Here is a 144179-nt window from a genome sequence, read left to right on the forward strand (position 1 = left end):
AGGCTATATTATTAGGTGTAGGCAACTTTAGAATTTTATCTTCCAGTTGAACATTTTATATCATGGCCCTCTAACTCTAGAAAACAACTTTTGCTTTAAAATCTGTTTTGTTTGATTTTAATCAAGTACACCAGGTTTCTTTTGCTTAGTTTTTGCCTGACGTGTCTGTTCCCACTCCTGTTCTTTATGCTTTAGACGTGTCTCTTATAAACAGTTATTCTGGATTGTTCTATCGTCAGCTCAATCAAGCTGGGAACTACATTTTCCCAGAATTTCCTTTTCTGGGTTAGACTTGGCTCCCAAAAGGAATTTGTATGAGAATTGACAGGTAGATGTGAAGGAGTGGCCTTTACTTTGAAGGTTTGTAGACAGGGTGATGAGTAACTGCAACAGATGCCCAGCAGGGTCCAGTGTGTTTTTCTCTTTGTGCTTCTTACAGCTCTTCCTCCTGAAGGCTGCTCCAGGTCGGCCTCCACTGCTTGGCTGCGGACCCAGAGGTGGTAGACTCATAGGGGCAATAACTTCCCATAGAACTCTCCACAAATTCCTATTCCATATCCGCTTCGCGATGGATGGGATATGCTTTGTTTCTCATTTTTTCCTTATAGTCTTCAACACGCATGGCAGTGCTTAGGAGACTAGTCAGTATCTTTGATTATCTGTCTCCCCTTTCTGGATATTGAGGTCTCCACCTCCTCCCCCAATTGTATAAAATCTACTTTCAGTATAAATTCCTTGTCTCGTAACGCAAAGTTCTGCTTCCCTGACTGAAACGTGACTAGCAATAATATATAGCTAAACTTTTAAAAATGGTTTGATAACTTTGTTTTTTAACTGCATAGTTTAGTCCACTTATAATTACTGTTATTACTGATATATGTGGGTTTATTTCTAGAGTCTTATTTTGTGCTATTTGTTCTACCTTTTCTGTTTCTTTTTTCCTCCTTTTTTTAAAAAAAAATTTATTTATTTATTTTTGGCTGTGTTGGGTCTTCGTTTCTGTGCGAGGGCTTTCTCTAGTTGCGGCGAGCTTCATCGCAGTGCGCGGGCCTCTCACTATCGCGGCCTCTTTTGTTGCGGAGCACAGGCTCCAGACGCGCAAGCTCAGTGGCCATGGCTCACAGGCCCAGTTGCTCCGCGGCATGTGAGATCTTCCCAGACCAGGGCTCGAACCCGTGTCCCCTGTATTGGCAGGCAGATTCTCAACTACTGCACCACAAGGGAAGCCCTTTTCCTCTTTTCTTGTTTGTGTCTTTCGTTGTTTGTTTGTGTGGTTTTTTTCCCTTAGATTTTTTTTTTCAACCCATTTTTCCCACTCTACTATTTTGGAATTTATACACACTTGCCTTTTTTTTTTTCTTTTTCTTTTTCTCCCCATTAAACTTTAGAAATTCGAGCATGCAACAGAGTTTTGGGTTAAAAGGATTTAAATTTGCTTCTGCCAGGTGCCTTGGGGCATTACACACTGGGACCACTTAAACTCAATTCTTGGCTCTTAGCTCTTTTTTTCCCCCCACACAGGAAGTGTAAATTTAGGGTACAAATGTTATGAATACTGGCTTGTGGTTACGAATTCTTAGGGAATATTTTTCTTCCCTCCACCTGACACCAAGGTAGAAAAAGCCAACTTTCCTAGCTGTCTCTAGACTTCAAATGCAGTTGTTTGTTATGCAAACTTCTGTTAAATTCCCCTCCTTGCGTGGGGCCTCTTCTTTACCTCCTGCCTTTAGTGTCCTGTTCTGGCTCCCACCCCTTACCCTAAGTTTACCGGGAGCTGGAATAGATTACCTGTGTGTATTCACTCATTCTGAAAATTCTTTACATTTTGCCATTTTGGGGTTGCTTTTAAGGTGTGTGTGAGGGGGGGAATTTTTTTTCCTGTTTAACATGATTTTTTTAGGTTGATTTGAGAACTAGTCAGCATTAACGAGAGAAAAATGAAAAAAAGGTTCCTTTGGTGGTGTTTCATTCTGAAAAATCTGAAGGACCCAAAGCCTCCTTCCCAGATAGATGGAAACTAAAGGCTCCTTTATCGCCAGTCCAAGATAATGGGAGGCAGGAGATAGCGAAAGATTTGGGAGTAGGGATGAATAGAGAGGGAAAGTGATGGTGGAGAGGTAGAATCTGTGCTATGATAGGATAAAAAACTCCATGGGAAAAGTAAATAAAGGCTTTGCCACATACTCTGGCCTCTTTTTTATTCAGGATGTCTCTGGTTTTCTTTTTGGTGATGGATTCAGGTGACATACTAGCTCACATGTTAAAACAATGAAGGAGTTAAAATACGTGCAACATCAGGAGTAATGTCAAAAAGTCCACACACGGTGGTTCCAATCTTTACAGACATTCTTTTAATTTCCTTGGGCCTCAATTTCCTCATTTGTATAATATGGCCAGTAGAGAACTATTTTGAGGATTGTTTGAGGTGAACTTGTACACTGTGAAGTTTTGTACAAATAGCTACATTTTATATTATGCTTCTCATTTTACCTTAGGAGATTCTGGGACTCCTGGAATTTAAAGAACTTCCTTCAAAATCCTACTTGATGAGTCAGTGTTGATTAAAATTTATGTTGCCATGTTTTAAGTCAGCACCTTTCAGGGAAAAAAAGAAACTCTGGACCCTTTAAGAGAATGTTGTTCTTTTTCCCTTATTAAAGTACAAAGCCTTATGTTGATAGGTGGATTTTTTTTTTTTTAACCTCTCACAATTCCAGGGACATAAAAGTTGATGCAAGGGACAGAAAGCAAAACTGCTATTACTTGGCAAAGTCAGATCAGCCTCTGTAATTGCAAGAGTTCTCTCCAGAAGTACTTCTTCAAAATCAGTAAATGATTGAAAGTCCTCTCCAAAACATGCTCTTTCTAAACGATCCCAAATGAATTCTTAAGAAGGATGGAAAAATAGTCTAAGAAATGCTCAAAACTAAATTTATCTGTTAATGTGCAGAGAATGATGCCCAGAATTACAATTTTATTTTCTTTAGATATGGGTATGACCTGAGACACATAGGAAGTAGCAGAGATAAGATCACTGGAAAGGGCTTCCCTGGTGGCGCAGTGGTTGGGAGTCCACCTGCCGATGCAGGGGATTCAGGTTCGTGCCCCAGTCTGGGAGGATCCCACGTGCCGCGGAGTGGCTGGGCCCGTGAGCCATGGCCGCTGAGCCTGCACGTCCGGAGCCTGTGCGATCACTGGAAAGCAGTAGAGCACGGCCAGGATCTAGGGCTCTGAGATCAGACAGACCTGGTTTCAGTCACTTCTTAGCTGTGTGATTTCTGTTTCTCCTGTAAAATGGGGATAATAATATCCTATCCATTGTGAAATGATACAATGAGCTCAAGCATATAGAGTGTTTAGCATAGTGCTTCACATAAAGGGCTCAAAACATTTTGGCTGTCATCGTCGTCATCTATAATTTAGGACAATTCTGTGGAGTGCTATACTGAATAAATTGAATAGTTGTTAACATAATTTCCCACTTATTTATATCCCAAATAGTCAGAAAATAACTATAATTATTTTCCAGGTACTGTTTAGTAATAATTGATGTTTGTAACAATGACCACCTCCCATTTTCTCCCCTACCCAGGTACTGTAAAATTTTGAATTGTCACTAAATTTTGGAGATTACATGATATTGTGATATAATGGTAAGAGAACAGAATAAAGCTCAGAACCGGGGTTTCAGTACTAACTACTTCTACAGATCTATGACCTTGGGTAATCCATTTAAACACTTTCCACATATGTTCCTCTTTTGAAGAACAGAGGGTAATATAGGATCCAGATCACTAATGTATGTATGACAGGACTGGGTTTTCTTCCCTACCGCTTCCTTCCATTTTTCTAGAATGTTGAATTCTAAAGCCTACATTAATAGAAGGGTTAAGGTTTTTTGTTTTTTGTGTTTTTGTTGTTAGTTTATTTTCCCAAATAAAGTTCATCTTTTTTTTTTTTCTTCTGTAGAAGAGTGTTTTTAAAATGTTACCTAAGGCAATGAAGTAGAACAAGTATCAGTGCAATGAGGAAAGTTCTAATTGCAATAGATATTTTATCTGGGAATCAGACCCCCGTGAGGACTACCCCCCCACCTCAAGCATACTCAAGTTTTGAAACCTGATCACTATCAAAAGCAGAACCACTTGGAGCAGAGAAAGATTGACAGCGTCCTTTGAAGGCAAGACCCAGGAAAAACTGGAGCTGAGACTTTAAGGAAAGAGTGAATGTATCAGAAGGACTAAGAGGGACTTCCCTGGTGGCGCAGTGGTTAAGAATCCGCTTGCCAATGCAGGGGGCTCGGGTTCGAGCCCTGGTCTGGGAAGATCCCACATGTCACGGAGCAACTGAGCCCATGCAGCACAACTACTGAGTCTGTGCTCTAAAGCCCGCGAGCCACAACTACTGAGCCTGCGTGCCGCAACTACTGAAGGCCACGTGCCTAAAGCCCGTGCTCCGCAACAAGAGAAGACACAACCTTGAGAAGCCCGCACACCACAACGAAGAGTAGCCCCCGCTCGCTGCGACTAGAGAAAGCCCGCGTGCAGCAAGAAAAACCCAACACAGCCAAGAGACTGCGTGTGTGTATGGAGCGGCACTGTCCAATAGGAATATAATGCAAGGCACACATGCAAGCCACATATATAATTTTAAATGTTCTAGTAGTTGGGAATTCCGTGACGGTCCAGTGTCTGAGAATTCCTGCTCCCAATGCAGGGGGCCTGGGTTTGATCCCTGGTCAGGGAACTAGATCCCACATACATGCCACAACTAAGTGTTTGCATGCCACAACTAAAGATCCTGCATGCCGCAATGAAGATCCCATATGCCACAACTAAGACGGGGCTCAGCCTAAATAAATAAATATTTTAAAAATGATAAAAATAAAATGTTCTAATAGCATATTAAAACAGTAAAAAGAAACAGGTGAAATTACTTTTTATAATATGTTTTATTTAACCCACTATATCTAAAACATTATCAACAGTTATTAATTATTAATAATTTTACATTCTTTTTTTCATATTAAGCCTTCAATATATATTTTATTCTTACAGCACATCTCAATTCAGACTAGCCATATATCAAAGGCTCACTCTCCACATATGACTACTGGTTAGTGTATTCAACAACACAGATATGGAAAGTATGAAGGAGATTGTCAAAGATTCTCTGGTGACCTTGGTGTTACCACATGCTGTTCCCCCAGAGTCTGGGACTAAGACTCCATGACTGTGAATGGAGCTTAGGGACAAGTTGAACAGATTAAAACACTCCACTGGCTTGTGTACTTATGGACTTTGTGTTGTTTGGATTGCATGGCCTGAAAATGAAGTGCGATTGAACATCCTTTAGGATTTTGTGTGTATATTAAATTGACCAACATTAAGACTGCTTTATTATAGAGTAAACCACCTTGCTCTTCCATTATATGGTGTATTAGTCTGCTCAGGATGCCATAACAAAATATCACAAACTAGGTGACTTAAACAACAGAAATTTATTTGCTCACAGTTCTGCAGGTTGGGAATTCCAAGGTCAAGGTGCCAGCAAAGTAGATTTCATTCTGAGGCCTCTTGGTAGCCACCATCTCACTGTATGGTCAGGTGGCCTCTCTTTGATGTGTGTACTTGGAGGGAGAGAGAGAAGGATATTTCTCTCTTCCTCCTCTTATAAAGCCACCTATTGGCTTAGGGCCCTACCCTTATGACCTCATTTAACCTTAATTCCCTCCTAAAGGTCCTGTCTCCAAATACAGTCACATTGGGGGTAGGACTTTAACATAAAAATTTGAACAAAATCCACCCCAGTTAGTTAAACAGAAAAGGATTTTTTTGAAAGGATATTGGGCAGCTAACAGCATTTTTTAAAAGGAGGGGAGACTCAGGCTTGGAAGCTCTATAACCAGGAAACAACACAGCTTCCTATTTCAGTTTCCATTGACACGGTCGTCACTATTGCTGGGACACGCCCCTGGGCTTCTGTCTCTACTGCCTCTGAATTTGTGTATTTGTGCCTCACATCTCTTCCCTCGTCAAAACGTGTTCCATGAGATGCCATGCTTTTCCCATTATTTTCTTGCAAGTTGAGGCCTCTCACAGATTTCTGATGGTTGGTTGGAGCCTCTGTCACATCTGTGGGCCCTAGCTGGAAAGGAGCCTGGGAAAGCAAATGCCAGCCTTCCACCCTGGGGAGTTAAACCCACAAGGTGGGAGATTCTCCAGATATTGGAAGTGTGTTCAAACTATGCTGGGCAGCCACAAAATATAAATGTCCTTCACTGGCACTGAGTTCTATCATTCGAAAAAATATTCCAGGTCAAGAGGCCTAAATTTAGTTTAAAAAACTTTGTTTAATCCAGAATTTGTTTCCAATAACAACTGTTAAACAATCTGTCTGTTCAAATTTACTTTTCTTTATTCCTGACCTTGCTTCTAAGCTTTATCAGTTGCATATTTTCTCATTTGACATGTTGGTAAGTAACAGCCAAAACCCATTGCCTCGGTTTCATCATGGATTGGGGGGTGGAGTTAGCAAGCAACATGATGCTTCACTTATGGAAAAGGAATAAGAGTGTGAGCCCATTATCAAAAAAACAGCAGGGGTGTAAGACATTGGGCCATCTCAGAGTGTCATGCCTATTACCATAAAATCCACAGTATTCAGCAGCAAGGTCGGTGAGAAGCCTGTTGCCCAGTTCAAATGGTATATTAGATTCTATGACTAGTCTTGACACCACATAACCCCTTTTTCAATAACCTTTAATATTTCTTTCCTTTTCTTTTTTTTTTTTTTTGAAAGCAGGAATGACTCTGCTAAATTATTAGATATTTAAGTTTAGAATTCATTGTCATTTCTGCACAATTCAGTTGCTGAAATAACATGTAGCAGATGCTACAGTGCAAGTTAATGAATAATTATTTTTTGTACTATGGCCTCTGACTGTAACATCTGTCACAACCCTGTGGGTTTAGTAATTATTCTTTTGACACTTTCTCAATTTTTTTTTGGCGGAGCCGAGCCGCATGCAGGATCTTAGTTCCCAGACCGGGGATGGAACCGGCGTCCCCTGCCGTGGAAGCACGGAGTCTTTACCACAGGATGGCCAAGGAAGTCCTCTAAAATGTTTTTAGCTTTAAAAAAAAACCAAAACACATTGTTTTTTAATGCTTTGCTGCAGTCTTTAAATTTTGCTTTTGTTTGTTTAATTATTTTCTATCTATTAAATTCTTCCATTTGTCCTAATTCTTTTGAAAGTGTAGTGGCTCTTTATGGTCTACTTTTGTTTAAGTATAAAGAGGAATGTGAAATTCTTCAATTGATTTTTTTCTTATTGTAAATAAGCCAAAGCCAGGGTCAAGCTTATTTCCCATTTCTGGGGCACAGTTTAGCCTTCAGCTCTCAAGGGCATATTTTCAGCTTGTTACAAGCCATGCTTTGGCTTCCCTTCTTCAAAGTTGGCTCTTTCTTAACCAGGAAACAGGGCAGGGACAGGATTATTTTCTTCCCATTTCAGTTTCTCTATAACTGCTGTGTCCAGAAGTAAATATGGCATAGCCAAAATTAATACCAGAATTGACTCAATCCAACCTCTTTTAAAAAAAAGGCTAAAAATAAAGGCCTGGATATTTTTAGAAAGATCAAATAATCAGTGTCAAATTTCACAGAAATCTGATATATATAGATTGATGTCACGCAAAAGTATTTCCAGCAAGCTACTGAAAGACAAAAGAACAAATGTTGGAGGTGTTAGGAGATAGCGGAGTGAAGTTGATGGGAACAAAGCGGCTGTAATGAAGCATGTCCACGCTGCTGAAATGTTTGGAGGATGGGTTCACAAGAGGCTGAGAATAAAACAAAGCTAGAATCTAGTCCTGTGTATCTTTTTACCTTCCCATCCCCACTTGCATAGATATTGGAGGCAAGAAGATGAGGAGTACTCCCTGTTCCTCTCTCCCTAATTCCCACCAGTGATGCTGAAATGGGGAAGTGGCTTCAGACATGGACAGACCTGGTGGATGGGAAAACCTGTCAGTATCAAGATGCATATGTGAGGATTTAGGAGTTAAAAAAATACACACACAGGGCCTTCCCTTGTGGTGCAGTGGTTAAGAATCCGCCTGCCGACATGGGGGACCAGGGTTTGAGCCCTGGTCTGGGAAGATCCCATGTACCATGGAGCAGCTAAGCCCGTGAGCCACAACTACTGAGCCCGCGTGCCACAACTACTGAAGCCTGCGCGCCTAGAGCCCGTGCTCCGCAACAAGAGAAGCCACCGCAATGAGAAACCCACGCACCGCAACAAAGAGTAGCCCCCGCTTGCCACAACTAGAGAAAGCCCGCGCACAGCAACAAAGACCCAACACAGCCAAAAATAAATAAATAAAAATAAATAAATTTTAAAAAAGAAAAAGGACATCTTTATAGAAAAAAAATACAAACACACACACACACGCACATTTGGTAGAAGCTGATGGGCATTGCCTTTACTATATAATTTCGAATTGTGACTCGGAAGAAGAGTTTTTCAACAGCAGCTCTGTTGACATTTCGAGGAGTCTAATTCGTTGTTGTGACAGGCTACCCTGATTATTGCAGGATGTTCAGCAGCATCTTTGACCTCTACCCACTAGATGCCAGTAGTTACCAGTTGTGAGAACCGAAATGTCTCTAGACGTTGCCACTGGTTGAGAATGACTGCGGCAAAGCCAGCATGATGTGGTTAGGCGGGAGAACATGGGACTGAGCTGGGGCGGGCGGGCTGGTAAGGTTGGAGGGGCAGAATTGTGAAAGATGGGAGGAGGTGGTGGATGAGGAAATTGAGTGGAATGCTGGGGATGGAGCAAGTTGTTTCTTAAAAGAGAGGGAAAATATCCTAGAGGCTGAGGAGCCTTTTAGGAATGTAACCAAAAGTCATGTAACATTTAAGGGGAAGGGCTGCTTGCCCTTCCGATGGTGGGGTCAGGAGGTCAAGAAGGCTAAAGGCCAATACCTTAAGTATTGCCTAACTGTGGGAAGGTTGCTGTCCCCTTTCTGTAGGTCAGTGCGGCTTATCTTGCTCACTGTCAGTGAGGATGAATGGGGATCCCAACAGGCCCCACGGAGGAGAAACTCGGTCCCAAGAGCCCCCTATTCTTTGGTAGCTCCTTGCAAGTCTTGCTGTACCTGTCAGCTCACTCCTAGCTGGCAGTGGTGAGCTACATTCATCTGAAACATACATACCTCTTGCCCCATGTTGTGTTCCATGGCAAGTCTGCAGGCCTCAATCTCATTTACTCTCGGTGATTCCAACTCTGAGTTCTGTAGGATCAGACGGGATCCATAGTCTATATATCACAGAAATTCTCTCTAGTCGCTGTACCATCTCTCTTCAATGCTCAAAAGTTTCCTCCAAATTCATAGCGTTGGGACAGGTCAGTAAGCTTGGTGGCTAAGCAAACATCCAAATGGTGATGGAGATATGTCTCCTCTTCTTTTTTTTTTTTTTTTGCGGTACGCGGGCCTCTCACTGCTGTGGCCTCTCCTGCTGCAGAGCACAGCCTCCGGATGCACAGGCTCAGTGGCCATGGCTCACGGGCCCAGCTGCTCCGTGGCACGTGGGATCTTCCTGGACCGGGGCACAAACCCACGTCCCCTGCATCTGCAGGCGGACTCTCAACCACTGCACCACCAGGGAAGCCCTGTCTCCTCTTCTTGAAGACACCCAAGAAAACATCTTATTCTTGCATGCAAGTGGCAAAGAGTGAACCTAAGTTTAATGGTAGTGGAGTACTCTATGGTCATTTCACAAATAATTGAGAAAAAAAGCCCCCACAAGTACCTTCATAGAATAATGCTGGGGGAAAACCCATAAACCTCTGTCTCTCCACCACCTTCACTGAAGTGTATAACACAGATTTGGAGTCGGAGGGCCTGAGTCTGACTCCAGGTTCTAGCACATCCTTGCTGAGTGATCTTGGGAAAATCAATCACCTTTTCTGAAAAATGGAGATGAAAGTTAGCAAACTGGTCAGAAACCATGTCAATTCATTTCACTTCCTGTGCTTCGGCAGGAGAGGTCTGCCTATACACGCAACGTGTGTCTGTGCAGACCCCCATTGCTTCTGACCTTGGTTGTACAGCAGGCAATGACACCCTTGGTGTGGTCATTTTCTTTTTGAAGTGTTCAGATAGGCAAACTCCCTCCTTTCTCAACTTCACAGGGAAAAACATCATGACACCAACAAATACATCCGTGTTCAAAATTAGATTTGTGTTCTTGGTAAGCCTCAGCATAAAGCCACTGACTTTATCTTGTAATGGATTATCTAAGTTTTCCAGATAAACAGTTAAGTTGGTCTCATGATCAGAATCATTATTTTCCCAACGCTATCGACAGGATGAAACCAAGGAATAGTCAGCTCAACTATAGAAGCTGTAAGATGTGGAATTTCTGTAAGATGTGGAACTTCTTCAGAGTTAATGGAAAATGTTGCAGGAGTTGTGGTTAATGATAATAATCAAATGACACTTCCCATTTTCCTACTTCTATTTCCATCTATCTGACTTAGTATTCCCTATATTTAGGCATCTATTTATAACAAAAATTCTCATGAAACAGACAAATTAATATCATGTTGCTCACACAAAACAATGGGATATAAAATCTGGGGAAATGCTCTCTCTTGACCTACTGTTCAGAAAACAGCAAAAGACCTTATATTTTCTTCCAAAGGACAAAACCCACCGGCTTAGAAAGTAAAGTTTGGTAGTTAAGAGAGAGACATGCCTTGGTTTCCTCATCTATAACTTGCTAAGGTGTTATGAATGAGATAATGCAAATAGAGGGTATGGCAATTAGTAAATGATCAATATTGCTACTACTACTATCACTATTTGAAATTATATGTGTTTATTTTTAAATTTTCTGTCTCCTCCAATAGAAAATAAGCTCCGTGATGTTACCTGTTTAGTACATATAGGCACCTGCTGAATGTGTCTCAATTTGAGCATTAAAGTAAAGGAAGGATGAGAATCCTCAAAGAATTTAGGGTCAGTGGAAATTCCCCTAAGGAACTCTAAAACTGATGCTGTTACTGAAACCATGCAACTCAGACTGGGACTTGAACCCAAGGGCAGGGACTCAAACCCAGCCCAAACCCAGATTGGAACTTGAACCCATGATCTTTTAACTGAGATCGCATACCTGGTCTCAGGACTTAATGATGCTCAGGTTCTTGATGTCTCATCGCAGGAAGAATTTAGTGAGAGACAAAGTGATAGGTAAGAAGTGGATTTATTTAGAGAGAAACACCCTCCACAGACACTGTTGTCCATCTCAGAAGGTGAAAGCAGCACCAGGGTATGGGATTGTCAGTTTTTATAAGGGTGGGTAATTTCATAGGCTAATGAGTGGGAGGAGTATTCCATCTATTTTGGGGAAAGGGTGGGGATTTCCAGGAATTGGGCCACCGCCTACTTTTTGACCTTTATGGTTGCCCTTGGAACTGTCATGGCACCTGTGGGTGTGTTACAATGAGCGTCTGTATACTGAGGCTCAAGGTCTAGTGGAAATCAACTTGTCTGCCATCTTGGACCTATTTGGTTCTAATCAGTTTATGTCATGTCCTTGGGCTATGTCATTCTTTTAAAAGTTGTGCCCTGCCGCCTTCCCTCCTGTTTCATTACGTGAAAACTGGGTTTGCTTCTTGGTGGGTGTCCATCCAAGAGACACAACCAAGCCAAAGAGGGGGAGAAGGAAGGATTTATTACTTGCAGCAAGTAAAGAGAACACTGAGGATCCTTTCCAAAGCAGTGTCTCCCTGAACAGCAAAATTGGGGTATTTTTTAGCTAAGGATACATGCACGTTCATGAAGGGGCTTGAGCAGAGGAGAATTCAGTATAGAATTGGGGCAAAGGTTGACAGAGTCCAAACTTGAGTTGACTGAAGTCATGAGGGTCAGGAAAATTCATCATCATTCCATCCTCCACCTAGGTGGGGGCCTTAGTGCCTACAGAACTCAAAGATAAGTATCAGATTGTTATATATATCCCCTGAGGAGAAACTAGGACTCTGTTTTATCACTGGACTATTGTTTTTTGACTGTTTTTCTTTTGTTTCTGCATTCCCTCGAGATCATTAATTACTAAGACCTGTTCAAGGGCAAGCATCGTGACCAGCCTTAGAGCACACGATGGCTTAGGCCAAAAATGTCATCTCTTATGTCAAGAAAGCCATTCCTAGTTCTCTTTTTCCAGGGGCTCCCCGACTCTGACTGCTTACAACATTGCCTCAATTTTCAGCACTTGGGGAAATTTTTGAGCCTATCCAGCAAGACGAATATATGATGACAATATAGGTGTAAATACCAAGACAAGTGCAGAAGTATTTTAATACAAGTCCATGGAGAACTTATTATGTGATACAGCATTGTGAGGGTGAAAAAAGATAACACAGCATGATTCACTTTATTCTTCAAACTTTTGGCAAGTCAAGTCTTCTAGAGGTTTATTAAAATTAATACAGTGTCTGTAAGTCAAGTTATACAATGCTATATTACTATGGCATATTGCCCAGCTATATCAGGGGAAAGGAGGGTAGGAAAAAACTAGCACATGGTGAAATTGTGCTATACACCAGCAATACGTTCTTCACATCACACAGCTGTTATTAAAATTATTTTAACAACCCTGCAAAAGAATGTATTTAAAAAATGTTTCTTATCACAAAAGGAATGAATATTCCTCTAAGAATTATTAGAAAATACATATAAAGAAAAATTAAAATCCTATTGTACATAAAAGTAAATCCTATGAAGTTTTGACCAGTCTTGATTAAAATGATAGTTGAAACTAGGGGTCAACTTTAAGAATCCAAGGCATTTAAGTTAGCAATAAAGGCTAATGCAACATATAGTTACCATAAAATTAGAGTTAAGCCTTTATGTATTTTATATCATAAAGCTGGATTTCTGCTAAAATCTACTTATAAGGAAAGGATAAGAACTTTCGAGTAATATTCAGATTTTTTCCGTAATCTTGAGGTTATAAATATTTAAGGAACAGCATTTTTTAAAAAAAAATTTATTAATTTCTTTATTTTTGGCTGCGTTGAGTCTTTGTTGCTGCGCATGGGCTTTTTCTAGTTGCGGCGAGTGGGGGCTACTCTTCGTTGTGGTGCGCGGGCTTCTCATTGCAGTGGCTTCTCTTGTCGTGGAGCACGTGGCACATGGGCTCAGTAGTTGTGGCTCACGGGCTCTAGAGAGCAGGCTCAGTAGTTGTGGCGCATGGGCTTAGTTGCTCTGCAGCATGTGGGATCTTCCCGGACCAGGGCTCATACCCGTGTCCCCTACATTGGCAGGTGCATTCTTAACCACTGTGCCACCTGGGAAGTCCCAGGAACAGCATTTTTTAATGTTTAACCACTTAATGTTTTAATCTGTGTTTGTCATAGGAAGTTAAATTGCTTACCATTCTTGTGATAATTTAATCACTGTCACCTCACTAATCTGGTTGTACTTTCTCAATCAGCATAAAAGACTGTGTTGATTCTCTTAAAATTGGGAACATACTAATTTATTTCCCCTTGAACTAGTTATTTTGTAGTGAAACTGAGCAGGACCCTGTGGGGCCTCTCCATGTCCCCTGTTTCTTACTTATAGGAAAAAGGCTACAGCCTCCCAGACCCTCTCCAAGTTACGAGTTATTCAAAGTTACTAATTAGGGAAGTGAAGGAATGCAGAAACAAAGGAGAAGCGGTCAAGAAACAATGGTGCAACAATAAAGCAGGGTCCTGGTTCCTACTCAGTAGATATACATAACAATATATCTCTGAGTTCTACAGGAACTAAGGCTCCCCACCCAGGTGGAGGATGGTAACTTCCGGCTGAGCACAAGCCAAGTGGACCCTAGACTGGTTGGAACCAGAAGGCTGATGATTGAGATTCTTGGAATCTCAATCTCAACCTGCTACCTCACCACCAACCAATCAGAGGAAGGTCACACACCCTGCGGACCTTCATCCGAATTTTGCCTGTAGAAACTCTTCCCTGAAAACATTCAGGGAGTTACGGCTTTGCTTGGCCCTGCAATAAACCCTTCTCTGCTCCAGACTCCTACGTCTTGGTTTGTTTGGCCTCTTTGTGCATAGGACACACGAACTTGGGTTCGACAACAGTAATACTACAGTTAAATGACTCATTAATTTTAAAACAAACCATCATGCATTCCATTCGATTAATTTATTTGTGTCAGGCACTGTTTTAGCCCCTGGAAACAGCAGTGTGCAAAACACAAGATTCCAGCATCACGATGTTTATTTTTTATTGAGAGACAGAAAATAAAAAAATAAATACATATATAATTTCAAATATCTATAGACATTTTGAAGAAAAGTATACAGGGCAACAGGGTAGATAATAAACAGGCCTATTATAGCGTCGGGAGGAAGAAATTTTCCTCTACGCTTCTAAGTCCTAGTGTTACTGAGTCCAAGCTCGCTCTCTGCTCACCGAACGACAGGCCAATATATCAGAGACAAGGCGTTGAGGCAAGGAACACGACTTTATTCGGAAAGCTGGCAGACGGAGAAGATGGCAGACTAGTGTCTCAAAATAACCACCTTATGGTAATCTGGATGTAAGTTTCTTTTATAGAGTCAGAGAGGGAAGTAAAGTAAAAAGGCAGAATAGAGAGGGAGAGGTGGGAAGGAAGTAAAGTAAAAAGGGCCATCAGTCTTGCAAAACATCTCCTGGAATGGCCAGGCTCGGGGACATTCACAGGTGGGTAGGGTTCCCTGAGGCAGGCCATCATGTATGATTTTAATAACAAAAGCAACGAAAAGCAAAGGCTAAAGTCGAAGAAACAGATCCAACATGGAGTCAAAATTGGCTCTTCCCTGTTACACTAGCTGGTCTAAGAATTAAATTAACATGAGACAGATTAACAAGAGAAAATCAAACGAAAGTTTAATAACATGTATACATGGGAGAGACCCAGGAAAACTGACTAACTCTCCAAAATGGCCCAAACCCTCACCGTGAATACCATCTTCAGCTAAAGAAAAAAGAGGATGTTGGGGGTAGTAGTTCGGGGCTTCCAAGGGGAAGAAGGCAACTGGTAAGGAGACAAAAAAGCAAATGTTTGGTAAACAAATGTTTGCTGCGCCCACAGAGACAAGAGGACAGAGAGGAATTTTAACAAGCGACTTTGCTAGGTTCCTCCCTGTCTATATACCTAGTGTGTACTACAGTTATCTATGGTGATAGCTGCCTTCTTGGAACATGTTCTCTATCTATATTCTTTTAGGCAGGTAGGGGAAAGGTCAAAGGTGATGAGTCTTTTGGGCCTTAAAAAAGAAAATCAGCCTAAATTAATTCTCTTGCCAAAGAAACCCATTTTGGGGTGGCAAATTTTGCTCCCTTACAATAGCTAGGGTGGTCAAGGCAGGCCTCATTCCAGTTTGAGCTAAGACCTGAATGAGCATGTCAGATAAACAACACAGTTAATGCTTGGTGAATATTGTTCTCGTCTCCTTCTCCCTGGGGCCAAACTGACTCCTATTTGCATGTCTGCACATCTGCTTTTACCCAGACAAATCCTGAACGTTTAAGTCTTAGAACTGTATATTACAGACAGGAATCCGAGGTTCAAACGTTACTAGGGCAAGTTAACTGATTCTGTGGGTACTTGCCTTCACGGTAATGGCTACACAACGCTGTTGTGATGTACTGTGTTCCAGGTCCCGAGGGCACTGAGGACAAATTAGCCTAGGCTTGGGATTATCCACAAAGGCTCTGGAGAGGGAGAGGCTCAGAAGGCCACTGTCCTTCCTTCCCACCTTACCTCCCATTTCCAACACCATGGCCCAGGATCTGAGTGAGCCCAGAAAAAAGAAAAAGGCAGAGCCCTCAACGGCTGTCACTTCTGCCAAGGCTTTCCTGGCGGTTAAGAAGCAAACAATTAACTTGTAGATATCCAAGCAAGGTGCAAACGCAGTAGCGCGTTAAAACAAAGCGAACACGCCAAACTTTCTGCGCAGCCACGCCCTACCAAGTTCTTCCGGGGCAAGATCTCGCGATTCGCGCTCTGCGGGTACGTCATTTCCGCTGCATCCGCGGCCAGGTCATTAAATAATGTTACCATTTCCGAGTTCGCTAAGGCCGCCTGCGGCGGCGCAGGCGTTGGTGTTCGGTAGTGTCCGGTCTATGGAGTCAGTTGGTTTCGGCGGCGGAGCGGAGGTAGCAAGCGGTGTTCGAGTGGGGGCCTTTGCCCCGCCAGGATGTTACCGGGCTTGGCCGCCGCCGCCGCGGCCCACAGATGTAGCTGGTCTTCCCTTTGCCGGCTCCGTCTGCGCTGCAGGGCGGCAGCCTGCGGCTCCAGCGACCTCCAGGGTGAGTGTCCTGCGCCGGCCTCTGACTCCGCGGAAGCCGGACTGGAAGACAAGGCCGGGTTCGGCGCCGGGCGCCTCGCCTCGGGAGTATGCCGCCTTGCCCTTTCCCAACCCCAGAACCTTCTTGTCGGACCTCCGCCTTTGCAGTTCAGCCTGCCCAGCCGGCGGCGGCCCCTACAGGCCTCCCTGATCCTGGTCTCGCCCACGGTCCCCGCGGGCATTTGGGGGCAATTCTCGGGCCGGGTCGCATCCATGAAACGGACCACTTCGTTTCAGATAAAACATTACGTGAGCATGGCAGTGCCCGGCGGTGACCGCCCGCTTCCCCCCGCAGCCAGTGCGAAATTGCTGACTCCACAAAGTTCCAGGGTCTTTTGAGCTCACCGCCTTACCTCTTTTGAGCACTTTGACCGAATAGATTTTCTTACCCTGTTCCTTTTCTCGTACTCCCAACCTGTGTTATTAAATTTTCTAAGGAGGAATTTGGGGGTTGCTACGCAACATTTACGAGACATCCTTTAAGATGGGGGTATGACAATCCTACAATTGTTGAATGAGCCCAGTTCGGTTGAACAATCTTTTTGGTGAAAAAGTGTCTACTGGAGCTGTAACGCAGAAAAAAGTGGTTGTCGGGAGGTTTTATCCCTCTTTTTCAGATGTCGTTTCTGACTCAAATTTAAATTGACAGTTTACAAAATAACCTTGAACTTGCAAGTTTTAATTAGGCTTACCTCCGTTTTTGCCGTCATTGGCATACCATAGGTTGCTTGACACTTGGGAACTGTTAGGAACAATGAGGGAAGAGACAGAACCAAATCCACCCCTAATCTAATCCCCCAGAGTCTTGGGGGTGAAAAGAGTATTTACAGAAACATTTACCCAAAATTTATGTTTGAAAAAACTTGTAGCATGTTTGTGACCTTGCAGTAGAAATTGGAAGTCGTAGTCATTCAAGTTTATAAGTAACATAGGCTAAAATAATGCCTATTCTGTGCAATTATTTTAGAATATGGTCCTTTTATTTGCAATAAATATAAAAACTGGCTTTTAAAATTTCGGAAGGGTTAATTTTAACAGCACTGTTTTGGGTGCTTTTTGGTAGTGATAAAAACGTGTAACTGTGGATTTTTCCTATAATGGAAACGTACCTGATTCTCTTGTGAACAAAATGATTCATCTGGTTGTACCGTACTCCAAAATCCCCAGTTAAACTTTCTGGCCTAGTTGCTTTTATTGACCAAGCAGTTTTGGCATTTTACACTTAAATTACGTGGAGTGACTGTTGAATTTAGTCTAAACTGTCCTTTAAGGGTGGGTAAAAAGAAGTTGAAATAGTGTAATTTGTAATCCATTATTGTCTGTCGCTGTCAAGTCGAAAATTATGTGCTCTTTGTCTCATCCTCCTGTGAACTACAGATAATAATCACCTATCTCACCAGTCGGAATGACTGCAAAGTTGTTTGCAGTGTTTATTACCAAAAAATTAAAATGTGTTTTCATGCTTAAAAACAGTAGATGTAAAAAATAACCTTGTTTGTGCAAATTTAGTTTCAAAAATATTGAAACAGTTTTTAAAAGGGCAACCATAATTATGATAAAGCTTAAAAATTTTATTTAGAAAAAGAGTACTAATTTAGAAAAAGAGTACTAAGTACTCTTTAGAGTACTAAGAGTACTAAGTTGGATGCATGTAAGGAGAAAATATTTGCAGGACTTTTGAGAAAGAATTCTAAAAATAAATATTTTTCTTTGTCAAATAAAGTTTAGTTTATGCTTCTGAAACTGCTGTGTGGCTGGGAAAAACTTATAAAGAGTAAGTTGAGGAGGAAATCTTGAAGAAAACAACTGCTTCATTTGTATACTTAAAAATGAGATATGTCTGTGGGTCAAACTAACACTGAAAACATTTAAAGGCAAAAAGCAAGACAATATTCTAGAGCAGCTCTGTCCGAAAGAAATATAATGTGAACCATGTATGTTATTTTGATTTGTCTGATAGCCATATTTTAAAAAGTAAAAACAGATGAAATTAATTTTATTAATATATTTTATCCAGTATATTCAAAATATTTCAACACGTAATCAATATAAAAATTATTGAGATATTTTACATTATCTTTTCTTACCGTCTCTGGAGTCCAGTTTACACTTACAGCACAACTTAGTTCAGACTCCACATTTCAAGTGCTCAGTAAACAGTGAGTACTGTATTGCACAGTGCACTTATAAAGTTAGTATCCCTAATTTATAAAGAATTTTTACAAACCAACGTACATTCCAGTAGAAAAATGGGCAAAGGAAATGAATGGTTTCATAAAGTCATTCCAGTAGACAATAAAAATGCAAAAATGTTCCATACTTACTAATAAGCATAGAAATATAAGTCTAAAGGATTTACTACTCATTGTCTCATATTAGCTAAGTTTTTCATAGTGATTCTTCGTATTGAGGATGCAGGAAAGCAGGAACTCTCTTACTACTGATTGGGACATATAGTTAGTTGAACAGTGTTTTGGAAGTCAGTTATTCTTTATATTAAAAACAACTTTAGGACTTCCCTGGTAGTTCAGTGGTTAAGAATCCGCCGGCCAATGCAGCGGACATGGGTTAGAGCCCTGGTCTGGGAAGATCCCACATGCCACGGAGCAGCTAAGCCTGTGTGCCACAACTACTGAGCCTGCGCTCTAGAGCCAGCGAGCCACAACTACTGAATTTCGCATGCCTAGAGCCCATGCTCTGCAACAAGAGAAGCCTCCGCAATAAGCCACACACTGCAACGAAGAGTAGCTCCCACTCGCTGCAACTAGAGAAAGCCCGCGTGCAGCAATGAAGACCCAGTGCAGCCAAAAGATAAATAAGTAATAAATAAATAAAACCTTACTTAAAAAAAAAAAAAGAACTTTATGGGGGCTTCCCTGGTGGCGCAGTGGTTGAGTGTCCGCCTGCCGATGCAGGGGACACGGGTTCGTGCCCCGGTCTGGGAAGATCCCACATGCCGCGGAGCGGCTGGGCCCGTAAGCCATGACTGCTGGGCCTGCGCGTCCAGAGCCTGTGCTCCACAACAGTGAGAGACCCGCGTACCACAAAAAAAAAAAAAAAAAAAAAAGAACTTTAAAGGTATATGCCTTCTCACCCAACAATTCTATTTAAAGGGATTTGCTTTCAAGAAATAATCAGATACATATTAAAATCTGTGCACAAGTTTATTATTAATAGTGGTAAATAGGTAACGTTTACAGTTATGAAGAATAGGAAACGTTATGGTACAATTATTTTTTATTTTATTTTTATAAATTTATTTTTGGCTGGTTGGGTCTTCGTTGCTGTGTGCAGGCTTTCTCTTGTTGCGGTGAGTGGGGGCTACTCTTCGTTGTGGTGTGCTGGCTTCTCATTGCAGTGGCTTCTCTTGTGGAGCACCGGCTCTAGACACACGGGCTCAGTAGTTGCGGCTCACAGGCTGTAGAGCGCAGGCTCAGTAGTTGTGGCGCACGAGCTTAGTTGCTCCGCGGCATGTGGGATCTTCCCAGACCAGAGCTCGAACCCGTGTTCCCTGCATTGGCAGGTGGATGCTTAACCACTGCGCCACCAGGGAAGCCCTGGTACAGTTATTAAGGGCTGGTGATAGATGCAAACATTTTTTTTTAAATCATAATTTAGAAGAATATTTAGTGACGTGGGAAAATGCTCTTGAAACTAGAAAAAATGTAGTAAGAATATATACTATGATATTACCAGTGACTTTCTCTAGAAAAATTTTTTAATTAACTTTAGTGTTTTTCAAATGATCTACACAAACATATACTTGTAAATAATAAAAATATTACTTAGTTTCTCTAGTAAATATGCCCTTTTTTTAAAAAGTTCTTTTGGCTTTGCATAAGCACTTATTTTATTTGTTCACGTATTTATGTCTTGCCTCATTTGACAATGATTTGAGATGGGAAGATGCTCCTTTAAGGACTATATGCCAAATCAACAGATATGTGCTTTTGCTTAAGTCCGAGATTAATAAAAGTATAGTTTTAAAATAAAAATATAGAAATTGACCTTTGTAGTTTTAAATTTATGTCTGCAATCTGCTAGTATTACCATACGAAAAGTAGAGTGGGAATTTAACCCCTTAAATAACTAATAGGAACATTGACAGTTATAAAAGACCATTTTGGCAGGCTGACAGCATGATTCTGTGTAGTTCAGGTTAATAATAGGGTTACCTGTAAAATGAGGTTAACCACGGTATGTGCTTCATAGGGTTTTTGTGAGTGAGGATCATTCAGGAAGGAGGTACCAGGCATTGTAGTTGCTGGTGGTGCAGTACTGAACAAGACAGACACAGTTTCCACCTTTTTTGGAAATGAGGAATGAGAAAACATCTAAATGCTATAAAGGAAATAAACAGAGTGATGGGCTAGAAGGTAGCCAGCAGGGGCCATTTCATTAGCTGTGCTGGCCTGGGACTCCAGCTTTCCTGAGGAGGTGGAAACTGAGCCAAGGCATGAAAAATGAAAATGAGCAAGCCAAGTGAACATCTGGGGCAAAGAGCAATCCAGGCAGAGCAAATAGAAACCCTAGAGACTAGACTTGTATTCAGGCGCAGGAGGAAACGTGCTGTGGCTGGAGTGTGGTTGGAAGGGGAGGGGTGTGTGAAATGAGATTGGGGAGGCATCATAGCCTTTTGGGTTGTAGGTTTTAAAAAAAAAGCAAGTGTTTAAAAAATATCATTCTGACTACTGTGTAGAGAATGGATTGGAAAGGGAAGAGTGTAAATAAGGAGATCACTGGGGGCTATTAATTAGAGTTACCTACGCAAACAGGATTGTGGTTGGGCCATGGTACTTAGCAATGGAGATGGAGAGATGTAGATGGCTTTGAGGTATGTTTTGGGATATAAATTATAGTGTGATAATACAGGTAAAGCATTTAGTACAGTGGCACTTGGCAAATCCTTAATGTATTTGATATTTTTCCCCCTTTTCCTAAGCAAATATTTACAAGAATTAAGACAGCAGAGTTGGTGTGCCAAGATGCAGTGCAGGAAGTTGTATATTCTTTACATACTCCAAAAAAAAAAAAAAGGATTCCCTATTGCTTACTCTGTTCTGGTGAAAAATCACATCAGCAATAGTCCTGAAGGTTGAGCCACCTGGTCTAGGTCACACTTTTGCTTGCCAGATGATTAGACATAAGAGGGATTTTCCTGCATTTTTGTTAGCTGAAAGCATAAAAGTAAACTAAAGATAGTGTGTTACTATTAGCAGTATAATATTTGAAGTAATTTAACAATGGATGTATTTTTAATTTAAAATTTTAGGCATTTGGGGAACATACAGAAAAGTATAAGGTATAGAGTAAAAATTATGCATAATCCAGATATTTCACCAGTAGCATTTTTGAATAGTTGAAACCAAGCTGTATTATTTTGTCTCCTGCTTTTTTTAATGCAACACCATGATTCAGTTATACACACACACGTATATTCTTTTTCAGAATGTATATTTTTCAGAATATACATATATATATATTCTTTTTTGGATTCTTTTCCATGGTAGGTTATTACAAGGTATTGAATATAGTTCCCTGTGCTATACAGTAGGTCCTTGTTGTGTATCTGTTTTATGTTTAGTAGTGTATATATGTTAATCTCAAGGTCCTAATTTATCCCTCCCCTCTTTTCCCCTTTGGTAACCATAAGTATGTTTTCTATATTTGTGAGTCTGTTTCTGTTTTGTAAATAAGTTTATTTGTATCATTTTTTAGATTCCACATATAAGTGATATCATATGATATTTGTCTTTCTCTGTCTGACTTCACTTGGTATGATAATCTCTAGGTCCATCAATCTGCAATGGTCTCACCTTTTAAAAAAAATATTTATTTATTTCGCTGTGCTGGGTATTAGCTGCGTGCTGCAGGGTCTTCATTGCTGCCTGCGGGATCTTTAGTTGTGGCATGCGGGATCTAGTTCCCTGACCAGGGGTCGAATCTGGTCCCCCTGCATCCGGAGCACGGAGTCTTAACCACTGGACCACCAGGGAAGTCCCTGCAATGGTCTCTTAAGAAAAGAGACTGGGGCTCCCCTGATGGCGCAGTGGTTGAGAGTCCGCCTGCCGATGCAGGGGACACGGGTTCGTGCCCCGGTCCGGGAAGATCCCACATGCCGCAGAGTGGCTAGGCCCGTGAGCCATGGCCGCTGAGCCTGCGCATCCGGAGCCTGTGCTCCGGAACGGGAGAGGCCCGCGTACCGCAAAAAAAAAAAAAGAAGACTTAGGTGCAGGTTTGTCTCTGGTCCTGAAATTAGCCTGAAGCAAAACATTTCAAACCGTTAAGAAATCTTTTTGTTTGTTTTTAGTTATTATTATTGCAGAAGCAACATACACAGTAGACAGAATTGTCAGTTTGCGTGGGAGAAAAAGAGTTTTTTGTATTGTTGTATTTGTATTGTTTGTATTGTTGTAGTATGAAAAGGCTAAATTTCCTCCAAAAGCCAGAGTAAGTGGTAGGTGACAAACAAGATTGGAGAGAGGACAAAGGGTGATCAGTAGCAATGTTATTAGGAGTTGCAGAGGCAGTAACATTAAAATAAAAGCAGAGAAAAGTGATTGTTTCGACTAGACTGATAAGATACCAGTAGCTCTGCAGTCTCGATGAACAGCCTTGTTTATGCAGCAATGAGAAGTTCCTTGTCCAGGCCCATAGAGTAGTGAGCACCAAACTAAAGACTAATCTAACCATAACATAGCTTATTTTAGAAGTCACCTTGAAGAAAGGGTATGAATGGTGGTTACTTTTTTTTACTGTCTTTCTAGATTCTAGAATTAATTCTAGCCTTCTAGAATTAATTAACAAATTCAGTAATTTATTCAACAAATGGTTGAGTTTCTACTGCTATGTGTTAGGTATTCTGTTTTATTGAATCAAATGTGGTCTTGTGTATTTTTTAGAATATAAAATGTTAAAGGTAGAAACATTCTGCAACTTCTGTGTAATTTTCAATCTTGTATTCATGGCAAATGTGTACTTTTAAAGCTGATACCTAGCGGCTTCCCTGGTGGCGCAGTGGTTGGGAGTCCACCTGCAGATGCGGGGGACACGGGTTTGTGCCCCCGTCTGGGAGGATCTCGCGTGCCGTGGAGCGGCTGGGCCCGTGGGTCTTGGCCGCTGAGCCTGCGCCTGGAGCCTGTGCTCCGCGGCGGGAGAGGCCACAGCAGTGAGAGGCCCACATGCTGCAAAAAAAAAAAAAAAAAATTAAAGCTGATACCTAAAATTCTTCTAAAGTTAAAAAGTAATTACTTTTTGAAACGGTGAGCAAGGAAGCTATCAAGATTACTAAGATAGTGTCGAAGGACACAGGAGTTGGGAATTCCCTGGTGGTCCAGTGGTTAGGACTCTGCGCTTTCACTGTTGAAGTTAAGGGTTCGATCCCTGGTCAGGGAACTAAGATCCCACAAGCCGTGGGGAGAGGCCAAAAACAAAAAGGACACAGGAGTCAATTTGAATAGACCCCTACTGGCCCAAAACGGGATGGACAGTTTGGACATAAATCAGGATAATGACTAAAATGGATTGATATACATCAAATAATGTTTAAATCTATGGAATCATAGTGATTCATACACATGCAAATTATTGTGTCACTATTGCAGGATGGTAGGTAGTGAACTCATTATTCTGAGAACTGGTAAATAAAGGGAAAAAATTAAGCATACAGCCTGACTTTCTTATGTGAACTATACTGCTGGATAACCAAATACATGAAGGGAATTTTCTCTTTGTAGAAGTATTCTGACTAAAAAATGAAGGATAAAACTATAATATCACCATTTTGTAACCACCTGAGGAATAAATGATTCTAGGCATTGAACAACAGCAGACACTATCACAAATAGAGATAACCAAATATTATGTGGCTCCTGGTTAAAGAACATATCACCACTTAGTGTTGTCCTAATAAAAAGGAACCTGAATTTGGATAAAGCCTTTATATCCATCGATTTATAGAACACATAGAAGTACAGGTTAAACAACACCATAGGAATTAAATCAGTAAAATCCAGACTGGAAAACAGGACAAAAATTTAGTACAAACAGCTGGTTTCTTCAATATAAAAATTGCTCTAAAACACATATCCTGTAGAAAAGAGACTTAAAAGACATCTCATTCAATTGTAGTATGTGGACCAAATTAAGATCTGTTCACATACACAAAAATTATGACTTGTAGTAGTGGAAATTGGAAATTGAGGATATTTGATGATATTAAGGATTTTTTTTTTACTTGCAATGGTGGTATGGCTATGTTTTAAAAAGTTCTTATCTCTTAGAATGCATACTGAAATATTTATGAATGAAATTATTTTATGTCTGAGATTTACATCAAATTAATATGTAGGTGGGGAGATGCAGGTGCAGGCAGAGGTGAAACAAGGTTGGCCATGAGTTGATAATTGTTGAAGTAATGAGTATGTGTACGTTTATTGTACTGTTTTTTTCTACCTTTGCATATAATTGAAATTTTCTGTAATAACGTTTTAAAAATTAAGGAGAACCTTGAAAAAGATCTAGGATCAAGTCACGAAAACATTGTCCTCTTCTGAGGAAGGATTTTTAGACTGTAGTAATCCCTCTTTAAACACCTTAGCACAGTCTCTATAGAAGTGTTTCATCAGTGGGTAAAAAAAATGTTGGTGTCATAGTGTTTTTGTTAGGTAATAATCACAAAAGATATTTTGAATAGGGCTGACAAGTCGGAACACCAGTGACTGTGGTGAAGAAGATGCTTTCCTGGAGGGTGGGTTTCTTAGGAGAATTTGCTTTAACCCTTTCTTCACTAATTTTGCTGGTAGGTTACATATTTTTATTTATTTATTTATTTTTTTGTGGTACGCAGGCCTCTCACAGTTGTGGCCTCTCCCGTTGCGGAGCACAGGTTCCAGACGCGCGGGCTCAGCGGCCATGGCTCACGGGCCCAGCAACTCCGCGGCATGTGGGATCTTTCCAGACCGGGGCACGAACCCGTGTCCCCTGCATCGGCAGGCGAACTCTCAACCACTGCGCCACCAGGGAAGCTACATATTTTAACGTGCGAGAAGATACATCGTTATATTCACTTTACTCAGCCTTTAATAAGTAGAGGCAAATGATCAAAAAAACATGCTGGGGGACTTCCCTGGTGGCACAGTGATTAAGAATCTGCCTGCCAATCAGGGGACACGGGTTTGATCCCTGGTTCTGGAAGATCCCACATGCCGTGGAGCAAGTAAGCCTGTGCACCGCAACTACTGAGCCTGCACTCTAGAGCCTGCGAGCCACAGCTGCTGAGCCCATGTGCCACAACTACTGAAGCCCACGTGCCTAGAGCTCGTGCTCCTCAACAAGAGAAGCCACTGCAATGAAAAGCCCGCGCACTGCAACAAAGACTGGCCCCCACTCGCCGCAACTAGAGAAAGCCTGCATGCAGCAAGGAAGACCCAACACAGCCAAAAATAAATAAATTTATTAAAAACAACAAAAACAAAAAAAACATACTTGGCCTTCAACAAATATTTGCCAAATAAATGAAAGAGTAAGTTGGCATCAGAAAGTTTTTGAAGAAAACAAGTTCTAAGCCTGAAATTTGAGTGAATGCTTACGCTGCCTTATGTCCTCATGCTTTTCAGATTATCTTCAGTGTTCACAATAATTGTTGTTCCTGATGAATTCTCTGAGCCATTAAAAAATTTATTTTTCTTGATTTTGGCAGGCAATCTACACATGCATATACATGAATTAACATTTTGGGAAGATCATTATTCAGCAGTTAGAAAAGTTTCAACTTTTTTTTTATGTTGTGGGGTTTTTTTGTTGTTGTTTGTTTTTTTTATAAATTTATTCATTTATTTATTTTTGGCTGTGTTGGATCTTTGTTGCGGTGTGTGGGCTTCTCATTGCAGTGGCTTCTCTTGTTGCGGAGCACGGGCTCTAGGCGCATGGGCTTCAGTAGTTGCAGCACATGGGCCCAGTAGTTGTGGCTCACGGGCTTAGTTGCTCCGTGGCATGTGGGATCTTCCCGGACCAGGGCTCGAACCCATGTCCCCTGCATTGGCAGGTGGATTCCCAACCACTGCGCCACCAGGGAAGCCCCAGAAAAGTTTCAATTCTTAAGTGCTTAACCCTCCACTCTTGGAGAAACTTGACTGTTTCTAATGATATAATTTCATTATTTCACCTAAAACTTTAGAAAATATATAAATTATACCTAAACAAGATTTTCGAGTTTTAAGTACTCAGCGTAAAAAAATAAAAGCAAGAGGGTCACATGAGAGTAGAGACAGATAGATTTACTTTTCTACCACTTTGATGCAAATGTGGAATATATTTTCCTTCTGTATTTCAGCCCTCTAAAGCTCACAGTCAACCCAGATGCAACAGCTAAAGTGCTTTATAATTAGTCTTCTATTCTTCCCTCAATTAGAATTCCCATATACTGAGAAATCTCACCAAATGTTGATCTAATTATCTGATTTAAAAACATCAGTGACAGTATGAATGACTGATTAATATAATTCACATATTGATTGTGAAATGAAAGATGACTCAGTCTCCATCTAGCAGAAGGAAGATGCAGGGTAGTTTTGAGTAGGACACCCTCCTGACCTTCCCCTTCTCAGAGTTCTTATTCTGAAAAGTACATTATGCCATTTTTTTAATCATGCAACTAGCATTCAAAATAAAGAATATCTTTTAAATGCCAGAGACCTTTCAGAACAGCTGAATAATACAAATATTTTGATTTTATATAATTTTAAAAGTTACCATATAAATAAATTTGCAAATTAGGGGAAAAATATTTTCTTTTCCTTTACAAAATATAGACCCTGTATACCTAGGGCTCAATGAAACACCTCCATGGAAAGGGTGGCTTAGCATTGTGCATTTGGATATTTAACAGGATGAAAGTTTTACTGTTATTCTGTAAAATTATTCTCTTATCATAGGTATGTTTTATTGGGTATAAAAATCCTTATTTGAAATTTGTTTGAAATTAAAATTTTTTTCTTTTAGAATGGCAGAATTTAGTGACATTTGGGAGCTTTTCAAATATTGTTCCCTGTTGCACACTGAATCAAGTAAAGTCGTATTCCACAAATGTTCAGAAAGAAGGACAGGGATCACAAACTCACAAAATGGAAAAAGTACCATCATTTGATGAAGCAGGTATGTATAAATCTTTTAAAATAGTTTTCTTCTGTATACTGGGATAGTTTGCATAAGATTATTTGTTCCTTGAATGTTTGACAGAACTTACATGTAAAACCATCTGGACTAGTGTTTTCTTGGTGAGGAGTCATTAAACTGCTAACTTAATTTCTTTTAATTTTTCTATTTCTTTTTGACTCAATTTTGGTAAGTTCTGTTTTTTTCTAGCAATTTATCCACTTCAACTAAACTTTTAATTTATTGGCATGAAGTTTATGGTACTCTCTGTATACTTGGTAGCAGCATATGTAGTTACACCCTTTTTTCCATTCCTAGTGGTGTTTGTCTTATTTTCTTGATTAATTTTGCCAAAACTTTGTCTATTTTATTATTTTTCCAAGTAATTTTTTTTACTTTGAATCTATATCATATGTTTGTCTCTTATTTCATTAATTTCCACTCTTACCTTAAATATATTCTCCTTTCTGCTTCCTTTGTATTTACTCTGTTATTCATTTTTAAACTATCATATCAGTTAGCTATTTTGCTCATTAATTTTGAACCTTTCTTCTTAAAGTAGGAATTTAAGCCATAGTTTTATTGGGTATAAAAATCCTTATTATTAGTTTGTTTGAAATTAAAAAACTTTTTTTCTTTTAGAATGGCAGAATTTAGTGACATTTGGAAGCTTTTCAAATACTGTTCCCTGTTGCACACTGAATCAAGTAAAGTTGTACTTGAAAGTTGTACTTTCTTTTAGTTTTACCTAAAATTTTGCATTATGTGTTTTGAAGCTATGTTGTTAGATGCATACACATGTAGAATTGTTACATAACACTGATGAATTAGACCTTTTATTGTTATGTAACAACTCTTTTTTTTTTTTTTTAGTGACATCTTCACCAGATTTCATTGGTATTTGCCAATGAAATGGCAAATGGTGTAATTTTTCCTGTCCTTTGGCTTTAACCTTTTTTTGTCCTAATTTGATAATCTTTGTCTTTTAACTGAAAATTTAGTCTGTTTACATTTACTGTAATAATCGATATGTTTGGACATATTTCTGCCCATTGTATCATGTGCTTCCCTGTGCGTTTTTTTTTTTTTTAAGTTCCTTTTTTGCCTTCTAAAAAAACCTTTTTTTTCTCATTCCATTATCCCCTCTCTCTCATACACAGAAACAACACACACTTGCTTGGGAGTTATATACTTTATGTCTGTACTAAAGTCTAAAGGTAATTGAAAAGTTTACTTTCCTTCTGAAAAATACAAAGAACTTAGAATGTTTTAACTCTGGTCACCCCCTCCAAACTCACATGTGATTTGTTTGCTAATATTTTGTGTCTATTCTGCTCTCTTTTCCTTCTGTAAAATAAACATTGCTATTTGTTCAAATTTATCTAAAATCTTTGTTAACCATCTTTTCTTATTTCTCTGCTCTGTCTAATGTAGAATACATCCTATAGAAATTCCTTTAGGTGAGGATCTTTCATGGTAAAGGCACATTTTAATATCTTATTCCACTGTCATTTGGCTTTCACTGTTGCTGTTGAGAAGTCAGATATTTTGCCTTTGTTTCCATGTCTTTTCTGTTTGTCTGCTTTTTAAATTTGATTAACTGTATTTTGAAAGTCTTTTTCTTTGGTGTAAACTGCAGTTTTACTATGAAGTGACTGGGTGTGTATTTCTTTGCATTTACCCTTCCTGAGATTTGTTGGGCTTCCTGGATCTGAGAATTGGCATTTTTCTATCAATACAATTCTAGAATTCTATGATTCTCTGTCACTGTCCCTTGAAGTATGTATTACCCCCTCTCATTTCTCTTTTATCTCCTTTTGGAACTCTAGTTAGAAATATTTTGGATCTTCTTGCTTTATTTTCCATGTCTCTAAACCTCTCTGACATACTTTGTATTTCTTTATGTTTCTGGCCTAGATCCTGGGTTATTTCCTTAGGCCTACCTAGTTCACTAATTCCCTCTTTAGTTGCCTCTAATCTGCTGGTTGGTACATCTGTTGGGTTTTTAATTTTAATGATTATATTTTTCATTTCTAGAAATTACTTCTATTTTTCATCTTGCTTGGTTGGTCTCTTGCTCCTTGCTTATGTTTTCAGACTTCTTTATTATTAGGCGTATTAAACATAGCTATTTTATAATCTGGGACTGAAAGTTCTGCTCTCTGAAATCTTTTGGTTCTTACTGTATTATCTTTTTCCTCCGTTTCTTGCTCTCATTCATGATGCCCTGTCTGTTTTTAAACTGAGAAGTGTTCATTTTCCATGTAGTTTTATATCTTGGAACTATTTGATGTCTCTTATTGAGGATGTGTTCCTGCATAGAGAGTTTGCATTTGCCTCTGTTAGCTGCTGGGGACACAACTTGGGACCACATTAAATTAAAGTCAGCTTAAGATTTTTGGACCACGTTGGTAGCATGAATCCAGACTATAAACTTGTGTGAGCTGCCTATCCTTAGGATTTTCAGGGGAGTTTTTCTCTTCTCCACTATGTGACACCAGAGTAGGTGCAGGCTTGCTTCCTTGCTATCCCCTTCTCTGTGTGTTTTTTCTAGGTCACAGTAATGCCAGGTGTCTAGCTTTTTTTCTGGGTATCTCCTGTTAGACTCTCCATCTTTAGCAGAACCTAGTTTTATTCTTTGTTCTCCCATGCCACTTGCAGCTGTGGAAGTAGAATCTCAAAGAATGTAAGCTTCAACAGAAATCATCAGGGAAAAAACTGGCTTTGGTCTGCTCTCTTATTCTGCAGAGGTCCTGCTTTCCCTTCATTTTTGCCCTCTTCACATCATTTTGCTAGCTTAGCAATGCATTTGAAGAGTTTTTTTTTCCTAGTCTGCTGTGCAGCATTAAAAAGAAGTCCTTGGGGCTTCCCTGGTGGCACAGTGGTTGAGAGTCTGCCTGCCAATGCAGGGGACGCGGGTTCATGCCCCGGTCCAGGAGGATCCTACATGCCGCAGAGCGGCTGGGCCCGTGAGCCATGGCCGCTGAGCCTGCATGTCCGGAGCCTGTGTGCCGCAACAGGAGAGGCCACAACAGTGAGAGGCCTGCGTACCGCAAAAAAAAAAAAAAAAAGAAGAAGTCCTTTATTTACTCATTTATTCATTAATTTATTCAAGAAGTATTTATTGAGCACTTTTTATATGGCAGCAAATGAGAATGACTCTCTGAGTTTATATTCTCTTTATTACTAAAATAGAAAATTAAGCAAAAAAAAGTATAGTAAGTACTGTGATAGAAGAAATACTGTGTGCTGGAGGGGCACCTAACTGAGTCTTCAGTGGTTGAGGAAGGTTTCCATAGGAAATGATATCTAATTAGTGACCTGAAAGTAGGCATTGGTGTGATGAATGGTGGAGAAAAAAGGTAACACTGCAAGTAACTTAGTGTGTCTAGACTAGTGAGTAGAGGATCTCGTGGTGGGGTTGGTAGTTTTGAAAGTACAAGGGGTGAAACTCAAGAGGTAAACAGTAGTCAGATTAGGGTTTTGTTTAGGAGTTTGGGCTGTTTTGTAGGCAGTGGGAATCTATTGGAGTATTTTAAGTAGAGGAAGTACTTAATCAGATTTAAGATTTTAGAAAGATAACTAGATGCAGACTGGAAAACATTGCAAAGGAGGGAGACTGAAAACAGTAATACAAATGAGGCTGTAGTCTAGGTTAATGTCAATGATTTTTTTAAGGGAGTAGGTAAACACAAGAGATTTAGGAGCTGAGTAATTAAGACCTGGTGATTGAATTTGGGGGACTGAAAGAGAGAGGGTCAAGTAAAGGACAGTGCATGGTTACTGGATTGGATTGGGTGATTGTGTCGGTGATTTCATTGATTTCTAAAATTAAGGGACTTCTCTGGTGGTGCAGTGGTTAAGAATCTGCCTGCCAATGCAGGGGACGTGGGTTGATCCTTGGTCTGGGAAGATCCCACATGCCGCAGGGCAACTAAGCCTGTGCGCCACAACTACTGAGCCTGTGTTCTAGAGCCTGTGAGCCACAGCTACTGAGCCTGCGTACTGCAACTACTGAAGCCCGTGCGCCTAGAGCCCGTGCTCCACAACAAGAGAAGCCACCGCAATGAGAAGCCTGCGTACTGCAACGAAGAGTAGCCCCCACTCGCTGCAACTAGAGAAAGCCCGTGTGCAGCAACGAAGACCCAGCACAGCCAAAAGTAAATAAATAAAATAATTAATCTATAAAAAAATAAAATCAGGAATACCAAAGCTGGAGTATATATTAATGAGAAGGTGAGGATTCATTCTTGGACATCTGAATCATAGGTGCCTCTGGGGCATCTTAGCAGATGACTAGTAGGCAGTTGGTTATACTACTTTTCTACTGTGAGACATGATCTTTTGGCTGGATTAGTGCAGTAGCCTCTCCCGGGCCTCCTTAATTCCACTCTTACTTTCTCATTATATTTCAGCCAAACCAGTCTCCTTTTGGTTCTTAGAAAATACCAAACTTATTCTTGTTTTAGGGTGTGTGCTCTAGTTGCTTTTTCTTTCCAAGATGCCCTTCTTCATGTGGCTGACCGTTTTGGTCATTTACATCTTTTTTAAAATATAAATAAATAAATAAACTTATTTATTTATTTATGTGCTTAATTAATTAATTGATTTATTTACGGTACGCGGGCCTCTCACTGCTGCGGCCTCTCCCACTACGGAGCACAGGCTCCGGACGCGCAGGCTCAGTGGCCATGGCTCATGGGCCCAGCCGCTCTGCGGCATGTGGGATCCTCCCGGACCAGGGCACGACCCCGCGTCCCCTGCATCGGCAGGCGGACTCTCAACCACTGCACCACCAGGGAAGCCCTATTTTTAAATTTATTTTATTTTTGGCTGCGTTGTTTCTTTGTTGTTGCGCGCCGGCTTTCTCTGGTTGTGGTGAGCGGGGGCTACTCTTCGTTGCGGTGCGCGGGCTTCTCATTGCGGTGGCTTCTCATTGTGGAGCACGGGCTGTAGGCTCGCGGCTTCAGTAGTTGCAGCACGCAGGCTCAGTAGTTGTGGCTTGTGGGCTCTAGAGCACAGGCTCAGTAGTTGTGGTGCACAGGCTTAGTTGCCCTGCGGCATGTGGGATCTTCCTGGACCAGGGCTTGAACCCATGTCCCCTGCATTGGCAGGCAAATTCATAACCACTGCGCCACCAGGGAAGTCCTGGTCATTTACATCTTAAATGACATGTCAGCTCTGCACACCCAGTCAGTCTTTAATATTACACTCATTTTAATTCTCTGTGTAGTTAGCACTTACTACTGACTGATATTTTCAGTATCTGCTTTATTTTTCCCCCCGTTTACAAGCCTCGTGATAGCAGGAACTTCAGTGCCTAGAGCAGTGGCTTGCCCATGGTAGGGGTTTAATATTTTGTAAATAAGTGAATGCATAGAGTTCTAACCTGGGGATAGAGATTTAGGAGTTATTAGCTACACCTAGGTGGTAACTGAAGTCATGAGTGTGTTTGAGACAGTATAGGGAGAGAGTTTAGATTGGGGAGATAAGAGCTAGTACAGAATCCCCAGTGAGTAAGGGACAAGTGGAAGAGGAGGAGCTTGCAAAGAATACTTGAGGAGGTGCAGTCTGGAGAGGTAAAAGAAAAGCCAAGCAGAGTGTGGTGTTAGGAGAAGAGAGTATTTGAAGAAGAATAATAAATATTTCAAGACTGTCTTTCCTATAGTCGGATGTCTTTCACAGGGAAGATTTTACAGATTCCTTGAGAAACCTGTGTTTATGTTTATGATGCCTGTTTTTCATCCTTTTCCCTAAGCCTCATCTTCTTTTGGGCTTACGATGCAGTTTTAGCCAGTTTCTTCTCTTTTCCTTGTGGTGATGGAGAGCTGCTGGGGTAAATATTGATTGAGAGTTTGATATTAGAGGATGAAGGAATGGAGGGTGTCATGAGTTCCTAAGTTCCAGAAATAAGCATATTTATTAGAACATTGAAATGGGAGAAGAAACAGATGATGAAATAATATAATTAAAGGTAAAACATGTTATAATGCTTTTCTGAGATGAACATCGACTCAGGCAAAAATATTTAATGTTGGTTCCACTATACAGAAGGTTTGAAAGTGAAATCTGTGACTAGGTTTCTTTTTTCTCTGCTGACTGAAATTAAGATGTTAGTTTATTTTATTATATTCGGAGTACATTGTTTATTGATTGTTTTATTTTGGGCTCAAGTTTTCAGAATTTGCTTAGGCCAAATTAGACCTTGTTAACCATCAGATAGACAGCAAGTAATTGCTTGATTGAAAGATAATTTGTATATTTAAGAGTTTGAGATCGACTTCTGAATAATTCAGATCACATGATAAAGTCAGAAACAGCTCATTAAGAGGCAGAGACTTGCTAAGGAATCCTTAAGTTTTTAAGGAGCATTCAAATGTTTTAAATTTTAGTAAAATCAGTTTTAATTTTGCTAATGACAGCAGATGTGTGGCAAACAGCCAGGGCTTGAGCTTAAAACAAACTTCTAGAGATATTCATGGATAGAATGTCTGGTTACTTATTGAAATCATAAAGATTCTACTCCAGTGATCCAGTGTAAGTTTATTAAGATGGTGGTGTGCAAAAAAAGTATTCATACATGTGTTTGAGCCATTTACTAGCATTTCTTGTTTGTGATTCTTTTTTCCTGCACTGGGTGGCTTGTGGAATCTCAGTTCCCCAACAAGGGATTGAACCTGGGCCATGTCAGTGAAAGCCCAGAATCCTAACCACTAGGCAACCAGGAACCTCCCTGTGATTCGTAACACTATATAATTAGTAATGTCTAGACAGTTTGTGGTGAGAAGAATATCCAGAAGTATCAGTTTTAGGGCTTCCCTGGTGGCGCAGTGGTTGAGAGTCCGCCTGCCGATGCAGGGGACGTGGGTTCGTGCCCCGGTCCGGGAAGATCCCACATGCCGTGGAGTGGCTGGGCCCATGAGCCATGGCAGCTGAGCCTGCGCGTCTGGAGTCTGTGCTCTGCAACGGGAGAGGCCACAACAGTGAGAGGCCCGCATACCGCAAAAAAAAAAAAAAAAGTATCTATTTTAGAGCAACTTATTTTATGTGATTTGTTTGAATGACTTTGATCATTGTAGAAAGGAGGGTTGTCTGTGAAACTTTAGACAGTATATTTCAGTTGTTCAGACACTAGGTGAGTGTTGAAAGCTTATTATTCTACCACTCTGTCCCTTCACTTTTCTCTGCCCAGGGCTGTATTCCCCAAAACAAAATTTTTAAGTAATTGATATATAGATTCTATAGATAAAGATACTTTAGAATTAGTTTGCTGTGTAGGTAGACAAAAATAAAATATCAGTTATTTAACTGATCAATGTCAAATGTTATAAGCCATAGTTATTAATTAATTAAATAGAAGTGTTTTAAAGCCTTTTTTTTTTTTTTTTAACTAATATGCCATCATAACCTACTTAGGATCTGATGAATAGTTAAAGTCTTTTGGGATTTTCTGCACATTTTGGTTATCAAAACATACCATGTAGGAAGCAACCTAAGTGTCCATCAACAAGATGAATGGATAAAGAAGATGTGGCACATATATACAATGGAATATTACTCAGCCATAAAAAGAAACGAAATTGAGTTATTTGTAGTGAGGTGGATGGACCTAGAGTCTGTCATACAGAGTGAAGTAAGTCAGAAAGAGAAAAACAAATACCGTATGTTAACACACATATGGAATCTGAAAAAAAAAATGGTTCTGATGAACGTAGGGGCAGGACAGGAATAGAGACACAGACAGGGGCAGGACAGAATAGAGACACAGACGTAGAGAATGGACTTGAGGAGTACTCATATTTTGAAACACAAACTGGCAGAAATAAAAGCAGAACAAGGAAATCTGGGAAAGAACCAACTATAGAGCTTACAAATAAAAGTGTGATCACTAAAGTAAGAATTTAATAGATTAAATAGCCATAGTCAAGTAGAGAATTAGTAAATTGAAATTCACCCTGAATGAGCATAGGAAAGCAAAAAGATTTTCCAGGAAAATGAAAAAGCTTTAAAAAGGCATGAAGCTCTAGCCTATATTTAATAGGCATTTCAGAGAGAGAGAGAGAGACTAGAGAAATGGTGTAGAAATTATATATAAAGAGATAATGGATGAGAATTTTTCAGAATTTGAGAAAAACAAGGATCTTCAGATCAAAAATACACTTTTAGTACTAAACAGGGTAAATGAAAAGAAACCCATAGATTTCAAAACTGAAACAAGAAACAACCCAACTTAAAAGTTGCCAAAGAGAAAGTCGGCCTGCTATCAGTACAATTGTTGCTCTCTTGAAGTAGACTTTTTATCTGCAACAATATGCAGAAAATAAGGGAGGAGTGATTTGGAGTAATAGCCATGAAAGGGTAAGAGGAAAAATAAATGTTACCCTAGAATTTTATACTTGTCTAAATAATCATTCTAGAGGGAAGGCAAAATAAAAACATTTCACATATATAAAGATGACTATCATTTACTACTAACCTACCCACATTAAAAAAAAACTATTCAAATATGTATTTCCATAAGATGCAGAGTAAACTCAGGGAAAGAAGCGTTGGGATATAAAAGGGACAGTGAAAAGCAAGAAGTGGATAAAATGTGTTGGAAAGTTAATTATTGATAGTAAAAATCATAAACATTTTATATTAAATGCTACAATTTTAGTCAAGAGTAATAAGATAGAAGAAGTTTTCAGTGGTTAAAGGTTTTTTTCTTGTTCAGAGGAAGGTAGAGATGGGGAATAACAGATGGTTAGAAAGATTTATAGGAAAGTATGTATGTTAAATTTCTAAATGGAATCATGAAAACAGTAGAACTATAATCTTATAAATTTGAAACCAGCATGGGCGTGGGGTGAGAGGAGGATATAGAAAACTTTATAAATCTAACAGATGGCAAGAAAGGCAAAAGAAAAATAAAAGCAAAGGAAAAAAAGGATGGTAAACCGAAGTCAGACGATAAGGTGGCAGAAGTCTAAATCAGGTAACCAAGTAGTCAGTCAGCTTTCATGGTGTTGCCTATCATTTATATATACTCATATTCTAAATATGTAGAAATGGTTCATTTCCATTTATTTCATCATTTCCACCTCTATATAAAATAAAATCAATATTTCCTTGATTCCATCCTCTTTTCCAGCTCTTACTGGAAGTCTAGATATTGCTTTCACTTCCTCATCTCCCATTCTCACCTCAACCTGTTGCTCTGTCCCTACTCTTCCTGCTGAAACTGCTGTTGTCAGAAGGTTGCCAGTGATCTTCATGTTGCTGATCCAGTTTTCACTTCTATCCTCTTTTCCCAAAAATACACAAATATCTACTTATAAATCAATTATTATTTTAAACATAGAGGTAATGTAGGAAAGTGGTTAAGAGAGGAGACTAATCGAAATGACTTGGGTTTCAATCCTGACTGTGCTTCCATGTTTAAAATACTAGCTGTGTGACTTTGAGGGAAGTTCCAAAACTTCCTGAATAAGATGAAGATAATAATAGTACTTACCTCAGAGCAGTTTTGTGAGGATTAAATGAAATAATGCAGGTAAAACACATAGTGTACTGTATGTGGCACATGGCACATACTTAGTAAATGTTAGCTATTGTTAATAAGCTCCAAAATGTTATATTATTGAATGAAGATATGATAAAAGGTTTTAAGGGTGAGATTTTTATTACAAAATATTTGATACATATAAAAGAATACATGCTATGTATATGTAAGTTAGAAAGCATAATAAAATCAACGCCTGGGAATTTACCACCTAACCTGAGAACCTTGCATTCTTCTTTTTAAAACCTTTTTATTTTATTTATTTATTTATTGTTTATTTGCAAGCTGCAGGAGGGCTTCCTCTAGTTGTGGGGAGCGGGAGCTACTCTTCATTGCGGTATGCGGGCTTCTCATTGCGGTGACTTCTCTTGTTGCAGAGCACGGGCTCTCTAGGCACGTGGGCTTCAGTAGTTGTGGCACACGGGCTCAGTAATTGTGGCTCGTGGGGTCTAGAGCGCAGGGTCAGTAGTTGTGGTGCACGGGTTTAGTTGCTCCGCAGCATGTGGGATCTTCCCGGACCAGGGCTCGAACCCGTGTCCCCTGCATTGGCAGGTGGATTCTTTTTTTTTCTTTTTTTTTTTTTTTTTTGCGGTACGCGGGCCTCTCACTGTTGTGGCCTCTCCCGTTGCGTAGCACAGACTCCGGATGCGCAGGCTCAGCGACCATGGCTCACGGGCCCAGCCGCTCCGCGGCATGTGGGATCTTCCCGGAACGGGGCACGAACCCGCGTGCCCTGCATCGGCAGGCGGACTCTCAACCACTGCGCCACCAGGGAAGCCCGAGGCTATCATCTCTTCATATGTTTATTGGTTATTTGTATTTCCTTTCCTGTGCAAGTTTGTTCTTGTCTTCTGCCCTTATTTTTTCTAATGGGTTGTCTTTTTGTTAATAGATCTGGAGGAATTCTTAAATATTCTTGATAGTTATCCTTTGTTGATTATATTTGCTGGATATATCTTCTCCTATTTAAGTCATTAATTTACCTGGAATTGGTTGTTTATGGTGTGAGGTAGATTCCAGTTTTCTTTCGTTAAATTTTTTGGAGGGGAGGGAGTTGTACGGTTGTTCCAATAACCACTTAATCGTCATCCTTTCTTCATTGAATAGTATCTATAGAACAGTTTTGGGTGGAAGAATCGACAGCATGTGCCCTTGTTTTAAAGTGATGCATCTAAATTTTCACCATTGAATGCAATGTTTGTTATAGGTTTGCTTTACCCTTTAAGGAAATTCCTTTTTGTCCTAATTTTCTTAAAAAGGTTTGAAACTTGCATGGGTGCTGAATTTTATTAAATGCTCTTTGTTTAGCTCCTGAAATGATTCTATAGTTTTTCTCCTTCAATCTGTTAATGAGGGGAATTAATAGCTTTTCTAATGTTTAACTACTCTTTCATTCCTAGGATAAATCCAACTTGGTCTGTGATAATATTATCTTTTTTTTTTTTTTTTTTTGTGGTACACGGGCCTCTCACTGTCGTGGCCTCTCCCCTTGCGGAGCACAGGCTCCGGACGCGCAGGCTCAGCGGCCATGGCTCACGGGCCCAGCCGCTCCGCGGCATGTGGGATCTTCCCGGACCAGGGCACGAACCCATGTCCCCTGCATCGGCAGGCAGACTCTCAACCACTGCGCCACCAGGGAAGCCCATGTGATAATATTATCTTTTTTATACGTTGCCAGATTGTCAGCTAATATTAATTAAGTTTATAGGTTTGTATGAAAACAACTGCTTAATATCTTTTTAAAAATGAACTTTACAGCAGAGAATATTGGTGCAGAACTGAAAGCTCCACTTATTAAGCAAGAACCTCTCCAAGTAAGAGGTAAATATATTTTATTCTATTTTTTATTATAATGGTGTTTTGAATTAAATATATAAAGTTAGTTTATATAGAGCTCTTTATAGTTATAAGGGTATGTTCATTTTTCTTTAAATATATTGACCATAAGGATTTATTCTATTTATAAACTAATTTTCTACTGAAGTTTACTTTGCATTTTAGTCTTAAATTTTATGCAAGTTCTTTTTTCAAAAGCCCAAAGAAAGGAGTAATGGCAAATAAAAATCATCAATTGCTTTATCATTTTTAGAAAAGTAATGTGACTAATAAAGAACAAGAGGCCAACACCTACAGCTTGTTCAAATCCAGGTAGAGTTTGGACATTCTTGTCTGATTTCCTTTTCTGGGAGTGATTGAGTGATGAAGGAATTCTTGTTTGCAGCTCTCTTCTTTATAACGCGCTATGGCTTCCATCTCCAAAGTAGCATGTTTCATGGAGGTACTAATTCTGTGATTAGGAGCACCATGGCTTTGGCGTCAGATGAAAGTGGATTCAATTTGTAACTTCAGGACATACTAGCTGTATGACTTTGGGCAGTTTACTTTATTTCTCTGAGCCTTAGTTTCCTCCCTATAAGATTGTGCTAAAAATGGGACTTCTTTTCTAGGATAACTTTGGAGATGATAGTGTACAGTCACAATTAAGACTACTTAATGTTGTCTTACCATCAGTAATCTGGGCTAGGACAGGCCAACAGGGATTTCTAGCTACTTTGAAGAAATTATTAAAAAGTAATGTAAAAAAAAACCTAATCTTTTTGAAGAGCAATGTAATTCTCCTCTCTGATCCAGAGAAGTTTATTTGGACTTAGAATTTTAGGATTTTTAGAGTAAGGTAGTTTAGAGAAACTCATGCAAAAAGAAACCTGAACTTCTTTATATACTTTTTTTCAAACAAGGTTTTGGTTTTTATATTGAACTTTATTTTTGAAATGTTCTTGTTAACTATTATTTGTGCCTTTGATTTTCATAGTTCGTGTGTTATTTTAAGATTCTTTTTACCTACTGTAGTGATGGATAATTTTAGTCTTAATTTATTCTTACAACTTGTAAGTACAATAGAAAACTCAATAGTTACTAGACATTAGAATAGAATATGAAGTGGCTAGGTAACAATTTTCAGAGGTTTGCTTATGTTATTTGTGTTTTGTGACCAAAAGTCTCACTATAAAAATGAACAGACCAATGTTGACTGTAATTTTTAATTCATAGACTATAATTGATGCCAAACTGGTATTTTATTTTATTATTGATGTCTCTGGCTTTTTTATGAACAGGTTGATACTTGATAATAGGAAAAATTTAGAAGGCAGTATTTTACCTATAGTCTATAATTAACTTCCTATAATTTTTAACTGATAAAAATGTTCCTTATAGTTACTTCATCTTCGTTACATTATGTGAAATTGCCCAATGACTTTCAGACTTTTTTGACTGCAACCCACTTAAGAAATACTAATGATCTAGTATATATATAGATTACTATATGTAACTGAAACAAGTTTTCACAAAAAGTGCTTGTTCTTCATTATGTGCAGTACTCTTTGATTACTTTCTATTTTCATTTTTTATGAAATGCTGGTTTCACCAGTGTTTGTAAAACACCGAACCAACGTCTAATTTTTTATTGAAACTTCAGTTCATTTTCATTTAGACCCTAAGCAATTTAAATTGTACTAGTACGATTTAAACAGACCAGTAATACCTATATAAGGTATCCTTTAGACAAAGGGTTGACATTTTGTCATCAGTTACTGATGAACTATGGAGATAAAGCTGAGTGGGTACAAGTGTAATTCTGTCCTGTTCTGTACTTGGAGTAAACTTTTTTTTTTCTGTCGCCATTCAGTACATCAGGAAAAACAGTTTTCTGTGGAATTCATTAGTGAATCCACTTAAAACTCAGCATATGTTCATCTTCAAATGTGACTTCCAATGTACATATTTAGTATGTTTTCCTATATTTTTGGTTTTAGTCAAAGCAGTCCTTAAAAAGAGGGAATATGGACCAAAGTACACTCAGAATAATTTCATCACTGGAGTCAGAGCAATGAATGAGTTCTGCCTCAAATCCAGGTACGGTAATTTTTTAAAAATGGGGTAGTTTGTTCTATCTAAATCTAAATAACCAGTTATTTCCTAGAATTTGTTAACCCGCTAACATCCATGTGGAAACTTTACCATGGTTCCTTCCTAAATTCAAGAAGTATTTTTATTCAGTTAAAAAAATGTTACAATTTTGGGGCTTCCCTGGTGGCACAGTGGTTGAGAGTCCTCCTGCCGATGCAGGGGACGCGGGTTCGTGCCCCGGTCTGGGAAGATCCTACATGCTGCGGAGCGGCTGGGCCCGTGAGCCATGGCCGCTGGGCCTATGCGTCCGGAGCCTGTGCTCCGCAATGGGAGAGGCCACAACAGTGAGAGGACCGCGTACCGTGAAAAAAAAAAAAAAGTTACAATTTTTAGCTTACTAAACTGAAGGCTGCTCCAGCACGAGCAGTTCCAGTGTTTCTTGGCTCCTTTAACTCAAAAAGGTAGGTTCTTCAATATCTTTGGGTCACACAAGAACCTTGGGAGTTTATTGTTATGTTAATATGTAGTAAAACTATCAATAAGTTTATTTGCATATTTGTATAACTTTAAAATTTTGGTTTTTTTGGTAAAGCAGTTTTATTATGTTTATGTTCACACTCCAGCTGTGATTCACGTTGAGTATAAATTATTTTCCTTCTCTCTGGTATCTTGTTATTAATTTTCTTGTAATTAAAGAGATTTAGTGAGGTATTTTCCACAAATTTAAACTTTTCCCCCTCTTTTGTGTGTTTACCTAGAAAAACCATATTTATGTGCAAGATATCTTGGTAATTTCGACATCAGATGATCTAGCCTCCCCCACCCCACCCCACCCCCAGCCCATGGTCATATGATCTATGGTATAATATCAAGAAATAAGGATTCCTGTAATCAGTTTTATAACTTCCATAACTATTGAAACAACAACCAATTATAATAATGATATAAAACTATATTCTGTTTCACATACAACAATTTTGTGAGTTAAGTAGGTTAAGTATTGCTATCTCCACATTATAGGCCAGGGAACATAATAAAGAGTGATGATGTAGCTTATTTAGTGAGTCAGTGACAGAGAGGGAACCAGAATATATATCTTTTGTTACTTGGTCCAGACTTTTTTTTTTTTTTTTTTTTTGCGGTACGCGGGCCTCTCACTGTTGTGGCCCCTCCCGTTGCGGAGCACAGGCTCCGGACGCGCAGGCTCAGCGGCCATGGCTCACGGGCCTAGCTGCTCCGCGGCATGTGGGATCTTCCCGGACCGGGGCACGAACCCGTGTCCCCTGCATCGGCAGGCGGACTCTCAACCACCGCGCCACCAGGGAAGCGCCAGACTTTTTTTTGATGTGTGATAGTTGATTGTTAAACTTACTTTATTTTATTTTTACTTTTTATTTATTTATTTTTTGACTGTGCTATGCAGCTTGCAGGATCTTATCCCTGACCAGGGATTGAACCGAGGCTACGGCAGTGAGAGCCTGGAATCCTAACTATTAGGCCACCAGGATATGCCCCAGATTTTTATTTATAGGTCTTTTCGTTGCTATTACAAACTTTCCTTAGGAAGACCAATGATCAAATTTAGTATGACTATTTAGCAGTGACTTGATGAATGTATTAACCTTTCAGAATTTAAGAGAAAGGAAAATAATTAAATAGCATGAAATTGACACATATTCTTTATAACTTGGTATCTATGAATGGTATTACCACTTAGTATTAATCTGGATATAAACAAATGACTGTAAATTTTAAATTTAAATTCTTAAATAGAGGGATAATACTCTAATCCATGTTCTTTCCACTTTTCACTTTCTTTCTTCATACATCAGACATTGCAATGGTGTGTCCCTAGCAGATAAAATGCAAGCACTAATAAAGGAATTGACTCTCTACATATTATGTTATGGTATCTATATTGAGCATCAAGAATAATTCTTAGTGTTTCAACTGTCTCTAAGTCACTTTTGTGTACAAAATGTCATCTTTAAACTGCTTTTTATAGGCTATACAGATTTAGCTATTAAAATGAGGATCAGTGTAGTGGCTTTTATCTGCCCTTAATCCTTTTAAGTACATGAACCATATGAACCTTGTCTGAATAAATTCAACATATTTCTTTCTTCAGTGATCTAGAACAACTTCGAAAAATCAGACGACGAAGTCCTCATGAAGATACTGAGTCCTTTACTGTATACTTGAGATCAGATGTGGAGGCAAAGTAAGAATATAGTTCTTTTAGAATAAAAATACAAGCTGAATTTGGGATTAATAAAAATGTATTTTAGACAGACTCAGAATTTTTAAAATGACATGTTTTAAAAGCAGAATATTTTTACATTTCTAAATTTATCTGAGAGTTGCTAGTATGTACTAGTTAGCAAAAAAAGTCATAATTTATGAGAAAATTTGCTGTTGAATTCACTCTTACTGTTTAGATTTAATTTAGAAAAATTTAAGTGCTTTATATTTTTCCTAAAGGACCTTATGCTTTGTTGTTAAATTCTCATATAGTTTTAGTTATCTAGATTTAAATATGATTATAATAAAGTCATTAAAATTGTCATTGTTGGTGGTCGTGTGTACATAGATCTTTGGAAGTTTGGGGAAGCCCTGAAGCTCTTGCCAGAGAGAAAAAACTTCGTAAGGAAGCAGAAATAGAATATAGAGAAAGTAAGTATATTAAATTTACAGCTGAGTTAACTGAAAAGCAACTTGTAAGTAAGACTTGTGCCTATGATAACTATGCCCTCCCTAGTGGTTGCCCACCTCTTGGCTTTGGCTTTGTTGCTTCTAGCAAATACCAGTTTTCATTTTGGGATTCAAATTATTTTATAAAAACAGTATTATTTGTTTTCTCCTCTATAGCTTTTTAAAGATCATGAGAGCAAGCAAAGGTAGTTTGTGGTTTCTATAAGATATATGAATATTAAAACTTAGGATCTGATTTGAAGATTGTACCTGTTTAAAGGTAAATCCTAGTTTCTAAGGGGTTTTGGCCTCTCAGAAGAAGCAAACAGCTGTTGAGCATCTTTATATTCACAGATATGCTAAGGAGAGCTGCACTTAAATCCACAGGAATGAAATGTTTAGTTTCTTTTTTTAAAATTTGTTTTTCAGTGAGGTAACATTGGTTTATAACATATATTTCATGTGTACAACATTATATTTCTACTTCTGTTTACCCTACAGTGTGATCACCACCAAAAATTTAGTTTCCATCTGTTACTGTACAGTTGATCCATTTTACCCATTTCACCCTCAAGTAACCACTACTGTTTTCTGTATCTACATTTTTGGTTTGCTTTGGATTGCTCATTTATTTCATTTGTTTGTTTGTTTGTTTTTTATATTCCACATATGAGTGAAATCATATGGTATTTACATCTCTCCATCTGACTTGTCTCATTTAGCAGATGGTAAGAGTTCACCTTTTTTATGACTGAGTAGTATTCCAGTGAGTAAAAATACCACATCTTTATCCATTCATCTGTTGTTGGGGGCTTAGGTTGTTTCCATATCTTGGCTATTGAAAATAAATGCTACAATGAACATAGAGGTGCGTATATCTTTTCTAATTAGTCTTTTCATATTCTTTGGATTAAATACCCAAAAATGGGATAGCTGGATCATATGGGAATTTTATTCTTAATTTTTTGAGGAATCTCCATACTGTTTTCCTTAGTAGGCTGCACTAATTTGCATTCCCATCAACAGTGCATATGGTTTTCCTTTTCTCCACATCCTCACCAACACTTGTTTTTTCTTACCTTTTTGATACTAGCCATTCGAACAGGCGTGAGGTGATGTCTCATTGTGTTTTGATATACATTTCCCTAATAATTAGTGATGTTGAACATCTTTTCATATTCTGTTGGCCATCTGTATGAAAAAATGTCTTTGGAAAAAATGCCTATTCAGCTCCCCTGCTTTTTTTTTTTTTTTTTGCGGTATGTAGGCCTCTCACTGCTGTGGCCTCTCCCGTTGCGGAGCACAGGCTCCGGACGCGCAGGCTCAGCGGCCATGGCTCACAGGCCCAGCCGCTCCGTGGCATGTGGGATCTTCCCGGACCGGGGCACGAACCCGTGTCCCCTGCATCGGCAGGAGGACTCTCAACCACTGCGCCACCAGGGAAGCCCTCCCCTGCATTTTTTAATTGGGTTTTTTTGGTTGTTGTTGTTTAATTGGGTTGTCTGTATTTTTTGGATATTAACCCCTTATCAGATATTTCATTTCTTTTCCCATTCATTAGGTTGGTTGTCTTTTCATTTTGTTGATGGTTTTTTTTGCTGTGTAAGAGCTTTTTAGTTTGATGTAGTCCTGTTGGTTTATTTTTGCTTTTGTTTCCCTTACCTGAGGAGGTATAGCTAGAAAGATAGAGTGCAGACCGATGTCAGAGTGTACTGCTGCTTATGTTTTCTTCTAGGAGTTTTATGGTTTCAGGCCTTACATTGAGGTCTTTAATCTGTTTTGTGTTGATTTTTGTTTAAGGTGTGAGATAATGGCCTAGTTTCATCTTTTTGCATGTAACTGTCCCATTGTCCCAATTTTCCCAACTAATGAGTTGAAGAGACTGTCCTTCTTCCATTGTATGATGTTTGCTCCTTTGTCATAAATTAATTGTCCATATATGTGTGGGTTTCTTTCTGGGCTCTAAATTCTGTTCCACTGATGTATGTCTCATTTTCTGCCAGTACCATGCTGTTTTGATCACTATGGCTTTGTAATTTAGTTTGAAATCAGGGCATGTGATACCTCCAGCTTTATTCTTTTCTCTCAGTATTGCTTTGGCTATTTGGGGTCTTTTGTGGTTTCATAAAACTTTTAGAATTTTTTGGTTCTATTTCTGTGAAAAATGTCCTTGGGGTTTTGATAGGGATGTGTTGAGTCTGTAGCTGAAATTTATTTATTTTTTTTAAATTGGGGTATAGTTGTTTTACAATGTTGTGTTAGTTTCTACTGTACAGCAAAGTGAAGTAGAGTTCCCTGTGCTATACAGCAGGTTCTCATTAGTTATTTTATACATATTAGTGTATATATGTCAATCCCAATCTCCCAATTCATCTCATCCCTCCTTTTCCCCCTTGGTGTCCATACATTTGTTCTCTATGTGTGTCTCTATTTCTGCCTTGCAAACAGGTTCATCTGTACCATTTTTCTAGATTCTACATATATGCATTCATATACAATATTTGTTTTTCTCTTTCCGACTTACTTCACTCTGTGTGACAGTCTCTAGGTCCATTCACATATCTACAAATGACCCGGTTTCGTTCCTTTTTATGGCTGAGTAATATTCCGTTGTATATATGTACCATATCTTCTTTATCCATTCGTCTGTCAATGGGCATTTAGGTTGTTTCCATGACCTGGCTATTGTAAATAGTGCCACAATGAACATTGGGGTGCATGTTTCTTTTTTTTTTTTTAATAAATTTATTTATTTTATTTATTTGTCTTTGGCTCCTTTGGGTCTTGGTTGTGGTGCATGGGCTTCTCATTGCAGTGACTTCTCTTGTTGCCGAGCACGGGCTGTAGGCACACGGGCTCAGTAGTTGTGGCTCGTGGGCTCTAGAGCACAGGCTCAGTAGTTGTGGCACACGGGCTTAGTTGCTCCATGGCATGTGGGATCTTCCTGGACCAGGGTTCGAACCCATGTCCCCTGCATTGGCAGGCAGATTCTTAACCAGTGCGCATCGGCAGGCGGACTCTCAACCACTGCGCCACCAGGGAAGCCCTATTTTTAGTTTTTTTAAGGACCCTCCATACTGTTCTCCATAGCAGTTGTATCAATTTACATTCCACCAACAGTGCAAGAGGGTTCCCTTTTCTCTGCACGCTCTCCTTAGCTGAAATGTTTACTTTTTTTTTGTTTGTTTTTGGCTGCACTGCACGGCTTGTGGAATCTTAGTTCCCTGACCAGGGATTGAACCCGTGCCCTCTGTAGTGGAAGTGCAGAGTCCTAACCACTGGACCACTAGGGAATTCCATGAAATGTTTACTTTTTTTTTTTTTTCTTTGCCGTTCGTGGGCCTCTCACTGTTGTAGCCTCTCCCGTTGCGGAGCACAGGCTCCGTACGCGCAGGCTCAGCGGCCATGGCTCACGGGCTCAGCGGCCATGGCTCACGGGCCCAGCCGCTCCGCGGCATGTGGGATCTTCCCGGACCGGGGCACGAACCCGCATCTCCTGCATCGGCAGGCGAACTCTCAACCACTGCGCCACCAGGGAAGCCCGAAATGTTTACTTTTGATGAAAGAAATACATGTGGGGGTCAGGGAGCCCCAGAATTGTGGTATCACTATTCAGTTAATGGCTTCCATTGGGTTTCTTTATAGGCAATACAGGTGCTAATATAGGATATGATGAAATCTTCGAGTAGGGCGTAATCCATTGGGGAATTAGATACTTGTACTATAGTTACAGTTCTGTTACTCTGTGGAACTGAACGGTAATGTGGCAGGATTAAAGTAGAGATAGACGTGCTAGTATTTGCAAAAATTAGACTTTTTTTTTGGTCAGGCTTTATTTAGGAGGATTCTGACTTCTTTAACTATATTTCTAAGTTCTGCATAGGACCAAGGCTTAAAGGTGACAATATTTCCTTCTCATGAGTTGGTGAAATTTCTAGGTGGAAATTATGAGACAGTTGTGGTCAGTAGCACAGGAAGAAAAGGGGTTGGGAGAGTGTTTTGAGTGTGTGGGTGTTCAGTGTCAAGAGGGACAGCAGTGGGTAGGAAGGAGATCAGGAGATTGGAAGAGCATGAAGAAGACTTGCAGGGAAGGAAAGAACAAAGTAGGCAAAGTCGTAGTGCTCAACTTCACTTTGGCCAGTGGAAACATCTCACATTGGCTCCGAAGTCCTTTTGTCATAATCCAGGTACTGTTGTAGCATCCTTGCTTTTAGGTACAATAAGATGTTTCAGGTTTATTTAGTATATTTTCTGCCCCAGATTGGGAATCAGCCATTTCTAATAGGAGACCCTTTCCTTTTAATAGGAAATAAAATTGAGAGACCTGTGGGCATTAGGGATACTCATTCTTAACAGGTTGATGTATTTTTAAGGTCTTTTCAGTGGACAGAGCTAGGAAGTACTTTTTGTTTCTTAAGAAAAAACACATAGGTTATTCTGATAAACATTGTTTCTTTTCTTTTTGTATCTCTTACACTGAAAATCTTATTTCTTAATTCATTAACATAATTAATTACATTTTTGGTTTGTTCTTATGTGGGTATACACATATATAGAGAGAATACAGTGTAGTTTCAAACTAACAGGATCGATATTGCTATCAAGGTGTTTTAAGATTTCTGGTTTTTTTGGGTCATCATTATATATCCCACGAGGGATATAGAGTCAAATGTCTATGCTTTAAAGTCACTTTTAATTTCTCATTGTATGGATAAACCATCTAACAGATGTAAAATTAGCTTCATTTGTTTCATTTTGCTTTAGATTTTGCGAAATTATTTTTATTTTATAATTTTGTAAAATGTTTACACAATTCCAAAGCGACCTTTACCAGACAAAACACTTCAGAGAAGTTTAGCTCCCATCCCTGTCTTCTCTACCCTACTCCCTCTCTCTAACATGGGTAACTGTTTAAAAAATTAGTTTGGGGTCTTTCCTGGTGGTGCAGTGGTTAAGCATCCACCTGCCAATGCAGGGGACATGGATTCAAGTCCCGGTCTGGGAAGATCCCACATGCCGCAGAGCAGCTAAGCCCGTGCACCACAGCTACTGATCCTGCGCTCTAGAGCCCGCGAGCCACAGCTACTGAAGCCCACGCGTCTATAGCGTGTGCTCCATAATGAGAAGCCACCGCAGTGAGAAGCCCGCACACCACAACAAAGAGTAGCCCCCGCTCGCTGCAACTAGAAAGCCCATGCACATCAACAAAGACCCAACACAACCAAAAATAAATAAAATAAAATAAATTAATTAAAAAAAATTTAGTTTGGGGGTTATTTTTTCCCTTTAAAAACTGCAATAAAATAGCATACATACTGGTAATTTAGACTCCCCTTTTCATAAATAAGGCATACTATGCATACTTTCTGTGCTTGCTTTTTTTTTTTTTTTTTTACTTGATAATATGTCCTGGAGAATATTCCATAGCAGGAAATAGAGACATTTCTTCATTTCTTTTATAATACTCCATTTTGGGGGGTACAGCATAGTTTATTCAGTTATTTCCTCCTTCTGTCATTTCCAGTTTTTTGCTAGTAAAATAATGATACCATGAATAGCCTTATACATATATTAAAGGAGATATTTAAAGTACAGAATTTGAGAAAGCACGGTAATAGAAAAATATTTTTTCCTGTATTTTTAAACTTTGAGCTAACAATGAAGAATTGGTTCTTGTATTTTTTAGTTAATACTGAGAAGAGACTCTTAGCAAACTGCCTTTATCTCATTGCAAAAATACAACATAAAATTTATCATTTTAACTGTTTTTATGTGTACAGTTCAGAAGTGCTAAGTATATTCACATTGTTATGAAACATTTCCAGAAAATGTTCTTCTGGAACCTTTTTCATCTTGCAAAACTGAAACTATACATGTTAAACAATTCCCTTCTCCCTCTCCCTCAAGCCCCTAGTAACTACTGTTCTTTTTTCTGCTTCTTTGAATTTGACTACTGTAGATACCTCACATAAATGGAATCATACAGTATTTGTCTTTTTGACTAAGTTATTTCACTTAGCATAATGTCCTCAAGGTTCATCCATGTGACAGGATTTACTTCCTCATAAAGTCTAAATAATATTCCATTATATGCATATACCACATTTTGTTTATCCATTTATTCATCCATGGATGTTTTGGTTGCTTTCACTTCTTGCCCACTGTGAATGGTGCTGCTGTGTGCTGCTGTGAATTTGGGTGTGAAAATACCTCTTTGAGACTGTGCTTTCATTTTTTTTGCGTATATACCCAGAAGTGGGATTGCTAGATCATATGGTAGTTTTTTTTTTTCCAAGAAGATGTTGGGGGTAAGAGTTTTATTAATTAATTAATTTATTTTTGCTGTGTCCGGTCTTCGTTTCTGTACGAGGGCTATCTCTTGTTGTGGCAAGCGGGGGCCACTCTTCATCGCGGTGCACGGGCCTCTCACTATCGCGGCCTCTCTTGTTTCAGAGTACAGGCTCCAGAAGCGCAGGCTCAGTAGTTGTGGCTCATGGGCCTAGTTGCTCCACGGCATGTGGGATCCTCCCAGACCAGGGATCGAACCCGTGTCCCCTGCATTAGCAGGCAGATTCTCAACCACTGCGCCACCAGGGAAACCCCATGTGGTAGTTTTTAATTGTTTTGAGGAACCTCCATGTTTTCCATGGCAGTTGCAATATTTTATAATCCTACCAACATACTCAAGATTTCCAATTTCTCTACATCCTTGCCTATACTTGTTACTATTATTATTATTTTTTTGACTGCGCTCTGTGGCGTGTGGGATCTTAGTTCCCGGACCAGTGATCAAACCTGTGCTCCCTACACTGGGAGTGTGGAGTCTTAACCACTGGACCACCAGGGAAGTCCCTATACTTGTTATTTTCTGTTGGGTTTTTTTTTGTTTTTTTTTGATAGTAGCCATTCTGATGGGTGTGAAGTGATACCTCATTGTGGTTTTGATTTGCATTTCTCTGATGATTAGTGATACGAGCATCTTTTCATGCACCTGTTGGCCATCTGTATATCATCTTTGGAGAAAAGTATTCAAATCCTTTGCCTGTTTTTTAATCAAGTTGCAAATTCAGATTTCTTCTAATAACATTTTTGTTGGTAGCTAGTAGAAGATGATTTAACATAGTCTTAGAATAATTGTGTTAATCTAAAATGTGACTGATAAGAATATGTATGACCTAAATGTACTGTGTAATTCTTTTCTTATAGGGCTATTTAGAAACCAAAAAGTATTGAGAGAATATAGAGAGTTTCTGGGAAATACCAAGGTAAGGATATCTTTCTGTTAATGTTATGTGTGTATGTGTTGCACAGAAAATCCTAGTATCAGTCCATGGTGAAAATCTAGCATGTCTGTGATCCTATACCAAGATTTTCTTAAGTAGATTGTAATTTACTGAATTACAGTCTCTTTGCTTCTGTCTGTTTTTCTTAAAATTAAAAAAAATTGGGACATAAGTTCTCTTTAAATTCATAATTGTGTTATACACATAAGCATATAGATATAGATGATTTATTTTGTTAGATTTTTAGCAAGATTTAGCTCTTGTATACACCTTTAATTTCCTTTATTCTTTTTCCTTCTACTCTTAACCTTGTTTAACATTCAAAGTGCTAATCCTCTGCTTGTACCCAAGAAGCTCAGCCCTTAGAGGAGAAAATTGCACAGCCATTTTGATGATTTTTTTTCTCTATTATATAAGTGTACAAAATCTATGGACACTCAATATTTGTCAGTCTTACTAAACTTCCATAGTACGTTCACTCTTCCATTCTGTGAGATACTTAATGCATACCTTTTCCTCTCTTCCCAAACTTCCTGCAGACTCGCTTTCCCTCTTCAGCTGATGACCTTGTTTTATATTTCATTGAAAAAATCTAATCTGATAGAAGTACCTTATCTTTCCATTAGCAGACTTACTACCTTATTGACAAGTGTGCCAGAATAACTCTTTTCCTTCCTATCAGAAGGAAATTAATATTGGGACCAGTACAGAAAGTTTACCTTTACTGTCCCACTTCTTTATTTTATTTTTTTTAAACTAGATTGCCTGTTTATTATTAAAGGATATATAGTTCAGGAACAGCCAGATGGAGGAGGTGCAGGAGGCAAGGCATGTGGGAAGGGGGTCAGAACTTCCATGCTCTCTGGGCAGCCACTCTCCCTGAATCTCCGCACATTCACCAAACCCCCGCTCCTTTCAGGGTTTTACAGAGGCTTCATTACATAAGCATGACTGATTAAACCACTGGCCATTGGAGGCTGAACTCAATCTCCAGCCTCTTTCTCAGCACTGGAGGTTGGAAAGTTATAACCCTTTAATTACATGGTTGGCTCCTCTGGTGACCAGCCCCAAATCTTACTTTCTTTTTTTTTTTTCTCAACTAATTTTTATTGGAGTATAGTTGCTTTACAGTGTTGTGTTAGTTTCTGCTGTACAGCAAAGTGAATCAGCTATACGTAGACACATATCCCCTCTTTTTTGGATTTCCTTCCCATTTAGGTCACCACAGAGCACTGAGTAGAGTTCTCTGTGCTATACAGTAGGTTCTCACTAGTTATCTATTGATATTTTATATATAGTAGTGTATATATGTCAATCACAATCTTCCAATTCATCCCACCACCCCCCTTCCCTGCTTGGCATCCATACGTTTGTTCTCTACATCTGTGTCTCTATTTTTGCTTTCAAATAAGTTCATCTGTATCATTTTCATAGATTCCACATATAAGCGATACTATACAATATTTGTTTTTCTCTTTCTGACTTACTTCACCCTGTATGACAGTCTCTGGGCCCATCCACGTCTCTGCAAATGGCACGATTTCATTCCTTTTTATGGTTGAGTAATATTCCATTCTATGTATATACCACATCTTTTTTATCCATTCCTCTGTTGATAGACGTTTAGGTTGCTTCCATGTCCTGGCTGTTGTAAATAGTGCTGCAATGAACATTGCGGGGTGCATGTATCTTTTTGAATTATGGTTCTCTCTGGGTTTATGCCCAGGAGTGGGATTGCTGGGTATATGGTAGTTCTATTTTTAATTTTTAAACAATTTTTATTTATTTATTTATTTATGGCTGCATTGGGTCTTGCTGTGCACGGGCTTTCTTTAGTTTCGGGGGCTACTCATCGTTTTGGTGCACAAGCTTCTCATTGCAGTGGCTTCTCTTGTTGTGGAGCACGGGCGATGTGCGGACTTCAGTAGTTGCGGCACATGCGCTCAGTAGTTGTGGTTCGTGAGCTCAGTAGTTGTGGCTTGTGGGCTCTAGAGCGCAGGCTCAGTAGTTGTGGCGCATGGGCTTAGTTGCTCTGCGGCATGTGGGATCTTCCCGGATCAGGACTCAAACCGTTGTCCCCTGAATTGGCAGGTGGATTCTTAACCACTGTGCGAACAGGGAAGTCACCAGCCTTGTTTTTGTCCATTCTTCACACGAAACTTACTTCTGTTTCAGAATCTTTGAGTGTGTTGTATACTCTGCCTCAACCATTTTTCTTCCAGATTTTTCATGGTTGCCTCCTTCTCATCGTTGAACTTCTTTCCCTCACTATTCTAACTAAAATAACCCTCTCCATCATACCCCCCCAACACTATTCTCTCAGTCTCTGTTTTAGTTTCTTCATTATATTTATCACTATCAGATATGACAGACTTATTCTCTATCTTCCTATACTAGGCAGTGAGATCTATGAAGGCAGGGACTCTGTTTTGTTTACTGTTGTGCCCCAGCATCTAGAACTGTGCCAGGCATATAGTACTTTTACAGTAAATATTTCTTGAATAAATTACATAAGGCAGAATATATGATGTACTTCAATAGAAAAGTAAAGTACAATAATAAATGTGTAGCAGAGTGAGTATTCTCTGTGGGGGACCAAGGAAGGCTTTACGTAGAAAGCTGACACTTGGCCAGATATACAAGAAGAGTAAAGCTTGCCCAGGTTGCAGTGGAAGATGATAGCATTCCAAGGAGAGGAAAGAGCAGGAGGAGAAACACAGAAAGTATAAATTCAAGGAATAGCAGAAGAACATTTGACTGAAGAAAAATATTTTCCCTGAATATGTTCTTGTTTGATTTCCTTTTGTTTTGGTGTGTTTTGAAATTAAACACATTGTTAACACTTGATGTCTTTGGTCTTTAGAGAACAGTCATGAGTTAAATTAGAGCAACAAACTTGTTGGCTTTGGCTGTTCCTTGTACTATAAGTTAAGAAGTTGCTCAAGAAATGGGAAAATTTTAGAGTATTTCAGTGCAGTACATTTTTATCACTTTACTTCTGGTTTTTATGTAACCAACTCAGATTTTTTCCTGAAGTAGGCAGGAAATGAATTACAAGGAAATAAACAATTAAGGTTCTGCAAAAGGACCCACATATACTTTCAATTTCCATCTTCTCACATCTTAAACAGGAAATTCTAGAGGAAAAAAATTAAATAAGTAAATCTAGTTGTTTAGAGGCATTGATAAAGGAGGTATTTTCTGGTGTGTCAAGAGTCACTTATTAGCGTCACAATGCTTCTCTGGGAAATGTTAAGAGATTTTTTGTTTTTGTTTTTGTCTTATAGCCACGCTCTAGAACTACATCAGTTTTTTTTAAGGGGCCAGGAAAGGTGGTGATGGTTGCCATTTGCATGTAAGTACTGAAATATAAGCCTTTTAAAATAGAAATATTTTTAATGTATATATCCTTGAATGTATAAATTTATTACTTGGTATCTAGATAAAGATAAAGGTGCTATCTGAAAATTTTTCTCTCATTTTCACTGGCATTTATAGAAGTCTTTTTTAAAAAGTTGAATTGGCCAAGGTTATTTTTAGAGTAACTAAAGCAACCTGGGTTATAACTACTGAAGAGTACCTGCGCTTTTATTTTTCTCCCACTTAACCTTGGTAGAACATAATTAATGCTTTTGCCTCTTTCTCTTTTCCTCTTTCTTCTTTTTTTTTTTTTAACTTTTTATTTTATATTGGAGTATAGGCAGTTAACAATGTTGTGATAGTTTCAGGTGCACAGCAAAGCGACTCAGCCATACATATACATGTATCCATTCTCCCCGCAAACTCCCCTCCCATCCAGGCTGCCACATAACACTGAGCAGAGTTCCCTGTGCTATACAGTAGGTTATTCATTTTAAATATAGCAGTGAAGTACTCCTCTTTCTTCTTGATTCCTGTTATTTTGCCTACCTTTTATCTATTTTGCTGAATAATCTAATTTTGTATGTTTGTGCATTAATTCCATAATTCATTAGTTCTTTTATTTCTAAAATACATATGTTACATGTGTCAGGAATTTTGATATGGTCTGGAAATGTAAAGGTAAAATACATAATTCTTATCTTCAAGGATTGGAGGGACACTAGACTAAAAGAAGTCATTTGTAATAATACAGAAAAGATAGTGGTAGTAGGGATGGAGAGTCACGGTTAGTTTCAAAAAGTATTTAGGTGGTCTGGTTAGCGATGGTGCCCAGGTTTCTGATTTGGACAGTTGGATAGATATTGCACCATCACTGAGAGAAGGAATGCTGGAAGGAGGGGCAGGGTGGGAGTAAAGGAAATAATGAGTTCCTTTTTTGAGTTTGAGCTATTTATAGGGCACCCACGGGGAGTTGGTCAGCAGAATTAATTCTTTTCATTAATAAAACAGGATTAACAGTGAAAGCTTTTTACATTGGAAGAATGTATGTAATGTATATAAACTGCTTAGCATAGTACCTGTTACATAATATGTACTTAATAATTATTATTGTTAGTATATGTGGCTCTGAAGCTCAGGAGGGATTAGAGATACAGAGTCAAGAGTTATTAGTGTATAGATGATAATTAAAGCCATAGGAGTAGTTAAGATCACCTGGAGAATGTGTATATAGTGTATGAGGAAGGAGAAGCTCTTGAGAAAAAACCTTGAAGAACGCTAACATTTAAGAAACGGGTAGAAGAAAAAGAGCCTGCAGAAGAGACTGAGGAAGAGTAAAGAGAAAGGTAGGAAGAAAACCAGTAGTATTGTGGAAATCAAGGAAGACAGTGTTTTCAGAAAATAGTGGCAAATGCTTCTGTGAGATTAAGGAAAATATTAAAATGTTTTCAGGAATTTAATAGTAAGAAACAGTTGATATATTGATAAAAACAATCTTATGAGGTGTTAGCGGCAGAAGCCACTGTTTAGTGGATTGAAGACTGAGTGCAAAGTGAGGAAAACTGAGACAGCAAGAGTGGATATAATTCTTTCAAGAAATTATTTGAAATGGAGGAGAGGAGAAAAGGGTAGCTGGAAGGGGATGTACAGTTTCCTCATTTATAAAATGAGGATGAAGTAACTACTACAATGTTAGCATTTGCATAATAGAATTATAATAAAACATGGTAAGTGACTATAGTATAGTGCCTGAGATAAATTATACTAGTTATTACTGTTGGAATCTGAGTACAGCTGGCTTCCTCAGAGCTAACCATGTTTATTTTAGCATGTATGGCCTTCTCATATGACACAGACTATTTGGTCTAGTTTTGTCTTCACCTCTGGCATCTGCCTAATTAAATAAACGGACCTTCACCAACGTCTTCCCTTTGACACTGGCCTACTGAACAATACCAAGTGCACATAAGACACATAATTTCCTTTCTGATTCCATTTTGTTCATATGTAGAACACCCTCTTTTCTCATCTTCTCAAAACGTACTTAAGTAATTTGCTGGCACGTATCATGCCTCTTTCATTTAAATATTTAATGAAACCATAATCTGTGTTCTTCAAATTTGTACTCCTGTTGCCTAAAACATAGTAAATCTTAAAGACTAGGGATTCTTTCTAATTTACTTTGAACAGAATCTAGTGTGTGTGTGTGTGTGTGTGTGTGTGTGTGTGTGTGTGTGTGTGTGTGTGTGTGTGTGTGTGTGTGTGTGTGTGTGTATAAGTAAGCTTTTAATGGGAATTTTTATTTAAACCTATGCTAAGTTATTTTCTCTTTCTCTCCTAGCAATGGATTAAACTGTTTCTTCAAATTTCTTGCCTGGATTTATACGGGTTCAGCAAGCATGTTCTCAGAAGCTATACACTCTTTATCTGATACTTGTAATCAGGTGAGGGGTAAAAGCTTCTTTCTTATTAAAGTAATATATTTTTTGAGGCTTTAGTCTAAAAGTTGACATATTTAAAAACATAATGATTCCTATAGCTGGGTTGTGGAAGAAAATGAAAGTTGTTTTACTTTTGAATGATGATGTACATAGAAATATGACATAGTATTTGAAAGCAGTTTGTTACGCTTTAAAAACTTTTAATAATCAAATATGAAGTGTAAGATTATCAGTCACAGAGGCTATTGTAGAAGAGATTCTTATATTAGGTAGAAATTTGGTCTGTGAATATGAGTTCTTATAACTGTAAGAGCCGGTGGATTTAAGTGTTTTGAATAAAGATATAAAATAGTCACATGTGATTGATGAATTATAATGATTTTCACCTTAGACTAGTATTTTGATTTTGAATACTACAAATCTAAGCCTTTTTTAAGAACACAACATTTCTACTTGTATATCATTTCACATTTTAAAGAATGTGGCCTGTTAAGGAGAAAACCTTTTTAGTATTTATTTATTCATTTATACTCCTGTTATGTAAGAACAGATTTGGGAGAACTTACAATAAAAGACACAGGTATAATAAGAATATTTAAGACAAAGTTAAAAATAATAATAAAATGGTAAGAAGCAGGGAGAGCAATCTTAATAAAATTAAACCTGAGGACTCATGTAACTCACTGTCAAATGGATTAAAACGTTTTGTAAAAGTAAGGAAACAATACAGGCATTTGCTATTAGTACTAACAGTCATTCTCTTGAATTAAGTTTTTATACTCAGTAAATATTTAATAACTACTATTATATAATATTTTGCCTGTTGAGTCGGGGGAGAGGAGGGTGGGAGAGATATGACACACAGTACCTATTTTGTTGAAAGCTTATGTGAACATAAGAAAATTAAAATGTGAAAATATTTGTACATTTGGCCAAGGAGATATGTACATATTATTAATTTTAGTATTAGTTGTTATTTAAAACATTGAAGACAATTTTTTAAAAATTTATTTATTTTATTTTTGACTGCATTGGGTCTTTGTTGCTGCCCATGGGCTTTCTCTAGTTGTGGAGAGCGGGGGCTGCTCTTCGCTGCGGTGCATGGGCTTCTCATTTGCAGTGGCTTCTCTTTTGGCACAAGGTGCGCAGGCTTCAGTAGTTGTCGCAGGCGGGCTTAGTTGCTCCGCGGCATGTGGGATCTTCCTGGACCAGGGCTTGTACCCATGTCCGCTGCATTGGCAGGCGGATTCTTAACCACTGTGCCACCAGGGAAGCCCTGAATACAATTTTTAAGTGTCTGTACTCTGAAATACTATTTAGGGATTTAAAAGCATGTGGTAGATAGCTATGTACTGATCTGGAATAATAACCATGATATGAATAAAAAAATCAAGTTGTAGAACATTATGTACAGAACTTATGTTTCTAGCCATGATGGACTAATGAGAATTGGACTTTAGTCTTTTGCTATAAACAGCTAAAAAACTAGACAAAATATATTAAACAATATTTTCAAACATTGGACAATAGCAATGCAAGACCATGATCCCTGAGGAAGGGGAACAGGTGGATTGAACTCTGTGATTTCTCTGGTGTTTTGCTTGGAGGCGCATTTGCGGTAGTGGAACAGGGTGGGAAACCCATCATAGAGTTGAGAAGGTAGAAATTAGGGTTAGTGAGTCTGAAGTGGCTAGAAATTACAAGGCTACAGAAGTCTACATAGGGTTTTCCTTGAGTTGAATCTTTGCTGAGTGTTAGATTACACATGTGTAGGGTAAAGCTCCATGAGACCAGGCAAAGAACCAGCATTAAGCGTTAAGGAGCATTAAGCTGAGTAATTCCTAGAGTTCACATCGGGCTTGGATTAATTCAGTTCTGACGTTCTGAGATAGAGAGTCCTGATTGATTACCCAGGCCAGTAGAAGGCTCAGACCTTAGTAGTAGGGCTAAATTATCTTAGTTGTAAAGACTATTCTAGAACAGGGGTCCCCAACCCCCAGGCCGCGGACCAGTACCTATCCTCGGCCTGTTAGGAACTGGTCCACACAGCAGGAGGTGAGTAGCGAGAGAGCAAAGCTGCACCTGCCGCTCCCCATCGCTTGCATCACCGCCTGAACCATCTCCACCCCACCCCCCACCGTCTGCCACTGGTCCGTAGAAAAATTGTCTTCAACGAAACCGGTCCCTGGTGCCAAAAAGGTTGGCAGCTGCTGTTCTAGAACCTTTCTAACAAAGCTCTAAGGGATCACACTGATTTACAAGTAACTTAATTACCTGTGAGAATAAAGCCCCACATGCTATTATAAGGAAGACAAAATCCAGACACACAGTATAACATTCACAATGTCAGCATCTAATAAAAAACTTATTAGACGACCATGAAGCAGAAAGTCTGACTCACAACCAGGAGAAAAATTAGTCAGTAGAAAGACTCAATTGACATATGGTAGAATTAGCAGAAAAGGATAAGTGGCTATTATAACTACGTTCATGTATTGAAAAGAAAATATGAACATCATGAAAAGAGAAATGGAAGATACAAAGAAGAACCAAATGGAACTTTTAGAGCTGAAAAATATATCTGATGTGAAAAATCCACTATATAGAATTAACAGCAGATTAGACGTCATGGAAAAAATGATGAGTGAACTCAAATATATGGCAGTAGAAAACATTCATACTAAAACTAGAGTGAAAAGAGACTAAAAAAGATGAAGGGAGCCTTAGACCTGTGGGACATTATCAAGAGAATTCTATCAAACATTTAACGAAGAAATAATGCCAGTAGTACACAGACTTTCAAATATAGAGTAGAAGGAAACACTTTTCAACTCCTCTAGTAAGGCTATCATAACCCTGATACCGAAACCTTAAAGTTATTCCAAGAAAAAAAAATACAAACCAGTATCTCTCATGAACATAGATGCAAAAGTCCTTAAGATATAATCACATTGAATCTAGCAGTACACAAAAATGGTAATACATCATAATCAAGTGAGTATTATTCCAAGAAGCATGGTTAGTTTAACATTCAAAATCAATAGAAGGTTAATGTACAAAAGTCAGTTGCAGGTGCTTCCCTGGTGGCGCAGTGGTTAAGAATCCGCCTGCCAATGCAGGAGACACGAGTTCGAGCCCTGGTCCGGGAAGATCCCACACGCTGTGGAGCAACTAAGCCCGTGCGCCACAACTACTGAGCCTGCGCTCTAGAGCCTGCGAGCCACAGCTACTGAGGCCCGCGCGCCTAGAGCCTGTGCTCCGCAACAAGAGAAGCCACCACGATGAGAAGCCGGCGCGCCGCAACGAAGAGTAGTCCCCGCTCGCGGCAACTAGAGAAAGCCACGCACAGCAACGAAGACCCAACACAGCCAAAAATAAGTAAATAAATAAATTTATTTTTAAAAAAATCAATTGCATTTTTACTATCAGGAAACAAATGGAGAGTGAAATTTTTAATAAATTCCATTTATGATGTTAAATACTTAGGAGTAAATTTAACAAAAAATGTGTAAGACTTTAACACTGGAATCTTAAAATGTAACTAGGGGAAATTAAAGATGACTTGAGGGGCTTCCCTGCTGGCTCAGTGGTTGAGAGTCCGCCTGCCGATGCAGGGGACATGGGTTCGTGCCCTGGTCCAGGAAGATCCCACATGCTGCGGAGCGGCTGGGCCCGTGAGCCATGGCCGCTGAGTCTTTACGTCCAGACCCTGTGCTCCGCAACAGGAGAGGCCACAACAGTGAGAGGACCGCGTACCGCAAAAAAAAAAAAAAAAAAAAAAAGACCTAAGGAGGTGGAGAGAGATACCATGATCATAGATTTGATAACCACATTAATATGTCAAATTTCCCTAAATTAATCTATAGATTTCATATAATCCAGCAGATTCTTTTGTAGAAATTGACAAACTGATTAAATTCTAAAATTTATATGGAGGGACTTCCCTGGCAGTCCAGTGGTTAAGACTCCACTCTTCCACTGCAGAGGGTATGGGTTTGATCCCTGGTTGGGGAACTAAAATCCCGCATGCCACATGGCGTGGCCAAAAAAATAATAATAATAAATAAAATTTATATGGAAATGTAAAGAACCTGGAATATTCAAAGCAATCTAAAAATAAATGAAAGAAATTTGGAGGGCTTTAAAACTTATTTCAGAGCACAGTAATTAAGACAGTGTGGTATTGGCACAAGGCCTGACAGACCAGTGGAACAGAATAGAGGGTCCAGCAACAGACCCTCAGTTACATAGTCAGTTGATTTTTGACAAAGGCACCAAAGCAATTCAGTGAAGAAAAGAAACTCTTCAACAAACAGTATGGGAAAGGTTGGATATCCACATGGATAAAAAAACGAAGGACCTTGATTCCCACTCATGCCGTGTACAAATTTAAGGTGGGTCATAGACCCAGATGTACAAGCTAAAACTATGAAAATACTAGAAGGAAACCTAGGACAATATCTTCTAAACCTTTGGGTAGGCAGAGATTTCTTAAACAGAACACAGAAACAAAACCATAAAATAAAAAAATGTACAAATTAAACTTCATCAAAATTAAATACTCTTACTTATTAAAGGACACTTTTTTTTTGGCTGCGTTGGGGCTTTGTTGCTGCACATGGGCTTTCTCTAGTTGCAGCGAGCAGGGACTACTCTTCATTGCGGTGCACAGGCTTCTCATTGCAGTGGCTTCTCATTGCGGAGCACAGGCTCTAGGTGTGCAGGCTTCAGTAGTTGCGGCATGTGGGCTCAGTTGTTGCGGCACGCAGGCCCTAGAGCGCGTGGGCTTCAGTAGTTGCAATGCATGGGCCCAGTAGTTGTGGCACATGGGCTCAGTAGTTGTGGCTCGTGGGCTCTAGAGCACAGACCCAGTGGTTGTGGCACATGGGCTTAGTTGCTCCGTGGCATGTGGGATCTTCCTGGACCAGGGATTGAACCTGTGTCCCCTGCATTGGCAGGTGGACTCTTACTTATTTATTTAATTAGTTTATTTATGGCTGTGTTGGGTCTTTGTTGCTGCATGCAGGCTTCTTTAGTTGTGGCAGGCGGGGGCTACTCTTTGTCATGGTGCCGGGGCTTCTCATTGCGGTGACTTCTCTTGTTGCAGAGCACGGGCTCTAAGCACGTGGGCTTCAGTAGTTGTGGCACGCAGGCGCAGTAGTTGTGGCACGCAGGCACAGTAGTTGTGGCTTGCAGGCTCTAGAGTGCAGGCTCTAGTAGTTGTGGCGCATGGGCTTAGTTGCTCTGCGGCATGTGGGATCTTCTCAGACCAGGGCTTGAACCCGTGTCGCCTGCATTGGCAGACGGATTCTTAACCACTGCGTCACCAGGGAAGTCCCTGAAGAATACTTTTAAGGCAATAAATAAGCAAGCTGCTCATAGGGAGAAAATATTCACAAAGCATATAATCTGACAAAGGACTGGTATCCAGGATAAATAAAGAACTTGTATAACTCAATATTAAAAAGACAGTCCAGTCTTTTTAACAAGCTGAAGACTTGGAAAGGTACTTCACAATGATACCTGAATGTGGTTGATGGACACACAAAAAGGTGCTCAACACTATTAATCATCAGGAAATGTATATTGTAACCCCAACAAGACATCTCTACACATCCGCTATTATGGCTAAAATTTAAGAGCCTGACAATCAAATATTGGTGAAGATGTAAAGCACCCAGACTTTTTAGACGTTGCTGGTGGAGTATAAAATGTTACAGCCACTCTTAAATTTGTCAGTTTCTTGTAAACATATGCTACTGTTTGACTTAGCAATTCCACTCCTAAGTATTTATCCAAGAGTAATGTGAACAAATGTCCACAAAGACTTGTATAAGAATGTTTCTAGCACCATAAAGGTGCTATAATGGGCAAAAAACTGGAATCAACCCAAATGTCCATCAACAGTGGGATAAACAAGTTGTTGTATAGTCATACAATAGAATATTATCTAGAAATAAAAAGAAATACTTATCCGTAAGTAGCATATAAGCATCTCTAACAGTATGTTGAATAAAAGAAGGCAAATACAAAAGAGTAGTTACTGTGTGATGCCATTTATATTAAGTTCTAGAATAGAACTTTGGCTTTAATCTTTGGGGGAGAACAGGATTAGCGATAGTCTATGATATCTTATTTTTATAAGAAGAACTAATAAATAATGGCCCATATTCAACTTATGAAACATTTGTTATCTCACACTTCATTGCACAGCCAACCTGAATATTAAGTATTTTAAAAATAATTGAACACTCACTGACTATTGTGTAAACATTATAAACACAGATACATATATAGTGTGAATTGATAATGAATATTTCAGTTTTCATATACAGATTTTAAAATTATATGTTCTTAATTTACTCTCATTCTCTTAGTTTAATTCACTGAAAAGCCATCATCTGTGTTTTAGGTAGTTTTGACTCTCTTTTCCTTTGGAATCCAGTAGAAAAAAACTTGTAATATTCTGTATATTTTGGATTGGATTTCTGATATCAAAACTTAAAAGTCAGTATATATTTGTTTTAGCCTTTTTTTTTTTTGGCTGTGCCGCAAGGCATGTATTGCAGTTCTCTGACCAGGGATCGAACCCGCACTCCCTGCATTGGAAGTGTGGAGTCTTAACCACTGGACCGCCAGGGAAGTCCCTGAATGGACTAGCCATTTGCAAGGTGGTATAATCCCCATGTATTTTACAAGAGGGAATGTTTCTATAAATGCCCAGTAACCTGCAGAGAAACTTCATCCATGAAGAATTTGGTAATCTTGAAGACTTACCTATTTGATTATTTAATACAATACTGAAAAAAATGCAAAAACCCCAGCTTAGTCAAAAAAAATCACATAGGGTATTCACTCAGGCTTTGTGTTTTTATTAAATAAATAATTCTAGTGTAATCTTTTTCAGATTTCTAAATTTACATCAAATTAAGAGAAAGGATACTAAATGCAAGCATAATATTGAGTGGATAACTCTTTTTAACAAAAGATACAATCAAAAAAAAGAAACAGAAATAAAAGGAAGAAAAGATGAAGGCAAGGGAGGAAGGAAGGAGAGAAAGGTGGTAACTAGGATTAAAGACTTACATTTTCGTTGTATTTACTTTAGACTTTTTTCCCTAGAGAAATAAAATTTTAGTTATAACTAGTCTTCCATCTTTATTTCTTCCTTCCACACCCCAGATAGTCACTGCTCTGTATACATTGATGTGTATACTTCATGCGCATGGTTTTGCAGTTTTACTAGAAATGCAAATGTATCATGGCCATATACAGTTTGTACTCACTCTTACTGTCTTTGGGACTTGCCTGGCGGTCCAATGGTTGAGACTTCGCCTTCCAGTGCAGGTGGTGCGGGTTCGGTCCCTGGTTGGGAAACTAAGATCCCACATGCCTTGCAGCCAAAAAACCAAAACATAAAACAGAAGCAATATTGTAACAAATTCAATAAAGACTTAAAAAAAAATGGTCCACATCAAAAAAAAAACAAAACAAAAAACTTTTACTGTCTTTTATTTGTGCAGCTATACAAGTTATTCTTCCTGTAAAAAATCAGATATTACAGACCACGCTAAACCTACTTCTCTCCTCAGAGGTATAAACAGAATTAAATGTGAGTTCTTTCAGACCTTTTCCTGTGCTTTACATTATATGTCATTTACAAAAACTACAAAACATAAGTTCTTTTGTATTGTACGTGCGGTTCCTAAACTTGCTTTTTTCCCGTCCACTGAATGGTACATCTAGGAGCTTTCACCATGTCAGTACAGAGAGCTCTATTCCCTTTTACACTGTTGTAGAAGTAATTTATGGTTTGGTTATACCATGATTTATTTTGCCACTCCCCACTGAAGGAGTTTTAGGTTGCTTTCACATTTTACATCATTATTCAGTGTTGTTTTGAACCCCTTTCGGTTCACCTTTATTTCTCTATGGTAAGTACTGGAAACAAGAATTGCTGGGCTATTGGACATACACATGTTAAGTACTTCTTTGTCATTGTCAGGTTGTGCCCTCCAGACTGTCTTATTATATTCCCTTGCTAATGATTATTTACCTTCTTTTCTCCATAGGCCTTACTAGCATTGGGCATCAGTAAGTCTGTTCAAACACCAGATCCTACTCATCCGTAAGGACGTTGTCTTTATTTTGTTTTCATGTGTTTTGGCAGCAAGTAGTTGAATTATAGAAATCTCTTGCAGTTTATAGACCTGCAGTTTTGCGTTAAAGATTTGGTCATTTCTTCTGCCGTTGTATCTAAAATGCAGGACTCAACCTCTGTGTTAAAGTAAATTCAAGATATAATTTGAAAATGAGGTTCAAATTATTTTTATGCTTTGTAACATAGCAAAGAGATCCTGTCCTCTTTGTATTTGATAGTTAATAACAAAGCACGTGTTTTGATCTTAGAGTTCTGTTTTATTTGGTCAAAGGAGGTATATATATTTCACATTTGGACTAATAGGCCACTCAATCTAAAATTTTAGTGATAATTTCTATTAAATTTATGCTTAATGTATTTTAATCCCCCTGTTGTGATTTGGAAATAGGATTCTATTAATATTTCAAAATTACTTATTTGTAAAATGAGTATGTTCTTTAGGGTGTATTATTTTGAATTATATTAGTTATTTGATACAAAGACTTTTTTTCTGTTGCTTCTACTAACATAACCAGGTGAAAATTTTGAATTCCACATGTATTATTTTGCTTTTAACGAGCTTCTGTAGTAGAATTTGAGCAGTCAAATTTGCCTTAAGGCAAAAAAAAAATACTTTTATTTCCATACAGGAATCTGCCTCTGTGCTTTATATAAATGCCTTTCTTTACTTGAAAGCCAGGCACTCCTGTTTTCATATAAATAATGGCATATTATTGAATATCCTATAACTATCAGTAAGCTCGTACAGAGAACAGCTGCCTTTCTAGTCTGCTAATTACACATGATTATAGTATTTTACTCTGTCAAAAAAAATTTTTCCTGACCAGTTTTATATGCCAAAAATTTTAAAACAGGGTAAAATTTAAAAGTTTTAGGTTGTAAAGATTTCTTCTTAAGATATTTTCAACAACCTACTTTAGTACTGCCCAATAGAATTTTCTACAATAATAGAAATATTTATTTATATCTGTTCATTGTGATAGTCACTAGCTGCATGTGGCTGTTGAGCACTTGAAATGTGGCTAGTGCGACTGAAGAACTGTATTAAAATTTTATCTAGTTTTAAGTAATTTAAATTTAAATAGTCTTATGTAGCTAGCGACTTACATTGGACAGTGCAGATCTACATAGTTAAAAATTTTAGGGACTTCCCTGGTGGCGCAGTGGTTAAGACTCTGCGGGCTCCCAATGCGAGGGGCCTGGGTTTGATCCCTGGCTCAGTACTAGATCCCGCATGCATACCACAGCTAAGAGCTTGCATGCCACAACTAAGACCCAATGCAACCAAAAAAAAAAATTTTTTTAATGAGAATCTCCAAATTCCTTGAAAACACATAAAATGAAAGTAATGCCATTTAATTTAGATCTTAATTTACCTTAACTTAAATAAATAAATAAGTATATCTCCTTTCTTACTTTGAGGGGGAAGCTTTAGAAGAATATAAATTGTTCTAAATCAAGCTGATAGAACACCATCACATCTATAAACTGATAATTTCCTATGGCAAGATTACATATTTGCAAAAAGAATTCAAAAAGCAATTTTAATTCAGAACTCTTGTTTAAATTTGCATCTGCTAGAAGGGTGCCATAGAGTTTGGGTTTGGGAGTAAATTTCCCAGAAAATGCTTTTATTAATGAATGATTCTTTTCCTCTTGTAGTATCCCATATTTTTAAATTTCTTATTACTCAGTATTTTATTGGTACATACAGTAATACAGAATAATGCACACATTGACCAAAAGACTTTAAAAAAACCCTGAGATTTAACAAAAAAAAATTACCATAAAAACACCCAGAAAACTGAAGCTCTTAGTCTTTTAATGATGGTAATTAGTGGCACTTTCCTGGCGGTCCAGTGGTTAAGACTCCGCACTTGCACTGCAGTGCACTGCAGGGGGCGTGGGTTCGATCCCTGGTCTGGGTTTAAGGTCCCACATGCTGCTCGGTGCAGCCAAAAAAAAAAGATAATAGTTAGTTACTGTGTGTTACACTATACAGAAACAGCAAAAAGTATCTAGCGTCAAATTATAAGTAATATAAAAATTATACAAGAAGACAAATATTCAATTAGAAGCTGCATTACAAGTAAATATAAATGTTACCATCTTCATTAAACATCTGAATGCATTTAAAAAATAAATTTTGCCTGCATTTGTGTTACATAAAAGTAAAGTTGCTCTAGTAAATCAAAGCAAATATATGAAAGAGGGGTTAGAAAATACCTGAATTAAATCATATTCACTCTCTTTTTATATAGTTTCAAAGATCTTGCAGTTTTTTCCACTTTAGGTATTGATTTTCTGATTAGATTTGAGTTTGGCACTTACATTTTACTTAAATATAAAATCATAACATCATGATAAGAAGTTTTTTTTTTTCATTGACCTGTTAAACATTTTGAGAGGAAATCATTTGTATTTCTTGTAAACTATATTATCTTTTTTATTTTTCAGGTATGGATTTTCAAATATGCGCTATATTGCTTCACTAATTAGTGGTGTTGGTATTTTCATGATGGGTGCAGGATTATCTTGGTACCATGGAGTCATGGGATTGCTTAATCCTCAACCAATAGAATCTCTTCTATGGGTAATCTTCTCCCCTCCTCCCCCTTCAGTTTTGAAGTAATATGAAATAGTGATTAGGTACAGTAGAATGCCTTTGTCATATTGATGTTAAAGAATGGGACGAAATATACCTTCTTTTTTTTTTTTTTTTTTGCGGTATGCTGGCCTCTCACTGTTGTGGCCTCTCCCGTTGCGGAGCACAGGCTCCGGACGCGCAGGCTCAGTGGCCGTGGCTCACGGGCCCAGCCGCTCCGCGGCATGTGGGATCTTCCCAGACCGGGGCACAAACCTGTGTCCCCTGCATCGGCAGGCGGACTCTCAACCACTGCGCCACCAGGGAAGCCCGAAATATACCTTCTTGACTGTAATATAGGGTTATGTATCTGTAGTTGTGTTTTTTAGAGTGTGACTGGACATGACCTCTAAATCCATGTGATTCAGTGATGTTGAGCAAGAGTATCTCTGTAGGTACAGTTGTTAAACACTTCGTCCTTGGTTAAAATCTTGGGCAATTCTGTTAATTTCTGCTGTTACTTTTGAAAAGCAAGAAGACCTCTGTTCACTTTTAGTCCCAAGAATAAATGTCCTATCAGTAGTTAAAATAACCCTTCCTTTGTAACAGTCATATGTTAGAATTTTATTTAAAGTTAAACCTTCTCCTTTCCCTCATTCTGGTAGGAAGCCTACATTGAGAGAATGGGAGTGTGGTTCCCTTCTGTATTTTTTCACTTAAGGGCTTCTCTTCTCTCCTACTCCATAGATTGCCTCTGGCAGCACTGAAGGTAGAGATAGGGGACAGAAAGGTACTACTTTACTGGCACCAGCGTCATCTTGCACTGGTTTCCACTGGCCTTTGTAGATACTTAAAGCTGTCTTCTTTTCCTCTCATGGAAACTTCTTGGAGATTACTCTGCTTGGCAGCTCTGATTGTAGCTCCCTTGACAAGTGCAAATTGGGCATGTGGCACCCCTGTCAGCTTCTGTATCTCACAGTGTAGCTCCAGACTATTTTTGCTGATGTTGCCAGTAAGATTCAGTGGAAAGAGCCTAGAATTGAGTTAGGAAAACCTGTATTCTAGTTCTTATTCCAATACCATTTCTATTTACTCAAGCAAACCACACAGCCTTGGAAATCTCAGTTTCCTTGACAGAATTAGAAGAGTGTTGGACTGGGTTCAAAATTTTTAAACCTCTGTTTCAGGGAAGCCTAGGGTTCCGAAAAGGTAATATTGAAAATTCTATAGATATTTGATTTGAATTTCACTTAAAATTTTAAAAAATTTGTGTTAATTATTTCTATATATCTTGGATTAAAGCTATTCTTGGTATCTTTATCTAATTCAAGAGTGTCTGGGATTGTAAGGAAAGTGGTATTATCTTCCTCCCCCAAATTGTTTACTTTTTATAACTGCTTATCTTTCTGAATGAGGACTGAGGAAGGATTCTCTTGGTGCTGGGCAAACAAACAAAATTCAAAGTTACTGGGTATGGTTGTGTATCTTACTGCATCTGGTATCCACAACCCTAGATTTCAAATGCTTGTGTTCATTTTGAAGTTCAAATTTTTTTTTTTTTACTAATTAATTCTTTTATATCATGAATTTAACTTTAGTCATGGTATAACATTCTACGCTGGGGGGTGCGTGTGTGTATTACATTTTCAAGTATTAAAAAATGAGATGGCCATCAAATTTTTAACTTTTAATTGTTTCTTCTTATGAAGATACCATCTATCTCGTCCTCATTTGAACTGTTTCCCATCAAAATCCTTATCTGGCTAGGATTTGAATTTATGTTTCCATCTTAAACATTAAGTTTATGCATGAACTGTTGTAATTCTTTAGTGAGATATCAACTTATGCTTTATTTTTATATTTCCTAGGCATATTGTATTTTAGCAGGATCATTAGTATCTGAAGGAGGTATGTACTGTCACAGAATCTTTTTATTCTTAGTAATATATATTCAACAGTCTATTTTTATAGATTGCTAAGTTCTCTTGATTAAAGAAAGCTGTGGAAATAGGAATATACGTTTTATCTTCTTTGAGGGAAGAAATTCTTTGTATAATGAACTATGGTTGTTCCTGTAAGATGGGGCAAGTTTGGAAAAGCTTTTTATTTTGTTCTTGAGTATCATATCATTTGAAATGAAGTATAAAAACATAACTAACTATATACTGAGGTTTTTTCTTTTTTTGGAAAGTAAAAAACATTTTTTTATACAGCAGGTTCTTATTAGTTATCTATTTTATACATATTAGTCTATATATGTCAATCCCAATCTCCCAATTCATCACACCACCACCCCACCCACTGCTTCCCCATTTTGGTGTCCATACATTTGTTCGCTACATCTGTCTCTCTATTTCTGCCTTGCAAACCTGTTCATCTGTACCATTTTTCTAGATTCCACATGTATGCGTTAATAAACGATATTTTTCTCTTTCTGACTTAACTTCACTCTGTATGACAGTCTCTAGGTCCATGGAGTATAAAAACATAACTAACTATATACTGAGTTTTTAAAAATCAGGTTTTAGTAAGTTTATCAGGGAGGACTGTCTTTTTGCAGTACAAATATGTTAATGTTTCTGAAAGTTTCAGCCATAGCAGTATTATGACAGAGAAGTGCTAATATCATGTATGAAACTACCTAATTCACTGCTGTACTCACAGTATGCTTACTTCTAAAACATTGTCATTTTTTATGCATCATCCTTTCATCTTTGGCAGTCTTATAAAATGGTGATAGCACCACCTGCCTCAAAAGGTTGGGAGGATCAAAGTGATTGTGCTTAGTGTGGTGCCTGCCAGCTAGTAGCTGTCTAATAAATTAAGGCTGTTGTGGTGGTAATGATATTTAAATTATTGTGGTTTAGAAATATGGGATTCATTATATCATAATGATTAATTGGGGTCTTGTTAATGACTGGTTTAATATAGAACTTTTCCTTATTGACAGCCCTTAGCATTAAAGTGTTGTGCCTATTTATCTTTTGAGATGCCATCTTTAAAGTTTGGAGGCATGAAGTTTCTTCCTTGCTGATATGAATGCTTTTCTTTCAGCAACACTTCTTGTTGCTGTAAATGAGCTTCGTAGGAGTGCTCGGGCCAAAGGAATGTCACTTTACAAGTATGGTATGTATTTTAGAAACCTAGGTGTATTATTTCATCTTCTTTGTTTCCTTAAAATTGCCTAGTGCTATTATTGCTTTGTTCCATATAGATGTGTACAAAATATATCTCAGTGTCTTCCCTATGTGGCTCTTACTTATATATCAGCTCTTTTAAAAAGAGAAATGTAGTGTAATTTGAACAGCAGTACTTTATATTTGGATTTAACTTATGTGAACTACAGTATTTCTGTGTATGCTTATATAACTTGAGAAAGTAATTTGACTTTAAATATCTGTTATTGTTAACATTTAAACCAAGAAATTATATTTATATTGAACAGGTCTTAAAAATCAGGATCTCATACATTTTTTAATCTTAATTTTTTTGGCTGCACTGCACGGCTGAGTCATCTCAGTTCCCTGACCAGGGATTAAACCCTAGTCACAGCAGTGAAAGCCTGTAATCCTAACCACTAGGCCACTAGGGAACTCCTTCTTAATCTTAATTTAATTAAATTAATGGATACTTATTAAAATGTTATCTGATAGTATTAAATTAAGATTTCAAAAGTTTCTTTTCTTGTCTCTACCCCAATGATTAAGTAATGGAAAGTCGTGATCCTAGTACAAATGTTATATTATTGGAGGATACTGCAGCAGTGTTGGGAGTGACAATAGCAGCCACTTGTATGGGCCTTACTTCTATAACAGGTAAATATTTCTCAAATTACAGGTGCTTTATTTGTGCTACTAAAACAATTCTCTAATATGCGGGAATTTTCCTTTATATCATTGAATAATTTTAAGCCAATAGATTGTTAAATGTGAATTTCATACTAACCATTTGTTTGTATAAGACAAATAAGATGGTAAAAGTGTTCAGATTTTTGAATTAGAAATTTCTTAGTTAGAAATAAAGAAGCCTGCTAATAGAGCATTTCTGTAATGCTCGAAGCCTTTCTAGCTGTGACTTAATAAGTTACACAACTGCACAGAGCTTTAAGTTCTTTACCTATAAAGATATTAATAATATTTGTCCTAGTGACCTTGCAGGTTTAAGATAATATATGAGAGAGAACTTTAATAAACTCTGAAGTTTAAAATAAATATACATTGTAGCTCTTGTCCGTTTGTCTTTTTCTATTACTACCAATAATAACTGCTGTTGCTTTCCTGTTTCCTTGATTCTTTAGTTGCTTCCATCCTCATTTTGGTAGCTAGATAAATGTTTTGAAGGCCAGTACAGCACAGGCGGATAAGAAGACAAAATCCATTTTATTTTTATTTTCTAAAAAAAAGGAACCATTTAGTATGAAAAGACTCAATTTCTGAGGTTGGAATTCTCTTGAAATGGTACTACCATTCTTACCTGTTTGTCCTAGCGTATTTTAAATAATTTTAGGTGATGCTTCCACAGTTCTGCAGTATTTCTTAAAATAGCCTGAAATATGAATAGGTCTTTCTCATTTTGAATGTATATTTTAAGAGTAAACCAGCATTCTCTGATGTTCACTGTGATCCAAAATATTTCTAATTGTTTTGATCGTTTTTCTGGTTGACCTTACCATTTTAGACATTTTTTTAGACCTAAATTATTACTTAGCAAAATTTTAGGCTTAAGGAAAGTGTGACTTGATAGGTAAGTTGACTTTTAATAGATTTTTTTTTAACGTAGTATTATAAACCAGTCAAATCAAACTTATAAAAAGTTTTGTTTCAAGAAAGTTTCACATTAATTTTTATTTAATTATTTAAATTGTCATTTAAATTAAATAACATGCCAAGAAATAAATAAAATATTTTCCAGTTAATAATTCTGTGATTTCTGTAGGATTATTAATAGATGTATATTTTTAAATGAAAATAATTAATTAAATTTGGATTTCTAAAGAGCAATATTTGATTTTGAACTCTATAATTACAAACTTGCTAGTGGATTATGTTTTACAAATGGATATATTTTTACACTTTAGTAATACAAAATAAGTCATTCAGTTTTTAGTGTTATATTTTGACTAAATGTTAATAAAACTAATGTAAATTGCGATTTTTTTAGTAAAACAAAAAATGCTTTATCAAGCATTAAGAGAGTTAAATTTAATATTGACATTTGATCTTTGGAATAAAAAGACTTTTCATTATAAAAGCCTTGTGTGTAAAATTTATTATAAAGATTTAAAGTATAATATTTATGTCTGTTATATAAATATTAACCTATGCATTCATAGATAATAAATCAACTCTTCTCATTGGTTCTGGAAGAGAATAAAGCCCTAATAACCTAAGGCAAACTTTAGAATCAGAATCATCTGGCAGGATTGGGAAGGCACATAATGCTAGACCCACACCCACCCCACCCCGAACCCCAGATTTCTGATGTAGAAGGTCTTGAGCGAGGCCTGAGAATTTGCATTACTACCGTGTTCTTGAGTGATGCTGACGCTGCTGGTCAAAGGACTGCACTTTGAGAACCACTGCTCTGAGGTAGCCATTAGAGGCAAGGAATTAACTTCTTTTTTTTTTTTTTTTTTTTTTTTAAATCTAGAATGGTACTAGGTATGTATCATTCTTGGTTGAATGAGATAAGAGTACCTCATATAATTTTTTGTATGGCTTAGTTCTTTCACAGAATCTTGGTAAGAATAAGACACAAAAATGGTTATTTCTTTTAGCTTTTGATTTTACAATTATTTTGTCAACTTGAGATAGGAAAAGTGCTACTGATGTATCAAAAAGAAATGGACTCTTCATTGTATTATTAGTATGTCTCTAATTTGAAAATGCTTTGAACCCTCACCCATGTGACCAGGTGCAAGAAACAGATCATAAGTAATTCAACTGTATAGAATAGTAAAACTGTTAGGAGAAAGTCATTAAAGGAATTAGAAATGAATTTACAGTCCCTTGATTTACTAATTCTGGTTCTTTGCTCACTAAAACTCATTGAAATAACAGAAAATGTTAATTTACTGACTTCTTTTGTGCTTTTATTTAGGCAATCCACTGTATGACAGCCTAGGTTCTTTGGGTGTGGGCACCTTATTAGGTGTGGTCTCAGCATTCCTCATCTACACTAACACAGAAGCACTCTTAGGGCGATCCATCCAGCCAGAACAAGTACAACGGCTTACTGAACTCCTGGAGAACGACCCATCAGTAAGGTCAGCTTATTCCAGTGATGCTGTTAAGGTTTACAAAAACGTATTAAGAAATAGAAATGCTTGTTTTGTAAATACTTCCAGAAGAGGTTTTGAATTCCTAGCCTTTAGAACTTTTTTTTGCGGTACGCGGCCCTCTCACTGCTGTGGCCTCTCCCGTTGCAGAGCACAGGCTCCGGACGCTCAGGGTCAGCGGCCATGGCTCACAGGCCTAGCCGCTCCGCGGCATGTGGGATCTTCCCAGATCAGGACACGAACCCGAGTTCCCTGCATCGGCAGGCGGCCTCTCAACCACTGTGCCACCAGGGAAGCCCTAGAACTTTTTAATCTTATTACTTTGCAGCATTGCAACCTACAAGAAAGCAAGTGAAAGCATGTAGGACACTCCCTAAGTTTCCTTTTAAATTTGTATATCTTTAATTTTTAGAATAAGGAACAGTTAGATGATGTAATGGGAACAGAAGTTTGCGAAGTATTTGCCTCGTTAATGTGGAACCACTTATATGAAACCTTCATATTTGTATTTGCCTTATATTTGTATTATAATTCCAAATTAAATATATTAAACTTAAGATTTTTATTCATGGGGATATGATTACCAAGTTGAATATAATTTATACTTTTTTTGAAAATAGACTTCTTGTTTTAGATTATATTAAATGTTTTTTCCATATAATCTTTATCTTTAAATGATATACAAATAAAGAATTGAAGAGTTAGGAGGTAATCAGAAGAGATGCAAAGTTCTATTCTAATAGGACTTTTTATTGAACTTCAGCAGCAGTGTAGTTTCAGAATGAAGGGGAAGGAACAGTCCTTTAAAATCCTGCTTTTGGGGACTTCCCTGGCAGTCCAGCGGTTAAGACTTCACCCTAGTTGGGGAGCTAAGATCCCACATGCCTCACAGCCAAAAAACCAAAACATAAAACAGAGCAGTATTGTGACAAATTCAATGAAGACTTTAAAAATGGTCCACATCCAAAAAAATCCTGATTTTTCTACTACTTACCTACATATGCATATATAAACTTTAAAATAAGAATGTATTTTTCCTAATTAAAATCTTTAAGTTAAATCTTTTAAGAATGACCTCTAGGACTTCCCTGGTGGCACAGTGGTTAAGAATCCACCTGCCAATGCAGGGGACAGGGGTTCGAGCCCTGGTCCAGGAAGATCCCACATGCCGCAGAGCAGCTAAGCCCATGAGCCACAACTACTGAGCCCATGAGCCACAACTACTGAGCCCATGAGCCACAACTACTGAGCCCATGTGCCACAACTACTGAAGCCCATGTGCCTAGAGCCCGTGCTCTGCAACAAGAGAAGCCACCACAATGGGAAGCACACGCACTGCAGTGACGAGTAGCCCCTGCTCACCACAACTAGAGAAAGTCCGTGTGCAGCAAGGAAGACACAACACAGCCAAAAATAAATAAATAAATTAATTAATTAAAAAAAAACAAATGACCTCTATATCTTCAGTAGAACAAATGAGTATGTGCGTAGTAGATTTATATTCTAAGCTCTATATGTTTACTCTTAAGAAGTAATTACCTACTGGATCAAGATTTGAAATTGAGCATTCTTAGAATCAGTATTAGGCTTAGTAACTTAATGTGAGATACTCCATATTAATATCCTTCCCTTGTGATGTCTTTGTCTGATTTTGTTATCAAGGTAATACTGACCTTATAGAATGAATTGGGAAATGTTTCCTCCTCTTCTGTTTTTTTCTATAAACTCCTTAGAAGAGTTTATAAAGAATTGTTATTATTTCTTCTTTAAATGTTTGCTAGAATTCAGCAGTGATGCCATCTGGACATGGGCTTTTCTGCATGGTTAGTTTTTTGATTACTCATTCTATCTCTTGTTATTAGTTTATTCAGATTATCTATTTCTTCTTGTGTCAGTTTCAGTAGTTTGTGTCTTTCTAGAAATTTGTCCATTACTTCTAAGTTATCTAATTTGTTGGTGTACAGCTGTTCCTAGTATTCCTTTGTAATCCTTTTTATTCCTTTAGGTTTGGTACTAATGTATCCTCTTTCATTTCTGATTCTGGTAATTTGAGTGTTCTTTCTTTCTTCTCTTGGTCAGTCCAGCTAAAGATTTTTCAATTTTCTTGGTCTTTTCAGAGAACTAGCTTTTGGCTTAATTGATTTTCTTTGTTTTTCTCTTCTCTGTTTCATGAGTTCCTCCTCTAATCCGTATTATTTCCTTCCTTCTGCTTGCTTTAGGTTTAGTTTGCTCTTTTTCCAGTGTCTTAAGATGGTAGGTTAAGTTTTTTATTTGATATCCATCTTCTTTTTTAATATAGGCTTTTACATTTATAAACATCCTTCTAAGCCCTGCTTTCACTGCATCCTATAAATTTTAGTATGTTGTGTCTTCATTTTCATTCACTTCAAAATATATTCTAATTTCACTTTAGATTTCTTCTTTGGCCATTGGTTAATTAGGGGTGTGTTGTTTAATTCCACATATTTGTGAGTTTCTCAAATGTCTTTGTTACTTCTTTCTTCATTCCATTGTGGTTGCCAAACATTCTTTTTATTATTTCTGTCATTTTAAATTTACTGAGGTTTGTTTTATGGCCTAGCATATGATCTGTCTTGGATAATGTTCCATGTGTACTTGAGAATAATGTATATTCTTCTGTTGTATGGAGCATTGTGTCTGTTAGATTTTATAGTGCTCACGTTTTCTAGTTCCCTGTTGATCTTCTTGCCTAGTTGTTCTATCCATTATTGAAAGTAGGATGTTAAAGTCTCCTGCTGTTATTGTTGAATTGCCTATTTCTCCTTTCATTTCTCTCAGTTTTTGCTTCATGTATTTTGGTACCCATTTGATAGGTATATGTGTGTTTATAATTTTGCATATATTGTTTATAATTAAAGTCTAAAAAAATTTGAAATTTTCTGGAATAGTGATGATCTGTAGATTAAATCGTTGGAAAAAATATATGTTAGTATTCCAGGAAGTTTATACAGTTTTTTAATTAATGTATTAGTTATCTATATTGCTCTGTGACAAATTACCCCAAAACTTTGTGATTTAAAACAACATTTATTACCTCACAGCCTCTGTGGGTCAGGAATCTGGGCACGGTTTACCTAGGTCTCTACCTTAGGTTTCTCATAGACTGCAGTCAAGGTGTTGGCTGGGACTATAGTCATCTCCTGGGGAAGGATCAGCTTCTAAGCTTTCTCATGTAGTTATCAACAGGATTTAGTTCCTTGCCATGTGGGACTGTCCAACATGGTAGCTTGCTTAATCAAAGTATGCAGATTGAGAAGACAATAGATATTGAGTATGAACACGATAAAAGTCACAGGTTCATCATCTAATCTTGGAAATGACATATCATCATTTTGCCGTGTTCTGTTGGTTAGGAGCAAATCGCTAAGTCTAGCCCACAGTTGAAGGAGAGAGGGTTGCACAAGGGCCTGAACACAGGAGGGGGTTGCGGGGGGGTCATTGGGAACCATGATAGAAGCTGCCTATCACAGTTTTCTGTCTGCAGTTATGTGTAAGAACATAGGGAAGAAGTATACCAGAACATTTTTATTAACTGCTAATTAAGCATTAGTCAAATCATGAGTATTTTAAATCTTTTGTTAAGACTGAGTTAGATATGCTTTTTTTAAATGAATAAATTATATAACCTCTTACCAATCTGGACAAGTTCTATTTCAGTCTGGGCATACATAACTTTATAAATATAAAATCATTAATTCTTATTTTCATCTATACTTCTTTATTCACATAGATAAAGAATTTTAGACTCAGTATTTAGTAACTTGCTTAAGATCTCTCAGAAATTAGAGTCAGATGTTTTAAGAGTACTTGGATTCTCACCTAGGCTTGTTTTCACAGTAGGATATCTCTATGTCCTCAGAATTCAGAGTGTTTATAATTTTCTTATGTATCCTCTAAAGAAAAGATATTATAATGATTACTCTAGAAAGAAAGGAATTTCTCAGTAGTTTTCTGGAGAAAATTGATTCCTGAGGATTAGGGCAGGAGGTATGGAAAAGCAATTATGCTTGAGCGTCTGCTTCCTTTTCTGGAAGGCAGAATGGTATAATGGAAAGACCACTAGGTTTGGTGTATCTAAAGATCTGGGGGTGAGTCCTGGCTCTCCTGTTGCCTAGATGAGTTACCTTAGGCAGGTCACTTATGCCCCTCCGGGATTGTTTTATCTGTAAAGTAAAGATGTCATCTTAATCTACTTCATGAATGTCATTGATTAAATGCCTGCTGTGTAATTGGTAGCATATTAAACATTTTATATATGTTGGTTCATCATTCCCCACATCAGTCCCATTAGGTAGTTATTATCAACCTCATGCTTATGGAGTACTTCACAGAGTTGTATGAAGACTTTTAAAGAAGCTATTGAAAAAAGGAAAAAAGGATTATAAGATAAAATGACAACATTGTAGAAAAGCAATTTTTTTTGTTTTTTAGAAAAGCAATTTAGAGTTGATTTTTTAATCCACAAACTATGTAGTTCATATATATACAAATTACCATAAAATAGTATTTATTGTTTACACCTTTGTATGGCATTATGCAAAAAGAGCTAAATGAACATTTGTTGGGAAAATGATAGGTGGTGCTTAATGGCGAACACTCTGAAAGCCATCTTAGTCCATTTTTCATCACTGGTAGTAAAAAACAAGAATTCTAGACTTTTTGCCATGAAAATGTATGTCTGTGTATGTAAATTTGTATGTATTGTTATTGGTTGCAGGGCAATTCATGACGTTAAAGCCACAGATCTAGGATTAGGGAAAGTAAGATTTAAGGCAGAAGTAGATTTCGATGGACGAGTTGTTACGAGATCATATTTGGAAAAACAAGATTTTGACCAAATGCTACAAGTAAGTTAAAGTATTTATTGATTTCTTCTTATATAGTCAAGGGTTATAAAAATTACTTCCCAAGTAAATAAAACTTTTTCTTTTATAAGTCTTAAAAGTCACTTCAGGTTTCAACTGATTCAGAGAGTAGAAGAGGTAACTTACTATTAAAGTGCTTGTTGTGTGCCAGGTGTTTTATATATGTTACTTTATTTACTGTCAACAACCTGTGAGGTAAAGAAATAATATTTTCATTTTTATATATAGGCCAATTCAGGCACAGAAAGATTAAGTAACCTGCCTAAAATTGCAGAGCCATCATATGGAATCAGATGTGAATTCAGATCTCTCTGACTCCAGAATCCATGCTTTTTTTATTAAGAGTACTTTAAAAGAAAATTTATACAGCATAATATAATGAACAGAGCAGAAGCTACCGCTTGCCTTTGTCGAATATTAACATTTTACCGTACTGTACTTGCTTAAGATCTTAAAAAAAGAAAGAAATCTTACAAAAATATTACAGCCCTTGTTTCTCCTTATAGATCCCATTCTCTTTTCTCCATCCCCAGAACTCACAATTATCTTAAATTTAGTACCTGTCATTTCCATTCAGTTTTTTATACTTTTCAACATATTTTTCTTAGCGTAATATGTAACATTTTAGATGTTTAAAAATTGGTATAAATTGTATCATAATGGTTTCCTCTATAAGTTGCTAAACAGCATGTTTTTGAGATTCCTCCTCCGTGTTAATATATATACCTCTAATTAATTTACTTGCTATTTAATAGTCCATCTTACTAATATGCTGCAGTTTGCTTATCCAGTCCCTACTTCACGGACAATTATATTGTTTCAAGTATTAAACTATTGGAAACAGTGCCACAGTGGCATTCTTATAGATGTTTCCTTGTTTGCACGTGCAAGAATTTCTTTAGGGCATTACATAGCTAGATTTAAAGTATAGGTGGGCCACTGGATGAACATATCTTCAACTTCCTTAGATATTGGCAAATTGTTCTCCAAAGTGTGTCAATTTAACTCCCACCATCAATGTATCAAAGTTTCTATTGCTTCACATTTTCGCTAGATTGTATTGACAGAGTTTCGAAATTTTTATCATTATGATAGATATGAAATAGTACCCTGTTGATTTAATTTATATTTCCCTGGTAGTAGTGAGGTTAATAAACATAGAAATTTATTGACCATTGGGATTTCCTGTACTTGCTTTGTTCGCTTAATTTCTGTTATTCTGACAGATTTATAAATGTTTTATTTTTAATATGCTAGATACTAATCCTTCCTCAGTTGTGTATATGCAGATAACTTTCTAGTTTATAATTTATCATTCCACTTTGTTGTTGTACAGAAGACTTAATGTAGTTTTTAATTTTATGTCAAATTTGTAATCTTTCTCTATGCTTTTTATTATCTTTCTTGAGGAACCCTTCTGTATCCCATTATCATAAAAATATTCTGGTTTTCTTCTAAAAATTTTAAGGTTTGTTTTTTACCCTTAGGTTTTCAATCCACTTAGAATTACTTGTTTAATGGTCTGAGGTAGGGATTTAGTAATTTTTTCCTCTAAAAAAATAACTTCCCCAGCACTATTTATTGATTTGTCTATCCTTTTCCCACTGATTTTGCAGTGCTACGGTCTGTAGACCGTTGTACTCAATTTTTTCTCAAATTGAGTTTTGTTTTTGAAATATGTGGTCCATTGCCTATGGCTTGAAAGTTTTTCATTTTTTATTAAACTTAACGGTGTTGGTTATAATTTTTAAAAGAAATTATCAGTGTACCACTATGACTTTCTTAAGAATCTGTTTCATTTTTCTGCTATCATTTTCTTTATAGGAAATTCAAGAAGTGAAGACTCCTGAAGAACTAGAGACCTTTATGCTTAAACATGGAGAAAATATTATTGATACTTTAGGAGCTGAAGTAGATAGGCTTGAGAAGGAACTGAAAGTAAGATATATTCATAATAATAATATAATACAGTGTCAGCTACTTTTTGAGTACTTATCTATGTCAGGTACTATGCTAATTGCATCAGTTGTATGCTTTTATTTTCTCAGTAACCCCATGATGTATCAGTAGTTATGGGCAAGAAAATGATTGGGTTAGAGAAGTTGGATAATATATTCAGGGTAGTATAGGACTTGCGATTTGAACCTCTGCTGTTCAATTTCAAATTCCATACTTTTAACCACTATTCTATACTGCTTGCTTAGTTTCTAAAATAATCGTTTTTTTTCTTGTTTGTTTGTCTTTAAATAAGAAACGTTTCTAACATTTCTAGAGAAAGGTAAAAGGGAAACTTTAGACTCTGTTCTAAAGTTAAAAAAGAGTGTGACCTTAAACATATACATACATACTGCTTTAGCCCGTCTGACATTATTTTATATTTTCTGTTTGTTTCTGTTCAGTTGTAGATCATTACAACCTGTTGGGTTTTTACTGAAATATTACCTAACCAGACTGCCTTTAAAAAAGTGTCAGTGCTCTCAAATTGTCAATTATTGACGTTTGAATTCTAATTGCTTGCAATGAAGAAAACTTGTAAATGATCTTTAACGTTTATAACTCGTTGAAGGCAATGTATTTTCTTTAGCTGATGTTGATTTTTGTTTAATTTTGTTAAAAATTGAAGAGAAACAAAGACAAAAATTGAAGGGAAACATTTCTATCACTATTTTACTATCTTTTAGAATCTAGATATGTGATCAGATTAATAGAAGCACTTCAAAAGAGATGATTTTGTTAATGTTAATATTATAGTTCATGAGCTTATCGGGCATGATTTTCAGAATTTCTAGATGAACAATTCTCGATATTTTGATATTAGGATTCTTAAAAATTATTGAGGACTCAGAGTTGTTTTTAGTTATATTTATTTATATTTACCAAATTATTAATTAAAATTGAGAAATTTAAAAATATTTATTCATTTAGAAAACATAATAAACGTATTTCATGTTAATATAAATAACAGTTTGAAGGAAAGTAACTGTAGTTTCCAAAATGAAATAAATAGAAGAGTGGTATTTTACATTTTTACAAAAATCTAAGACAGCTAGATTATCATTTGTGCTTCTGCATTCAGTCTATTACCATACGTTATTTTGGTTGAAGAATATGAAGAAAAAGGAGGAGCCTTTTTAAGTATTCTTATAGTCTTTCCAGATACTTGGTGTTCTCTTTTAATATTACACCAGAACCTGACAACCGGTAACCTCTTAAAGCATAGTTGTGCTGTGAAATCTGAAGCCATATCGATGAACTTTTCATATACTGTTTGTGAAGTTAGGGGGCACAGTCCAGAAGACCACCTTCATTTCTAACACCAGTTGCAAAGTTCAGGTGGTTCCTAAGACCACCCTCAGGTTTGACAATTCACTAGGAGGACTCACAGAACTCACTGAATGGTTTATTATAATGAAAGGATACAGATTAAAACTAGCCAAAGGAACAGATGCATAGGGCAGAGTTCCAAACCTGGAGTTTCACTTGTCCTCTCCCCATGGAGTCAGGGACGGTGTTATTTTCCTGACAGTGGTGTGTGACAGTTTGCATGGAGTATTGCCAACCACAGAAGCTCAACCGAGCCTTGGTGTCCAGAAATGTTCTTGGGGCTCTGTAGTTGACTGCTTGAGTGGATGACCTTTCATCTCCAGCCTCTCTCAGGAAGAGCCGACACCTTTAGTTTCCACCCGCTTCTGGAGGTAGAGCAGATACTGTGTGGACAAAGATAAACAAAGACATAATTATCAGGCAGAATATTCCAAGGACCTAGAGATTACCTCCCAATAGCCAAGAGCAAAGGCCAGACCTCGCTTTGAGTATGATTAGCAGTCTCCTATACACTATTATTAAAATCTGTTGGTCTGTCTTTATACTCTGATTGAATCTTTTTTTTTAACATCTTCATTGTCTGATTGAATCTTTTTAACCCATGCTTGATTCTTTAACATTATGAATTGGTCATTTGGAAAATACTGGCTCACTGAATATATGCACATCATGCAAATGTCGATACATTTCTAAGTAGTGGGAAGCTGTCAGGCTCATGGTGGTGGATATGAGTTTTTCAACATTCTAATTTTGACTTGAAAGCTTGCATTTTATTATTAGCAACAAATACTGTTGTTTTCCTTGAAGTAGTAGACTCATTTTGTTTATTTCTTAAGAAGATGCCTGCCAAATACCCAAATTTGAATCACCATAGTTTGTTAGTTATTCTTTCAAGTAAAAAGGGTGTTGAGATAAAAACCGTCTGATTGAGCTCATTCAAGCAATCACAGGGATGCTTTTCCTTGTGACAACATCAGACTTCAGCGTGAAGCACAGCTTCCCATTTTGTCACCGAATATTTTTTTAAAGTGTATTCAAGGGTTGAAGTTTAATAAATCAATACTTTTTACTACTTCATGAAGGACATTTTAAAGTGAAACTGGCTTCTTTTAAAAAAACAAAACAAAACTGGGTTGCAATAAAGGAACACAATGACTACCAGTATGATTTGGTGCAAGTTGCCTTGAGTTGTGTGAAGGTGCCAGCAGTTTTATCCATGCCATCAGAGGAAATGTCAGCATAGTAAAAAAAGGCAAAAAGTATCTTACTGTAATTATGAGAATAGTTTTGACCTCGGAGTCCCCCCTGAAAATGTCTCAGTAACCCAGTAATCCTTGAACCATGCTTTGAATACCATTGTTCTCAATAAAATGTGAGATGATTATTTTTTGCAAGGTGATTGGAGAATGAATAAATGTTGCATTTCCATTCTATCTGTTTTTATTTCCCTGGCAAGGAAAATAATGGACTTTTAAAACTATTTTGGCTTTACTCTTTAATAGAAACAGTGTCAGAAGCCGATTTAAGAATAGTTAACAAGTTGGCCATTCTTAATTGTATTTACTCTTATCACAATCAGATATGCTTATTATTTTTTAAGCTAATTTTGTGCTTTAACTAGAAGCTATTAAATCATTAATAGACTGAATTATCTCGTGTTTTTGAATTTGTAAGTCTTTCAAACCAAGAAGCCACATTTTGCCTACACTTTCAGATGGAAACATCCCTAAGGTGGTAATAAGGTAAATTAATCTCAAGTGAAAAGAAAGTTCTTCATAGTTAAGGTACCAGACCGAGAGAATGCATGAAAATAAGCTGATTTTCTTTTGAAAACAAAAACTTTGTAAATTGGTATTTTTGCTCCTTTTTAGTATCTAAGCATAGTTGCCTTCTAAGTTTAAATTTTAATAATTATTGAATTACTTCGGAAGGTCACACTCAGTGATAAAATTCTGCAGGATTATAGCCATCTCTTTGAGTAAATGCCATTGATCTAAGTATTAGAACAGGCGATATTTTTGGCTTGAAGTCTGTAACTTATAGTGCTATGTTACAAATAATAGAGGCTAATTTATAAAGTCCCATATTATAATGTGAAATACATCTTGTTCTTATTTTGAAATTGTTTGAATTGTTAACGTAGATTTTTGTTGTTGTTCTACCTCTATATTCAATCAGTAGATAGAGTCTTGTCCTATATCTCCATGAAGTTTTTTTGTTTTGGGGGAAATAATTCTATCGGAAATTAATTCAGTGGGAAGATGCCATAGCAAATTTCTAATAAATTCCAGTTAAATGCTCTGTCCTTTACCATGTCTTTTGAATCTCTAATTACATCCTCCTGTAGTATTTTCTTTACTTGAGTCTACAGCATTGTAAAATAAATTATGTAATTTGGTTTTTATCTCTGTATAATATGAGTGTTGGAAAAAAATCTGTGATGTGTAAAATATTCCAATTCGCATTGAACAGTGCCTGGGACATAATAGACCAATAAGTATTTGGTGAAAAAATGAATGAAAATTATAAGTTGGACACCAATTATTGACTTTCAGTTCTATTTAACAGTTATATATTCATGAATATATGAATATATTAATTTCTACTATGCACATGATATCTTGTTATACACTAAACATTAAATTTTAAGGATATTAGTCCTATTTCTTTTCTCATTCATTCAGCAAACACACTGTGTGTGTCTGCTTTGTAATGGACACATACATTTTAGGAATTTGGTTAATTTTCTCTCTGAAAACTTGATTTTAAAAAGCAGAGTAAATTAACTTTTTAGTTTCTTTTTCTTAAGATCAGATTTTTTATTAGTACACATTTGTTATATAGTGCTTTTTAGATTGAATAATTTTAAACTTTCCATGAACAGCTAAAATTTTTCAAGTCATATTGGGATGAGTAAGGGTTGATTGGAATGGGAAAACAAAATTCAATTTCATTTCTGTTTGAGGAAGTCTTTTTTATTCCATATTGAATTTAAGAAATTCTAGACAGAGGGAATAGTTTAAGATAAAGAAAACACTGAGAACAAAAGTGTCATCCGCCACCCCCTTGTGGGGTCCCTGGTCACTCTTACCTTAGGACCCAAGAGGAAAGCACCCCTAGGTACAGTTGACCAGTACTAGTTGCAAGAAAAATCCCAGTGCACACTAAACAGAATGAGTGCTGTAGCTGGAGCTACACTCCAGTATTATACCAGGTTTTTGTCTTTGTAATTAAATTTGTTTAATATGAATAGTATGCAAATGTTCCTGGGATATTATTTTTTAAGCTAGGAGTTATTAATCCTGACTGATTATTAGAATCCCTTAGAAGAGCTTTTTCCCCTTGTTGATTTATTCATACGGTTTTTATCAAATAATACACACAGTTTACAAAATCAGAACTGAAAAGCTTATACAAAAGTGTCACCTTCCTCGCCTTCCTCAATCGTTAGTTCTACATTTTAGAGAGAACCATTTTTAATACTTTCAGTATTTTATATTTACTGCCATATTTCTACGTAAGATTCTGGCATTGCTCCTCCTAACTTAAACATTTCCTCTTAGGTAGGTATAGGTTTGGTTATTTTATAAGTCTCTTCTGTCCTGCAGTCTCACAATATCATTATATTCACTTTATTAAACTTTTAATTCCCCCCCCACACATTGTGTTAGATGTCCTTCCTTTGTATCCATAGAGGAAAAATCCCCTCAAATCTTTACTTTGCTCTGTAGTAGGAGACTATTACAATCGCCTGCTTACTTACCTGTATTTCCTCACTAGAGATAAGTTCATTCAAGGCAAGTGCTGTTTATTTCCCATTCATTGTTGTATACTTCAGTGCTTGGTACAGTGTAGGCATATAATAAAGATATTTTTAGGGACTTCCCTGGTGGTCCATTGGCTAAGACTCTGCGCTCCCAATGCAGGGGGCCCAGGTTCGATCCCTGGTCAGGGAACTAGATCCCACATGTTGCAGCTAAAGATCCCACACGTGGCAACAAAGATCCCACGTGCTGCAACTAAGACCTGGAGCAGCCAAATAAATATTTTTTAAAAAAGATGTTTTTCATCGTTAATGAAATTCCTTAAGGTTTTTCACAATCTGGCTTCTGCCTGTCTTTCCAACCTCATTGCTTTTTGCAGCTGCTGTTCTAACTATACCGTACTGCTAGTGCATACTTTCCAGGCTCTCTTGACTTTGCTCATGCTATTTCTTTCGTCTAGTCCCTTTTCATCATCTATCTGGAAAATTCACCGTATTCAAACCTTGTTTAGATACTATATCCTCTGTGAATTCTTTCTGGATCTCATGAGCAAAAGTAATCTCATGTTTTTGTTTCCAGAGTTATTATTTAGTACATTAAAATAGTTAGGAGCCTTGGGGTCTGGAGTCAGGCCTAGAATCTATCCTGGCTCCATCACTTACTAGCTGTGTGACTTTGGACAGGTTAGTTAATTTCTTTAACCTTCATTTTTCCCATATGTAAAATGGAAATAATTGGGTTATTATGAGGATTTTAAAACACACACTTCCCGTGAACCCCCTTACTTATTATTAGCATAGTACTTGACACAAGAGTACCCGCTCAATATATGTTAACTGGTTATTATTATTAGCTATAATGCTTTTTTTTTTTGGCTGTGCCAGGTCTTAGTTGTGGCAGGCAGCCTCCTTAGTTGCGGCTCATGGGTTCCTTAGTTGTGGCATGCAAACTCTTAGTTGTGTTGCGGCATGCATGTGGGATCTAGTTCCCTGACCAGGGATCAAACCCAGGCGCCCTGCAGTGGGAGCGTGGAGTCTTAACTACTGGACCATCAGGGAAGTCCCTATTAGCTATAATGCTTTTGCTCGTAGAGGTTATTCATACACTTTTCTCTCTGGCTAAACTGAGTCCCTCAGGGTAAGGAGCAGAGTCTTATTTAATAATCATAGCTCTACTTTCTAGCACAGTGCTAGATCAAGACTATATGGATTGTTACTAGAACATATAAAATAAGTTAATATCAGTTTAGTCTTTCAATTATTATTATTGCTTTGCAGTGATTTTCACCACAAATGAGCATATTTGCAGTGCTTTGCAGTGCTTGGCACATACTAGATTCTTAATCCATTATTGTATTAATGAACATATGGACAAAACTCAGGGAGGCTGGACTACTTACTATATATTTTATAGTGTATAACTGGTCTATTCATCTATTGATCTTATGTTTTTCCCTCTGTAAATATTTCTCTTGCTAGTATGCTACAATGAAATAGTTTGACCAAATGTTTTCATTGGCTTTAGTGACCAAAAGGAATAAAAGGAAACAGAAAATTGTCTTTTGCTATTAATAACGTAGCGGTGATTTTTTTCCTTCCAGAAACGAAATCCTGAAGTTCGACATGTAGATCTGGAGATATTATAGACTTGATGGAATGAATCACCTTGGAGGGAGTCTTGGAAACAAGTTTGCCAAGACTGCTTTCCCACACTGAAGGAGTCAATGCCATTCAGAAGCCGTTTTTTGTTTTGTTTTTTAAGATGGAGGAAATATTTATGTAAAGAGCAATTCAACAGTCCACAGAACTAAAACAACTTCTTCTAAGAGACATATTACAAGTTGAATCAATTTGGAAATCGTGTTTTTATGTTTCAGCAGGAAACATTTTGGTTACTTAAATTGTTCATAATTTCTCATTTTAGCCTGTCATTGTGTATTGTACCTTATAATCATGTTTCCTTTCTTCACATTGGTAAAAAATAGGCAGCATCTGTAAGATTATGATTTTTAATTTTATTGCCAGTGAAGATTTCACTCCATCAAAACCTGTCAATCTTGAACATTCTGGCTAAATCTTGGTTTGCGGTTTTTAAAACAGTCACTCCATTTCAAAGTCTGTCTTTCCTTATAGAATGTAGACATTATTTTAACGTACCTTGTGTTTTTTGCCCTGAGCACGAAGAGGAACACTTTCCTAACCTAGTTATCCATAACGTTCATTCCAGAAAGGGCTTTGTTACTGAATGGAAGGAAGAGATTTCAGTACACTCTTTTTAGGTCATGCTACTTGCCATTTTGTAAAATTTCTTTTCTCTTCTTTGCTTTTTTTTCCTTATTTAAGTTTCCTAGTGATAGGAAATATAAAATAGCCCTAGATATTTCCATGGGCCAGTGTGATGACTGGTTTCTTGTTTTTGTTTTTTAACTGGCTTCAGTCCCATAATGTGTATTTACTAGGAGATAATGCATTTATAAGCATTTTAACATGTAAAGTGGACTAGAAATATTTATAATTTCACAGACAAGACAGCATTTTATTTTTAATTTATTTTAAAAGAGGCACTACTTGTGTAAATCTGAACTGTGGGATAGTTCTTGCTTTGAGAGATAGAGAAGTAAACCTCTTATGCAGAAACTTGTGGCCATGACTTTTGTATAATATCATAAGACAGTAGTGTGTCCGTAACATGAGTTTCTTGCAGTTACAAATGGGCATTTAGCATAATGTATGATTATAATATTATGTGATAAGTAGCTTTCTAATGATCATAAGGTATCAAGATGAAAAAACATGCAATTCAGTAATTGAAAATTTAGTGCAAAACTACAGCTGTGTCTCCATTCATCAAAAGAATTCATATGCACTTTAAATTGTTCAGGTACCAGTGAGCATTGTCCATGCAAGAGTGGTAGCTGGGTGAATAATCTCTTTGCTGGGTAAGTGAGTGCTTAAGAACCTAGGTCAGTGTCTAAAAACTTACTTAGATTGAAGTTTATGAGTTATAGCAAGTTATAATGCTGGAAACAAAAAATAAACATTTGATTAAAGGGTTTGTAATAGTAATTTTTTGATTCAGAACTGTTATTTACTGGAAAATTGTGAAAATTTACATTGGTGTACACTTTTTGCCACTACAAAACATTTTGTGTGCTGTACATTTTAAGTGAAATAACATTCCAATTTTATTTAAGATATGAAATTGTTTTATACATATATATGTACATACACACACACAATTTGTTCTTTTTTTTTTTTTTTTTTTTTTTGGCGATACGCGGGCCTCTCACTGTTGTGGCCTCTCCCGTAGTGGAGCACAGGCTCTGGACGCTCAGGCTCCGCGGCCATGGCTCATGGGCCTGGCCGCTCCGCGGCATGTGGGATCTGCCCGGACCGGGGCATGAACCTGTGTCCCCTGCATGGCAGGCGGATTGTCAACCACTGCACCACCAGGGAAGCCCAATTTGTTCTTATGGTTTCAAATTCTTCACTCCTACTTTTTAAAAAACTTTTTTACCCATTATAATTAACTCCACTTTCTGTGTCTTCCTCCTTCCCCTTTCCCACCTGCCATTTTGTTTATTCCATGTCAGTGTGCCATGTGGGAAGGTACCAAATTATATCCAATTTCCTCCTAGTAAAATTACTCTAAAAATTTTCACATGGTTAGACAAGAATATTAACTCATTTAAAAAAAAAACTCAAAAGCTGATGTGCAGTAGTTATTCCAAATGGTAGATTTTTTTAAAGGACTCCCTGAAAGAGGCCAATTCCTGATATTTCTTTGGGTTTTCTAACCTTATTTTGATTGAAGTCATACCTATTCTTAAATAAAAATTGAAGGCTTATGTTTCTGTCCTTTCACTGCAGTTCTGTTCTGCACTGATACCTTAAAGTTTAAGTGAAATTTGACATAAAGAAGTACAGCCTATCTAGGAATTTAATGTATGACATCACTGGTCCGTTTTTTTTTTTTTTCCTTCCTTTTAAACTAGAGTCAAGTTTGAATTTTGAAACCAGGGAATTTGGTTCCCTTTCTTTAAAAATAAGATAATATCTAGTTGTTTAGGTTTCTTATTTTTGTTTTTTTTCCAAATTAATACTTCTTACTTTGTCTTACCCTTATGCGTAGTGTTCGAATATTTAAGCATATAAATCTTAATATTTTTAAGGAAAATAGCTTCTGTAGTAGAATAATTGCAAAAGTAATGTTGGACAGAGAAGAGGTCAGTCAAGGCCATGACTCCTGTTTGTATTAAGCTGAAATCTGGAAACCAGCAAAGGTGAAGTATATTTGTTTTCAGCTCTGGCTGTAAGTAACAGGCCCCAAACTGGAAGCTGGCACATTTTTTAGACCATGGCAGATGGGGGATGAGGGGTGGAGATCTATTTTTAAGTGGACCATGTTGGTGGCCAGTAAGTAGTATTCAGTTCCAAAGAGGGAGATTCCTGAACATATACTGAGGAAACTGTAAGATAGAATCAGATTGGAAATTTTTCAGGTTTTTTCAAAAACAGTTAATATCTGCATACATCCTCCTACACACCAAATAACCCAGAATAACAAAAGGGCATTAGGCTTGAATTTTGGTACTTTGGATACTGATTTTTGCTAAAATTATATCATATAAAGGAAGCAGCTTAAGTTTTAAATGTGATAACTTTGGGGTAGAATGCTAGGAACTACAGAAAATTGCACAGGCATTTGGAATTTATACTATTGTTCTTAGATGCATTTGTCAAGCTTTGGCATTTCTTTTAAATGTGATGACCCCCAATTTGCCAAACTGTCAGAAGTCAGTGAAGCAAAGAATTGAAGATAAAATGTTGATTCAAAGATTGTCCCCCCTAAATCCCTCATCCTGGTCTCTGAAATGGAAGTTGGGAAGGCATTTATGTAGAAGATTGGTCTGGCAGCCTTTATATTTGCATTTAAGTTTACTAGCATCCCTAATCTTGGTTTTGTGGAAAAGAGAAAATTTTTGTTTCTGTTACATTGTATTTCATCTGTCTGATTTCTGTGGCAGGTTAAGATTTTCCTGGTCCATCAGGCTGCATTTTTCCTTAATAAATGCTGTATGTAAATAAGAGCAGTTCACTTCTTAGTTTGGGATTTTCCCTGCTGATAAATGTTTGTTAAACACTTCTTTACCTCATGTGCTAACCTTTAAAAATCATGCCTTTGTTTTTGAACAGAATTTATGATTCCTTGAGTATGCTTGTTAGTTTGTGGGTGTCCTCATTTTACAAAACCAAGATATAAAAACTCTTAATTGTTTTATGATCCACTTTAAGTATAGAGAGAACTATTATTAATATACCATTAGGATGTCATGTAGGTTGGTAAAGTGCAAATTCAAAAAGTTATATCCCTTAGTGACACAGTATATGATTACACTTTGACAAAATAAGATTATTTAAACATGTTAGTTGGATTATTTCTTTTGGGACTGTGTCTATATAGTATAGTATATTTGGGGAAAAAATACAAAATTAAAAACACCGAAAGGTAGAACCTAGAGCCAGCCTGCGGTGGGATCCAGGTTGAATTCTATACTAATCCTGTAGGAATTGCAACTGTGTTTTCTTTTTCACAAGAAACTAAACCAAAGTAATTTGGTATTTTGAGAGGGCATATTTCCCACCCCAAAATCAAAATGTATTGAAAATAGAAGCACTGTAGTTTAGAATTTGTGTAGCAAAATACAGAATTGTGTCTGTGTTTTTAAGGGCTTGTAGAGGTTTTAAAATAGACTTAAAAGTAAAAAAAAAAAAAAAAATTGTATATAATAGCTATCAACAGGATAATTTGAACTGTTTATGCCAGGTACCATTTTATATGTACAAGCATTCCTCAGAAATACTGCAGGCTCGGTCCCAGACCACTGCAATAAAGCAAATATCAAAGCCAGTCACACAAATCTTTTGGTTTTCCAGTGCATATAAAAGTTATGTTTAGGGCTTCCCTGGTGGCGCAGTGGTAGAGAGTCCGCCTGCCGATGCAGGGGACACGGGTTCGTGCCCCGGTCCGGGAGGATCCCACATGCCGCGGAGCGGCTGGGCCCATGAGCCATGGCCGCTGAGCCTGCGCGTCCGGCGCCTGTGCTCCGCAAGGGGAGAGGCCACAACAGTGAGAGGCCCGCGTACCGCAAAAAAAAAAAAAAGTTATGTTTACACAGTACTGTATGTAGTCTATTAAGTGTGTAATAGCATTATGCCTAAAAGCACAATGTACATACCTTAATTTAAAAGTACTTTATTGCTAAAAAATGCTAACCATCATCTGGGCCTTTTGAGGGGCTCTTTGCTGGTGGAGCGTCTTGTTTCCATGTTGGTGGCTGTTGAAGGCTGGGGTTGCTGTGGCAATTTCTTAGGATAATGAAGTTTACCGCATCATGTGACTTCCTGTTGCAAATGGTTTCTCTGTAGTGTGCAATGCCATTTGATAGCATTTTACCCACAGCAGAACTTTCAAAATTGGGGTCAATCCTCTCAAACCCTGCCCTGCTTTATCAACTAAGTTTACATAGTATTTTCAGTCCTCTGTTGTCATTTCAATAATCTTCACAGCATCTTCACCAGGAGTCAATTCCATCTCGAGAAACCACTTTCTCTGCTCATTCATAAGCAACTTCTCATCTGTTAAAGTTTTACCATGAGACTGCAGCAATTCAGTCACATCTTTAGGCTCCACTTTGAATTCGAGTTTTCTTGCTGTTTCCTCCACTGAAGTCTTGAATCCCTCAAAGTCATCTACGAGGGTTGGAATCAACTTCTTCCAAAGTACTGTTAATATTGATAATTTGTCTTCTTCCCGTGAGCCACTAAAGTTCTTTTTTTTTCTTTTATTTTTGGCTGCGTTGGGTCTTTGTTGCCGCACACGGGTTTCTCTAGTAGTGGCGAGCGGGGGCTACTCTTCCTTGCGGTGCACGGGCTTCTCATTGTGGTGGCTTCTCGTTGCAGAGCATGGGCTCTAGGTGCGTGCAGGCTTCAGTAGTTGCAGCGCACAGGCTCAGTAATTGTGGCACATGGGCTTAGTTGCTCCGCGGCATGTGGGATCTTCCCGGGCCGGGGCTCAAACCCGTGTCCCCTGCACTGGCAGGCAGATTCTTAACCACTGCGCCACCAGGCAAGTCCAAACCACTCATGTTCTTAATGGTATCTAGAATGGTGAATCCTTTCCAGAAGGTTTTCAATTGACTGTACCCAGATCCATCAGAGGAATCACTGTGGCTTTATGAAATGTATTTCTTAAATAAGATTTGAAAATTGAAATTACTCCTCGATTCATGGACTGCAGGATGGATATTGTATTAGCGGCATGAAAACATTCATCTTGTGATACATCTCCATCAGAGCTCTTGGGTGACTAGGTGCATTGTCAATAAGCAGTAATATTTTGCAAGGAACCTTTTTTTTTGAGCCATGGGTCTCAACAGTTGGTTTAAAATATTCAGTAAATCTTGTAAACAGATATGCTGTCATCTAGGGCTTTGTTCTTCCATTTATAGAGCATAAGCAGAGTAGATTGAGCCTAACTTTTAAGGACCCTAGGACTTTGGGAATGGTAAATGGGCATTAGCCCCTAACAAAAGAGTCAGTCTGTCCTTTGAAGCCTTTAAAAAAAAAAAATTTATTTTGGCTGTGCTGGGTCTCAGTTGCGGCATGCGGGATCTTTGTTGCGGCATGAACCTGGGCCCCCTGCATTGGGAGCGTGGAGTCTTACCCGCTGGACCACCAGGGAAGTCCCTCCTTCGAAGCTTTAAAGCCAGGCACTGACTTCTCTCTAGCCATGAAAGTCCTACATGGCATCTTGCTCAATGTAGCCACCTTCATTTATTATCTGAGCTAGATCTTCTGGATAACTTACTGCTTCACCTTGCAGTTTATGTTGTGGAAACAGCTTCTTACTTTAAACCTCATGAACCAGCCTCTGCTAGCTTCAGACTCTTCTGCAGCTGCCTTGCCTCTCAGCCTTCACAGAACTGAAGAGAGTTAGGGCCTGGCTCTGGATTAGGCTTTGGCTTAAGGGACTGTTGTGGCTTGTTTGTCTTCTATCCAGACCACTACAACTTTGTCCGTATCAGCCATAAGACCGTTTTGCTTTCTTATCATTCATGTTTTCACTGGAGTACCACTTCTAATTTCCTTCCAGAGCTTTTCCTTTGCATCTACAACCTGGCTGTTTGGTGCAAGAGGCCTAGCTTTTGTCCAGTTTTGAGACACCTTCCTCACTAAGCTTAATCATTTCTAGCTTTTGATTTAAAGTGAGAGAATGTGCACCTCTTCCTTTCACTTGAATGCTTGAGGCCATTGTAGGCTTATTCACTGGGCTAATTTCTATACTGTTGTGTCGGGAGACAGGGAGGCCTGAGGGGTGGCAGATGGGGGAATGGCTGGTTAGAGCAGTCAGAACACACACAACATTTATCCACTGTTTGCCATCTTACATGGGCACACCGTGCCTCGTGCCTCAAAACAGTTAAAACAGTAACCTCCAAGATCACTGATCACAGATCACCGTGACAAATATAATAATAATGAAAACGTCTGAGATACGCAAGAATTACCAAAATGACACAGACACAAAGTGAGTGGATGCTATTGGAACAATGGTGCTGATAGACTTGCTTGGTGCAGGGTTGCCACAAACCCTCAATCTGTAAGAAACGCAATATCTGTGAAGGCAATAAAGCAAAGCACAATAAAACAAGGTATGCCTGTTCTAACCCATTTAATCCCTACAAAGAGCCAGTGAAGAGGGAATTATTACTCATTTTTTTTTGCAGATGAGGAAACTGAGATACAGTAGTTACATGTGTCTGAGGACCCTCAGCTGATAAGGGGCAGAGTCAGGATTTGAACTCACATAGTCTGGTTCTCTACAAGTCACTGCTAAGCAGAAGAGCCCAAGAAAGCTAATACTGTATAGAAAGTGGAGACAAAATTTTCATTTTGGTATAAAATGAGAAAATGAATTAATATTCAGTAGACAGAATAACTAGCTGGATCTAACTTGAACTGCCTGGAACAAGGGAGTTGGTGGGGTCGGGTGGTGGGTGGGACACTGACATTGTGTGGAAGCTGAGGAATTGTGTGTCACCTCGAGATTTATTTTCAAGCATTACTTAAAGGCCACCTTAGAGACATATCCAGAAAACGGTATTTAGTTCACTTGCCAGTCATTGATTTGAACCATGCAGGAAAGAAATTTAGGGAAAGTTACAGAAATTAGCATTAACCAAAAATTTTTAAAAATTTTTAAACTTATATTTGAATAGACAAAACATATGACCCAAAATTAAGAATGTTCAAACAGATATATAGGGTGACAGAAAAACAGAAACATAGGTCAATAGAACAAGATAGAAAGCCCAGAGATAAATCCACGCACCTACGGTCAACTAATCTATGACAAAGGAGGCAAGGATATACAATGGAGAAAAGACAAGTCTCTTCAATAAGTGGTGCTGGGAAAACTGGACAGCTACATGTAAAAGAATGAAATTAGAACACTCCCTAACACCATACACAAAAATAAACTCAAAGTGGATTAGAGACCTAAATGTAAGACCAGACACCATAAAACTCTTAGAGGAAAACATAGGAAGAGCACTCTGCCATAAATCACAGCAAGATCTTTTTTGATCCACCTCCTAGAGTAATGGAAATAAAAGCAAAAATAAACAAACGGGACCTAATGAAACTTCAAAGCTATTGCACAGCAAAGGAAACCATAAACAAGATGAAAAGACAACCCTCAGAATGGGAGAAAATATTTGCAAACGAATCAACGGACAAAGGATTCATCTCCAAAATACATAAACAGCTCATGCAGCTCAATATTAAAGAAACAAACAACCCAATCCAAATATGGGCAGAAGACCTAGATAGACATTTCTCCAAAGAAGACATACAGATGGCCAAGAAGCACATGAAATCTGCTCGACATCACTAATTATTAGAGAAATGCAAATCAAAACTACCATGAGGTATCACCTCACACCAGTTAGAATGGGCGTCATCAGAAAATCTACAAGCAACAAATGCTGGAGAGGGTGTGGAGAAAAGGGAACCCTCTTGTACTATTGGTGTGAATGTAAATTGACACAGCCACTCTGGAGAACAGTATGGAGGTTCCTTAAAAAACTAAAAATAGAATTACCATATGACCCAGCAATCCCACTACTGGGCATATACCCAGAGAAAACCATAATTCAAAAAGACACATGCACCCCAATGTTCACTGCAGCACTATTTACAATAGCCAGGTCATGGAAGCAACCCAAATGCCCATCGACAGACGAATGGATAAAGAAGAAGTGGTACATATATACAATGGAATATTACTCAGCCATAAAAAGGAACAAAATTGGGTCATTTGTTGAGACGTGGATGGATCTAGAGACTGTCATACAGAGTGAAGTAAGTCAGAAAGAGATAAACAAATATCGTATATTAACGCATATATGTGGAACCTAGAAAAATGGTACAGATGAACCGGTTTGCAGGACAGAAATTGAGACACAGATGTACAGAACAAACGTATGGACACCCAGGTGGGAAAGAAGCAGGGAGTGGTGGTGGTGTGATGAATTGGGAGATTGGGATTGACATGTATACACTGATGTGTGTAAAATGGATGACTAATAAGAAACTGCTGTATAAAAAAAAAATTTTTTTTAAAAACTGGGCTTCCCTGGTGGCTCAGCGGTTGCGAGTCCGCCTGCCGATGCAGGGGATGTGGGTTCGTGCCCCGGTCTGGGAAGATCCCACATGCCGCGGAGCGGCTGGGCCCGTGAGCCATGGCCGCTGAGGCTGCGCGTCCAAAGCCTGTGCTCCGCAGTGGGAGAGGCCACAGCAGTGAGAGGCCCGCGTACCGCAAAAAAAAAAAAAGAAAAAGAAAAAGAAAAAAAACAAAACCCAAATATATAGGGAATATTCTCTTTCTCAACTCTGACCCCTAGCTACCCATTCTTTTCCCAGAGGCAGCTAATGTTACAGTCTTGTGACGTATCCTTATTGATACTTGATGTATATATGCACACACACATATGTACAAGTTTATAGTATATATTTCCTCTTCTACACAGATGGTAAAATACTTACACGTTAATGAATCTTATAATTTAAAAAGTACGCAGCCAATGGGACTTCCCTGGTGGTCCAGTGGTTAAGACTCTGCACTCCCAATGCAGGGGGCCTGGGTTCCATCCCTGGTCGGGGAACTAGATCCTGAGTGCCGAAACTAAGAGCCTGCATGCGGCAATGAAGATCCCAAGTGCCACAACTAAGACCCAGTGCAGCCAAATAAATATTTTTTTAAAAGTTAAAATCATGTGATAAAGAAAAAAAAGTATGCAGCCAGGGGCTTCCCTGGTGGTGCAGTGGTTGAGAGTCCGCCTGCCGATGCAGGGGACACGGGTTCGTGCCCTGGCACGGGAAGATCCCATATGCCACAGAGCGGCTGGGTCTGTAAGCCAGGGACGCTGAGCCTTCGCATAAGTTTAAAAAAAAGTATGCTGCCAATTTTCAAAGTTTTGTGTTCACTGAAAATTATTGTATCGAGGATGTAACACAATATAGTGCTGTGCTTTACCATATGGTGGCCATTTGTGACTATTTACGTTTAAATTAATTAAATAAAATAAAAAATTCAGTTCCCCAGTTGCATTAGCCACATTTTCTTGTGTTCAATAGCTATGTGTGGTTATGGCTACCATGTTGTACAATGCAGATATAGACCATTTCCATTATCACAGAAGGTTCTTTCAGACAGTACTAAAGATATATTGATATATAATTAGTTATTGGGCTATAACTTAAGGCTACCAACTAGTTAGCATTACTTTGAACAAGTAAATTTCTCATCTTCAAAATAGTTTGAACTTCATCTCTCATTCAAATGCACAGTCAACGTTCTGAACATTAGGCAAGAAAACCCTAAAAAAGTGTCCCTCACAACCCTCTATAAAATAGCAAACCCTATCCATTTCTCTCCATTTCCTATACAATATAGGAATACAATATACAACCCCTTAGCAAGAACTACTGGCTCTACCTCCAGAATATATTTGGAATCCATTTCTCCTCATCTCAGTTATTATCTTAATGTTAGCCATCATCATATCGTGCTTGAATTTTCAAAATAGCCTCTTAAGTGATTTCCCCCTAATAGCTCACACATTCTATTTTAACACAGCAGCTTGTGATTTTTTGAAAACATGTCAGATCATGTCCCTTCTCTTCTCAAAGCCCTCCCTGTGGTTTCTCATCTCACACAGAATAACATCATCTGTTCTGAGGAAGCATACAAGTTCTCCATGATGAGTTTCTCCACTATCTCTTGGACCCCATTTTCTACTATTCTCTCCCTCACTGTTCCAGCCAGACTGGCCTCCTTTCTGCTTTTCATACATCCTAAGCATGCTATCAACCCAGAGCCTTTGTACTGTCTGAAATACTCTTCCCGCCACATACCTGCACAGCACGCTGCTTTACTTCTTTAAATGTCTGTTGAAATGACACCGTATCAGTGAGCTCTTTCCTCACCACCCTTTATAAAATAGCAAACCCTCTCCATTTCTCTCCTTACCCCCTAATATTTCATTGCTTTGTTTTTGACTATAGCATTTATTACCTGCATACTATAATTTTATTCTTCTTTATTATCTATCTCCACTAGAATGTAACATCCATTAGAGCTGGATCTCCAGAAACTAGAATGGCATCTGACACATAGTAGGCATTCAATAAATATATGTTGATAAGTGAATATTTATGTATGATGCTGTCTCTAGAAGTATAAAGATAAAAAAGACCTAGACTTGGGATTTCCCTGGCGGTCCAGTGGTGAGGACTCCGTGCTTTCACTGCCAAGGGTGTGAGTTCGATCCCTGGCTGGGGAACTAAGATCCTGCACACCACATGGCAGGGCCAATAAAAAAAAGACAGAGACACTCACAGTCTAGTTAATTGACAAAGAAGAAGCCCATACAAATAATTGCAATACAGTGTAATAATGTGCTTATCCAAAAACAGTTAAGTGGAGTAATATTAATCTTCATCAAAAGTAGGTTTGTGAGATAGGTCATGCTGATATGTTGCTCATGGGAGTGTGAAATGGGGCCTCCTCTCTGGAGGGTACTTTTCTAGTAGGTATCAAGAGGGGAAAATGTTCACACCTTTTGACCCAGTCATTTCACTTGTAGGAATGCAATCTAAGGAAATGGCATTGCTCTAGTATAAAAACATTTGAAAAAAATTAGGTAAATAGTTAAACAAAGTATGGCGTATTTGTAAGATAGACAGACCATAATGCAGTCTTTGGAATCATTTTTGGCAGAATACTTAATAAGATGACAAAATGCTTATGATAGAGAAAAACCTAAGAATACGCACCTATCACTTTAAGTTGTTACTGTTAAAGGTTGAGATTGGGGTGGGAGACGTCCTTTACTTTTCATTATTAATACAAAAATATTTTATGATCAAGAATTAGTTTTGCCAACTTTAGAAATGCTTGACTAATTTTTTAGTGGAAAAATAAAAATAGGACCCTAGTATATTAAGAATAATTTCCATTTTATGTACATAGAAAAAGGCCTAAAAGGAAATACACACACTAAATAGTAACAATGCTCATACATGATTTTTTTTTTTTTTTTTTTTTTTTGGTCATTTAGAGATTTCCTATGATGAACTTGTCTTTTAAAATTTGTTTTTAATTTTTGGCTGTGTTGGGTCTTTGTTGCTGCGTGCAGGCTTTCTCTAGTTGCGGCGAGCGGGGGCTACTCTTCGTTGTGGTGCGCGGGCTTCTCATTGCGGTGGCTTCTCTTGTTGCGGAGCACGGGCTCTAGGCGCGCGGGCTCAGTAGTTGTGGTGCACGGGCTTCATTACTCAGTGGCATGTGGGATCTTCCCGGACCAGGGTTCGAACCCGTGTCTCCTGCATTGGCAGGCGGATTCTTAACCACTGCACCACCAGGGAAGCCCTGTAAGTTTGGGTTTTGTTTTTGTTTTTTAGATTCCACATATAAATGATATCATATTTGCCTTTCTCTTACTTATTTCACTGCGCATAACACCCTCCAGGTCCATCCATGTTGCTGCAAATGGCAAGATTTCCTTCTTTATGACAGAATAACATTCCATTGTGTGTGTATATACATACATACATATATATTACATATACACATTTTCTTTTTTTATTGAGGTAACATCATTATGTAAGTTTCATGTGTACATTATATTTCTACAACACGCTCACCACCAAAAATTTATTTTCCACCTGTCACCATACAGTTGATCCCCTTTACCGATTTCACCTTCCACACCCTTCTTCTCTCATAGCCACTATTGTGTTCTCTGCATCTATGTGTTTGTTTTTGTTTGGTTTGTACACCACATTTTCTTTATCCATTTATCCACTGATGAATGCTTAGGTTGTTTCCATATCTGGGCTATTGTAAATAATGATGCAATGAGCATCATTAGTGTTTTTCTTTTCTTCAAATAAATACCCAGAAGTGGAATTGCAGGATCATATGATAGGTCTACTTCTAATTTTTGAGGAACCTCCATACTGTTTTCCACAGTGGCTGCACCAATTTACATGCCCACCAGCAGTGCACAAGGGTTCCTTCTTCTCCACACCCTCACCAATGCCTATTATTTCTTACCTTTTTGACAATACCCATTCTAACAGGTGTGAGGTGGCATCTCATGGTTTTGAGTTGCATTTCCCTGATGATTAGGGATGTTGAGCACTTTTTCATGTTCCCTGTTGACCATTTGTATGTCTTCTTTGGAAAAATGTCTATTTAGATCCTCTGCTCATTTTTTATCAAGATTTTTTTCTTTTGCTACTGAATTGTATGTGTTCTTTATATATATTCTGGATATTAACCCCTCATCAGATACGTGATTTGCAAATATTTCTCCCATTTGGTAGGTTGCCTTTCCATTTTGTTCATGGTTTCCTTTGTTATGCAGAAGACTTTTAGTTCGATGTAGTCTCACTTGCTTATTTTTGCTTTTGTTGTCTTTGCTTTTGGTGTCAAATCCAAAACAATCATTGCCAAGACTGAAGTCAAGGAGCTTACTGCCTATGTTTTCTTCTAGGAGATTTATGGTTTACTTACTTAATTTTTTGAAATTCGTCTGTGGTCCACTACATTCAGCTGAATTCCTCTTGAAGATTTACATTCCTAAAACTTAACTGTAGAATTAATTTTCTCCTTAATAAAGATAGTCATCACTGACTATTCTATCAGAAAAGAGCTTCCTTATCTTTATTAGTTATTTTCATTGGCATTGTAAATTCTCTTGTCTCTTCATAGGATCAGCTAGAGCTGTGTTTCTCAAATTTTAACCTGTACACAAATCACCTGGGAATCTTGTTAAAATGCAGATTTTTTGATTCGGTAGGTATCAATTAATTCTAAAGTAATTAATGCTAAAGCTGCTGGCCCATGGACCACACTTTGACTATCAAAGGCTAAGATTATTTTCAGATGTTGTATATTAAGCCTGCTGGCACAGTAGTATCTCATCTTTTACAATAAATGTATCTCTAAAGACATTTGATAGTTACTGTGGTTGTAAAATTGAAACACTTTTTAAAGGGAGATCACTATGAATTCTCATAAAGAATGCATTCTTACATAATTAATTATTGGGAGTAAATCCTGAATTGTATCCAAAGTATGATCATAAAATAATGTCAACAGTATTTTTAATAAACATTAAAGCTCAACTATGTGTTCCTTTAAAAATAATCCCTTGTGTAAGCTATTGCCTTAGTCTAACAATACTGCCATCTTTAGGATATGTTTGGAACACCTGCTTGGGAGTTAACTATAGCATTTGTAACTCATTTGTAAAAATAGGCCTGATGAAGTGATGGATATCTTCATCTTTTGAGGATAAATGGAATGTTTTGGGAAGCAGTCAAAGCTAGCTGGATCCAAGACTGATGAACATGGTGGATGGGTATATGCTGGTTATTATTATTTTGGGTTAAAAATAAGGAACACTGTAATGAAATCTATTTTGTGTTTGCAGTTTATCATTTCATTCTGTAGGAGGAGCCCTAGAAACAACATGAATATTGTTTTAATGAGTTCATGTCCTTTCAAGGCAATTACTAATTTGAAGAATAATACTTATCTGAGCATATAAATTCTGGTTTCTTTGTTAAAGAAATCAGTCTCATTATCAGAGTTTCAAAATATGTGAGGCAAAACTGATAGAACTGAGAGAGAAATAGATAAATCCACACAACGCCCCTCTCACAATAAAAGTAGACTGGAAAATCAGTAAGCATACAGAAGATGTGGACGACACTATCAACTAACTTGACCTATTTGATGTTTATAGTACATTCCATATCAAAACAGAAACGAACATTCTTTTGAAGGCCACTTGGAATATTTACCAATAAAGACCATGTGCTTCGCCATAAAACATGTGTCAATAAAGTTAAAAGGATTTAAATCATACAAAGTATGTTCTTTGACCAAAATGGAATTGAGTTTAAAAACCCATAAAATACAGAATTAAAATATATGACAGCAATAGCGCAAAGGAAGTGCATTGTTGTAAGTTTCTTATACTGTTAATGAAGTGGTATGTCTTTATTTCAAGGCAGCCCGCGATGTTAAAGATGTATATTGTTAAGTCATGGAGCAACCGCTAAAAACACATGCGCGCGCGCGCGCGCACACACACACACACACACACACACACACACACACACACACACACAAAGAGGTATAGCTAATAAGCCAACAGTGGAGATAAAACGGAAACATAATAAATAATAAATCCAAAACAAGTAACAAAGAAAAGATGAGTCAAATAGAAAATAGCAAGATGTTAGCTTCAATTCTTATGTTAACTCAAAGAGGTAGATATTTTACAGATAAGGAAACTGAGACCTGGAGAGAGTTAAGTAATTTATGTATTGGGGCTGGGATTTCATTTCAGGTCCCCTGTCTTCCAAGGTCTCTGTACTCTATCTAATGCGAAGGTACTGTAGTAGTGCATGTGTGTATGCATTCTAGCTACCTGTGTGTAGAATAATTTGGAGAACTAAACCCCTATGTCTTCTAAGAGCTGTGAATATGATTGACATTGACATTTCCGCATGCCTGTATAACTAAAATAAATTCTTGCTTTTCGAATTACAGTGAAGCTATATGGAATTATTTCTTGAGGGTTTTCCCATCTGTCTTCACTCTCCATCACAGGTCAGGATGTGCACAGATTCTCTGCAGTGGAGGGAGTGGGATGAAATGGTGCCGGCGCTGCCACAGTGAGGACAACCTAAGTCATTTCCCACAAACCTCTTCAAATCTCTTAAAAGCTTCTTGCTGTGTTCATTATCTATGTATATACACATACATGAGCACAGTACACTAACATGTTAAAATATTTTGACACTCCATACAATATGCCAGGTTCTGTGGTAGGCAAAAGATATAAAAAGGTGAAAGAATTAATTATGTCCCCTGATATCATAGAGTTAAAAGTCTCATGAGGCATACAAACGTTATACAAAGAATCACACAAATATATATAATACTGTCATAAGCGCTATGAGAGCAGCAGGATACCATGATAGTTTAACAGGATGACCTATTTGCAGGTCCTCAATGGAAAAAGTCATTTTCTTTTTTTTTTTTAACATCTTTATTGGAGTATAATTGCTTACAGTCATTTTATTCTTATACAAACATATTAAAGACTTTGAAACTATTACAAAGCCACCAAGCTAGAAGTTGACTATAAGTAACGTAAGTTAGTAATAAAACAATTCTTTCAACTTTAGCATGCTTGGAGCCACGTGATATATTTCTAACAGAGTCTCTTCAGTATGAAGGGCTGTCACCGGCAATTATTTTGAAAGTTATTCATCCTTTTCTTTCCAATTTGCGAAAAGAATGATTTTTAAAAAAATATAATTTATTTATTTGGCTGCGCTGGGTCTTAGTTGCGGCATGTGAACTCCTAGTTGCAGCATGTGGGATCTTAGTTCCCCGACCAGGGATTGAACCCGGGCCCCTGAGAGTGAAAGCCTGGAATTCTAACCACTGTAGTCCATAACATTTTTGCTAGATGAGAATAAAGATACACATCTTAAAGCTGTATTTCAAAACCATGTTTTAACCTCATTTATTAAAATTTGACAATGCGTAAGTACAAGGTCCACAAGGTATGCTATTTTGATGTAACTCATCCCACCTTATCTATCTATCATCTATCTATCTATCTATCTCTCCATTCATTCAAAGAAGCAAGCATATTTCTTAAACATCAGGATCAATGAATACAGACGACTACTGACAGGCATTGAGATGTGTCTCTACAGATCTTTAGGACTGAATCAGAACCAAGACTCACCTGGGACCCAGAAACTGCACCAATATTAATCTGGGAATTTTTTCAGGATTTTGAGCATCAGTCTTCTCGGGCCACATTGAGAAATGAATTCTAGTTGGATCAGCCAAAGCTGGGTAGACTTAAGAAGTAGTTACTGTTTTATCAGCCTCATTGTTGCAACTTTTTCCCTCAACCTTGCAAATCTTCAAAGATCAGTTTTATTGGAGTCCGTGAAACACGGGCTTCTCACCTGGAATGGGCCGCCTGGATCAGCACCTGGCCTTTAGCGCTTCACCACCACTAGCTCTGTGACCTTGGGCACATGTCTCTAAGCATCAGTTTACTCATATGCAGAGTGGGGATAATATTAGAGTTTACCTCGTAGGCTGTAAGAAGATTCACTGCGATAACGATAGTAAAGCATTCAACTACTGACTTAAAAAATGTTAACTATTCAAATTATTAAAAATTAAAAGGTCATTTATGTAAAGATGTCGACTCTCAAGATTTCAGTGAAGGGGAACCAAAGAGATCTTTGAACTATTAACTCATCCCCACGATCAATTGTGATTCACTTCTTCCCTTTACTGTGCCTCCGCCTTGCTCTACGTCCCAGGGGGCTGACCTGTGTGGACATCAAGGTGCTCTCCTGCCCTCTGGCTTCCAGTTGCTCGCAGCTAGAGGGGAGCATCGTCAGGGGACAGAAGTGAGTTGAGAAGTAAGGGTACTGATTCTCCTGGCTCCCTCCCTGCAGGCTCTGCAGAGTCTAACCATGTTTCCTCACGGGGAGATCACATTTCCTAGCAGGGAGCCCTCATTCCAGTACACCCACAGGCTCACCTCACCTCTTCAGGCCGATGACAGTGCCCTGCCAGTGCAAGGTCTGGACACGACACTCCTCATTGTAGTTTCAGGCTACCCTGCTCACACCTTTGGACTAAGTGTTTTTATCCAGCTCTTCTCAAATCAACCGTGCCATCTGTTTCCTGACACACCGGTTGAAACATCACGTGTGTATCACTAGGATGGTGTCTATGTGAGGCCTGAGCGACGGCTTTAAGGGGAGGGGGGAAAAAGGAAAAGAGAAAATCGAATGATTCAACCAGGATTTGGGAGCACACCAAATTAGGTCTGAATAATTCTTCCCCTGAATTGGCATGTACTTTGGCTGATATGGTCAAATTGAACTATTTTGGTATGATAGAGACAGACTCAGTGACCTTTATTTTCTCTCATTCTACGCCTGATTCAGCTGTGTAAATACAGCTTTATTGGGGGAACAAGTTGCCTACTGGAACTTGGGATTTTCTCATAATTCATAATAGGTCTCGGTCATTTTTCTCCAACTATTCAGCCGCTGGCTGTATTTATTTGCTTCTTGGGACACGGTACCTGATACAGGGCCAAGCACCTCAGGCTCTCAGTAAATATATTGCATGAATGTGTAATCAACTTTAAAGGGTTCATCCATGTTGTAGTACGTATTAGTATTTCATTCCTTTTTTATGACTGAACAACACTCCACTGTGTGGATATACCACATTTTGTTTGTCCATTCATCAATTAACGGACATTTGGATTGATTCCACTTTTTGGTATCATAGGGCTCCTGTGAACACTTGTGTACAAGTTTTTGTGTAGACATGTCTCCAATTCTCTGGGGTATATACCCATGAGTGGAATCGCCGGGTCAAAGGATAACCTATATTTAACTTTTTAAGGAGTTGCCAAACTGTTTTTCAAAGTGACTGCACCATTTTACATTCCTTCCAGCAATGTATGAAGGTTTCAATCTGTCCATATCCTAGCTAGTATTTGTTACTGTGTATCTTTTTCATTGGTATTTCGCTGTGGTTTAATTTGCATTTCCCTAGTAACTGGTGATGTTGAGCATCTTTTCATGTGCCTATTGGCCATTTGTATCTTCCTTGGAGAATGTATATTCAGAACCCTCGCCCACTTTTAATTAGGTTATTTGTGTTTATTGTTGAATTGTAAGAGATCTATATACTCTGGCTACAAGTTTCTTATCAGATACATAATCTGCAAATATTTTCTCTCATTCTGTGGGTTATCTTTTTGTTCTTCATGTAGTTCTTGGAAGCACAAAAGTTTTTCATTTTGAAGTACAATTTATCTTTTCTTTTTGTTGTCACTTATGCTTTCCGGTGTCATATTGAAAAAACCATGGCTTAACCCAAGAAGATTCACTCCTGTGTTTTCTTCTAAGAGTTTTATAATTTTAGCTCTTCCATTTAGGTCTATGATCTATTTTCAATTATTTTTTGCACATGGTATAAAAGTAGGGGTCCAATTTCATTCTTTTGGATGTGGATATCCTGTTGTCTCAGGATCATTTGTTGAAATGACTATTCTTTCCCCAATGACTTATCTTGGCACCCTTGTTAAAAATCAACTGACTGCAAATGTAAGGATTTTTGTTGGCTATCTGGATTCCTTGCATTTCCATCAGAACTTTAGGGTAAGCCTGTCAATTTCTGCAGAGAAGTCATCTGAGATTTGGATAGAAATTGCAATGGACCAGTAGATCAATTTGGGGAGTATTGCCATCTTAACAATATCGATTCTTCCACTCCATTATCATGGGATGTCTTCCTGCTATTTAGATCTTTTAAAATTTCTTCCAATAATGTGTTGTAGTTTGCAGTGTACAAGTCTGGCATTTGTTTTTTAAAATTTATTCCTAAGTATTTTGTTCTTTCTGATGTTATTGAAAATAAAATTGTTTTTTAAGTTTCATTTTCAGAGTGTTTATTGTTAGTGTATAGAAATACAGTTGATTTTCCTATATCGATCTTGTATCCTGCAACCTTGCTGAATCTGTTCCTAATACTTTTTTGATCTGTAGCTTTTACTCTGTGTGACCTGCTACAAAATATTAAAAAACCGAAGTTACTTAATAATCCTCTTTTAATGCTTTAGAATAATAAAATAATTTAAATTTCATTTTAATTGATATCCCAATTCAAACTCAAATTATTTGGACTAAATTATTATTTTTTTCATCCAAAACTACTGTTCAGAACATTGCACCTTGTAGTGCAAAAATAAAACATCTCTTTTCCCTAAAATGAAAAATGTGTTTTGTCTTAGTTTTTACTTATGAATGACACTTATTCAGTTTCGCTGTTCAGTAATGGTTGATACATCAGATTTATATTTTACGTAATAACTAAAAGTGGGAAGCCACCACTATGCCACCTTCTTTAGCCATAGCTACTTTGCTTTTGTAGTCAGGTCACTGTTCAAAAACCATAAACAAGCAGCGTCTGTTTATTGTTAAAGGTCAAGAGTAGCAGCTGTGGGGTTCCTCCTCTCCCTGATAGAATGGAACTATAGAAGCATGTATGTTTAAATGTGAATGTACAAAATACTGTACAGAAATCTTGGATTACATGTCCCTGGATCATCATTGGTTGTCCCATTCATTCACTAGATCAAGTGAATTTTTGGATGAGTTCTGGTCGGTTCCCTGACATAACCATCTTTTCTGTTTAAAAACAAACAAACAAACAAACCAGAAAAGCGTCTGGTTGAATTGGAGAAAGATGCAAAAAGCAAGTTAAAACACTTAACAGAGACTTGACATTTATTGTGCAATTTCATCTCCAACAGAACATGTGGCATTCTAGAGGTATATGAGGTAATAAAATCAATACTCCAGTTAGAACACCTGAAATAATTGGCTCTAGTAACAAATGTTTCTTATAATTAAAAATATTGAATGTTTAGAAAACTCTTATAACATTTTAAGCTCCTAAAAGAAAAGTGCCTAACACTTAAAAAACAACTTACTCTTCTATATAAATTGTTCACAAAAAATCTTGCTATTCTATATTACACTATGCATTTATAGTTTTATTAACATACCTCTGGTGGGTTTTAACTCTACACAGTACAATCAAATAGAAATTATTCATAGAGAATCAACAAGACTTCAACAATAAAAATATTAGGATCAATGGATTTGTCACAGTTTCTCCACAAGTGTTCATCATAGAAAATAGAGTAAAGGCAAGTTGGTCCCAGTGTTAGGCTGCTACATGAAGTTCCAGAGAGGAGAGACACACAAGGGCAATGCTTAAATGGGGCAGGGTCGGACTAGACCAGTGACCTTGAAGGTTTCAGGACCCCTCTCATGGACTGACATGCCCTATTCCTTAGAAACAAAGCCAGGCCCTGGTGGCCATGGCAAGCTCTTGAACTTAAACACAGCCAGAGATGTTAAAGCCACAACTACAGGAAAGAACAGATTACTGTATTTTCCTACAAAAACTTCACGACAGTTCTCACAGTGACATCATAGATTGAAACCCTCCCTTCCAAACCAGACTCATCAATTCTAAGGCTATGAATACAACAAATGTGAAAAGTGAATGGACATTGGCTCTGATGTCCAGTGCCATTTCTACCACCTAGCCGTTCCCAAAGACCATCACGTCACTGAGTTCAAAGTTTTGCTTTTATATCCCTGCGTTTTTGTACTGGGAACCTATGACAGAAATGTGAACAAATTTTAATTTATTCACTACCTCAATTAAACAACAAATCCATTCCAAAGTGTTTAAGGGGTTTGAGAACCTTAACTACTAGGGAAAACTGAACTAGTCATTCTGCTTACTAAACCCAAAGATTTCCTCTTATTAGCTGAGTACCTTGGGCAGTGTCCTTATCAATAAAATGGGGTGGTAACAATAACACCCTAGAGGGTGGTTGTGAGGACTAAAATGAGAGGATGCATTAAAGTGCCTACCAAAGTACCTGGCGCACAAGGGCTCAATGTATATAAGCTATAGCTATTGTTATTGTTGGTGGTTTTGTGCACAAGACCCATCAGGCTACTTGTAGTGGGGCAATTATTCTGAGAATGAACAGGCTTTTGAATAAGTCATCTTAGCAGATGAATTTTCACTGTAATTTGGGGAATTGTGATTCAGTGAAAACCTAGCCTGTATATTAGCCAGCTATGGATGGTCACAAGGAAATTTAATCTGGTTATTTTTACCACAAAGATTTGGTAATTTAGTGCTTTCAAGAGCCAAGCTTACCAAGCTGGTCATTAGATGAGTGAAGTCCAGACCTCTCAATGTTTCTTGCAATTGAATACACTGTGGAGGGTAAAAGTGGTCTCTAACGTGTAAACATATCCGTTATAGTTTTGAATTTTAATTAGGAGGCAAGTTTTGGTGAGTTATTATTTTTGCACTCCATGCTGTCTGGTGTCAATTCTTCACTCTCCTCTAAATAATAACACAAATAGAAGTGATGCCACTGGCTGATAAAATGTAAGTAACTGCGGAGGGCCATCAACTGGGTGACATTTTTCTACATTATTCAAGTGAAGTGGTTATTTTTATCCAGTACTTACACGACTGAAAGAAGCCATCACTATGTTTACAAAAATATATCATAATGATACATACTGCTGTTTAGACACATTTACACTAGAGTTCTGACTCAAGCATCCTATTTGACATGTTTTGCCAAGCAGTTTTGGCAAGTGTCACCACATTAAACACGCACCAGCAAGGCTTGCACCATATGTGCAAAATCACTTTCTATTACATTTCTAAAAACTGGTGTATAAGACCTGTCAAAAATTACAAACATCTGTACTGTGAAATGAGAAAAGTTTAAATCTTTTTTAAAACGAAGTTATCCAAGCATGAGACTTTTTAAAATGATAGAAATCGAAGAAAAACTAAGGAGGTAGTCAGTGGGTATCAGGTTTAGGTTCTAGAGTACACACTGAATGACAGAATTCAAATGAGGGCAACGTACGTTTGCTTTCCGGAAAACAGTGCATGCTTCATCCTACTTGATGCTCCGTCCGTTTTCTGATAGCAACAGGAGGTCAAACCATTAAAGGTGGCGGGAAAATGTAGACATCACGAAATTGTAGATTCCCAAGTTTGTATTATTGTCTAGATTTTTGGAAAACATCTGCTATTACAAGAATATACTGGACTTAACCATTCTATCGATATCTGACACATGGAGGAGCTGGATCAAATAAGATATTGAGTAATTTATATCGCCTTATAATCCTGGTGAACAATTCTCTCGGGTCAATGTGTTTATGACTGATGAAGGGCTAAGAAAGATCCAGAATATAAAATGACCCACTTGCCCCACAGCCATGAAGTGGCCACATGTATAACATATCTCCCAATTCCCCTACCAAAGGAGATGATGACTATTTCCAGCAAATGCTCTAATACTATCCTCTCCGTTCCTAGTGAAGCCTTATGAAACATAAATGGTGACAGTAGCCTCAGTGCTCTGGTGGAAATTCTCAACCAAGAGAGTGGAGCCTGGGTTCAGGGCTGAATATTTTCAATTGACAGTTTTTCTCCAAAGCATTTAATACTGAGGTTAAACCATGAGATTGTGAACGGTGGACCTTCAAAAGAGACCGTGAGAAGTGGGAGCTTAGTAACTGCTCGCAGAATATGATGCATCCCCCCACCCCAACTCCCGGTTCCTGGCCTACATCCCCCAAACAGATCACTGAAGGGTTACGCTGGGCCAGGCGGAACTGCACTTGGCGTTCCATTCACTGGGAAAGCAGGCATGCTCTTTGTGATATGACTTTAATTTGGGAAACCTCAGGACACATCAAGACACTGTCACTGAGAGTAGGTATGGTTCCCTTGATAGATGGGATTATGAACCATGCCCAGTCACTGACAAAATACCAAATTTGGTCTGTGGTGTCAGGCCAGACCTATGACCTTTTCTCTCACCAATGAGGTGGAGCAAAGCGGCATCCTGAGCTGTTTTAATCCAATCTATGTTATTCCAATGCTAAAATGACTCAGGGAAGCTGCTAAAAGCTGACATGAGTATGAATGTCTCCTCAAGAGAGCAATTTGTCCAACTGCCAGACAAAGATGTAGAAGATCAAATCAAGAAAATATACAGGCCTCCAGGTCTCCAAAGAGATCAACGGAAAGGCTGACAGAGCAGTGACAGCATCCAATCTTCTCACTGGTGAGCTTTTAACCTTGCTACAGAGGCTGCGATGGCCTTACCAAAAAAATAAGTGAACGATCCTTGCAAGCCCTGACTTGAAAATCAGGTGACCATGCAGGCAACCACCACAAGCCAGGTAATATACCAGCCTTAAAGGGGAAGTGCAAATAGCAGCATGTGACATGGACTAAGGAGAGGACAAAGCAGAACAGCCGAGCAGATACTGTGTCACAGCCCGAGGGCCATTGGTGCCCGCGTCAGGCGGTGGGTTCGGCTAAAGGAACACAGCAACTGCATCAACGGTGAAGAGTGGAATGGAACGTCTGACTGGGGACAGGGGATCGTAGGTCCTAGACCCAGGAGAGGCATTAGAACTGGCCGTGTGATGCTAAGTCAGTCATCTTTCTGGGCCTGGATCGCTCATGTGCGTAAGAGATGACCAGTGTGCAGCTCTGAACATTTCAGAATTTGTGAAGTATTGGAAAACAGCTGATAGAGAGAGAATTCACCTGAAAATAGGGGTGGGAGGGAGAGATCAGGTGTACCTTCGAGCAAAGGCTGGTGCGACCACGGGCCTTGAGGGGCAGAGCCTCCTGACCCCAGGAGCCTTCTCAGGGGATGATAACAGGAGTGGAGCAAGCACTTGTCTTAAGGATGCCGACCTGTAAGGCTGTGGAGAATGAATGCAGAAATGCTCCATCACCACCTTCCGTGAAGATCAGCCCAACACTCGGCTCCATGATGACGCGTAGATGTGAACATGTGTGGAATTCGCAAGCTTTCAGGGAAACGATAAGAATTGGAAGTTCGTTTTTTTTTTAAGGCAGTGGTCAAATATTGCTGCTATAGAACAAAAAAGAACAGTGAACTCAGCAGTAAGGATAACTAAAGTCCAATGCAAAGAAAGGAAAAGTAAGATGGAAAGACAGGTGAGATTATGGTGGTATTTTTCTCCTGGCAAAGATTTCATGTCACCAAAGAGTCTTATAAGATATTGACTTCTAGACCTTGAAAACGCCTCAGGGAGTATCTTTCTTCCTCGGATAGCCAAAGATACTAGTCTCATCGTTCCCAGAAGCACCGCATTTGCCCTTATCTTTTCCTTTACCTGCAAATTTTAGCTAAGTTGCTCCAAAACAGGATTGAAATATTAGTTCTCCCCATACCATTTAACAGATCTGACAAATGACCATCTCTATAAACAAACTTTTCAGTGGGCGAAACTAATAATCGTAACAAAAGCTAAACAAGGACCTATTGCTAGGGTCATGCACAGAGTTGATGCTAATTACAGAAGATAAAGGGTAATTTATTATTTTACTTTGTCAAAAGGTGGCAAAAAACCCTCTTTATGCATGGATGCTCATAAACTTGAAATGAATTTCCAACCCATTTTCAAAACCCTTAGTCATGTTTGTAGATGACATTAGCAGCCTTCACTAACAGCTGCCCATTTAGCCCTCGACTCTAGAAAGAATGCAGACATCTGGATTAGGGTGATAAAGGAAGCCTCCCCTCCCACCCAAACCTGAAGCACTCAGAAAGATTCTAGCATCTCTAGAGCACCTGCAGATAAGAAATGGTTCCAAAGACATTACTACTAACTTCACAGATGATGCCCAACATATTAAACCAGGGAAAGTGGGTGGGAGTGGTCACCGCTAACTCAGCCAGAGCCAGTAGTTCAGGGGAGTACTGGCGGGAAGGAGGCACACAGCAGTTGGGATGAAACATTTCCACCGGTGACAACAAGAAACAAGATTTATGCAAATTCTGAAGATCAACTCAGCACAAAAAGACCCTCAAATTTCTGAGAAATTACAGACAAGCCCATTGCATAGTTGTCAGAATGGCCTTGAAGCTGTGTGTATACAATTCCAGAACATCTGGTCAATTCAGTGAAGCCCATCAGTCACATCACTTGTCTGGTCCTCAGTGCACCAAACAACTAGCTGACTGAAATGCTCATTGTTCAACCCAGCGCTTTGGCATCGTGTCAACAAAGCCCGATTTAAGGCTATGGAAGCTGTGGATCTGTGAACTTACAAAATCGAGCATCTGAAAATGGTTTTGAATCTTTGGATGTTTCCTGACTGATACGGTGAAAACGATTACTGTTTGTTAACTTCAGAGATCATATAGTGCCTTCCTGATCAACACAGTAGAAATTTTTTTGTGTGGTAAAAATAACAGCTGACTTCCAATTAATCATTGTCTATAGGTGGCTTCTGATCTCCATTTTGGACAGGTGACCAGGAGCTCACCTCTCTTTTTTCACCCTCACCGTCTAACTAGTCATCATTTAAAATCAATTGTCATTTTTTCTTTGTATAATGTAATACTCTGAAAATCTCTGTAGGCTCCATAGACTTCCCAAACAACCCTAAAATGGGTTTGTACTAGGAACTGTGGCAGTAGGTCAAGAGTTAAGGTTTAGGATGTGTAAACCTTTAACTCCGTTAGGATGTGACAGAGTGACATGCTCTGGATTCTAAAGTGATGGTAACAGAACATTCACAACTGGAACTCTTGAGAGGACCGGCTGCTAGTGTGGAAACATTCTGTCCGCTAATCACCAGACCCGTCCTGGGAATTTTTACTGAAGACTTCATCCTGGGAAGCCTGGTGATCGATCCCTTCATAAAAGGAGCCTCCGTTGTGCAGGAAAGTCCCCACTGCCCGCCCCTGCCGAGCGTGACCCACAGCGTCACTGAACACTTTGTTTATCTGCTCCTCCGAGGGCATCCACCAGTCGGGGTTGGAGGTACAGTGCATCCTAATGAATTCTGTAGGAATACACACAACAGTAAAAAAAAAGAGAGAAAAACAGCTGGTTTTTGCAGCGAATGATAGGAAGGCTGCTTAAACTTTAACAGAAGCTCTATAAGAAAAGCTTTATGGGACATCCGATGTAATGCCATGATGATGTCACTTATTAGACCCAACTTACGCCATACACATTTTCTACTCAGGTGCAAAAGTAAAAATTACATAAGTGAGAGTGATTCCCTTAAGGCACGATTGCTATGAAAGGTAAATTTGAGTTGCGAGGCATGGTATGCACCATGCTTGGTAAAAAAAAAGTTAAGAGTACATTTCAAAACCCTGTTGTTAACATGCTCACATTTTTAGAATGTTAACTATCTCCAGAAGCACAGCAAATATCATCAGATGGTGTTCTTTAACCAGCTACTGATTTGTAGATTAAGTGCAAAAAAAAAAAATTTCAATGAGTAAGAAATTGCCTAAGTTTTGGTTCAGGTTTTTACATTCTTAAAATGTTACTACAGGCTATACTTTATTTCTCTAATTGTGAGATCTATAAGTGTACTGACAAATAGTTTTTAGATGACTTTTCCTCTAAATATTTAATATCACCAGAAAGCAATTAGCATGCCTGGAAGAAAGAATATACAAAAAGTAGCTCAGACTCCAATGAAACAAACTTGGCCTCCCTTGGGTTGAGCTCACATTAACCCTTCCTCTATTTTCTCAGGGAGTCAGGGGACATGTATAGTTCCTACACAGCTCTTTTAATATGGACATCCGTAAACTGAAATGGAAAAAGTTCGACTGAAATGAGCATTCTGGGAAAAGTTCTAAGTCAAACTGTGCTTTTTTTCCACAGCTCACTGAAAGTTCAAGGTGACTGCCATTTACACACCATTTCTTCGCCAGCACTGCTCCCTCTACAAGACAACGGTTCTGGTTGTAGGACTGGATTTGTCTGAAATTTATTTGTGAAATCCCGACCCTATTTGCCCATGGAAGCTGATGCTTTTAAGTACCTGGACCCAAAAAAATCCCATGAACTGAACTGTGCCCATCTTAGCAGAGACACAGGGGCATCCCCTTCAACTCCATGCCTGAGGTGAGAGACTCGTTCACCTCGCCTAAGTCCCAGCCCTAGTGGCCCTCCTGGGGGACACAACTGTGTTTATTCAGCTCCTCGCCCTGCAAAACTGTCAGGAACCAGATGGTCTATGCTGGGCTACAGGCCTAGGAAACACCGAAGGATGCTTTTCAAACCTAGGTCGTGGTCATTATAATGCTGAGCAGAGAGAAAGGAGGTATTCTGGGACCACGAGTGCTCAAATATCTAGTCCTCTCCCTATTATTTTCCTTGCATTCACGTCTATTCATTATGTCCTCAAATCATCTCCAGCCAGGCTATCAACTCCAGAATCCAGGCATTCTGTTTTCTCTTCCTCTGTCTTCCTCAGGTTCCCTACCTCATGGGTTCAGGAAGTATTCAAAAACTGTTTAAGTAATTTCTCTCTCTACAGATTCCCCACTCTCATATGAACACAGAGAAATGAAAGACTCCAAGTATCCAGGAGAGGAAGTCAAGGCTAACTGCTGAGGATGCGGCAGCCCCGCCCCTCTAAGAACGTGCTGCTCTGTGACACCTCCCTCCCCCTCCCCCTCCTCAGTGCCCGCTGCTGCAACAGGATTTCCCCTAACGTTGTGCCAGACTACTACAGGCTAAAAGCAGAGCTCATTCTGTTACCCGGATAGGAAGCGTCCTCACATCACTGACCCCCCTTCCTTCCGGGGCCAAACCACCCTGGGGACAGGCCAGCCTAGAATCTGATTTCATTCCCCGAAGCACCCTGCTTTCCATCCCTCAAGTGTCCAACTGTCTGAGGCTTCCTTGGCCATTCTAATCTTGCTGACCACAAGGGTGTCCACCCTGGGAGTCAGCAAGCATAAACCTGCAGGAGGGGAATCCCATTTAGGTCACAGGAAGGCCCCAGGATTTCAGCCTTTGGGACAGACATAAATGCTCTAACCGACCGCCCCGACACAATCAGCAGTTCTTGCCTATGCATTCTCCACCCATGGGCGGGTGGAAGCCTGTGCATCCTGCCCAGCTCTCCCTGCTGGAGAGTGCACGTTCTGGTCAGGCAGCCTGGGCTGCATCTGTGTCACAGTGGGTCCCGCAGCACTGACACTAGTGCTTTGAGACGTATATTAATCCCTCGGTTTCACTGACTTGCTTGTTAAAATATAAATTGTTTAACAAGGATTTCTGGAAAGGGATACCTTAGTGGGGCCCCTTATCCTGATTCCCTTGTAAGCCTCAGGGCAACTTCCAGAGTACTCGCGGAGCGGGCTCTCAGGACAGCCCCCAAGCTCACCACTGCCTCTGCTGCCTCCGTCTGCTCTGATGATGCTGGGGAAAAAGGCAACTATGGCTAGTTTGCTAAGACAGCCCCTGGAAATTTCCATTACCCAGTCACTCTGAGTAAGTAGAATTTTCAGACTGGCCAACAGGGGGTGCTCCAGCATACCTGTGCTGAGTTAATGCTGGTGTTTTCATTCTAGGTGGTTTTCTCAAGTCTAGGCCACCAGCATCAATCACCTGGGGTGGTCATGAGGTGCAGTAATGCGTGCCTCCCGTCTTCACGCCAGACCCGCTGAATCAGAAGTTCAGGGTGGGTCTGGGGATCTCCGCTACTAACAAATACTACACAGGCACCTTAGGCACGCTGACAGTCACTGTGGGCAGGCCCAGAGGGGTGCAGGAGTGAGTGTCCCTTCTGATGACTAAGGCCTTATCAGTGATAAGGTTTTTCAGTGTGATTTCTTCACCAGGAAATATTTTGATCCCTGTCCAGAGTAAATCTTTATTGTCTTTCCAACCAATAAGATCACTCTTGAACTGTATAGGTTAACATTTGAGCTATTTGATATGGATTTTTCAGGTGTGAATGCGCTTTTGTTGGCACTATAATGTTTCCACTTGTCTGTGTTTATTTATTTGCACCCACTGAATCAACCGTATACACCTCCTTACCCTCTGCCTGGCCTATCCGTAGTGTGGATCAGCTGCAAAGTAATCAGCTGTTAATGCTGAGGAAATGGTATTATCTGAGTAGTATTTTTTAATACAGAAACTTTAAAAAAACCGAACAGAAGAAAATCTGAGTGGGCGAGAAATACTTTAGGCCTGAAGAAAATTGATTCTAAATAAATTGAAGGAGTTGGGCCAAGTATTCTTGAGAAGGTAGCTAGATTGGGGGAGGGCGTCATAGGCTGCAAATGAAATTGGGATAATTTTTGAGGTTCCTCGGCTTCCTTTCCTCTGTGCTTTCCCCAGTGCCCCAGCTTTGCTGGAGGTCGCCTTCCCGGGCAGCAAAGAAAATCTGAACTTAAAGCGTGAAACATGAAGTGCTATGCAGTGCTATGTGCCATTAAGTGCTAAAGCAAACGAAGAATTTTTAAAGGACTTCTTGATACCAAGGAGATGGGCCACATGAAGCCTATAACGTCTCAGCGGAAAGAAACCAAAATACAGTAAAGGCTGAACACTTGCACGGGGGAGCCACAGCCAATGCGGTGAAATGAGATCACAGATGGACACTGAGTGGAAGGATGCAGTACCTCGGAGGCATGTTACTTTAACTGGATCCAGAGGGCGTCTTTCAGGACCTGTCTCTCCTGACTGCACTGACCTTTTCCTTTTCCCAAGGCCGCATGAGTACTTAAGCTCATCGGTTGTGAAAACAAATCTGATGAGGTATCGAAGGAGCCGCCTCCCGTCTTTCTTTGAAGAATTTACAGCCTCGTCCCACTGTTTGCTCGTTATGTAGACAGGATAGTTGTTCAACAGCTGCTTGCTTCCCTGCAAAAGCGAAATATTTTCTCATTACCTACCTGGCCGGCCAGCCGGCCAGCAGCCCAGGCGATCTCCATTTCAAAGGCAAACATGCTTTTTAACCAAGTGGCTATACTGACAATGAACCAGGTACTGAAGAGCACAAGTAATTGCTCACACTCAGAACGGGGCACTTTTCAAATTACATTTGCATTTTCTATAACAAGAGCCAATGAGGTATAATGAACACCTTTGAAAGAGGAGCTATTTATAACTTGCATTTTAACAGGTAGGTTAAAATGTGTCAAGATCCAATGACAGGGAACACTATTTAAATATAACCTGTAACTTTCCTTTTCAATCTATTAAAATATGCAAAAATGACTTTGAAGAGTGTGATCAAACAGGTCTCTTCATCCTTTGGTTGGCGGTTAAGTACTTTTAGAAATGATGCTGGTGGGCTACTTCCATAAGGTATTTTTTTGTGTTTCATGCACCTAATATCTGATAGCCATTGTATTTCAGTGGAAACATTAAACAGTGAATTTTAAAGGGGGGGCATTGTGGAAACAAACAAAAATCACTAATAATAATGCAAAACAAGTTTTCTCAAATTATAGCTTCTGCAAATGCCACTATGTCAACTCAAAATTTTTCTTACTTTTCACCTTCATAATTTATGTCTGCTATAAAATTCCCAGGCTAAATAGTTGCACTGGGACTAATTACAGGAATTTCTGTAACGTTTATAAGCCATGTTTAAGTCAATTGCACCTACACGACCATTATTTTAGCTCTCGTTGTCCATAAAATTCTACAGTCCAGGACAAATTAATTAACCCATGATCTCAGCTTTAATGTACTTCTTCCCCAGTAATTAAGGTGTACAAAATAAAGAAGGGAAACTCACTCAGTTTTACAACTCTGCAAATTTACTACAGGTTATAAATTTGGCACTATTTGGAACTGATAGGTTTTAATTTTAAAAAGTGCTCTGTTCAGTTAAGCTCTGAGAAGGGCAAATGGTTTAGGAGCCAACAGGAAAGAAAGAGGCAGCAGGTATGGCTATGAAACTGTGACTGAATTATACCCATGGAAACTCATCACCGCAGCATTCATACTCCCTTGAAATAGCAGGAGTGTGACTTTGTGTCCTTTTTAAGGGAAGCAGCTGAGGGAGGTGGTTTGTGGTTTGAATTTAGAGTCAGCCTGGGTTTGAACTAAATCTCGGTTCTGGGTTTTATTTGTTGTTTCGTGAGCAAATTACTTTAACTCGTTGGACCAAAGTTTCCCCATCTATAACACGGGAAGAACTAAATTATCATGGGTTTAAAATACGAGTACTCGGGAGCATAAACCAACCCTTGGCTCTGTGTACTACGTATGATCAAAAGATGGGCAGGAGCCCAGAGGTTCCGAAGGGTCCTTCAGCCCAGGCTGCTGTTTCACGGCAGGAGGGGAGAGATGGAGGGAAGACTGGAGTGACGGGCAGTGCCGATGGAGAAGTGAGGATGAGAGATGTAAAAGCAAGGTGGTCAGGCAACCAATCCACTGAGCCAGGGTACGGGGGACTGAGGAGTGAAGATGATTCCCAGGTGCAACGGGGGTGTCCTCCACAAAGATAAGGAACAGAAGGTTATGGCTGGGGGGAGGAGGAGGCAGATAGCAAGGAAGAACAGTGCCTGACATATACTAGGTGCAAGGAACATCCATCGGGTGGGTGACTGATGCAGTAAATACTACTGCGGCTGGCACGGAGCAGACACTCAATACCGGTGGCTACAATGAAGAGTTCTTAACTTTCTTTTTTTTGCGGTATGCGGGCCTCCCACTGTTGTGGCCTCTCCCGTTGCAGAGCACAGGCTCCGGACGCGCAGCCTCAGCGGCCATGGCTCACAGGCCTAGTCGCTCTGCGGCATGTGGGATCTCCCAGGACCGGGGCACGAACCCGCATCCCCTGAATCGGCAGGCGGACTCTCAACCACTGCGCCACCAGGGAAGCCCCGCTGTATGTTTTAAAAACAGCTTTCCCTCGGGTGTGTGAGCTCATCTGGCAAGCCAGAATGCCCGTGGCTGTTTGGCCAAGAAGGTTAAATCCTCTCCCAAAGTCTCACAAGTCAAAAGGCACAGCTGGGAACCCTGTCCCCAAATTCAGAGTTGCCCCTAAAACAAGAGCTGAGGCTATTTCAAGATGGGAGGTGCTTGAGATGAGAGAGCTGGCAATCCAGGGAAGGTGCCCTCTCCAAGCTTGAAAGCATCCACTCCTGCAGAAGAGCTCAACAGCCCTTCCAAAATGTAGAAATACCATTTGGAGGCCATTTTCAAGAAATAAAGAAAGGAAAGGAGGCAGAGAGGAAGGAAGGGAGGAAGGAAGAAGGAGAAAGAGAGAAAGTCATTTATAGCCCCAAACAACTCAGACTGCTCTGTGCTGTGGATGAGGTTACCCATGCTGTTTCAGCACAGCTAACAGAAATCAAATATGATTAAATAATACTACTGAGAAGATGCTCATTTGCCTGAAATGACAGTAAAAATAATACAGTAATAACGATAATGATGGGTAATAAAGTTTTAAATAGTCCTATCTGGAGGAAATGTAGATATTTCCCTTATTTTTATATTTTTATAGAATTCTCTTCATATTAGCCACCAAAAGGGTAATGGTGACCTATACCAACTCTGACCTATTGTCAAGTCACTCTGAACAAACCAATTTGAACAGCACTTATTTAATGTCTTCATAGAGTCATATCCAGATGGAAGACGGAGGTGTATATTAACTTTTAAGTAAGTTCTGATTTAGTCTCATGAACAATGTGCTCTCTGAGCACAGAAGAGTGTGGCAATCAGGAAGAGCTTCTGGAAGAAGTGGGCTTTTCAGATGTGCTTTTTGTATAATAGAAATGTCAAGTTAAAAAATGTGGACCCGGGACTTCCCTGGTGGCGCAGTGGGTAGGACTCCAAGCTCCCAATGCAGGCGGCCTGGGTGTGATCCCTGGTCAGGGAACTAGATCCCACATGCATGCTGCAGCTAAGAAGCCCAAAAGCTACAACTAAGGAGCCCACCTGCTGCAGCTAAGACCCGGCACAACCAAATAAAATAAATAAATTTAAAAAAAAAAAAAAGGAAAGAAAATGATTGGAAAGACTTTGGGTTTAAAAGAGGGGTCGGTTAAAAAAAAAAATGTGGACCCTATTTTTAGGGAGCAAAGGATTTTAAGCATGTGACATTTACTTTGGATCTGTATTTTAGAAAAATAACTTTCCAGTGTGGAGCACGGAGAAGAAAGAATCTACTGCGACAGCCCAGGTGACATGTGACTGAGAATGAACTAGAGACAAGAGACTGTTCAACGTGACCGTCAGGAATGAGGAAGAGGAAGAGTCTGTGATGCCTCGAAAGGTTCTGCCCAGGGTTGGTGCTGCTTTTATTGAAGAGGAAACAGGAGTAACGATGGGTATTCAGAGGAGGCATGGTGAGTTCCACTGGTCAGGCAGCAGGACACAATGGTCTGGAGTCGAGTCCTGGGGATTGGGGTCTAGATCTAAATTTGGGACTCGTAAATCCACGCATGGTTGATGTTCAGAGAGAGCGTAACTGAGCAGAGAAAGGTAGTGGAGAGATGAAAGGTCAAAGTCCAGAGAACGGTGGTTGGAAAACTCCTTAAAGCTTAATAAGAAACGGTCGGGGAACCACAAGAGTCCTGACACAAAGGCCCAGAGAAAGGGAGCAGCTGGAGGAGGGGTGAGGCCCTGCGGATGACGAGGGCTGGAAAATGGGCCCCTGGACTGGACAACTGGGAGAGTAGCAGGCTGGGGGGGCTCTCGCAGACCATGCGCTGCGTCGTGGAGGTGGAGCCGGATTACGGAGGCAGGGGAGGGCAAAGGAGAACTGAGAGTGGAGCAATGAATATACACTAGTCTTTCAAGTGTTTAATCACGGAGAAGAATGAGGTCCCCATTCAGCAAATGCCTTCGATGACACGCACTGGGGATGCCAATGGGGACGAGACCTGGGCCCAGCCTTCAAGGAGCGGGATGTGTCGTGGTGTAGGATGAAGGTGCCGATAGGATGCTTCGGGTGATGGAAGGAGAAAGAAAAGATAATCACTGAGGGATGGAGGGAGAATCAAAGGAGGGCTGATTTTCAGGGTGGGAAGACTTGGAACACACACTGGCTCTGCCTGAGGGAACGACAGGTGGGTTCTCTGTGCCAGAAGAATGGGGGGAGACTTGCCCGCAGGATTTAAACTATTTCTTTTTCTCCCCCTCAGAGTACAGAGTTGAATCTTCACGATGCATAACCTTCCTCCACAGGATATATACTCACCCATAAACCTCAGAGTCAAACATGTATTTTGCTAGCCAATCTGTTCTGGTATATATATACATGGCTAAACTACCAGGATGCTTCATCTTAAGGAAATTCCACATGGAATGAGACCTACCTCGGCCGGCTGGTCGGCTGGCTGTGGGATCACAAGCTGGTTGTAGTGCTGAAGCAACGTCTTCAGGTAGTCTAAAACCGTCTGGCAGGGCACTGGGTAGAAGAGATTGCAACAATTGCACATTAGCTATTTTGTGCTGGGAAAATAAAAAGCTTTAAGGTTTAAAAAGATTTTTGATGCAAACTTCTAAAAAAAAGACTCATTTTCTAAAGGAAATAGAATCTTCTCTCATTTGACATCTGTAGTTATTTCAGTTTGTAAATATAGAACAGATGCTATGGTTCGGGGAGAATTTTTAGGCTCAGCACAGCTCACTGAAAACTTTTAAGTCAAACCTACTCTAAGATGAATTTGGGTTAATAATAATGATATCACACTGAACAACTCACCGAAGAGACACGTCTTCTTTTACTCAAGTTGTAACATTAGCACCCGACGGTACTTTTTAAAATTAAAGTACTGAAAACTAATGTTTCACTGGTTTTGGATCAATGATATAATGTTCATTTGTAGTGCCATTCGTTCCTAGTTCTTCAGTAAAGCAGTAAGCCATGCACTTTAGGCCTGCTTCCTGACACAGACACATGTAGTTTTTCTGGTAAGTGTCTCACTCCTCCCCTCTCCAGAAACTCACCCGATCTGGTCCAATTCAGATTCGGTTATTATGTATTTCATTAACTGTTGCACTATATTTTGTGAGGCACAGTCTTACAGAATCACTGAATAATCACAATAAAACGGAACAGATGTTAACCCAACATAGAGTCTGACATTTTTTTTGTACCATTGCATAAATAATTCTTATATTTTAAGATTTGTATTAGAGCCCTTTCCAGAGTATTAACTGATTGCTTTTAAAGGTCTTGGTAACTTAGTAAATAACCTAACGGATACGAATTATTGCCATCATCTGTCTTGGCTGTGTGTTTTCTTAAGATGTTTTTGTCACATTGAAGAAAATAATAAATATTTAACCTAAACCCTAATTTTAAAGTATCACCACTGAGCCTTCTTCACTTCATTTTTCTCAGCACTTTTTTGAGAGCAAACTGAAATTATCTTTGTCTCCTGCTAACAGCTCTGGGTTTTTCAGGTGACATCATATTGCAACATAAATCAAAAACTACATCACCATCTTTTTGAAGAATTTGAATGATAAGAAGTAGAAGTAGGTTAGGAAATTTTTCTTCTTGCCAAAAAATATTTTCTTAAATAACATCCTTATAGACTTGTGTCTTACAGACCTGTGTCATAGGTCACTCTTGTATAGTCATTTGAATATATTCTTCAAATTAAAGAAGCAGTTTCAGGACAACCGCAAGATTGTGCCTTCAACAAAAAGAAGGCACGTGTGTATCAGTTTGAAGTAGGACTTTTATTAAACCAAAGTTTAATAAAACCTGTCAAGTACCTCTAATTTCATCATCCTATTAAAAGACTAACCCACTTTAGAGCCCACCCTGATGTAACTAAACCCTTTGTTTTATTTATAATTCTGCCAGACCTTGCCCAAGTTCCTTTGAAGGGGCGCACTTACTGGCCAACAGTTCTATGTTCTGACAGACACTTTCACCCTGGGTATGGCTGAGTAGAGACTCTGAGTCACTGAGAGCTAGAAAATCCACTTTCTAAACCACACCATTTCTGCTAGGGTATGCAGTGTTCACCAAAAAGTTTGAGCAAGTTAACTGAATGACAAACAAGAATTTCCCACATTACTAGAGTTCCACAAACAAACAGTCTAACCCACTTTGCTCTCAGTGAGTGAGAATGTATCTTCTGGCAATGGGCACGGATTACAGGAAAAAAGCAGAAGCCTTGAGAAGCTAACGGAGACAGGAAACAAGTTTGCTGTTGAGTTCTGGCTTTTCATTAGCTGTGTGGCCTTTGGGACTCCATTTAACTTCTGTCGTGAGTCCCTTCTACACATTGCTGAAAAGAAGGACCTCGGTAGCAGCAATGCAACTGTGTATACGTCACTGCTTTTCCAAGTGACATGTGAGAGGTATTACTCTGACTTTAGTTTGGAAGTTTTAGTAAAATTTGTAAATACTCACTAAGATTTGAACGAAACTTCTTCTGATACTTTATCCATACTTTACGTTTGTTTAGGGAAGAAGTGTTTAAGTGAAGCACAAAAACGCTTACAAAACTCAATATTCAGTGTGACCTCAACCATGTTAAAAATAATTATGTGCGCAGAGAAGAGACTGGAAAGAAATAAACCAAAGTGTTAATAATTTAAAATGATTATATTTTGGTAACAGAATTAGGGCAGTTATTATTACCTTTATCCTTTATCATCCTTGTAAAAACCAGTTTAAAAAAATTTCTACAGTGGGCATGGATTGTAACTACTTAGAAGTTGTTTGAAGAATGTCTACATGACTGTTATCTCCCCTTCCTTTGCTATATATGACCTTCAGTATTGCCTGTGTAGCCCTGGAAGGGCTTGGAGGACGACTCTCCCATCTCTACACCCCCAGTATTTAGGCAGCAGTGCTAAGCCCTGAGCGAGGCCGGCTGATGCACATGCGCTGGAAGAAAGTGGAATTTCATGTGACTTTACTGGCTGTAAGGCTCTCCTGAAGGCAAGTGGGTCCTGTGGGTGGTATCTGGGCACAAGGCCGAAGGCCAGGAAGACTTAGCTACTGAATTGACTCTGCACAGTTGGCGGCTGTACTGTCTGGGAGACTCTTAAGTAAGGGCCTTCCAAGGAGAACTGCTCTGATTCTGTTTTTGCCTATATTAAGGGTGCTTGGGTCTCGAGCACCTAATTTTCCTGGCAGATCATTGCATTAACATCTTGATCAGTTTCTCTTCTTGTTCCTCAAGTACTATTTAATCTACTTTGCTATATAATTTTTTTTTTTTAAGAAGATGTTGGGGGTAGGAGTTTATTAATTTATTTTTGCTGTGTTGGGTCTTCGTTTCTGTGCGAGGGCTTTCTCTAGTTGTGGCAAGCGGGGGCCACTCTTCATCGCGGTGCGCAGGCCTCTCACTATCGCGGCGTCTCTTGTTGCGGGGCACAGGCTCCAGACGCGCAGGCTCAGTAGTTGTGGCTCACGGGCCTAGTTGCTCTGCAGCATGTGGGATCTTCCCAGACCAGGGCTCGAACCCGTGTCCCCTGCATTAGTAGGCAGATTCTCAACCACTGTGCCACCAGGGAAGCCCTATAATTGTTTTTTAAAGACTCAAAACATTTACCTCCAAGTATACCACATACAATTTTATAGGGAGATTGAAATTGTTTACTGTCCTCTGACGACCATGCCATCTGTGTGCTTATTTCAAGTGTCCTATTCATATCGTCTCCGTAAAGTATAAGTCCCGCAACTGTAAATGTCTAGAAATAAACAATGAGCTTTAAGTGTTACTCAGCCTACAGACGCATGGTAATTCTCTTGATTATCACAATGTCCTGTCTCTGTTTAATTTAATTGACGTGCGTAGCTGCTACAACAGAACGTGCCTGACACTGGGCTGGGAATCGGGGTTATGAGGATGACTGTGACTTAATCTCTATCCTCAAGGACCTTACACAGCCTGCCTCTCCTCGTATCAAGACCCCAGAAGAGACAGACACACAGAAAGTAAAAACTGGCCCTGATACAGACTTCAACAGAAGCAAGCATGATGTACGACAGCAAGTGGTTAATTCTGCCGGGAAACTGGGGGAGGGGCTTGTTATGGACGGGTGTCGCCTGACCTGGGTACTGATGGCTGAGGAGGACTTTCTTGAGTGGGGAAAAGGAGGATATGTTGGAAGGACAGCAGGAGTTAAGGGAAGACCAGAAGCAAGGGCACAGCGGCTCAGGAATCACAAATTGTCCAGAGGGGTTGGAACACTCGGTGTATGGTGGGAACTGAGGGGCGAGTCTCCAAAAATGAACAGGAAGACTCAGGCAGTGAAGGATGTCACGTGCCACACTGAGGGGGCTGGAATTTACTCCATGGGCCAATAGAGGCTTTTCAGCAGTGGGTGACGTGGGCCTTTTCAGTTGGCAGAGCCTGGCGTCTGGGGGAGTTGAGTGACTATCCCAAGAGTCCATATGGTGAAACAGGCCTGGATGAAAGCAATGGGGAGAGGGGGGAAGACCCCATACCGGTGGGTATGTACGAGGTGGAATCCAGAGGAGAGGAGGCTGACATCAAGGAGGGAGAGAGATGGTTATGGATGGAACTGCGGCTCCCAACCTGGGTAACTAACTGAATGCTGACCTTTTTACAAGGTAAGACTACCATCAACAATCTGAGAAAACCACTTAAGATTTCTGTATGATCAGGCACAGGACCACGTCCCTGTTTCTTTTTTTTTTTTTTTGCGGTACGCGGGCCTCTCACTGTTGTGGCCCCTCCTGTTGCAGAGCACAGACTCCAGACACGCAGGCTCAGTGGCCATGGCTCACGGGCCCAGCCGCTCCGTGGCATGTGGGATCTTCCCGGACCGGGGCACGAACCCGTGTCCCCTGCATCGGCAGGCGGACTCTCAACCACTGCGCCACCAGGGAAGCCCCCTGCCTCTCTGTTTCTTAAGGTTGCTCTTTGTTGAGTGCTTCCTGGAACACCTAGGAGGCACTCGGTTGCTACTTAATGAACTTAATACTTCCAGCATTCCAGTATTATTAACCTCACCTTACAGAAAGGGGAAACCAAGGCTCAGAATGGTTAAGTAAGTTGCCTAAAACCACAGATAGCAAGTGGCAGGAGCAGAAATCCAAACCCAGGTTTGACTCCAGAGCCATTTTCTTCAGCCCACGCTGTTCTGTGTCCCTCAGTCTCACAGCTACCGCCAATAGTCGTGCTGACTTCTACCAAATCCTGAGTAAAAGAACTCAGTCCTTTATTGCTCTCTGTTCCTGTCACTCGCTCTAGTTTTTTACTCAGAACATTCATTCTCCTTAGAACGCGCACGTTAAGCATGATCAATGTGTTTCTCGGGACCAGAAGTCGACCTGAGCCTTCTCCCACAGGCACTTCTGGGCACGTGGGCTGGAGGGTGGCACGAGCACGGGAGAGCACTGGCACTGCGACACCACTTACTCCAAGGGCTTTTTGTTCTTACAAAACTAGTTATCCAAAAACAGACACCGATTTATCTTTTTAAAATCTTCGTACGTAGAATATCCTTACCTAGGACCAGCACTTTGTACGTAATCCAAGGTTAATTCTCTAGTTTGTAGCCTCCTGAGTTAGTACAGTTGATCCTCATTATTTGCAGGTTCTGGACCTGCAAATCTGTCTACTCGCTAAAATGTATTTGTAACGGTCAAATCTGTATTTGGGGTGCTCTTGCGGTCACTGCGGACTTTGGCTGGTCACTGAGAAATCTGAATTTCTGGAATCACACACCCCCAGCTGAGGTTGAACAAGGTAACACTTGGCTTGCTCGTTTCAGCCCTCATACGATAACAAGGGTTCTTTTCATGTTCTGTTTAGTGCCATGGTTTTTGCATTTTTGTGCCTTTTCTGCTTGGTGATTTCGCTGTTTAAAAGGAGCCCCGAACGGAGAGTTGAAGTGGTGTCTAAGTGTTCCTGAGCGCAAGGCTGTGATGTGCTTCAAGGGGAAAATGCGTGTTAGATAAGCTTTGTTCAGGCTTGAGTCACAGCGTTGCTGGCTGTGAATTCAGTGTTAACCAACTAACACTATATATTAAATAAGGGCTCGTTAAACAAAAACATACTTAAAACGACGTTTTGTGATTGGCTGACGAAAATGTTGCAACCAGAGGCTCTGGGGAACCGAGGTCTGTATTTCCCCTCAGAGTAATGCCTTGCTGATTCAGTGCTCACAGCTCACAGAATAGAACGACTGTGAATAATAAGAATCGACTACATTTTGAGGGTGGAAGAGGGTAATAAACTAGCTCTGGAGTCAAGAGGCTTCGATTCTAATCTGAGGTCTGCCACAGACTTTACCTGTCCAGGTTGCAACCTCTTTGTCTGTAAAATGGGAATATTAATTTTTGTTTGGAGTTATGAAGATAAATTGAGATGATCATAAATGTACTTTTTAGAAAGTAGAAAGTTCTTTACTAATATCAACAATAAGTGTATCTTCTCTATATTTGGCATTTAGAAAACTTCATTTTTTTTTTTTTTTTTTTTTGCGATACGCGGGCCTCTCACTGTTGTGGCCTCTCCCGTTGCGGAGCACAGGCTCCGGATGCGCAGGCTCAGCGGCCATGGCTCACGGGCCTAGCCGCTCTGTGGCATGTGGGATCTTCCCGGATCGGGGCACGAACCCGTGTCCCCTGCATCAGCAGGCGGACTCTCAACCACTGTGCCACCAGGGAAGCCCAAGGTATTTTTAATATGTCATAATTATTTTACTTTGGAAGTTATTATTTTTTAAATTTTATTGAAGTATAGTTGATTTACAATGTTGTCTTAGTTTCAGGTGTACAGCACAGTGATTCAGTTTATATATATATATATATATATATATATATATACACACACATATATATTCTTTTTCAGATTCTTTTCCCTTATAGCTTATTACAAAATATTGAGTACAGTTCCCTGTGCTATACAGTAGGTCCTCGCTGATTATCTATTTTGTATATAGTAGTGTGGAAGTGATTTTTTTTTTTTTGTGGTACACAGGCCTCTCACTGTTGTGGTCTCTGCCGTTGCGGAGCACAGGCTCCGGACGCGCAGGCTTAGCGGCCATGGGCTCACGGGCCCAGCCGCTCCGCGGCATGTGGGATCTTCCCGGACCGGGGCACGAACCCGTGTCCCCTGCATCGGCAGGCGGACTCTCAACCACTGCGCCACCAGGGAAGCCCTATCATTCTTCTTTTAATAACCTCTCAGCTCTTTGTATTCCTGATCCAAATGTCTTCCTTTTGTGACTTTTTCTTCTTTTAACCTATTTTCACTTTCTTTTAAAAAATTTAAACTTTTAAACAGACTTTCTATTTTCTAGTGTGATAATCTAATGCAAAAGAAAATGTGCTAATGCTATTTCCTGGGATAAAATATGTAATTGCCTATATCTGCAGATAACTCTGGAAAGTAAGTTAGACAGCACTTTCTAGAAGCCCCTTGTTTGCCTGTAGTTGATAATAAGACTTTGTTGAATGTTTCACAAATAATACAATAAACAAAGGCCCTCTCGGGTGGTGCCAGAAAGAATACCTCTCCCCGGTCCCTCCTTTCGCTGTCACCTTCCTTTCCCCCTTTTACAGCTACCCAAGTGAAAGCATTTTTTCCTGTAGACTAATAGGCTCATTTCTTTTGAACTCTCAGTTCAAGAACTGCTCCCAGATATAAATGCTTTATTTAAGGGGGGAAAAAAAAAGAAAGAAACTGGAATCTCAGAGTTGCTCAACAGCCTGACTCTGGAGAGAGAGGGAAGCGCCTGAGGAACACTGCCCCCGAACTGACCCACTGCAGGTGCTCCCATCATCTTGCTCACCTTATTTCCTCCGCTAACTGCTGCGCGCTCCTCTCCCCTTTGTACTCATCCACCCTGCTCGGCTGTAAGAAGAGTGATCGTACAACATACGGGCAGATTCTACAGGAAGAAAGCCCCAGGTCCTTCCATGGAAATGTACGGCCTCTAGGATAACAGAGGCCTACTGGGATCATTGGGAAGCACGGATACTGCTTAGGGAAAATCGATCCCAAATCTCACAGGAAAGTTACGGCTTGCAAAATATTCTTGTTACGTACAAAACCAGAGTATTATTGCTGTACTTTTCTTCATATGGATAAACGTAACAGATTCCCCCTCGGCCCTGCCCACACCAAAGGCACAGCTCGTAGAATGCCAGAGTGGATTCCTGCGTGATCACCCACAGGCTGGTTTGCTGTTTAGCCAAAGATGGAGGTTGGGAGGTGAGGAGGGCAAGAGGGCAGTTATGTCTCTCTTTGATTCAAGTCTTTCATCTCGAGGGGCACTTTCAACCTGACGCCCAATACTAAGGTATCCCTAGGTAATGAATCCAGGAGTTAAGTAATCACAAATGGCTAATCTTTCCTGCATTTCACACTATTTTTTTTCTATTCATAATTGACAAACTGAGTTTCCTCTATATCGCTGAATTTCAGTATGGATTATTTAAAGCAATCATGGCTCTCCACATAGAATTGGTTCAAGTTCATGGAGGGGACTCTTTACAGTAACAGTGGTGGAATGTTTACAGTAACAGTGCTGATCATTAGCCTAATTTCAACAACTGTCATTCAATGTCTGACCATCAAGAGGACTCAAGAAATTGCAGCATTCTCGTCTTTCTGGGAAGCAGAGAAGGACAATGATTAGTGGCAGGCCAGCAATGAGTTATCTCTGAAACAGACATTTCATCTGTACGGATTTAGGTAACAAGAGGTAGAGTGAACCCCAAATTTGCTTGGTAAGTTTACCAAGGACAGACGGCTCACCAAATATTTACGGTTAGGAATTAGGCAATAACGCTCTGGACATTTGTGTCACCTGTCCTTGCACTCTGAAACTCTTCCCCACAGCTCTGAATGGCTGATGCAAGGATCTGCAGTTGGCTGATCTCCAGGACACTATCTTCTCCCCTAATGAAACAGGAGTGGGGAGTAAGAAGCAACATACCCTCTTGGCGGTAAAACCAATAGTTCACATAATTTATGAAACTGTGCAAGTTGTAAAATCCCAGTGTGTCCGCTGCACCCATATCTCTGACTTGGAGAAACCAGTAGCGCTCTGGTTCCACCGCATTCTTCTGGGTCCTGCCAGTCTCTCTGCTGCAGTCAGATCCGGCCTGGCAGGGACAACGCCAAGACTCTGCACCTAACCCCAGGGCTCAAATGTAACAACAGAGAATGGATTTCCTTCACCTCTTGCTTCTCTCCCACAAGTGCACTCAATCTAATTCCGAAACGTTCTGAGCCAAACCTCAGCTCTATTTGGGCAATTCTCTTAAATGAAAGGACAGAAGGAAAATAAATTTCTGATTTGGCAATTCTAATAAGCAAATGGGTAACTTTCTTCAACACTTCCTTCTTTTTACCTCAGCTGCCAAACTGGGTGGTGCAAAGACACCGAGTTAGGAAAAGAATGTGATTTCTATTTCTATTTATGGATCAGCCTTAAAAATTTTAAATATGTTATGTATGCTTTATTTTGAACATATTAGTATGCAAGTATATGTATGTAAATAACCAATGAATGTGTACATTGGTAGATACACGCTCAAAAATTTTTATCAATGGGCTGCATGATTAAAAAGGTCTTAATGTCTTTTATAAGCCACAGACATGCAGGAATGACCTCAAAGATATAGGCAAAATCAGGAGCTTTCCAAATAGGGAAAAAAAATGGCTTTGCAACCCAGAGAAGATCTTGCCATAAAGATGACTTTACTACTCTGCAGACCTAGTGTCTCTGCGAGGCGGTACAATGCCTCGCGTTCAGCCAGGAGCACAACCAGTTTGCGACCAGCTTAATCACTGGTCTGTCGTTGACATATTCCTTTTAGTTTACAGTTGCATATTAACTTTAAGGGGGAGTTTGCACGCTAAAAAGAGACCATGCCTATTGAAACTTAACAAGAAAGGGGAGAAGTTAGTGGACTAGAAGAGACCATTTGTTCTCTGAGCCCTGCCTCTGTAGTTACCATTTCATTTTAATTTCTCTCATGGACTAATAAAACACATATATCAAAGTCTTTAAAAATACAAAAGCCATTTTAAAGGAACAGGGTCACTTTTTGAAGAAAATTCAAGCTCACAGAACCTGGCCTATTTCAATCTCATTGCACTACATCTGGGAATCACTTTTGTATCAGTGGAGACATCTTTTAATTGGACCATAGTTTTCAGGCCTACACCCCAGAACACTGTGGCTTAAACACAGGACAAGGCTAGTGGCTCATCTTGAAATTTCCATTTGGCACTGGTAGGCTAAAACTGTGCATGCCGGTTTTTCTAGCTCTTCTACATCGCCGGCCCAAACAACAACAAAAAGTCACACATACAAGCACACGTGCATACATACATGCAGATGGGACACTGGAAAGGAATGAGTTGCAGGTGGCTTGCAAGGAACAGGGCAGGGTACCTGGGATGCTCTCTAACTTTCTTCTGAGCTCTTCATTTTCTTGTTGCAGTGACACCACCTCCTGCTCCAGCTCTTGGCACCGAGGACAGTAGCCCTCCTCTTCCTCCTCCTCTTCTTCCTCAGGCAGCGTAGAAGAGGATGGGTGACCGTGGGATTCGGATGTCGCTGGGGAGGTCCAGCCACCTAGTGTGTGCACGGGGGACGTTGCTAGAGGATCCACGTCTGCCAGGTGGCCATACTCACTGACCGAGGAGGTGTTTGCAGTCGGAAAGCTCCCGGAGAGCAGGTAATTTTGTAGGGAGTCAGTGAAAACCCTCAAGAAGGCAGAAGTCTGTTGTTTCCTTTGCATATATTGCATCTCTATGTCTACACTGTCTGAGGTCTGACTGTGGACCCCTTTGCCAACAGGGCACTGCTCCTGTCTTTCAGTGTAACTTGAGCCTTCCTGCTTTACGCAAGAAATCAGGGATTGAGAATGGCTGGAGTCCAGAAGCTTTCCTCCACAATTTAAGAGGCTAAGGACTCGGCTGCATTGTTGAGCAAAGGCGTCCAAGATCATACGACTCTCTGAAATACAAGAGAAGACACGTCAGAGACTGCCAGCCAAGACAAGGGACAAGTAAGGTCCTCGATCTAGAGTTTAACATTAAAAAATGTCAAAAACATGGACTTCTCCTCCCTGCTACACACACAGGTGACCTGGTGCATCCACTTCTAATAGGATGCATAGCTTCCGGCTGCTCTGTGACTGGTGGGGTGCCTGATGAGCCACCCCTAACTTGAGTCTGGGAAATGGCTGGACTGCGAGACGGGGGCACCGGATAGAGACTCCCTCTCCGTGGTTATTAACCGGCCTGCACAGGTCTGAACTCACACCTTTGGCTTCATTAATATCCTTACTCTAATGAATCGAGCCAGCCCTGCAGACTCAACTCCTCATTGACAGGAGGGCTTACAGCAATCATTACGTCTATTTCTGGAGTGCCCTCATGCCCTTGCTATTAATCAGCTGATACAATCCCTGCTGAGAGTACGTTGCTCCCAGATGCAAAATGGAGAAGAACGATGAGTCTTTCTGAAGAGCTCACTAAACGTCTAAGGTAAAATAAAGAGTGGGCCTACAAGGCAAATAGTGAGGAGCCCCGAAGCAAGCCTGTGTCATCCAACATCTGTGCTCACCATTCTTTTACTTTATCTGCTAACTTAGATTTCTTGTCAAGGCCAGCGTTTAGCTTGATCTATAGCAGCATCATCTGAAAAGCAATAGTGCCTCTTCTCAGGGCTTCTCCCACCAAATCTCTTAAATGGTATGTGCTGAGGGTGCCAGTTAGTTTCCACAAGTGTATTCTAAAGCATATTAACTGTCAATCAGTGGAAAGCAAAAAGCGAACAGAAAACAATCAGCTCACTTCAAAAAGAAAGAAAGAAAAACCCAATGTCCTGAAAATGTGATTTAATGTTGTCAGTCTAAGGGGCTTGAAAATTCACCCTAAATGTAACCGTCACAAGAACACTGTCTTCTTTCTGGACCACCACCCAGAACGCACTATTCATATCAATAAATACCCACAGAGAGACAGATAACTTTTTTAGGGCTTATATAGAGCTATCAGGGTACCTCTCATTTCCTCTCCCACCCTACGCGGAATAATGGTAACAAACAAAATATTGTAGGTTCTAAATGCCGATATCCGTTGTTTATGATAGAAATGTAACGAGTCACTTGCTGTCTCTGGAAATGTTGACTAGCTGTATTTTTTTCTGAGGGGAAAAAAATAACCTTGAAAAGTGAAAAGTGGTGAGATGCTTGAGGGCTTCTATGGGGACAACAAACTAAATAGCTGTGATTAAGAAATTGATTTCTCTAGAAAACCCAGGATGATGACCAGCAAACCAACCTTCAGAAACCTCCAGGTGGTACTTCAGCCTCTACTTTGTTTTTTCTTACTATTCTTCCTGAAGTAACTAAGATATCAGGGGAAGGGGGTACAAGTCTCCTATTTCACTTATTTAATAAGAATATACATAAAGCCCAGAGCATACAGCAAGCACCTCTCATATCTCCCAAATCTATAAAATGCTCCCGTTCCTAAATCTCTCAGGAAAAATGACAAGTCAGAACACAGAGGCCAGTTCTTTTCAGTTCAGGAGAGATTTATAGACTGTATATTCCGTGTGTGGACTGGGGTTTGAGGGCCAGCACAGAATCTCTAGAAATATTTACTGAATACATGTGGGGACTCTTATAAATAAATAGAGTATCTTAGTTTGCAGCATTTGTACCCTTACCCTGAATCCCACAAATATTAGGCACAGGCCTATTTTTTACACGATTATTTTGAGTACTAAAGAAAGAACTAGATGCCAGGTATAGTTTTAGGCTAGAGCTGATAGATGGGCTGGGAACTTGGCTGAAGTAGCGGCCAAGATAAAGTCGGCTTGCTGCCTTGGAGAAAAAGGGATGTGGATACGGGAAGGATATTTCGCACACCGAACACTGGAAGTGATGATGACTCTGCCCCCAGCCAGGTGGAAAGGAATAACTGAGCTCATGATTTGAACCAAAACTTAATGGAGAAAGACTTCAAAGAGTTGGGTGTTATATCTTACAATGACCAAAACCGAATAAACAAGAAAGTAAACAGTTGAACCATACAAGTGGGGAGGTTTAAGATGCTGCATTCTCATTTCTTTACTCCTGGCTTTTTGTTCTTTTATTAGTAAAATCAAAGGACAATATTGATTGGCGATTCTCAATTCTAACACACCAGCAGTTTTCATTCATTTAATCCTATAATCCCATTCTAGATCTAAAGTTGTATTTACTGTTTGCATTTTAATCAGAATAGTCCCAAGTGATTTACAGCCTATACACCTATAACATAACCTTGATGAAAGGAACAAAATAGGAAAGGAAAGGCTAAAACAGAATTGCCTAGAAAGAACTGCTCGAATGTATCTGTCCAATGTCCTAAGGAGCTCAGTTGTTTTAATCATGTTGATAAAACACGTTAGGGTATAGATTTTAAGGGAAAAAAAAAATCTGATGTAGAGACAAGCATGATTTGTTTTCTTAACTGAAGGATAAACTCGTAATATGCTGAGAAAAAAATCATTATGTAATATACTACATTATGAAGATAATGTATTAAAGTGCACTCAGAATATCAGAGAATAGTTACAATCATAAAACGGTTCTTGCCTGCAGTTTTTTCAAATGCTTCATTCTGAATTTGTTCTCAGAACGAATATATGTAAAAATGCCAACTGTAGCCCTAAAGCTGTATTCTCTTCTTTTCACTACCTTATAGTTGAATAGTATTTTATGTCAATACATTGAAGAGTATGATGAAAAATATTACTATTATACTTGGTGGGAAATGGCAAATCTTTACACTTAACACACATTGCAGCCAGCAGTGCTTCAGCTTTCCATAAAGAATATAATTAGAACACAAGTACTGTACGATGCCCATTATTGCTAAGAAATGGAGAAAAGTTCTGTTTTCATATGAACACGATTGAATGGCCACTGATCCACGATTCTTAACTGAGCAAAGTGTGAACGTGTATTTTGAAATTTTTAAACTCTTTTCCCCCACTAGGCACAGAATGTTCCAGTCAAGTGATGGCAAGGAAGTACAAAGTCAACAGTTTATAGAGAGGCTTTAAAACAACCTAGTTTATCCCTAACTTCTTTAAAATTAAACACCGTAAAATGTTAATAAATCACAATCACAAAGCACTCTAAAATGACCACATCTCTCTCATTTATTTTGCTTTATTGTGCAATCTGTCGGGATCTAATATCATGTTGCAAATTGTGCCCAGTCTGATTCCAGAATCCGAACCCGTGTTATTTTTGTAATTAAAAACTTCATTTCTAGAATTTCTTCAGAATTTAAGTGGTTTAATCCATCCTAAATCTGATAAGTGAAGAAGAGGGATGGGAATTCAGCAATGAAACACGGGCTCCCTACTTTAACATCCTTCTTTGTAAGTAAAGCCTTGAATGGAATTTGCCCATCACAGCAGATCCCCAAGAGTATTCTGTTTCTATGAAGGAGATCACAGTAGTCAAGATTAGTGGTAATCTTTTGATTTTAGCCCACAAAGGGTGAAATATATTAATACTAAAAATGCAGAGGCAGAAAAAACATTTTTGTGACCTATACGACCCTGTATCCATATATTACATCTATCAAAGGATTTGCAACTAGTTCAAAATAGATAATTTCCTTAAAACATTAATATAACTTCTTTTTATGAGAGGACTTCGTGGCATAGAAAATAGAAGTTAGAAAATGAAAGCATCTTTGGAAGCATCACCCCTGTCTTAAATCAATGAACTACTGTATGTCTTTCAAAAAGAATGCCATCCAATTTTTTTTTCCCTAATGGCAAATATCAACACAGCAAAACAGGATGCAATTTTTCTAAATAAATAAATCAATGATGTGTCAAAAATTAACAGATGAGTTAATATACTCAGTGCTATCAAAACCAGATGGTGCTTCCTAATATCCATCCTGCTCAGTCAATCCCTGAATATTTTCTGGACCATCGGTATATAAAATAGGATGCTGCTATTCGTGATGGCAAACAAAAGCAATCATGCCTGCCAAGCACATACTATAACAGGCAGCATTTCAGCTCTGCTAGACAGAAAGTAATTAGAATGCTTTTAATGTCCAAAAGAATGATGCTGATAGGCTGCCGCAGATGTGTAGATTTATGAATATTTATATGGTGGTTTATAGCTGACACTTTTATCAGTTGAAGAAGATAAAATATCTGCCTGCCTCAAAAGCTTGACAGTCAGGTTAATAAAATCTCATTAAAGAGAATGACCTATGCAATTATATAGGATTTATTGTAATTCATTTTTGATTGTACTCTGCTTAAAGATGCAATTTCCCATTTCCTGATGCCAAATTTAGGCTGCATATCAAGATCTACGTGGGTTTTAACTCTAAGCCTCCCACAGAGGAAAAATAGGCTTTTAGAACCATGGCATATTACCGCTTTTAAGGAAAATTATACTCTTCAGGAGATTTTACAAGAATGTTGAAAAATCTATTTTAATCATGTATTTCTCCTCTCAATGGTTTATGGCCCTTAATGGCAAATGAGGTTCACTTCAACCCTTTCATCTTTTCACTGCATTTTCTCTGGACACTCAGTTATCTCTCTTCCATCCTTGACTCATTTCATCTCATCGACATTTTGACTATTTTCAGTTTACGAGGTAGCCTGAGACCCTGCAGTACCACTGTTGTGAGGGTGCCACAAGCAAATCACCACCCCTACCCCTACCCCACCCAGTGTGCTAGGATGGCTGTCTGTACACACATGCTTATTGGTTCAAAGTGGAACCACTAGTTCCTCAAAGAGCCAATCAGCTCTTCAGGTGACTGTCCCTCTGATGGCCACTCACATCACTGTGCCTGTTAAGAGATGGCTTTGTCCCCCAATGATTAATAGTATGACCACAATTCATGATGTCTAGTACTATGGTCTTTTTTTTTTTTTTTGCCCCTGACCATTTTCCTCACTGCATGGCAGAAAACTACCATTCAATTCCCATCTTTCCAACAAGTACATGGCATCCTGTCTTGGGGCTATCTAGCCTACCTCTCTATGACCTCTCTTAAAAAAAAAAAAAAAAAAAGGCAGCAGCAGCACTGAAAATAAAAGGAAATAAGAAACACAGGGAGTTGGAGGGACATCAAAAAGCCCCTTTCCACTCCTTTAGATTCAGTGATATGATTTCCACCTGCGGACAGAGACAAACTAAACAGGACGTTAGAAGAAACACTGAAAAAGAAGACATTCAGAACAAGGTAAGAAGGAAACAACAACAGCAAAAACTCCTTATGGATAAAGAGTGGGGCAACTGCCAGAGTAGAAGGCACCATGGAAAGGATAGCAAGTGACTGGCGCAGAAAAAAGAAATATAGGAAAAATAGCAGGGAAAGGCAAGGTTAAAACTATGGATGAAAATGGAAATGAGAAGGGGTAGATTTATACTGTATGAAAAAAAGAAGAAGACAGAAAGAAAGACAGTCCGCAAAGACTGAAAGGAGAAAGCAGGATGAGATTAAAGACTGAACTGGGCAGATAAAGAGGGGGGAAAACCCCAATGAACATGGTGGCACTGAGGCTGTGCAAAGGAGTAAGCAAAATATAGAATGTGGAAAAAAGGACCCAAACTTCTGAACAATGCAAAGATAAAGGAAGATAAAGCAGAGCCGGGAAATAAACAAGGAGTGAACAAGAAGTAGTATATAAGAAAACCAGACCCCAAGCCCAGAGAGCACACAAACCTCACTAAGAAGGGGGGAAAACAGAAGAAAAATGAGGAAAGTGAAAGTAGGCTAGCCTCACAGTGAACATAGAAGCACAGCGGAATTAAAATACAGGGGAAAAAACCACACCTCACAAACAATAAGGACATCCACATAAAACCTCGCCAACATCTCCCAGCCAGTGAGGGATGTGACAGAGCAAGTCTTCACTATAACCTGTAATTAGGTTTTCATTCTCAAAACCAATCCTTCCTGTGTCAAAATACTGACAAACAACAGAACATGAGCTTAGGCATCTATAACGCATTTCAAGACAATGCTCCTATTTTCATTAGGAAAAAAGGAAGCCGTGGATTCACTGATATGCAGGATTTGGGGGGCTCCAAAGTGCCATAAAAGGCCTGAGCAGGAACTTTTCGTTCTGAGCGGCGGGATACACGGGGCCGCGAGTCCAAGGGGAGCAGAGAGCACACGGGCGCAGGCCGCAGGCTGTGACCTCTCCACCAGCCCGTCGCCCTCCCCGCCGCTGGGCTGGAGAGCCGGCTTTTCTCAGGAGTCGCGTACCCTGGGGTGGATGCTCCCCGAAAGGCAGTCATTTCTAAGGGGCCTGGGACCCCGCGGTGCAGCAGCGCTCACCCTGCGGGGCCCAGAGCGCCCGGGGTTCCCGGGGCTGGGGGGGAGGGGCGGGAGGTCTCCGTCCCTTAAGTCGCGGCCGCCGGGGCGAGCGCCAGTTCCAACCGCGCGGCTGCTGCAGAGGAGCCTCGCGTCCTGCACACACCGGCGGGGACTCTGGGGTGGCCGGGTAAAGGGGGCCAGGGAGAGGCAGAGACAGCGCGCGCTCGCCAGGAAAAAGCAGGAAAGCAGCCCTAGGGCCAGCCGCGTGACCGCGACAGAGTGAGCGAGAAAAAGAGAACCAGAGGGCAAATGAGAAGGGAAAAAGAGAAGGAAGAACAAATGGAGGAGAGAGGCAGATAAAGGGAAGAAGCAGAAGGAGAAAGTGAAGCAGCGGAGGGGAAAGGGAGGGCGTCCCCGAGAACCGCCAGAGTAGCGCCCGCTTCTCCCCGCGCCGCCGCCGCTGTCACCCCACGGTGTCCCGCCTCCACTCCCCGCCTGCGCGCCGCCCCCGCCCCGCCGATCGCCCCTGCCCGGGCGCCGAGCGGGACGCTAGCGGCGGAGCCACCTGTTAAGAGGCGCGCGCGCCATCGGAAGCCCCGGACGCGGCGGCGGTGAACCTCCAGAAGTTGCTGCCGGCGCGTAGAGGCCTTGGGGGTGCGCTCGGACGCCCCGACGCTCCCTCAGCCGGCTCTGGGAGCCTCCCGCTCTCCCCTCCCACCCCCCACCCACCCCGCTGGGCAAGGCGCGCGGGAGGCTGTCCTCGGTCCCCGCTTTCTCTTTCCCGGGTCCTACCCCTCCCCCAACCCGTGGCGGGACGGAAAGTTGCTCCCGAGAGTTGGTACCTGCGCTGAGCTCCAGGCTGGCGCCGTTGCCGCCCGCGCTGCTGCTGCCCGCGGCGGCTGCCGCCGGGCCCGAGCCGTACCTGACGACGGCGGCGAAAGATGAGGACGACGACGCGGCGGGGGCCGCGGGCGGCGGCGCTGGGGTCCTCAGGTGGCCCTGGGACGTGGCGGGCGTGCAGGACGGAGACGACGACGAGGCGGCGGCGGCGGCCCGGCCGGGCCCGGGTGGGTAAGAGCTCTGCGCCTGGAACTGCTGCGGTGGCGGCGGCGGCTCGCTGCTGCTGATGGAGACCGCGGCTTGCGGCGCGAAGGCCGGCGGGGGCGGCCGCACGTGCGGCAGCTCCACCAGGGTGGGTCGCTCGTACCGCTTGGCCAGCGTCGGTCTCTTGCTGGGGAATGTCTTGAGGACGCTGTAGGGGCTGCGCTGCTTGTAGATTTTGGGGACGCTGGGCCCCTCTTCCGCCGGCTGCATCTCCTCCTCCATTCTGCGCCTCTGGGCAGGTCCCGGGTCGCACGCCCCCTCCGCGCCCGGCGCCTGGCTCCGAGGGTGCCTCTGCCGCCCGCCCAACGGCTCTGCCCGAGTGCGCGCGCGTGGAAGGGTGGCTGTCTGTGCCGTGGCCGCCGTCGTCGCCGCCGCCGCCACCACTGCCGCCTGTCGCGAAGGCTGGCATCGCCGAGCCCCTGCGCGGGGGGCTGCCGCCCGAGCGCTGATTGACAGGCTGCCTCACCAATGCCTGGAGGGAGAAAGGAGGTAAAGAGCAAGTGTTTAGGGTTATATCTGCTAATGATAATGGGGGCGGGGGCGGGGCCTGGCGCCGCCGCTGCCGCCCGCGTGGTCGCCCAGCCGGGTGTGCGCCTCCGACGGGGGAAGGGAAGGAATGAGCCGGGACCAGGAGGGTCCCCTGGTAACAGCGCGAGGTTCCGACCGGGACGAGACTTCGGAGCCCCAGACTTGCACTTGAGGCTCCTGCTGCTGTGGGCGGGGTTCAGTTTTAGGAAAGAGCTCTTGGCGCCGCCTGCTTGACCCCGAACTCTCGGGGTTGCCCTGAGGGGCTGGTAGTAGTAGGGGTGGGGCGGTAGCTAGAGTGCGTGTGCGCCTTGGGAAGATATTACAACCCGTTCTTCTGCTGATGGGGAATTGCTCCCCCAGCTTTCTGAAAGGAACATCTTCAGAAGGTCTTGACCTAGGTCGCTGCGAGTTGTTTGCGCGCCCGGGGGTTTCTGTCTATACCCAGCTCCTGGCCTTCGAGCTTATGTTGTCCTAAGAGCACACAAAGCATCGGGCTTTCACGTTATTTCAGTTAGTTCCCTACAGGGCTCCTGAGAGGGCGTAACAGAATCGGTGTTCCCATTCCACAGATGAGAAAACCGAGGCTCTTGGAGGAAATTACCCAAAGTCAGACACTCAAGAGTGTGTGGCTGAGTTGCACAGATGTACTCAGATATTCAACTTCACATTTCTAGTATTACGTAGACTCTGTGCAATTGAGGGAAAAAAATATGACCTGATACCTCCTTTTGGGACGGTGACTAGATATTCGCAACAATGTCATTTGGTATATATATATTTGTAAGTGCTTGTAGCATCAAGATGGGCCGAAAGCTCTTGCTCCCTGCGTTGCCCAGGCAGCTCCTCACTGCACCTGGGGTCACACGGCCAGGGTTTCTGGAGGACACACAATTTCAGTAGTTGTTTGAATGAGGGAAGATCCTCTGTGGATTGGAGGAGGATCCCATGAGCTAGAGATGTCTTCAGATCTAGAGGACTGTCGTCGCTTCTCCCAGGCACTTTTGGGAGCAAATCACCCCTCCTCTAGGTCAGCTCCAATACCAGCATACTCCCTTCCCTGGTTTGCTTTTCAGCCTTCAATCTTCACTCTCCAGGTTAGAATTCTGGGTACATCTCCTCCTGGATGTGTGACCGTCATCTCTCCACTCTGAAGTTAGGTTCCTTTTCAGAGCTTTCCTTTTAGACTTGGGAAGGTGACCTATTTTCTTCTTCTGAGGGTTCAGGACCTTGGCCTCTCATTTGCCAGACCTCCCTTCCTTTGGAAGCCATCTCTCTCTTTGCAGGCTCAGCTTCTGTGTTTCTCCACCCTAGATAGTCTCCCTCTCTGCAGCCTCCTCAGATCATGCTGTGGTTTCTGCCCCCCCTCCATTTATTAGAGATGAAATAAATAATGCCATAAATAAAAGTATTTGGGAGTCCAGGAACTGTCAGGGCTGATTAGGGCATAGAGGACATTTTCTTTCTCATTATGCAAAAACATTTCATGGGGAAATAAAAGAGGTTTCATTGTAACTCATGCATGTCATATTTCAAGGAATTCAAGATATTAATCATATTTAACATTATTTGCAACGTTTCTCCCTGGCTTCTGAAAACTGCTAAATGAGGACATGTGGATCACTAAGAAAAAGGGAGACAAACATGAGAGGGACAGTTAAGAAATAATGAAATGCTGGTGAGAGACAGGGAGAAAGAATGAGATGCCAGGGAGATGTTTCTTAGGCACATGAGTGAGAAATGGGGAAGCTTCTTCTGAGACGTGAGACAGCTGAAATTGAATGATATACTGGAGGAAACAAATGATAACAAACCTCCCCAAGCTTTTCTTTCTATAAAGCAGTTCTGAATTTTGCATTGAAATGTTTCCCTCCCACTTTACTCCCAGATAATTTGTCAATAAGTCCTGGCTTTTGAAAAGAAATTGGGTGGTGGCAGTGTGTGTGCGTGGTGAGGGGGAAGGGGTTAGAGGGGAGAAATTCTTCAGTCCTTCTACTGAAGAAGTAATTTCCTATACCTAGGAGCTTTCTCTTCTGCTTATGTATTTTTCATTTGTATCATCCTCACCACTTAAGCACCTTAAGAGACTGGGAACAGTACTTCTGTTGTTATATTTTACCAATGAAAAGGACCTGGCCATCCTGTATGCCAAAAATGGATGTTTCTATAAAACAGAATGGTAAAATTAGTGATTTGGCTAAAAAAATAAAAAGAGGTCCTAGAGGAAAAATATTAGAATTTTTAAAATGACCAGCTTTTAGATCCTCACGCTAGCAGTCACCTATGTCTGGGTCCATAGCAAAATGAAGTGCTTAATATTCACTCTTTAGAAAATAAAATGGGCATTTACTCCAAGTGTGGAATTGGACTCAATTTTAAAATTGTAACTGACCACTATACCCTGGCTGGGGTTGTACTTAGTTGAGTATCGTACATGAATGTAATGTATTGAAGTGTTTATAAAATCATTGGCAGTACTTTGTAAGCATCTTGCTGTAAATAATACTCCAAATTACCAGATGATATTCTCTTTAGGGTCTCATAGGGGCTGACAGGATCGTAATTACACCCGTGCTTTAAATCTTTTTAGGTATTTACTCTTATTTCAAAAAAAAAAGATAGTGAACTTTTAAAAGCCAAGTGACTATTTATGGATAGGGTGATTTTTTGATTGGCAGCATGTCAATTCCTCGAAGCCATCCAGAATATAGCTTTTAAATAATAAGTCAGCCATGGGAAATGCTTTTTATTGCACCAATTTCAGTGATATTTAATGAGCTTCTGATTGACTGTTTGATCTCCCAATGTTTTGTGCTACTTTTAATTCATTTCGTATAATAGAAAAAAAAAAGTAATTGGAATAAAATTTTGTGACAAGATAATGACCTTCCACTTTGAAATTAAATGTCTGATTAGCTTCAACATTTTAATGCTGAGATGATATTGCAGCAGGAACAGGGGTGTGCATACTATCATTCGGTGGAAAATGACTGAGGAATACTCCTTTGCTTTTTCCATTTGCATAGCAGAAAGGGCATGGTGGCCACGGAATCATAAGCTCATAGTCCTAGAAAGGACCAAAATGGTCTTTTATTCTTGTGACTGAGCATATGCCCATGGCTCTTCTATGACCCTGTCAAGTGGTTGTACAAACCATGCTTAAATACCTCCAGTGGTGGGAACTTCACTACTTCTGCGAGCATCATTCACCCAGGAATTTCCTCAACAAATATATATTGAGTGCCTACTATGTGTGCTAGGGACCTTTCTAAGCACTGAGGATACAGCAGAGCCAAATTTCAAGATCCTACTATTATAGAATTGGGGTGGGCAGATAAATAAACTAGTAGCTAACTGAACAGTATTAATATATT

The 144179-nt window shown here is 39.4% G+C and overlaps 2 protein-coding genes across 3 annotated transcripts; one reads left to right on the forward strand and one right to left on the reverse strand.

Moving 5' to 3' along the window:
- The first annotated feature begins 16153 nt into the window (after positions 1-16153).
- SLC30A9 (solute carrier family 30 member 9) lies at positions 16154-90371 on the forward strand. 2 transcript variants are annotated; one of them, XM_082838551.1, is made up of 18 exons: positions 16154-16371; positions 27411-27563; positions 38866-38928; positions 40923-41022; positions 43145-43237; positions 43607-43689; positions 50914-50972; positions 54278-54345; positions 56692-56794; positions 64864-64919; positions 67410-67545; positions 69405-69444; positions 70591-70662; positions 71244-71351; positions 73636-73801; positions 78552-78681; positions 80524-80637; positions 87388-90371. In XM_082838551.1, the coding sequence occupies exons 1-18, from the start codon at positions 16260-16262 to the stop codon at positions 87430-87432; spliced, it is 1701 nt and encodes a 566-aa protein (XP_082694677.1). In that variant the 5' UTR covers positions 16154-16259; the 3' UTR covers positions 87433-90371. The 2 variants fall into 2 exon arrangements, with proteins under 2 accessions (XP_082694677.1, XP_082694678.1); XM_082838552.1 differs by lacking the exons at positions 64864-64919; positions 67410-67545.
- Positions 90372-113455: 23084 nt separating this feature from the next.
- BEND4 (BEN domain containing 4) lies at positions 113456-140570 on the reverse strand. The gene is made up of 5 exons (XM_082838553.1): positions 140019-140570; positions 132254-132820; positions 122215-122306; positions 117553-117793; positions 113456-113951 (listed from the first exon to the last, which is right to left on the reverse strand). Exons 1-5 carry the CDS (start codon positions 140500-140502, stop codon positions 113734-113736), a joined length of 1602 nt encoding a protein of 533 aa, XP_082694679.1. The 5' UTR covers positions 140503-140570; the 3' UTR covers positions 113456-113733.
- Between the last annotated feature and the right edge of the window lie 3609 nt (positions 140571-144179).

This window comes from Leucopleurus acutus (genome assembly GCF_964270905.1).
Source record: "Leucopleurus acutus genome assembly, chromosome: 4".
NCBI classification, from domain to species: domain Eukaryota; kingdom Metazoa; phylum Chordata; class Mammalia; order Artiodactyla; family Delphinidae; genus Leucopleurus; species Leucopleurus acutus.

Excerpts from the sequence above, each read along its gene's own strand:
- SLC30A9 (XM_082838551.1), top strand. The coding sequence starts at position 16,260 with ATGTTACCGGGCTTGGCCGCCGCCGCCGCGGCCCACAGATGTAGCTGG. Across the intron at positions 43,690-50,913 it reads AGAAATAGAATATAGAGAAA|GGCTATTTAGAAACCAAAAA; the intron begins GTAAGTATATTA and ends CTTTTCTTATAG. Across the intron at positions 71,352-73,635 it reads GGGCCTTACTTCTATAACAG|GCAATCCACTGTATGACAGC; the intron begins GTAAATATTTCT and ends GCTTTTATTTAG.
- BEND4 (XM_082838553.1), bottom strand. The coding sequence starts at position 140,502 with ATGGAGGAGGAGATGCAGCCGGCGGAAGAGGGGCCCAGCGTCCCCAAA. Across the intron at positions 122,307-132,253 it reads AAAGTTAGAGAGCATCCCAG|TGCCCTGCCAGACGGTTTTA; the intron begins GTACCCTGCCCT and ends TCTTCTACCCAG. Across the intron at positions 117,794-122,214 it reads CAGCCGACCAGCCGGCCGAG|GGAAGCAAGCAGCTGTTGAA; the intron begins GTAGGTCTCATT and ends TCGCTTTTGCAG.